The sequence below is a fragment of the Amphibalanus amphitrite genome, unplaced genomic scaffold (assembly GCF_019059575.1).
Source record: "Amphibalanus amphitrite isolate SeventyFive unplaced genomic scaffold, NRLGWU_Aamphi_draft 000009F_arrow, whole genome shotgun sequence".
In the NCBI taxonomy this organism is placed as follows: Eukaryota; Metazoa; Arthropoda; class Thecostraca; order Balanomorpha; family Balanidae; genus Amphibalanus; species Amphibalanus amphitrite.
The window spans coordinates 1,817,447-1,961,625 of record NW_024881505.1 but is presented as its reverse complement, the minus strand read 5'-3'; the positions used below and the strand labels follow the sequence as shown (position 1 = coordinate 1,961,625).

At 46.8% G+C, this 144,179-nt stretch overlaps 1 protein-coding gene across 1 annotated transcript; it reads right to left on the bottom strand.

Annotated features, from left to right (window-relative positions):
- Positions 1 to 3,156: 3,156 nt before the first annotated feature.
- On the bottom strand, positions 3,157 to 3,984 carry LOC122379685 (protein obstructor-E-like). Its single transcript, XM_043362081.1, has one exon. The coding sequence runs from the start codon at positions 3,982 to 3,984 to the stop codon at positions 3,157 to 3,159; it is 828 nt and encodes a 275-aa protein (XP_043218016.1).
- Positions 3,985 to 144,179: the final 140,195 nt, after the last annotated feature.

Below are 144,179 nucleotides of genomic sequence, written 5' to 3'. Positions count from 1 at the left end.
ACCACAGGTGTTTTGCCAATAACTCCGTACAGGAGCAAGATACAGCCACGCGGATGGTCTCATTGTGTTCAGATCGTCAAGGCGCATCGAATGCTATACATGATGACCTCGAGGTCACGTGTCCTGAGGTCAACCTTTGACCTTGACCTTTCGAGGTCAACATATATAGCATTCGATGCGGATTGATGAGAGGATCACGATGATGCCCTTAGTTTGTTCCTATCTTGACTAGTTCGAAAGTTATTCGAGAAAAACTCTCCATATCTTGCGCCGCCATTTTGACTTTTTTGACCCCTATGACGTCATCTTTGACCTGACCTGAAAATGACCTTTGTAAAAATTGTAGACCTTGTCCGTGCATATCCCATGCCATTTACCGCTTGTCACTATCTTGCTTCGTTCTCGAGATCTCAGGGGGGTGGGCGCGGTCATCTGCCCCCCCCCCCCGTCGGTTCTAAGTTGGCGCAGACCCCGTCGGTGCGCGGGTTAACATTCATCTAAGAAGACAAATAGAGGCTACATCCTTACACAGCTACACGAGAACACTCAAAGCACTTATGTTGCAAGCGTCTTTCTTCATTTCAAAACCAAAATCAGGAAACAACTGTCAATTATTGCGAGATGTATAACGTTGTATGTCTTGTTGAATAGTTCGGTTCGGCTTACAAGGCTCGTCAGTGTTCGCTGCACTGAAGAGATCCTATACTTTCTAAGCCTAGCTCAGCCGGGCTCAGTGGGAGCACATTACTTTCAAAACGTGACAGTTATTACCCTTCTCTCAAACTGAATAGCCTTGAGCGCAGCAAATAGCAGACGATCCCAGAGAACGCTTCTGCATCACAGTCAAGCTGGGTAGTAAATATCACCCATAGTTACAGTCGTTCCCGAAATGGATACGTTTTCGGAAAAGATGGTATAACCACTCCCCAATGCTAATATTGACCAGCGTATTTCCTTATTTCTTCATCGCCTTACGCATCCTAGTCAAACATCCATCAGCAGAATGGTATTTGCAGATCACTTAGCTGATGCAGAGCCGGGAACATGATTCGGCTTGGCTTCCCCGCCGCTCGCCCCAATATGTGACGTCCTTGGCCGTCTATATTCGCCGATTGCGAGGCGTCCACTGTCGGAAAAGCCTTGGGCCCAGTCGTATAATGTATAGTGCTTCTGATCACGGCATTTTGTACCGTCTGTGATGATTCGATGGTATTGACAAATGTGTGTCTTATCTGACTTGTTCCTTGAAACGTTAATGCCCGATTGACTGAAATGTGTCATAATTATGCTGCTTAGCTGGTTAGTGTCGCTAAACTCCGGCCAGTACTGCTGAATCTTCACGCATTTAGGCCATTTGATATTGGGTCCTGGCCTGGTTTCTGGTGCCGGTGTAATTGACCAGAAGGTTTAAAAAAGGAAGTCGCACACCTTCCCATGTCGTCAGTAATGCGTAGTGACGAAAACGTTGAGAGAAAAAGTCTCCATTTGCGCCCAGCTGAGAGGACGTTTTGGCGGATCCTCCAGGCTCCAGTAAGGAAGAGGTGCCGGACTGAAGGCGGCTTAGTTCAAGGTCGGATTTAGTTCAACGGTGCCGCTACAGGGCCGGTTCTGCCGGACACCCAACACTTTCGTTACTAAATGCTGCCTGCTGTCCGGAATTGCTCGACTGGCGGTGTGTTAACCATGAAAAATATACACGTAAGCTATGCAAGTCATGGGTTTTATTCTCAATAGATATGTTCCAATGGGTTGGCCTAAATTGAACTGTTAGCTTGTAATGCATTGGTCTGGAAGTGGTTATCCTAGATTAAAATTAAGCCTTTTATACGTGAAAAGGAAAAACAATGGGGAAATAATAGTTATTGGAATCATGGAATCGTCAAAGCATTAATTTTAGATATCATTGAAATGAAAAGCGAGGAAAAGTTGAATCGTTATCGTATAATTTTGGCTCAATCAGCAAAATCAGAAACTCTGAAGTGCTTGAATGTCATCTTGGCAACTTCGAATGTATTTCTTATATTGTTTTGTCATAGTATTTTCCAAATTTTTGGACCTCAAAATGCCAATAAATTTACTTTGATATGTCTAAGAGAATAAGCTAGCTCTGTCGCCCCTGCTAATTGAGTACTGATGATTAATTAATTTGGCGTCACTAGATAAGTACCCCACAGATCAAACTATACACCATGCCTACCTGATTCTTACTCTACAAATTTCTTTCCATCTTTCACAGGAACTGAGATTCCAGCTGGATCTGCTGTAGTCAGTGTGCTTCTTATTCCTTTCCAAGGGCTTCAGGACATATTGTAATAAGTGTGTCCAGGAGGCTAGCAAAGCAAGTATTTCGCAATGGGATTTTAGCAAATGCGGTTGCTTTCGACATGTTTTATTTACATCAAACAAATAAATACCTGATTTACGGGGCCGTTGTGCAGACACATTTCTTACATACCATTCGCACAACATTCTCTGCAGGAAGACAGCTTCAATAAAAGATCAGAATAAATGTCGTCCTAAGGAACTAATAGCATATAACCACAGCAAGTCACCACAGAGAAAGAGTTTTATAACCAATAATCACATACTTAGTAGCCGGCGCAATCCGTTTCACAACCGAGCGGCGAGTTTTTCCTATTCTTACAAGAACTAGACCGCCACCTCGCGACCTGTCCGGTTTTCTTGCTGTGCAGGCGGTTGCACAGCCGCGGACAGGTTGTGTAATGACCCGGTCGGGGCGGAGTCGGCCGAGCTGTCTGCCGACAGATGATTGGCACATGACACAAACTAAGCCAAGAATTGCGCTACTCCTGGCTGTCATGGCAGCCTCCGTGTGCATGGAGCAAAATGAAAAAAAGGCAACCACCGAGGCCGTCGACCACTGGGCAGTGAGAGAAACATGCTGTGGTTTAACAGATCCCCAACTGAACGAAGAGAGCGGCATCAAAGATGAGCGCAGCTAAACGCATCAGCTACGTTAGAAGTAACAGTGCTTCTGTGTGCTTTTCTATGTTTTTCATCTTTAGGTACAGTGTTAGGATAATGAGCAAATACTTTTAATATTCTTATATAACTTAGATTAACACACGGCTCAGAGTCACCTATCGAGAAAAAACACACCTTCAGGACAGGAACTCAAAAATCGTATAATCTTATTTATTTTACTCTTCCGGGAACAAACTCGGGCAGCTTCAGTCCGGGTCCTTTGATGGCGACGATGCGCCCGCCGGCACTGGGCACTCGGCGCAGAGGGCCGATCACAGGACCAGGTACGGACACCGGCACGGCCACGGCCGGTGGCGGCGGCGGCGGTACGGCGGCACAGCCAGGCACCAGTTCGGCGTCCACACAGGTCAGCGAGCTCTCGTCCACTGCCTTCCCGTACGGACATTTGGTGATGCGCGGGTAGTAGTTGACACACGTCACCAGGCGGTCGCAGCGGCCGGTGGCGAAGCGCGGGAAGGCGCCGAAGCGAAGCGACGCCGAGCCGGCTGGGATCTGATCGGGACAGGAGTAGCCGGAGAGCGTCTCGGCATCGCCGACGGAGCACTGCGGCACCAGGTCGGGCCAGTTGCAGGCGTGCGTGCGCTCGTCGTAGGCCAGACCCTCGGGGCACAGCTCCGGCTGAGGCACGCCGTAGGCACACTTGACGAAGTAGTCCACGCACCCGTTTCCGGACGGGAAGATGCCGAACGCGAACGGACAGGGTCCGGGGACGGGCGCCGGCTCCTGGAAGGCCCGGGTGTCGCAGTTGACCCGCCAGTGGTAGTCGCAGCCCTCGTGGACGGCGCCGGTCCCCGAGAAGAGCAGTCCGTTGGCGCACACCTCCTGAGTCAGCGTGCCGTTGGCGCAGCGGAAGTAGCGCTCGCACGAGCCGGGGTCCGGGTACGTCTGCAGGCCCTCGGGGTACTCGCAGACCAGCGGCGGGCCCTGGGCGGCGGCTCGCGCCACCACCAGCACCAGCAGCAACAGGGGACGTGACATGTCGGCAGCGGCGATCGGTGCGGACTGGCCCGACTGACAGCGGGTCGGTCCGCGCCGCTGGCCGCCGTCGAAGGCCGCCCGGCCGCTGACCGCGACCTCGTCAGTGGTACAGAGCAACGACTGACTGCTTTCACAGGTCGGCACGGGCGGGGTGCGACCGCGCCCCGCCTTCGAACCCACCTCAGCTGACCGATACTGGTTTCCCAGGGCCAAGGCTGGTCGGTGAACAGTACTTTTTGGTAACGACGATCCAAAAATTTATGAACCACCACCAAGCAGCAACAAAACTCTTGCCAATCATGGCCTTCATTTTAGGAACATTTTTTGTTAACCCTCGCATGTGTGCGGCGTTTGCCAGCTTTTAATGTGTAGGGGGGAGGGGGGGGGGGGGTCGGTTGGACCCCCGCCTTGCCGTTTGGCCCCTGATCGAGCTAGAGCTTCGCGGAAGAAACGAGCGTGTTGCCCGTGACGAGAGGAAGCCGATGATACCCAATTTTAAGGTCCTAGGTCATTGGTTGACCTTCCAGGTCAGGTCAATGACCCAAAGTCAGGAAAATCGGGACCTGTTAGAAAGTCGTAAAGCGTGGCCGCTAAGGGGTTTTTCGGGGTGCTGATCACGAATATCGTGTTAGTTTTGATCACAGATGATGTCTTTAAGCATTTAGACCAGGTCGGGTCAGGTCAGGTCAGGTCAACCAGTAGGCGTCGTGACGGGTATTCGTAGTACGTGTCAACCGCCTCTGACAGCTTCGTAACATGTTACGAGGTCACCAAAACTACCTCGCAAATGTTCAAATGGTTGCTAAATTCGAATTCGGCTAAAAAAACTAGCCTAGAAACATGTAAAACTCGAAAAAGTGAACCGAGGTCACCAAAGGTCAATGACCTGACCTGACCTTCAGGTGACCTTGACACCCACCCTAATGCATGGGGGCAACATCAAATCACATGTTTGAACGTTTGAAACCACGAAAATCCGAACCCCCCCCCTACACATGCGAGGGTTAATTCTTCTGAGGTGAGGTCACTTGACGTGACCTGGTGATCTGACCTTGAGAGACCTGGGCCGTCTGAAATTTTCACAACATGTGCGGAAAAGATGCATGAAGGCCACCGTTTTTTTTTTTAGATATCTGCGAAAAACCTTCCCTGATACCCAGAAAACATATTGGACAAAAATTATTCCGCATGTTGACACGCTTCTAATTACAAAAAGTCTGGAGACGCACAAATAAGGTGCGCTGACATACCTACATACCTCAAATCACCATCCTGGTGCACCTGATCACATTGTCTGTATGGAGATCACAGGTCGAAGGACGACACACCGATAGTGAGTCGCAGGGGCGAGACCGTCCCGGGGGGACCGGATTGCCCAGCTGGGACAGCGCGCCGACGCCCGCCGCTCAAACGCTCACCCCGGAGAGGATTTTAGCGAGTCCTGTCCTGGTGAAGACACGATCTCGACCACCGGCTCTCTGGAGGGGGTGCCCGCCAGCCTGGATGCAGGGAAACGTGAGGGCAATGCAGATTGGCTTGTCGTGAGGATGGCGAGCACGGATGGGTCAAAGGTTAACTGGATCAGGGTCATGAAGTTTTCAGGTTAAGTAGATATAAACTTGATAAACGCGTAAGAACCGAAAGTTTCGTCGCGATCCGGCTTGTGATCTTTTCGTGACACATTTCCACAAGAAATATTCTGTGAGGCGTCATCTATTTGGACTTCATTGGCCTAGGCGATTACAGAGACACCTATGTACCATGAAGCTATGTCAGTGCCCTTTCAGCCTAGGGTTCCCATGCATAGTGCGCATAGGCGGCGGAAAGGGGGGGGCACCGGGGCACCGTGCCCCCTTGATTTTGCCATTTTAACATTAGCCCATATGGGCGTTGCATGGAAAGAATGGGACCAAAAGTCGTCAGTGGCCTCCCCCCCCCCCCCCCGAAGGTGTTCCGCCGCTACTGATAGTGCGGTTATAGACCAAGTATCAGGTATAAGTACGTTGTTTGCAGCAGAACATAGCCATTTTCTTTGAAAATTCAAACGCATGGATTTTTTGCTGATGTGCCTTTGCTTTTTCATCCTAATCCGCAGCATCCATCCCTTTGTCACTCTCTCAGACTTGTCAGAATGATCGCTAGGTATCTTTTTATTAGAAATGGCAGTGCTTTCTCTTACCTATGTGTTCACTTACAGCATTCAGTGCCCAATTGTTGGCACTGAATACTTCCCACATTGGCAGCATATGGTCGCTGCGGGCAAAAACCTCAAACGAGTCGTCACCACGAGAACCCCTGAATAAATCAGAGAAATCATCAGCAAATAAACCCGCGACCTACATGACCGCAACACAATATCCAGATATAATATCCAGGTTTATTTTGAAAACTTAGATTTCATTTTTAACCCTCGCCCTGGCAGGGCATTTTTCATAACACGGCCTGGCAGGGGGAGGGGGGGTCGATGCGACCCCCCTCGCGATTGGCTCCTATGGCACCTAGAAATACCAAATTTGGTAGGTAGGTGGGCCCCCTGGAGTTCTCGCCCCTGTGCAAATTTAGTTGCTCTAGGTCAATATTTAGAGGGGTTTTGGGGGGTATAAATGTAAAATTTTCGCTAAAAACAGGTCAAAAGTTTTTCCCTATAACTTTTGATCTAATTAAGATAGAGCAAAAAGAAAAGCACCAGTGAACTCAGCACGTCAAGGCGCGTCGAACGATATACTTTTTAGCTTGCTTAAGTGTACTTATTTTTTTTTCTTAATTTTTAGTAAACTTTAATTAATCAATTAAGTTCAAGCTAACCAAATTGCATCATATCGCATAGCGTTCGATTCGGCTGATCACCAGGAACACAATGACACCATTTTTTAAGCTCTAGCGTCATTATGTGCCAAGTTATTGGCAAAAACGTCATTTGACCTCAGTTGACCTCATTTGACCTGACCCATGAATAAGTACACCAAACAAAGAAGCACCAAGTGACCTGCTGTTAAGTACTGTGGTTTCAAAGCACAAAAGTGATAGAACGAAGCGGATATCTCCAGTATTTTCCGAATTTAGTATTTTCCCATAGGCTTAACATTACGACGTAATGACCTCTAACTGACCTCAGGCCAGTGACCTCAAAAAAACCCGAACTACATGTTATACAATTCGGTGAACTTAGCACATCCTGAAAGTTTGGAGGAAATCAGTTAAAAACTGTGAGTTGGACAGGTGCAAAAAGAAAATTGAAATTTGACCATGACCTTGTACCGGTTTTTCTGACCTGGTGACCTGACCCAAGGTCATCCGGACCTGAAATTTTCAGGTCATATGTAAAAAGGTTGCCCCATAGGCTGTGTCGAATTTGGCCGTTTTTACGCTATCTTCGAAAAACCTTAGGGGGGGGGGTCGCATCGACCCCCCTCCCCTGCCAGGGCGAGGGTTAATGACCGACTTTTCGTCACCGTGAATTGAACTGATTTGACCTTATTTGACCTCCTTGTGACTTCACATGTCAAATATCAAGGTCATCGATATCTTATCGTGTGCATCACGATGAGCTCTTTCGAATGTCGTTTGCATTTTTTTTTTCGATCCGGCTATTGGTTCCGGAGATACGACGGAGGGACCCTTTGGCCGCCCCCCCCCCCCCAACAGGACGTGGAACCTGGCACTTGGCAGACCTCAACGTGGCGCGGGTTAGGGAAGTCTCGATGCTGAACAACATAAACTTGATTAACCCGCGCCTGGCCGATGCTCTGAGATTCCGCGCCGGGCCGGGGGGTCTGAACACTCCCCGTCTAACTCGGCTCCTGGGCCACGTAGCGAGTAGCGACACGCGGTAAGCGGCAATTGAAAGAACGTCCAAAATACGGACGAAAACACTTGGGTCATTTTTTGGGTCAGGTCAAAGGTCAGGTCACCAGAGGTCACCAAAGGTAAAATATTGACTATTTCAACATTTTGGAAACTGCCAATGGCTATCTCGGGAACCGATAGAGCTACAGCACCGCAGAAAAGTGCATTCGACAGCCCTTTTACAGGCCTTTCTGAATAATGCCCTCAGATTTGACCTCAGGTCAACGGTTTAGCCTCCAGAGGGCAAAACTCCAAAAATAGCCATTTTTACGAAAAACGTTTTTTCGGCAATAACTTTTGACTCAAATAAGCCATAACATTACTGTTGCCAGCATCGTGTTCCTCTCGTCGAGACGCGTCGAATGAACTATAATTTGACCTTGAATGGTCAACTTGAAAATTTGACCTCAGGTCAAGGTCATGACCTGACCGGAAAAGGTCATGTTGCATATCAGTCGATCCGCAACGTCGAGCCGAACACATCTAAAGCGTTTTCATCGCTCTAGCACGCCTCTATCAGAATTTATTAGCAAAAAAACTGTTAGACTCTGTTCGTGACCTGAGATGACCTCGGGGACATAACGAGGGGTCACAGCTGCCATTTTCCGGTTCAGTGTGCCAATATTACCTACAACTCGATGTTTGAGAGTGTCTAGAATAGCGTTCGTGCATAACAGACGCTTTTCAATTTTCTCCCATTGACATATGTATAATGGAGAGGCCGCAAAATTGACCTGACCTTAGGTCACCGATATCGAAATTCCGAGATATAAATTTTATAGATAATGTTGCTTTAATCAATCGCTGAAAGTTTCAAGGTAATCAATCAATCGATGTAGCTATGACGAGCATTCTTATTTTTTCTGAGGTGAGGTCACTTGGCGTGACCTGGTGACCTGACCTAAGACGACCTGGATCTGAAATTTTCACAATATGTGCGGAAAAGATGCACGAACAAAACCGCAGGGGGGGGGTTAAGTATATAAATTGACAAGTATTACTGAGCGTACAGGAAGGCCTTAAGTTAATTGTTACTCATTTGTTATTCATTTGAAACGCCGGGCAAAAACCTCAATTTTTAATATTTACTTTCAGTCTTAGTTTAAAACAAATGAATAAAATAATAAACTTAAGGCCTTCCTGTATGCTCAGCAAAACATAAACTTGGTTCCTTATATGTCATCCTTCCGTCGAGAGGCAGAATGCGCAACCCTTACCAGACATCACTGATATGGTACGGTGTGAATGTGGTGCGTACTTTGTGTCTTCTATGATGGTGCCATGTTCATTTACCCTATGTTATATCGGCTTTATCGGTCTTACGTGTCAGGTGAAAAGCCACTTTTTGCTGTGGACCTTCGACAAAACTACACAGCTAAACCTGAATCTGAATACACTGCCACTGACGCCTGACGGACATTGATCGCTGACCGGTCTGCCGGCCGACACCACATGACAGCCACAGCACCTCGCTGGAACCGCGATCGGCCCCGGCGTGGGCCCTGGGGATTCGCATGACTATAATCACCATTAGCGCCAGTCGATAGAGCAGAACAACACGAAACTTAAGAATAGCATCACGGTTAAGATCTCATGATAAGCCTATCACCAGCTACATTCACGTTGTTTTTGCAAGTCCACCGGTGACCGAAGAATTCGATCCAATCGCCTAATGAGTAGCTTCCTTGACAACGGGCTCATTCTTTTTAAAACACTTAGCATACAAAAAACCGGTTTTTATGGTTCATAAACAGGTTTTCAAAGACAGGTTCAAGTGCAGAAGACTGATTTATACGAGAAAAACTAGCCACAAAATAAGCGATTGATAAAACAGTCGGATTAACCCGCGCCAGGCCAGGTCCTTTTCATAACGTGGAGAGTCATGGGGGGGGGGGGGGTCCGCACCCCTCTCGCAATCGATTCCTATGGCACTTTGAAACCCCGAAACTACAGGGTATGTGGAAACTTAGGTGACTCTAGGTCAATAATGGCCGTTTTCACGACGCCGGCTACCCGGCGAGTGCACCTAATTTGACCAAATCTGCACCTAGTCTCTTTTACAGCAAATATCTGTATTTTATGAATTTATTTCAGTGTTTTCATCGATGATACTCTCTGATAATATGACAAAGCAGGCATATGTATAAGCAATTAGTGCAACCCTAGGTGATAGCTAGTAAGAGACACACTGAACCTGATTTGACCAAATCTGCACCTAATCTGTACCAAATGTGCACCAGATGTGTACCAGATGGCCGTCGTGAAAACGGCTATTAAGGCTGGTTTTGGGGTATAAATGTTAACATTTTGTTAACCCGCGACGTGGTGGTGGGGGGGGGGGGTCGCTTTCACGCCCCCCTCAGGTTTTTCGTGAATGCCTCAAAAGCAGCAGAGTGCAGCGCCGCCGTTCTTAGCACACCTGTTCCTACATCTTTTCCGCACATGTTGTGGAAATTTCAGACCCAGGCCGTGCAAGGTCAGGCCACCAGGTCACTTTAACTGACCTCACCTCATAAAAAGTTTCAATGTCTGCCATAGCTACCCCGAGTGGCCCATCGATTTGAACTTTCAGCGATTGATAAGAGCAACACTGCGTACAAAGTGTATGTCCCGGAATTTCTATATCGGTGACCTAAGGTCAGGTCAATTTTGCAACCTCCCCATTGTAAGTTAATGGGAGATAATTGAAATGCGCCTCTTTTGCCCCCTGCTGAAAAGCTGCCCCGTTTGCACCTCCCCCTCCGGGGCAACACTAATGCCCCGAGCAGCGTCTGAATTTTGGTGGTATTTAATGCCACGTGCTTACGCTATTTACAAAAAAAAAACTTTGCTATTCCGTTGCCGCTTAATCATTTCAATTTTATCCTAACTTTGTACTCTTTTTTTGTGACATGGTTACCTGACCTGAAATGACTGGGACTTGAAATTATAAGGGAGGTGCCAAAATAATACCCGTTTCTCCATGGGGTATGCCAAATCTGGCGTCGCTACGCGCCGTAATTTGTACGCCATCTGCTAGAAACCTCAGGGGGTACATCACCCGCCCCCCTCCCCCTGGCCGGCCGAGGGTTAACCCGCGACCCGTTGGGGGGGGGGCAAAGGGCCCCTCCCTGTGGTTTTTCGCAGATTTCTTTGAAACGGCTGCGAATTTCGACTTGACACTTTCAGTACCTTTCCGGACATCAATCATACATACACAAGTCCTGGAAAAATCAGGTCCCAGGTCATCTCAGGTCACGAGCTAGAGAGGTCAAACTGAGGTCATATTCGGCGATTTTTCGTCGAAAAAGTTGTTCAGGGAGAAAAATCGCAAAAAATCAGGGTTTCAATAAGCGACTCAAAAATTGGATCGTAGGTGTAAAGCATGGCAAACAAAATGGCTATCTCGAAATTTCCAACGTTAAAAAATCCCTAGATCAACGGATTTTCTAACTAAAAATTTAGATTTCTTGAGATATTTTTTAACTTTGGGGAAATTTAGAGAAATATTATATATACTAGAGAACCCCTCATTGGCCTTACACATTCAAAAATTAACAAAATATCTAAAACTGCCTGAGATATAGCCATTTGAATTACTGGAAAAGTAGCGACTATTCTTATGACGTCAAAATATTTTCGGTATTTGTGCTTGAAATCAGTCATGAGTAATTTTTATGATTCTTATTAACCTCTTGCTGACTGAATATAACCCTTTACGTGAGTGATGCCACTTTTGCGTAAAAAAAATGTTTTTCGTTGTAAACAGGTACAATTTGACCTTATTTGACCTTGCTGTGACGACATAGGTCCAAGAAAAATGGTCAAGGAGTTTCTGTGGTTGCATATATATGACATGTCTTCACAAAGACTCGAATATTCACAATGTAACATGCCTTTCCTTATGATTCACGAAAGTGTTTTCTGATTGGTCGAGGCTGACCTCTGTTGTGACGTCACAGGTCATCATCCACTCAGATGACTATCCACATGCCATGTTTATCATATATGTACATCATATTCAGACTCGGCTATTGGTTCCGGAGACACGAAGGGGGGGGGGGGGGCCTTTGGCCCCTTTGGCTAATGTCGGATTATTTTTGCCGTGTCTTTGGAATCACTGACAATCTGTTGCGGCCCAGCTCATACGGCGTGGGCTGAAGCACAGTAGTTGCCGTGACGTCACCGTCATTCGCAACTGGCTGCCGCCATGAGTGAGCTCGTATACCCCAGTGTGCGCTGCGTGAGCGTCGAGCCAGCAGGTGAAACAATGGCTCTCCCAACAACGCCGGCCAGCTCGGGAGGCCATAGGATGTGCAAGTAAGTAGGGCGTTATTTGGTTATTTTATCTGTGTTAAAAGGGATTGTTAGAGCTTAGCCCTATTATTGGTGGGGAGGGGGGGGGCGAATCGGCCCCCACTTGTAGTTTTTTTTTGCTCTCGATGGAAAACGACTTAAGCCAGGGGCTCGAAATTTGGTGACTTCCTTGCTAATCATTGGGCACATTGTGTCAAACTTTTGAGTTTCTAGCTTGCGCAGAGGCGTCTCCAGGACGAGTTTCTCGGGGGGAAGTTTTTAACCCAGATTTGACTGTTTTGACATTTGCCGCTAAGCAGCGACTTACTTAGGTTTATTCTGGTGACCAGTGGCACCACCCGTCAAATGTATGCGCCTAAAAACTATGTGACGTCATTTGACATTGACAATATTGGAATAGGCGGTTCCAGGTACCTGAGAAAGGGGATAATATCAATGTACTACCCCCCGTCTTAGCGTGCCTGAATCCGCCTTTGCTTAACAAAAACGTGTATTTGGTGCTCACGTTGCATATTTTACATGATATGACACACACATCATGTCATAAGACACATGATATGCCATGACAAAAACTCAAAACATCATCCCAAGTTAGCTTACCTGAATCCGCCTATGATTTTTGATTATCCAAACTACCGGAATATGTATAAAGGCCCAGCTCATGAAGAAGGGTTTCCTGAAGTTTCATCAAAATCGGTCAAAAAAGAAAGAAGTTATAGCATTTTAAGTGATGCGGTGTAAAACGCGATTTTTTTTCTTCGAAATTTTTGCTTCCAGGATCCCCAATTTTGAACTTTTATCGATTTTCTTTTGTACTTCTGAAAGTTCACGATGAGAGCAATCGAATGGCGTTTGTCCCATTAACCCGCGCCCGGCTGGGGGTCCTGGATTTCCACGCCCTGCTGGGGGGGGGGGTGTCTGAACACCCCCCCTTCTAACTCGGCTCCTGGGCCACGTAGCGATACTCGGAAGGCGGCGTTCGAAAGAGCGTCAAAAATAATGACGAAATCACTTCAGTCAATTTTTTGGTCAGGTCAAAGGTCAGGTCATCAGAGGTCATTGAAGGCAAAATTTCGCCGATTTCCAGGTCGAATGTAGACAATTTCCAAGATGCCAACGCATAACTCGGGAACCAATAGAGCTAAAGCGCCGCGGAAAAGCGCATTCGATAGCCCTATTAACGCCCTTTCTGAGTAATTCTCTCAGATTTGACCTAACGTCAACGGTTTTGCCTGCAGGGGGCAAAAACTGCAAAAATAGCCGATTTTTTCGGAAACAGTTTTTCTGCAATAACTTTTGACCCAAGCCTTGCACGAGCTTACTTTTACCGGCTTCGTGTTCCTCTCGTCAAGACGCATCGAATGAACTATAACTTGACCTTGAAAGGTCAACTTGAAAATTTGACCTCAGGTCAAGGTCATGACCTGACCGGAAAGGGTCATGTTGCATATCAGTCGATCCGTATCGTCGAGCTGAACACATCTAAGGCGTTTTCATCGCTCTAGCATGCCTCTATCAAAAGTTATTTGCGAAAAACTGTTAGATACCATTCGTGACCTAAGATGACCTCAGGGCATAAGCAGGGGTCACGAACACCATTTTTATGTTCAGTGTGTCTAAACCACTTGTAATTCAGAGTTTGGGAGTGTTTATAATGTCTTTCGTCCAAAAGAGGCGCATTTCAATTTTCTCCCATTGACTTATGATGGGGAGGTCGCAAAATTGACCTGACCTTAGGTCATCGATATCAAAATTCTGAGATATACATTTTGTACGTGCTATTGCTCTTAGCAATCGCTGAAAGTTTCAAAGCGATCGGCCACTCGGTGTAGCTATGACAGACATTGAAACTTTTTATGAGGTGAGGTCACTTAAAGTGACCTGGTGACCTGACCTTGAATGACCTTGGTCTGAAATTTTCACAACATGTGTAGAATTGATGTATGATAAGGTGTACCAAAAACGGCGGCGCTCCGCGCCGCCGTTTTTGAGATATTCGCGAAAAACCACAAGGGGGGGGGGTGTTCAAACACCCCCCCCCCAGCAGGGCGCGGGTTAATATCGAACATTTAGTTTTCGAGATATCAAGGGGGGTCGAATCGGCCCCCTCCAACAGTTAGCGTAGTCCAGAGAGCCCACCAGTAATAGGGTTAAAAATTGAAAGGGATCGCCTTGTTTGGCCTTTTGCTGGAATGATTAGGCTCTGCCATAGATAACCTAGGTAGTTCATATTCGCTATGGCTCTGCTTATTCTAATGATACAGGGAGCGCTCTATAAGGGTGCCTGTTTTTCCAGCTCCCATCAAATTAGCACCGACCAGGGTCTGCGCCAACTTCGTACCGACGGGGGGGGGGGGCGGATGACCGCCCCCCCGAGATCTCGAGAACGAAGCGAGATAGCGACAAGCGGTAAACGGCATCGGATATGCACGGACAAGGTCTACAATTTTTACTAAGGTCATTTTCAGGTCAGGTCAAAGATGACGTCATAGGGGTCGAAAAAGTCAAAATGGCGGCGCTAGATATGGAGAGTTTTCTCGAATAACTTTCGAATTAGTCATGATAGGAACAAACTAAGGGCATCATCGTGATCCTCTCGTCAATCCGCATCGAATGATATATATGTTGACCTCGAAAGGTCAAGGTCAAAGGTTGACACCTCAGGTCACGTGACCTCGAGGTCATCATGTATATCATTCGATGCGTCTTGACGAGCTGAATACAATGAGACCATCCGCGCGGCTGTATCTTTTTCCTGTACGGAGTTATTGTCAAAAAACCGCTGGTGACCTCTGATGACGTCACATGACCTTACAGCTGCCCAACAGCAAAACAGACCTCAAGATAGTGAATATGGTGATGAAATTGACCAATAACATGGCAGTGAGATGTATTTTTATATAACAAAATAAGGCCGAAAATATAGAACAAGCTTTCGTCTTACGACATCATCGGGTTCTGGTCTAGCCCGTCTAGCCGAGGCAATCACATTTGAAAAATTGAAACGGAACCAAATATTCACACGTGCACATTGGCCCAGATGGCTTTTGGAGGTCATGTAGCAACGCGCATTGCATGCATATAATGAATTCGTTTCTGCCCTGTTAAAACGAGAAACAAACCAGTCAACGCAAAATCATATTAAGCGTAAGTGGAATAGAGATATAGGGTGTACGCATGAGGGCACGATGTATGATATTCGCCATGCGACAAGAAACACATTCTTACAAACGTTCCATTATCGTATAATAAATAGAATAATATCTACCAACACCTTTTTGTATCGTATTGGAAAAGCAGAAAGTGCAGTTTGTACTTTTTGCAACGAGCGCGATGAAACGTTATGTCATATACTTTGGGAATGTAGAATAGTAAAAGACTTTATAAAAGATATAGTAGCATACTTTCGAAAAGAATACAATTTTATAGTAAATATCTCAGCGCAGTCGTGGATATTTCCAAGGCTAGCGGATGAAAGCGAAATAAATATATTAATATTCACATTAGCAAAACAAGTAATATTTAGGGCAAGACATAACACTCAGATTCCCAGCATACCTCATTTTCATCACATACTTAAAAGAGAGGCTGAAAATGAAAGTAAATTCTCTTTAAGGCATAAGTCTACTGACAAGTTTTTGTCCAAGTGGGGCAACGTCTCGAATATTCTGTCACAGAATCTTCCCTCCGCACACAACCAACCTACATCCTAGACTTCTTTACCTATCCTTATTGGCCGGCCAATCTCTCCAGCACTCTTTGGTCGGCCTGCGCTCGCGGGACGTCTCGGTCGCTGCGGGTCGTCGGCGGGGGCCGGTGGTTGGCGCTGGGTGGCAGCCGCTGCCTGGTGGTCCGTGTGCCCTGGCCGCCCTTCGCGGGGCGCCCGCTGGCGCGTCTGCCGCCGCCGCCGCCCGTGCTGGTTTGAGCTGTATCGCGCAATGTTCTTTTTACCGTTCTTGCTTTTCGTGTTTACTCCGCGTGTCATGAGAACTGGGACTGCGTTCAAGCGTTCAAGTGTCACCGGGAGAGTTTTTTTTTTTACCCGCCTCTGTCCTCCATTGTGCGTCGTGAGGACAGGGAACTGTTTGCTGATGTGTCAGATGTGTGTTCCCTCTGGGACTCGTCTGATTGAATGAATAAACGATTTAAAATTAAAAAAAAGCAACGCGCATTGCGCAATTGAGGCGTACACTTAACAAACTAATACAAATATAGGTACCAGTAAAACGCCTTTTGGGCGAAGAACGAGCGAGCGAGATAGTGAGCCCTGCACGTGCGGAAGGGCGAGAGGGTGCTTCCAACGGGCTTGCTCAAAGCACCGTTCTAACCGGTCGCTAGCGGTGTGCCAAATTTGAACGCAATCGGCCCAGCCGTTCCTGAGATCTGGAAGCGGCATTCTGCACGTGCGCACGTGCAAACGGGGTCCCAAATGACTTTTGCACGGCACCCTACTAACTGGTCCCCAACCGTGTACCAAATTTGAGCGCAATCGGCCCAGCCGTTCTCGAGATCTGGAAACGCCCCCTGCACGTGCGCACGTGCAGTAGCACCCTAACCGCAACACATGGGAATGCATTGCCTGGTGGGTGCCTACCTGTATGCCAAGTTTCAGCGAAATTGCCCCAGTAATTACCGAGTTACTGAAATGGGAACAAATTTGGCACCTCTTATTGTTGTATTTTGCACGTGCACTGGGGGTGACCCACATGCATCGAGAGTGTCCTATTTTGGGTAGAAGGGATGCTGCTACCCTACAAAAATTACCGCAAGTCAATCGCCCAAGCGGCTGCTGAGATATGAGCCTCTCAAAATCACTACTTTTGCAAAACAGTTTGAACACCCTTGACTTTTCACGTGGCACGTGCCACGACGGTCACTGAGATGTATCAAAAGTAGTCAATTACGGGGTAGAAGGGATGGGGCTACCCAACAAAAAAGACCGCAGGCCAATCGGTCCAGCGGTTGCTGAGATATAAGCCTCTCAAAAGCGTTACAGGCCGGGCCGGGCCGGGCCGGGCCGCTCATACTGAGATTTTTCCGTTATATTGAAAAGACTCACTTCGCTCGCTGCGCTCGCTCGCTCGTAACAAATAGATACAATATTTAAACAAGAGCAGACCGCAGCACGCTCGCCGTCACATTCCACTATACATCACACACCACACACACATATACCAATATTTGTCCATACAGATATGTGGACTGAGGTCATATAGGCTACACAAGTATCCTTACAGTTTTCATAGTATACTACATCGTAAACCAGTGGTCATCTAGAACTAGACTACATAAGTATGTGTGTGTGTGGGGGGGGGGCTGTGTGTTTGTGTTGGTTGTTTGCATGTTAAAACCTAGTGTGTTAAAGGCCAAGAGCTTTGCATTGTGTTCAGGCTGGGCCGAAGGTTTCTTATGTGGATTGATTCTATTATCTTTACTTCTGCGCAATCTTTACCTGTCTCCAGAATTTCTATGCGGAAGGAGTTGTTAATGTCACTATTGGAAAGGTCGTTGTGAGAGTGCAAGATATGCTCGCCTAGCGGTGTGTCTAGCTTTCTTAGACGTGCGTTGCTTAGATGTTCGTTGAATCTGTAGCGAACTGGTCTCGTGCACTCTCCTATGTAGGTTTCAGCACGTTCTGCTGCCTCGCATGGCTTACATGTGATTTTGTATACTGCGTTTCTTGTGCTGCATTTTTTCTTGAGTCCATTGGAACAGGCATGACAATGTCTGTTGCCGGCGGGACAGGGAGGACGAGTGAGTGCTGATGAGATCAATTTCTCTTGAAGTGAGTTTTTGTTCGTCCATACCGGTAGGGGCTTTAGACCCACGAAGGATGCCATTGACGCGGCGGACTATTGTCTCGTTAATGTACGGTAGCCTCATGTAGACTTGTGAGTTGTGCTGTGCTGTGTTGCGTTTTTCTTTATGTGTTTGTTTGTGACTGTTATTTCTGTTCTTTTTGATAGTGCTTCTAATCATACTGTCTGGATAGCCGTTTTCCCTGAATAATGTCGTAATAGTGTTGAGGCTGCGCTCCATTGTTTGTAGATCCGATGACACCCGCATGGCTCGCTGGACTTCTGAGTTTAGCACTGCTCTTTTCGTGGACATGGGGTGCGCAGAGGTGAAATGGAGGACGATCGGAGCTGTCATCGGCTTAAAATATAACTCTGTGGAATAAGATCCCGAAGGATCGACCGTCAGCAAGGTGTCCAGAAAGGCTATCTTCCCCGAAGTTAGTGTGTGCTCCATGGTAAGCTTAACACATTAGAGCCGAAAACTTTTTTTGTCGACTTTCACTGCGATTTTAACATATGTTTGTCAGGCACCCTTTAGGAGAATACATGTGCATTTTTAGCCAGATCACGAAACCGGAAGTGTACGTTTCCGGTCTGGCAGCTTTTGCTGCCAAGCGTATCTTACATAGTCAAAAATGGAGTGGTTTGTCACATTTCGAAGCACAAACATATCAAAACCGCGAGGAAATGATCTTTCGATACCAACAACCTTTGCCACAGAGTGTCTCCTGTTGGTGCATGTACAATTTTCATGAACTATTTTATTTACGTACCAGATATGATCTTGAATATGTGTAATTGTTCGGATTTCCATTCGACCGTAGCCTGCAAATAACGACCGTAGCCAATAATTCTCAAGAATAATTAACTCAAAATCCAGACCTCAGCTAACAGTTCAGCTCGTTCTGAGAGATCATGTTCTGTCTCTCATTATTTCAGCTCATACGCGCTTCCCCTCCCCACATTTCCCTTCCCCTCCCTATATAAGATTCCTGGCCCGGAGTCTGAACGCTTGACTCTTAGCTACAGAAAGAGCCTCTGAGCACATGAAGGGGCCCCTTGAACACTTGACGGGGTCCCCTGAGCTACAGAACGGCCGTGCGAATACACAAGGCCCTCTGAGCGCATGAATAGGCCCCTGATCTCTTTATGAGGGCCGTCTGAGCGCATACAATACAGAAGGCTCGACGGGGCCCCTCTGAGCTACAGAATGGCCCTGAGTACACGACAGAGCCCCCTAAGTGCATGAAAGGGTCCTCTGATCACTTGACGGGCCCATGATTGCTTGACGGGGCCCTCTAAGCCAGAAAAGGCCCTATGAGTACGCGACAGAGCAAAATCTTATATAGGATGCGACGAAGTTTTTGATGACGTCCGTCGACCGTTTATTTAAAGCAACTTGGCGTGTTTCCAATGTGCTCCTAAATATCGCGTTCCTTTCAACGAATTGTGTCCCTGAGTCTTTCTCTGAAGCGGAAATTATCTGAAAAGCTGACCTTTACCAATGGGGTCACTGGCATGGGTAATTGTTTAACCATTAAACGGCGCATTTACTGAACGTCTAAGCATGAAGGTTTAGCTTTACAGTTGAGAGGTTCGTAGTTGCGCTGTTGGCATGCTCCAAGCTGGCAAGTGGCAACACATGGAAGGACGCTGCCTCACACTTCTAAGCCCCCGTTTTCACCAACAAGCGCTGGTGGAAGAAGTTTAGGGACGAGTAGCGTCACGCATAAGCCCCAATCAGCATGGTCCTCCTGCGTCTCAACCGTCGCCAAGATCGTCATGAAGAAAGCACCTGGGAAGTCTGACCATTCTGCGGAGAATCTGAAGTCTTATTCGTAATGCTCACTCGGATAATGTTGTCCATTGATAAGGGAGGAAAGCCCTTAGACTGAAGGCGCTTGACTATTGGTGCGGCCAAAATAACGAAAATCAGCAAGCCCAGAGCCCTCAGATTTGCACGAAACGGAGAATCTGGCCGGTAGAAGAGTGGAAACGGAGTAGGTATGTAGAAGCGGGTCTAGCTCGGCGACTAGTCTCCGTTTCAATGGTTTCACCACACGGACCCCCAAAACGAGCATGGGCTGAAAACGCGGCCCAAGTTCCGACAGACTTCTGCGAAAAATTCTCGCCGCAATGGTTGTCGAACGATCACGATGTCCTAGCAGGGCCTGAGCTGAACCAGCTGGACGTGATCTAGCAAAAGACGAAGTCGATCCCGACGACTACCTAGAAAACATACTGAAAAAGCGTGCATTTGGCATTAAAAGACCACTACCCCGTGCTCCAACGGCGCATGGTGTCCCGCAGGTCGGACAGCATTTTCATGCTGGACGGTACTCCATCTCATCGATCTTCCGGAACTAGGCGGTGCCAGGACCATCTGTCCGATATCTGGGGGAAGGACACTTGGCTAGGGAACAGTCCTGTCCTAAATCCAATCGAATTATTTTGGAGGATAGTGCAGCAGGAGCTGGACATATACAAACTTTCCGGCGACCTCGGACAGCTCGGAAGGGCGCTCAAGTTCCAGGCGCCCCTTTTTCACATGGAGGACGTCCCTTTAAGCTTTATAGGCACCCCTCTTTCCCATGTAAGCGCCCATTTGGTCATCAAAGGCGCCCCTATAGGTCTCAGAGGCGCCCCTCTTTCTTGTGCAATGCGCCTCTTTTTCATATGCAATGCGCCCCTCTTTCGCATAAAGGTGCCCTATGGACATTACATGCACCCCTATAGACCTTACAGGTGTCCCTCTTTCTCGCAGAGGCGCCCCATTGGGCTTCATAGGCGCCCCTCTTCGGCATGCAGGCGCCCCTCTTTCGTGCAGATGCGCCATTATGGCCATGACCTTCGTAGGCGCCCCTCTTTTGCATGGGGGGCGGGAGCGGGGCGGGGGGCGGGCGCGACCCCATAGTTAGGCCTCAAAGGCGCCCCAACAGGCCTAGCAGGCGCCCCTCTTCCCGTTCATCTATAGAGCCACGGCACCACCTTCCCTTAGGCGACGGCGCGCCCCTTGAGGGATGGCGCCTCTGATGACAGTTTGTCCGCACCACTCCGTTCAACGTCCCTGCTTCAGCAATGGCGGAATACATGACACGCCTGGTAGTGTGTTGGTATGCAATGCTCTGCAGACAAGAATAAATAGCAGAAACCCCGGCAATGACCATTTTTGGAAAGGCAAAGCACTGGGGCATTACACTATGAGCCATAAAGCCAGACATTGTTGCTCACTTACGAATGACATAGCAAAAAGGACGTAACTGCTCCATTTTTGACTACGTAAGATACGGTTGGCAGCTTTTGCTGCCACTTAAATATAACGCACGATTGGCGATACTTAGAGAAATTCATGTCGCACCTAAGCCCTTCCCATTGATAATCACACATTTCTTTACAATAATCAATAATAAAAAGGTAACATTTATTCACACCACCTTCGCAACTGACTTCTTTGGTGTCCGCCGCACGGCCGCCATCGCGCGCCCCTTGCACCCCCGCGATAAATTGTTTATTTCTCAGCACATTCGCTTTCTCGATCAATAATTCGGCGCGCACATGACGTGCATTGTTTTGGTCTTCCGTTCGGGTGAGAACTTTGAAAGTTCACCGCAACGTTTAGGAATGCGGCGCTATTTTGTCCTGTGGCAGCAAAAGCTACCAAGCGTATCTAATGGGTTAATGGCCGGATTGTGACTGTTCATGATGTTAAAGAAATGACTGAGGCGGTCGATACCATAGGTCCAAACTCCAAGAATGTCATCTATATAGCGTACATAGAAGACAGGTAGCTCTGATAGTTTGGCTAGAAAACTTGTCTCAAATGCATGCATGAATGCAATAGCAACAGGAGGTGCTAGGCGGTTGCCCATTGCTATTCCAGAGTTCTGTTTGAAGATTTTAGAGTCAAACCGCACATAGTTGTTGGTGAGTACGTGCGTGAGGAGGGAACGGATGTCAGTAAGAGAGATGTTAAAGGTGTTTATCTTAGCTAAATTGGATTCCAGCAAGCTAATCACTGCGTCTATGCCCTCCTGAATGGGGATACTTCCATAAAGATTACAGACGTCTATGCTGAATATAATGCTTTTTGGGGGCAGGCCATTCGGAAAGGTATTGCGCAGGCGGGTTAGGTAGGTTTGCGTATTAGAGAGGTGGGATGGAACGAATGATAAGAGTTGAGTCAGGATACACTGTAACAGCCACGAAAGCTTATCAAGCGGGTCCCCGCAAGCTGATACGATGGGACGTAGCGGGTTACCGGCTTTGTGCGTCTTAGGTAGGCCATAAAACTCGGCGGTCCTGGAGTGCTGTGGTAGAATTTTTCGCAGGTAGTCATCCGGTATCTTGTCTTTGAGAGTTTTTTTTTCATGAGAGTTTTGGTTTCTTCTTCCGGTTTTATCGTGGGATTTTTCGTTGTGATTTCATAGTTCTGAATGATGTCTTCTGCTTTGGAAATGTATTCTGTTTTATCCATGAGAACGAGATTTTTACATTTATCCGACTTCTTTATGATGGTTTCATCGTCTTTTTCCAGAATAGCAAGCTCTTGTTTCTGAGAAGGAGTGTAGTTGTAATCGGCGTTCTTGCGAGATCCTTGATACAGCCTCATAATTTTTGATTTGACGTCTTCAAGCTTCTTTTCCCCATCGTTTGAAATGATAGGAGGTTGACGCGCTGCGCTGTCTTGAAAGAAGGGTCTGGGCAGACCACCTTTGTCTTGCAGAGCGGTGTCGTCGTTGGTGGGATCAGCTGACGAGGATGGTGTAGTACCGTCTTCGGCTGTAACTTGAGCTGAAGTGTTCTGTTTTTTCGCGGACATGTTGCCACTTCAGGCCATAGAATGCACGCTCTATGCCAGTTTCTACCAATCGCAGGGTGTAGGACGTCACATTCTGTGTAAGTGCAAACTTAGGTCCTTTTCCCAAAATATCACCCAAAATATCACCCAAAGTATCACCCATATCACCCAAGCTAGACACACCGCTAGGCGAGCATATCTTGCACTCTCACAACGACCTTTCCAATAGTGACATTAACAACTCCTTCCGCATAGAAATTCTGGATACAGGTAAAGATTGCGCAGAAGTAAAGATAATAGAATCAATCCACATAAGAAACCTTCGGCCCAGCCTGAACACAATGCAAAGCTCTTGGCCTTTAACACACTAGGTTTTAACATGCAAACAACCAACACAAACACACAGCCCCCCCCCCACACACACATACTTATGTAGTCTAGTTCTAGATGACCACTGGTTTACGATGTAGTATACTATGAAAACTGTAAGGATACTTGTGTAGCCTATATGACCTCAGTCCACATATCTGTATGGACAAATATTGGTATATGTGTGTGTGGTGTGTGATGTATCGTGGAATGTGACGGCGAGCGTGCTGCGGTCTGCTCTTGTTTAAATATTGTATCTATTTGTACCTATATTTGTATTAGTTTGTTAAGTGTACGCCTCAATTGCGCAATGCACGTTGCTACATGACCTCCAAAAGCCATCTGGGCCAATGTGCACGTGTGAATATTTGGTTCCGTTTCAATTTTTCAAATGTGATTGCCTCGGCTAGACCAGAACCCGATGATGTCGTAAGACGAAAGCTTGTTCTACAGGGTGTCCCATAAGTTCGTTCTCACCTTATATTTGCATGTAAAACAGAGTGCATTGCGTTTTGATATGTTTATAACCCCTCAATGTGCTCCCCATTTCATAGGCAAACACATGAATACATGCTGCGACATGCCAACCGGCATGTTTGGCAGCATAGCAGGCTTGAAGCTAGCCCAGACTGACTTGGCATGCGCCGTGAGCTCCTCAATGCTGGAACACCGCTTCGCTTCGACGAGCCTCGATTTCAATATTCCCAACACATTTTTATGAAATTTGGATCCGATGAGTTGGCTGGGATGTGATCTTACCACACATGCCTATCACAGTCTCCTGGCACTGCTTCTAAGCTTTGCTTGACCTGTGCACTGATGCACTGTCTTGCTTGAAGATGGGCCTACGACCTCCCGGATGCCATTTTCTCCTAAAAAAATGTGGTCATACTTGCGGTTCGAGTTATGCTAGAAAGCTGAAACTCCTACTAGATCTTCTTGGAGAAGCATTCTGCGTCCCAAGACTGTTTCCGGAGTATCAATCGCAACGTGATCAGTGTCTGGACGCATATTACCCCACATTACCGTGACCCTGGCCTTTCGCATAGGAATAAAGCGGGATGACATAAAAGCCTTTTCCGTCGCCCATATGGGACCGTTTTGGGGTTTGGACCGGTGTTTTATCTCGAGCACGGACTAGGTAGTCCAGATGACCACATTGATGTCATCGGCCCTCCAGTTTTTTTAGCCTCAGGCATAACGAAACACATGTTTGGCCATTTTAAGACGTTTTTGACTGTTTTGAGCCCTCCGGTAAGTAGAGCTTAAGTCACCTTGAGTTAGGTACCCCAAAATGATACTCTTAGACAGCTGGTAATGCATCCTGAAAAGCCTGTTTACCAACTTTCTAACGCTAAGACCTTTTTGACGGCCATTTTGGCGCCACACAGTTTTGGCCACATGGCTCACTCGTGAAAGCTGACAAAAAAGAGCATAAACTTGCAGCGATTGACTCCCGACAAATCATCGGCGTCACTTGTTGACTGTGCGTCCAGTTAGCGACAGACATTGGCTACATACTGGATGGCCTCAATCACCCTCAACCGTCGTGAATGGCCCAGTGCGGACTAAATACCGAGACGTTCCCGTATCGGAGACCTCTATGTTGCGGCGTAAGCCGTCTCCACAGGAAGTGAACTCTCTGGCAAAAAATATTTTGTCTAGACGAATTAGTTACCGTGGAGCACATTCACAGTTGCCATGGCAACCCCAAAAGCTCAGTTACAAAATAAATTAAGCGTGGCTTTAAATAAGAGAGCCTCTAAAAGAAAAATTTAGGTGAGAAGGAACTTATGGGACACCCTGTATATTTTCGGCCTTATTTTGTTATATAAAAATACATCTCACTGCCATGTTATTGGTCAATTTCATCACCATATTTAATTATTTGATCATGGCAAAACCGACCATTCAATACATCAAGGTAGTGAAGGTTGATTGTATATGAAGTCATGTATGGTATATATGGGGCCATTCCGACCCGTTTTAGTGGTAAAGGGAGTTGATTTTTCCCCCATTGACTTATGATGGGGAGGTCGCGAAATTGACCTGACCTTAGGTCACCGACATCAAAATTCTGAGATATACAAATTGTAGCTACTAATGACCTAATAACATCCTGCGACTTTCAAAGGCCTCCGACATCTACTGTAGCTCTGGCACGGTGACAAAGTTGTAAAAAAGTGACTGGAGGTTGGGTCATTCAAAGTGACCTGGTGACCTGACCTTAAAAGTTAGGAGGTTAAAACTTGCACACCATGTGTAAAATTGAACAGAGAATAGTCGTACCAAATTTCGCGGCACGTAGGTTTTCCCGCTATCCGCGAAAAACCTCAGGGGGGGGGGGGGCGGATATCCGCCCCCCGTCGGTGCGCGTGTTAACAAGCGCACCGACGGAGGGGGACGGGGCGGTTGACCGCAGCCCCCTCCCCCGTGAGGTTTTTCGTGAATAACGGAAAAACGCGAAATTGGGCATGACTCTTTCTCATTAATTTTACAAATGGTATGCAAGTTTGAACCTCCTATTTTCAAGGTCAGGTCACCAGGTTACTTCGAATGACACAACCTCAAATTACTTTTTTGCAACTTTGTCTCTGTGTCAGAGCTATAGTAGATGACGGAGGCCTTTAAAAGTCGTAGGATGTAATAAGGTCATTGATTGCTACAATTTGTTTATCTCGGAATTTTGAAATCGATGGCCTAAGGTGAGGTCAATTTCTTGACTACCTACCCCATTTAATGTCAATGGGGGAAAAACCAACCCCCTGTTTTTTCACTAAAACGCGTCGAAGTGGCCCAATATACCATGAATGACTTCATATACGATCAACCTTGACTACATTGAGGCCTTTTTTGCTCTTGGGCAACTGTAAGGTCATGCGACATCATCAAGGGTCACCAAAGCTTTTTTTGCTAATAGCTCCTTACAGGAACGAGATAAAGCCGCGCGAATGGTCTCAATATGTTCAGCTCGTCAAGACACATCAAATGATATGTATGATGACCTTGAAGTCACGTCACCTGAGGTCAACCTTTGACCTTGACCTTTGGAGGTGACCATATATATATATATAGGCGGTCAACCGCCCCCCCCCCCCCGTCGGCTCTAAGTTGGCGCGGACCATCGTTGGTGCGCGGGTTAAATATTTTTCTTCTGTGAAATATTTAATTTAAATCACTCTGAACAAGCATCTTTGAATAAATGAAATCATTTTCTGCATAAGAGATTTGTCTAGATTTTGTCATTGTGGTGCATTTACCAGGTACCTAAACCGTCGTCAAACTTCGGTACTTTTTACCTTTTCGATTCGATCCGATTGTTTTTGGTATTTTGTTGGTATTATGAACCCTTGCTAATGTATACAAGGTTGAAAAATCGGTAAAAAGTTGGTATTATCCTCGTCTTCTCAAGCTGGTTCGGTTTCGGTATTTCCTGATGGTTTTGGTTGGTATTTGATTTGGTATCGGTAATTCGATTTTCTTTAATTGGCGTCACTAATAATGATGCATGTTTCCGACTATTCACATTTCGGTACTCCTAATTAGAGATGTCCATCGGATACCAACTTTTTGGTATACCGAATACCGATACCAAACCGATACCAACTCGGTATTTGGTATTTCAATCCTAATGTGTTTGGTATTTTTCTGGTATCATGAACCCTCGCTAATGTTTAAGAGGCTAAGAAATCGGTAAAAGGTCGGTATTTTCCTCTGAGGTTCCCAAGTTGGTTTGGTTTCGGTATTTCTCCACGGTTTTGGTTGGTATTTGGTTTGGTATCGGTATTCCGATTTTCCGTAATTGACATCACTACTCCTAATAGAAAGGAAGGAATGTATATCGCTCAATAGTATTTCAGTTCAGTTATGTACATATTATCCACGTGAAAGGATTGAATAGCGGTTAATTATGCGAGATATATGCACGTATTTATTTCATCTTTTGCAAAACCTGTTCACTATGCTACTAGCCGCGCCCTGCTAGGGGAGCGGTGCACCGAGCAAGAATAGTAGCATTCCTCGGAAATAATTGTCATAGTAAAAACATGTCACATTTAATATGTATATGAGCAAAATCGCTGATTAAATGATGAATTCCTGGCCCACGGAAATGCTCGCATGAGCAGGTAGCTCAGGGGGACCGTGCGAATTCTGGTATCGACCGCCATATGGTTCCCTGGCGCTGCTCGGTATCTATCAGTCGCGGTGCCTGCCTGGTGCTGATTGCCAGTCGCGGTGTCAGTCTAGAGGCAGTAGCGGGACAGTGACTACTGACCAGTGCAGTGTGGCCTGTTCGTGACGCAACGATGGCCACCAACCTGCAAAATCTGACAGAGAAAACCGACTCAGATAGCTCGTGGATACATAAGTAAGTAAACGATTATAAGAGGTGTTTTATCTGAATTATATCCCTCGCCGGCACAGGCCATTTTGAGTCCTTCGACGGCACAAGGAGGGGGGGGGGCACCCCCCTCGCGTTTGGCCCATGATGGAGCTAGAGCTTCGCGGAAAAAAGAGCGTGTTGCCCGTCACGAGAGGAAGCCAATGATACCCAATTTTAAGGTCCTAGGTAATCGGTTGACCTTCCAGGTCAGGTCAATGACCCAAAAATCGGGAATATCGGGACCTGTTAGAAAGTCGTAAAGTGTGGCTGCTAAGGGGTTTTCCGGGGTGCTGATCACGAATATCGTGTTAGTTTTGACCACAGATGATGTCGTTAAGCGTTTAGACCAGGTCGGGTCAGGTCAGGTCAGGTCAACCGGTAGGGGTCGTGACGGATATTCATAGTAGGTATGTCATCCGCCTCTGACAGCTTCGTAACATGTTACGAAGGCACCAAAACTACTTCGTAAATGTTCAAATGGTTACTCAATTTGAATTCAGCTCCAAAAATTAGCCTAGAAACATGTAAAACTCGAAAAAGTGAACCGAGGTCACCAAAGGTCAATGACCTGACCTGACCTTCAGGTGACCTTGACACCCACCCTAATGCATGGGAGCAACACCAACTCACATGTTTGAACGTTTGAAACCACGAAAAGTTTGCAAACGCGCGGCTAATGCGAGCCGACATACGCCGAATCGCGATTCCGGCCAAACATGGTCTCGGAAAAGAGGTCACAGGTCAAAGGTCATTTGGGTCAGGGTCATGAAATTTTCAGGGTAGGTGTAAAGTTGATCACTGCGAGGACACTGAAAGTTTCGTTACGATCTACCGCTTTTTACGCGAGTTATTTGCAAAAAAACCTTAGGGCGGGGGTTGCATCACCCCCCCCCCCCTTGTGCCGGCGGGGGATATCCATTCACGGAGTGAAGTAAATGGGTCATAAGGAAATCAGTTCGTAAACCAACATACAAATCACATACGAATCCTGAAAAGTTCCACAAGTTTGTCAATGGACTCTTTTCTTACTTATGGCACGCGTCCAACGGAATACCGAAATTGTTCCTTGATTATATTTGTGCGTCTCCATTTCAGGTGCACAGCTGTTCTGTCTATGGCCAGCGGGTTCTTTCTGGTGCTGCTGGTTTACACCTACAGTGACAGGCCGTGGCAGCCAGCCAATTTGCCGCCGCTTACTGAAGAAGTCGCGCAGCAGCAGCTCAACCCGGACCGCAGCCAAGGTTAGCGCAGCTATATGTATACAGGAACGCACGCACTGCTGTGTTATATTGCTGCAATCAGTCGATACATATATTTTACATTTCTCTTTTCATAGTAACGATCATTCCCATCTGTTATCTGTTGTCTAGAAACACGACGTTTCGTATCATGCAGAAAAAAGAAGTTATCACACAGAACCGCGGTTACAGCTTCGTTGCATTTGTATTAGCCATGGCCGCATGGTGCTTGAGTTTCGCGCTTAGCAGCCTTTGGCTCAGCTTGTAACACGTGTGTGTTCTCGTGCCCAGAGCGGGGCACTTCGTGTTGTTGGCGGTCCTCGTCAGAGACGACGGTCTTCCGGTCGAGTTGTATTTGAGCAGCACAACACAGAGCAGGGTGATCGGCTACGGTGTCGGCACACGGAGCAGATGGTACACGTCCGATGGCTCTGGGACTCGGGGGTCTTCTGAATTTCCCTTTGCCGGGGTGCTCTCAGCTCGGCTCACCCGACCTAGTTTCTACTACATACTAGAACGTAAAACTATCCTGCATGACGGCCCGCTATTGGATTAAAACATTTTCGCTTTGAGACTCGTCTCGTGATTGGCTATTACTAGGTCACCGCCCCTCGGCTCTCTGGTAGCTCCCAGGAAACACGTGTCAAGTGAGTTGCCAATCGTCACACGCTGGCACCGTGGTTGAGGGGGGGGCGTAGCATGATATCGTTCTAAGAAACACGTCGGAAGCATTGTCGGACATTAACCAGGTCACTATTCTGCGCGGGCCGGCATGAATGACGGATGGCGCGCGACAGGCTGGCGCGACTCAGCGGCACCGTCGTGGCGGGCTGGGCGCGCGGCCGAGTTACATTAAATATACAGATCATAGAACTGGAGCTACGTAAAATATACCGAATATAAAAGTGAAGTTAACCTGACTGCAACGTTGGTGTGGTGTCGATTATGCAATTATGATATGGCCGTCACGCAGGTAACGCTACAGGTAATTAGTATAGAACTACGCTAGATTGCACCATAAACATAAATCGGAGAGAGTACATCATCTCATCTTACATACCTCCCCCACCCAGGGCGAGAGCTTTGGGTAAGCCAAAGCAGGGTCCGGCGCCTGAAGGGCGGAGGACACGGTGGGGAAACACGACACAGAACGAACACTGTTAACTACAGAACACGACGCGTGGGGAGGGTGGGCGGGCACCGGGAAGTAACGCGACGAAGGGTTACGCGGCAAGACCGTCGGCGTCACGGAACGGCACGGTATGCGCGCGGTCACTCGCTGCAGCACCAGAGCGGTTGTCGTGGTCCGTGATGGTGGAGATTGCCGTTGGTCGAAGGCCGGATCGGTGGTGACCCGGTCACTTAGCGGTCGCGCGGGGTCATACGGTGACCCGAAAGTTTATAGTCCGTCACGGTGCAAGCACGGCGCCTTGCATACGCGGTCGTTTCACTGGGAAAGGGGAAACACTGATACGGCCTCACACCACTGGCGACAGCTGTGTGGGCGGAATTGGTCGGCGGGTAAATGGGTCACGTCGCGACAAGTCCGTTGTGGCCACGGTCTCACCGAGAGACGCCGATGCGTCAACTGCGGTGTCTTCACGGAGGCTTTGCAAACTGCCCGGTGGAGCAGCTGGAGGGCCAAGTGTGGGGTAACACTCGTCCATCTCGATGGCTGGCTCTGGGTTGACTCTAGTAGCAGAAGCAGGCACAAAGCGTGGGAAGCGGTAGCTAGCGAGGGAGCGGGGGCAGCAATGTTTGATGCAGAAGCACATGCAGCAAGCGGCGATAACAGTTAGTGTGATCATGAGCAGCCAGGTATATGAGAATGCGGAAGGAGTGTCGTCAACAACCTGTTCGAGTGGCTGGGCTTCTAGACGGTTGAAGTAAGCATTAGCTGGCATACCTGCGACGTGAAGTGCAGGTATGAGTGAGGCGTTGGCTGGCGTAACCGTTGGAATGGCGCTGGTCCAGTGCGGGCGCCAGAGTGGAACTAGTGACGAGTCATTTGAGATTAAGAACGAGTCGTCAAAGTCAGGGAAATTTAGGTGTGTCTCGCTGGCGTAATAAGGAGGGAGATAGAGGGAATCGCTAGAGGCAGAACATTCCAAGGGTAGGGTGAGAAGGCGAACCGGGGACGTGATAGATATCGTGGTGCTGTTGTAAGGGCAGACGATGGTAATTGACAGGGGAGGACGGGAGACTAATAGCCACGTGCCCCGGGAGAGATAATGGGCCTTGGGTGCGTCGTTCGTGGGGCGGACAATTGGGCTGCAGAGACGAGAGATAGCTGGCTCGTCTTGACGGAAAAGTGCGACAACGCACGAATCTGCATTTGCCATGGAGTAGGCTGGTTCATGAAGGGGGCAGAACGGTTGTTTGATCAGAAGGCAAGCTTCCATTTCAGAGTCGACCGGTTGAATGTATTGTTGTCTGTTCTCTGATACAACCAGGTAGCGTGGTTCGTTCGGGACATAGAGGAGAGAAATGTTGTGGTTGTGGAACGGGACCTGATAAGGGAAGAAACGATAAACATCAAACGCATGAAGCGTGTGAAGGAGTGGGATGTAAAAGAGGACATGGAAGGCATCATCAACGGGGATGAGCTTGGTTTTAACAATGCGAATGTAGTCGCGGGTAGCTGAAGGCGGAAAGGGTAGTGCAAAATGTGCCGGAAGGCTTTTGCTCACCTTGCGAAGGACACGGTTGAGGTCACGGGAATGAATAAGGTCAGCGTGGAGGATCCCTACCTGGGCTAGAGCGAGTTTGCCAGAGAGAGACACCAACGAAGTATACAGATGGTTGAGACTTCTAGTAACTTGTCTTACGTTCTCAGCAAGGTCGGCTACTCGAAGCGATACCGTGATAAGTTCATCTGCATTGTCGGCGGCCCTGATTAATTGCGAGTGCGATGCGCTCATCGAGCGGATCGCTGACTGAAGAGTACGAAGGGCTTTGCGGTTTTGTGTAGTAGCTACTCTAGTGGAGTTGATGACGTTAAGCGTACCGTTAAATGCGTGGGCCATAGCAACCTCTTTAGCGTTGATGAGCTCGACGTTATTATTCAAATCAACTGTATGGCCATACACCGGGCCTTGAATGACTTCCGCGCTCCTACTGCCACCCGCGCACTGTTTTCGTACCGGGCTGATGTCAGTGCGCGAACGACGCGCGCCAGCAGTACGGGGGTACTTGAGTTACCTGGTTTTCGCCTCAGTATGTCGCGGCGAAGTTTCTCCTACAGAGCGGCCGCAACTTGGAACCGCCTGCCGCAACAACTTAGGTCTTCTCGCACCCGTGCCCGTCTCACGGCTATGCTCGATGAACATGCACTGCCCTGAAATTTGTATCGTCTAGTCGTCAATTTCGTCTTTGTCTCTGGTCACTCGTTCTCTGTTCTTTCTGTTGCACATGTACTTACTGATGTTACTGAACCTAACACGGATCGCACAATAAGCCACACACGTGGAATGATTCGTTAAATATATGAATATGAATATGAATATGAATACAAATGCTTGATCTCACTTTCAGTGGCCGTTCCAAACAGAGACGACATTACGCTTCCAATGCCATCTATGAGTCCTCGCTTAACGCGCTTGGAGCGACCAGTTCGACGAACAGAGTTAGCCGAACGTGCAGAACTCCGTGCCTCAGGGATGGACAGCAGGTCACGAAATGTGTTGACGAGATGGTTCTCCTCTGTTTGCAGCTGACCAATGGAGTGGGACAGATGTTTGAGCGATACAGTTAGAGAAGCATGAGCTGGGTCAGCAGCGGTGGCATTGGCAGGCGGCGGGTGATTTGTAATCAGCGTTCTTGCGGTGCGGAAGAGTTGGTCGGTAGCATCATTGATCTCTCGGACATCTTGGCGGTAGGGTTGCATGCTGATTGAGAGGGTGATAGCCCATGAACTATAGCTTGGGTAAGTTTTTCCTAGCGGGATGAATAGATGTCCGGGGTCAGTAGGGGCAGCAGAGCAGTAAGCAATGTTAAGCGTTTTTGTTACCATGAGCAGCAGCAGCCATCCGTACAGCATCGTTGTGACTGCCATGTCTGGAACACAACACAACGACCATATATCACATTGGGCTAGGGCTAAGAAGAGCCATAGTCAATGTATATACAAGAAACATGTGGGCTTTCGGTAACCAATTTGATGAATCACTGTGATCATGGTGAGTCATCTCGGCAAATGGCTGTTGGACTTCAGCGTCATTTGGACCGCTAGCTATCACTGCCAGGCAGTCAGTTTCCGATTGGACCTTAGGCCTCTTGTCTGGCGGGCACTCATCAAAGCTGTCATCTCGTTTCCTTACGTAAGGTCTCCGTACGTATTCATACCCTTCTAGAGGCTCGTTCGTTTGAGCTCGAGACCTGAGGTTGTATCCATGTAGCCTCTGTGGTAGCGGCGGTAACTGACCATGCTCACCATTGTCCGGTGACTGTGGCGAGTTAATAACACTGGGGTCACCTATTGCTACTGAAGGGGTCTCAGGGGTAGGACCGCTGTCCTTTCCCTGGATATCTGCAGTGCCTTCTCTTGATTTGTCTGTGGGGTTTGGTGTGCTCATAGAAGCAAACCAGGGTTGGTCACCGAACGGTAACCTGGCCGCACGGAGTGGTTGCTGGCGAGTAGGTTCCTCTTCTGGGCGGATGCCTACCTGTAGGGGGCGTTTTACTGCATCATAAACTCTGTCCCAAACATCGTTCTCGTCCTTCCTACGCAAGTTTTCTGAATGCACTAATTTTGATTTCCCCGTTAACATGTTTTTGATGTAATAGTTCTCGGGACCTGATTTTGAGACTATTCGGAAGTGGTTTTTCCACGGTAGCGTGAATTTGGGAGTATCACCCGGTTGTACTGAAGGATCAAAATAGTAAACAAGGTCACCTGGTGCAAAATCTGAAGGGGTCGCGTTCCTCGCAATAAGAGCTTTGTTCCGATCTCTAGCTTCCTGCATGTTTTCTACTACGTGTGAATAAGCATTATGCAAATGCTCGAACATTGTTGGAACGTAATCTTCACCAAAGTACCGCAATCTAGGTTGCAGGAGCGTGTCAACAGGCAGAACGGGGTCTCTACCATACATGATAAAATAGGGTGAGTACTTAGTAGACTCGTTTTTGCTCACCCTGTAAGCGCCTAAACATGGTTGCAAAACTTCATCCCACTTTGTTTGGTCTTCGCTAATTTGTTTCCTAATCATATCATTCATGCACCTATGAAATCGCTCCGTTTTTTCCGTTTGACTGGGGATGATAGCTTGACGTTCTGACTCGTGAAATTCCCAATTCACGGTTGACTAGGTCCAGGAGCGCATTGCAATATTCCGTACCTTGATCGCTAATGATGGTTCGCGGACAGCCATGTCTCGGGATGAATTCTTCCAAAAGTAATTTTGCGATGGTATTAGCCGACTTGTCTGGGATAGCCCACGCTTCCGGCCATCCGCTGAAGTGATCAACGATCGTGCATACATATTTGTTTCCTTTGTCTGATATGGGAAATGGACCACACGTGTCTATACCGATGATTTCCATGGGGGCTGAAGGCATAGGCATGTCCTGCATTGGGCGTCTTTCTTTGTTGAGCCTTTTTCTGTTGCACGTGTCGCATGACGAGACATATTGCATGACGTCTTTCAGTATTGAGGGCCAATAGTACGATTTGAGCACTTTGTCTGTGGTTTTCTCGATTCCTAAATCACCTCCAAAATAACCGTCATGAGCGGACTGAAGAACTATTTTCCTAAATTCGGGCGGCAGGACGAGTTGGAGTTTAGTAAGCGGCCGGGTTTTTGTACTTTTCTCTATGTGATATAGGAGTCCGTCGTCCAAACAATACCTCTGGCTATTTGGATTGCTTTCATCGTTTGACTGAAGGTCCGCTATAATTTGTTTCGATTCTGGGTCGTTCCGTTGTGCTTTCCGTAACGAATCTGCGTCGATACCGTGATAGTCTGGTGGTTTCTGAGTGGAATCTTGTTCGTCCGCCTCGATTTGTACCTGGTTATCGACTACATTGACATTGACCGAGTCGCCTTGCCAGTCGAGGTGCTCATTGTCGTTCAGGTCGTCTGCTACTGGGGTGTTGTGCAGTCGTGACAGCATGTCAGCTGCTACGTTCTGAGGGCCGGAAATGTACTCGATTTTGCATCCGTATTCGCCGAGAATAATAGCCCATCTTTGGATGCGAGGGTTTTTCATTTCACTAGTGAACAAATGTTTCAGCGGCTTGTGATCGGTATAAACTGTGATATCGGTACCAATGATAATCGGACGGAGTTTTTCCAAACTATAGACAATGGCAAATGCTTCGCGTTCGATGGTAGGCCATTTAAGTCTTTGCTCCGAAAACTGATGTGAAATATATTGAATGACCCGATTTTGGCCGTCTTGCTCTTGCATCAAAACTGCGCCTAAGGCGTACTGGGAAGCATCGGTGTACAGCTTGAAGGGTTTAGTTATATCTGGGAAAGCTAAGATCGGGGCCTGGAGGAGTGCTTGTTTGATTGACTCGAATGCGCTTTGCGCTCCGGGCGGCCAGTGGAATCTGGCATGTTTCTTTGTCAGTGAATTTAAAGGTTTCGCTAATTTACTGAAATTTGGAACGTACTTTCTGTAGTATGATGCCATACCGAGAAAACTTCTGACGTCTCGCACGTTTTGGGGAGGTTGCATGTTTTGGATTGCTGAGACTTTCTGGGGGTCAACCGAAATTCCATCGTTTGAAATTATATGTCCCAGATAGTTGAGTTTATCTTTGATAAATTCGCACTTTGAAATTTTTAATTTCAGGTTGGCCTTGCGCAGTCTACTGAACACTTCATCTAGGTGTTTCAGATGGTCCTCGAACGTTTCACTGAACACTATGATGTCGTCCACGAACGCTAGGGCAAAATGACGAATGTCTCCTAAAACAGCGTTCATGCAATTTTGAAAAACGGCTGGCGAGCCACACAATCCATAGGCCAATTGATTGTATTCGAACACGCCTGCATCTGTTCCAAAAGCAGTCTTCTCTTTGTCTTCTTCCCTGATAGGAATTTGCCAAAAACCTTGTTTCATGTCCAGACAAGTGCGGAACTTAGATTTTCCTAGCGCGAAGAATATGTCATCGGGCGACGGGATGCTAGCTGCTGGCTTAACTGTAATAGCATTCAACTTTCTAAAGTCTACGCAAAGTCTAAGCGAGCCATCTTTTTTGGGAACTAGCAGAACAGGTGACATCCACGGTGAATTGCTCCGACGGATGACGTTGGCGGCTAACATGTCCTGAATTTGTTTTTCTAGCGCTTCTCGATAGGCGAGCGGCGGTCGCCTGGGAGCCTGATACGTTGGGGGATGGTCTTGTGTATTGATTCTCATTTCAGTAACGTTGGTCGTAGTTAACTCTATATCCTTTTCCACAAATATGTCCATATTGCCAAGCAAAAGCGTTTTCAATTGATCTCTTTGGTCGTCTGGAATATGATCTAGCTTGAATGACTTGCTCTTGTCCTCTGGGTTCTCTTTCACTTTTTCCTCTGATTTTTGTACTGTTGAAACGTTCGGCTTGATTTCTGAATCGTCGAATTTTGTAGCTACTCCAATAACTTGTCCTTTTCTCAGATGCAAATACCGACCCGTTTCATTCACAATTGCCCAGGGAATATGACGATTTTTTGAGAGTTTCACGACAGCGTTTGGTAGCAGAATACCGGGTTCATTTTCGAAACACGGGGACGATGAGAGCTGAGTCACGACGAAACTTTCACCAGGTTTGTTTTTCTTTGTGATAGCGCATTTGACCTGCAAATCCGAACGTGGGAGGACGTCTACGTCCTCCGCGAGTCTCACTAAATTTGTTTCTTTAGCGCTCTTGCCTCGTTTGGTTTTGAGTGGGTATACGTACCTTCCAATGATCATAATCTCAAAATCCTCAAAAAATCCAACAGTGCTTTCCTGGCATTCAAGAAATCGATACCCAAAATCATATCATGGTTGAAATCGTCCACTACCACGAAGTCATGATACATGCGCACTTTTCCTAGCGTGATTCGTATTTTGACCGATCTGGTCGGTTTCAGTTTATGCCCAGAAGCTGACACCAAGGTAACTCTTTGCTTTTCTGCTGGTCTCACTAGCGACGGGTCCAACAATTCGACGAACTTTTCACTAACAAGGGAAAGCTGCGATCCAGTATCCAAAAGTGTATGAAAGGGGTGCGTCCCGATAGAAATGTCGACGTAAGGGCAGTTCTCATTGATCTTCAAAATTTGGGCGGTCTCTGTACCGCCTGTCGCCGAATTGGTGTGAGGCTTTACATGTTTCCCGACTGCGTTTGGTCTCTGTTGGGCCTGCTTTGTTGCTGGTTCGGAGGGTGCTGAATGGGAGCGTTGGCCGACTGTCGTTTTCGACAGACGCGTTGCATGTGGCCTATAATACCGCAGTAGTAGCAGATCGGCCGGTGATCAGGAGTCCACTGATAGACCGGTTTTGGCTCAGGATTCTGCCTGAAGTTACCAGAGTTCTGGCGCTGTTGGCCCGGCTGAGTGGGCTGTCGTTGGAAGAACTGGCCCGGGGGCGGTTGATTGACCGGTGGTGGATATCTCGGATTGGTGCTCGGTTGTTGGTAGCTCTGATTAACCTGCGGTCTGACTTGGAAAGAATCGCCACCGCGTCTGACCAGAACTTCTAGTAGATCTCTGACCTCGGACAGGTCGCTATTTTGCGCGGGGGGCTCGGGAGCAGGTGTCACAGCGTTGCAGTCCATCGGTTCTGGTTTTCCTTTCGAGTGGTCGCGATACGTAGCTAGTTCTGTCATCAATTTAATCTGGTCCATGGCTATGTGATATGCCTCCATTGGGGTCTTTGGTCGGCGGGTCGCTATACGTTCCTGGAGTTTTCTGTCGGTGATACCATTGATGAATGTCCTAGTGATCGCCTCTACTACGCTGGACTCGTCTATTTTGTCCTTGTATGCCCGTCGGGAGAGTGTCTGAAGTCGTTCTGCATAGAGAGGGATGGATTCGTTTGGTCTTTGTACGAACGTCTGGAGCTTTTGTTTGGCTGTGTCTGAGTCGTCAAGATAGTGATAACGTTGGGTCATGAGAGCTTTGAAGCGTGCCCAAGAGTCAACAGACGAAGAAACTTCATGAAAGTAATCGAGAGCTGTGCCTTTGAGTGTTTGACTAGCGGCCCAAAGAGTTTGTTCCTCGTCGCCTTTGAGCGCCATATATAGGTTGTCCATTTCGGCTAGCCATTTGCAAAAATGATCACCGTTTGTTCCGTCAAAATGGTGTTTACCGGATACTGATTGATTTGTCATTAGCTGGTTTTTAAGAATGCCAAAGCCTTGCATCATTGCATCTATCATGGTGTTAGAGGGGGCAGAAGCGGAAGCATGCGAGCGGGACGTTTCCGGATGAGCCATCGAGACGATCAATTAACAGTTCACTAACAGTGGGAATATAAACTCTTTTCGTTACGTTATATCAAGTAAAAATTACTATACGCACAAAAATTAAAACAAAAAATTTAGTGGCCACTTGGGAGTTGTCGGGACGTACCTGTTCGTGGTTGACTGGCCGTTGGGAGGGCACACACACTGCACTACCAGTCGTCGGAGTCGCGGTTGAGCGGGCTGGGCAGTTGTACTTGTAGTTGTCCCTTAGCGATTGCGCGATCAGCGGGCGCGGGGTTGTCGGCGTCGGTGGATGGCTCTGGTGTCAGTCCACGGAGGGGTGGGAGTTCCTCTCGGCTCTGTGATTCGGCGAGTAGTACGGGTCCGGAGCAGCGCCTGCGCTGAGGCAGCTGGCGTCGGCGGAGCAGGAGGTGTTTGAGCTGGGTAGCTCTGAACTGGTTTGGGTTAGCGCCTTCGAGTTGGCAGCAGCGCTCTAGACACAGCGGGCAACTGCACGAGTGGAACCTGGCCGTGGAGATCGTACAGAGGTCACTGCCGCAGCGGTGACAGAATCCGCACTCCTGGCAGAAGTTGCGTTGGCTGTTGTGCTGACAGTCACACGGGTCCTTGGAGACAGGCGCGGCGACTCTGGCCTGAATAAAAGTTTTGTGGTATCCACAGAGGCGTGGCAGCACGTCGGAAAGGCTGGCTCTGAATGTAGAGACCGGTTCCAGTAGGCGCCAGCAGATGCAGTCTATCGAATATAGTTTTGGGTCGATAGGCACGTCTAGGAGAATTCGGAAGCCGGCCAGTGATTCGTGGAATGGCATACCACTGGCTGATCGCAGTATCGGCGGCAGAGACGAAGAAGCAGATGGAGGAGAAGACGGCTTCTTCGGCGGTTGGTTCGATCCGGGTCGGGCACGGCACCAATGTAACACGTGTGTGTTCTCGTGCCCAGAGCGGGGCACTTCGTGTTGTTGGCGGTCCTCGTCAGAGACGACGGTCTTCCGGTCGAGTTGTATTTGAGCAGCACAACACAGAGCAGGGTGATCGGCTACGGTGTCGGCACACGGAGCAGATGGTACACGTCCGATGGCTCTGGGACTCGGGGGTCTTCTGAATTTCCCTTTGCCGGGGTGCTCTCAGCTCGGCTCACCCGACCTAGTTTCTACTACATACTAGAACGTAAAACTATCCTGCATGACGGCCCGCTATTGGATTAAAACATTTTCGCTTTGAGACTCGTCTCGTGATTGGCTATTACTAGGTCACCGCCCCTCGGCTCTCTGGTAGCTCCCAGGAGACACGTGTCAAGTGAGTTGCCAATCGTCACACGCTGGCACCGTGGTTGAGGGGGGGCGTAGCATGATATCGTTCTAAGAAACACGTCGGAAGCATTGTCGGACATTAACCAGGTCACTATTCTGCGCGGGCCGGCATGAATGACGGATGGCGCGCGACAGGCTGGCGCGACTCAGCGGCACCGTCGTGGCGGGCTGGGCGCGCGGCCGAGTTACATTAAATATACAGATCATAGAACTGGAGCTACGTAAAATATACCGAATATAAAAGTGAAGTTAACCTGACTGCAACGTTGGTGTGGTGTCGATTATGCAATTATGATATGGCCGTCACGCAGGTAACGCTACAGGTAATTAGTATAGAACTACGCTAGATTGCACCATAAACATAAATCGGAGAGAGTACATCATCTCATCTTACAAGCTCCGGTATTACCTACCGCTGAACTTCGGTACTTTTTACCAACTCTGAATGGATATTTACCCGACTACGTGAGCCTTGTATTTTATATGTATTGGAATGTGACTTAAATGCTGTTTTTATTTCATTTCAGATATATCTTGGAAACGGTTCATAAAAACAAGAGGACAAAATCGTACAGTGAGTTCTCGTATCGTTTTCTACAACCGAGTAGATAAATGTGGCAGCTCCTCGCTCAACGCACTAATCAAGAGGTAAGGAACGCCATCTTGTCTACGCTGAAGGATAGAAGATAGCGTGCGCCTTTGGAGATATTTTGCTTGTGTGAACAATATGAGTTTGACACTTAACCCGCGCCCCACTGGGATCTGCGTATAACACGCCCTACTGGGGGGGGGGGGGGGCTATTCATAGCCCCCCTCCTAACTCCGAAACTACTGGGCCGATCGTCAAAATTCAAACGGCGTCTGATAGCCCCGGAAAAACTGTTGAACGAAACCTAATTTCATTGACCTCGAGGTCACCGATGACGTCACAGGTCAGGTCAAAGTAAAAATTATTAGCATTTTGGCTTGTTCACGTTTTGGGCTCTGGCCGCCGTCTTACAAGTCAGATCAGGCTCATTTTGGGATCACACACTCGTGAACAGATGCTCTAGATACCCTGAGGGTACCAAACTTGTACTTTGATTTTCAGGTCAAGGTCAGGTCATCACAGGTCACGAAAATATTATATCATGCGTCGGTCACGTGACACATGTTTTATGGTCCATTTAGGTCCGAGATTTCGAATTTGATGTCGTCTGTGTCATTCGAGGTCATTTTGAGTCGAATTTAGCTTAGGTCAGGTCACTTTCAGGTCAAAAAGGTCAAATTTTGAAGTTGAAATTTTTCAACAAAAAAGGTTTCATTGGATGCAGTTTGAGCTCAGGAACACGATGAAGCTATTTATATTGGCGTACGATGTCAACTACGCGCTGAAAAATTGATTTGAAAAATTAATAATTGTGATTTTTTTTGCAATAATGCGTAAAACGTGGCCATTTTTGAAGATATTTAGTTAAAACTTGCTAGAGTTAGTCATAATAATGCGTTCTATCACATATATTCCGGTTTTTTTTTCGAAAAGTCAAAAACGTTTTGAAAAATGTAAAAATATAAATTTTGGATTTTATTATATTAAATTTTCCAAATTTTCAAAATTTCGAAAATCCGAGATGGCAGTTTGATAGCGCAGTCTATTCTGAGTCCTCTCATGCAAAGAAATTGGATCTAGCTTAACCCGCGCATGACTGGGGTATTTTCCATAACGCCAGTGACTGGGGGGGGGGGGGGGGGGGCTCTCCAGAGCCCCCCTCCTATCTCCAAAACTACTGGGCCGATCGTCAAAAACTCAAAATTCAAACGGCGTCTGATAGCCCTGGAACAAATATCGAGCGAAACCTATTTTCATTGACCTCGAGGTCACCGATGACGTCACAGGTCAGGTCAAAGTAAAAATTATCGACATTTTTGCTAGTTCACAATTTAGGCTCTGACCACCGGCCGGTCCGATCAGACTCATTTTTGGTTTACGCACTCCTTGACGGATGCCTTAGATACCCTGAGGGTACCGAACTTTTACTTCGAATTTTTAAGGTCAAGGCCAGGTCATCCTAGGTCACGAAAATTGTATATCATGTATCGGTCACGTGACGCATGTTTTATGGTCCATTTTACTCGTAGATTTCGAAAATAGTGTCGTCTGTGTCATTTGAGGTTATTGTCAGCTGAATTTACCGGAGGTCAGGTCACTTTCAGGTCAGAAAAGGTCAAATTTTGAAAATGAAATTTTTCAACAAAAAAGGTGCCTATCAGATGCAGTTTGAGCTTAGCAACACGATGGTGCCATTTATATTGCTGTACGACGTCAAAAACGTACTGAAAAATGGATTTGAAAAAAACACATAAAATTGTAAAATTTTGACAATAATGCAAATAACTTGGCTATTTTTGAAGATATTGGGCTAAAACTTGCAAATGTAGTTCATCAGTGTGTGTTCTATCATATATATTCCGGGTTTTGCGAAAAGTCAAAAACTTTTTGAAAGAAATAAAAAATATATTTTTTTTTGTATTTGTAAATACATATTTTTCAAAATTTTCAAAATATCGAAAATTCGAGATAGCAGTTTGATAGCTACGTGTATTTGTAGTCCACTCATGCAACGAAAATTGATCTAGCTTTAAAACTGAGCTCTTGAGAGCGTTTGCCGTAATTCAGTATTTTGCATGAAAATCGGCGGACATGACGTCACTCTGACGTCATTTTCGGTTAAACTATGGTAGCTAGAGAGTTGAAATTTTGACACAAGGTGTCAAATTGATGCATTTGAAGGTACCGCAAGTTTCGTGTTGATCTGTCAAACGGTTTAGAAGATATTGCTGAAAAACGGGAGGGGGGCTCTGTAGAGCCCCCCCCCCCGGTCATTCGCGGGTTAAAAACTGAGCTCTTGGGAGTGATTGCCGTGGTTCAATGTTTTGCGTCGAAATCGGCCGAACATGACGTCACTTTGACGTCATTTCCGGCCTACCTATAGTAGTTACCAAGTTCAAATTTTGACACAAGGTGTCAAATTGATGCGGCCTTAGGTACTGAAAGTTTGGCGTCGATACGTCAAGCGGTTTGGAAGTTATTGCAGGAAAACGGGAGGGGGCTATGAATAGCCCCCCCCCTCCAGTGGGGCGCGGGTTAAGAAATAGCTTTAGCGCAGTACTCGGCCCGAAATTGAACTTAATATAAATATCCCAGCTTATAAAATTTACAGAGTGTCTTCGTGAGATCTCTTCAACTGCACCTTTTTTACTTTATGAAGTTCAATTTAATCTTTGGAACATTTGATTTAAATCATGAAAAATTCATATTAAAATATGTAAAGTTCATTTTCACTCTTGCCCAGCTGGGGGGGGGGGGCAATTTGGCCCCCTGTGGTTTTCCTGAATAGCAAGGAAAAGGGGGCGCGCAGCGCCGCCAAATTTTCAGTACCTTCCTGGGCATGAATTTGACACCTTCACACAAAATTTCAAGTCTTAGGTCACGTTAGGTCAGGAGTTATTGAGGTCAAACTGAGGTCATGTCCGAGCAGAAATGAGCAAAAAACATGAAATCTTGAAACGCTCACACGGTTACCAAGCAATTTCAAAGTTCTCTATATGGTCATGTAGGCAACAGACAGCGCTACAAAGCTTTCATCACGGATTTTCAAAATTTTGAGATTTTCACCCTCAAAATATCAATAAGACGATTTTTTTAGAAAACGCAAAAACTCCCAATTTTTTCCCGCATTTTGAAAAAAAAAACTGGAATACATGTGATAGCCCCTGCGCTTTTCTATATAAATACCAAACTTTAGATCGATACCTCCTTTTTTTGGCCAAGTTATAGCGAAAAAAATGTTCAAAATTGATTACGTCAAATTTTTGAACTCAATTTTTAGCATTTCTAGACCACGTAGCGCAAAACAAAGAACACAATTGAACTCCCCGTGACGAGCTGCACCAAATCAATACCCATTTTATGCAAAAATATCAACTTTGAAATTTGACCTAATTTGACCTGACCTTGACCTGGCCTTGACCTGACCTTCACCAAAACATAATCTTAACTGACCCCAAAGGCTGCCTGACCCACATAATCGCATTTGACATATAAAATGGACCATAAACCATGCATCACATAATATTTTCATACCCTCAGTGACCTGAACTCTGTGACCTGACCTGGTATCAGTGACTTCAAATAGAACAATATGTGTTTGACGAACATTTCCCTATCGATGATTTTCAATGAAATGCATTTTAGTCCATTTTACAACGCATTTCTTGAAATGCCTGTAAACCGTGAAAATTCGACATTTGACCTGACCTGTGACGTCATCGGTTTGACCTAGGTCAATCAAATTGGGTGACAAGGTAGTTCCCTGCTGGGGCTATCCAACATCGTTTGCTGCTTGTCGCTATTTTGCGTGGTTTTCGAGATCTAAGGGGGGCCAAATTGCCCTCCCCCAACAGGGTGCGTTGCTCAGCAGACCCCAACGGGGCGCGGGTTAAGGCTTATAAAGTTTGATTTAACCCGCGCACCGACGAGGGTCTGCGCCAACTTCGCACCGACGGGGGGGGGGGGCGGATGACCGCCCCCCCCCCTGAGATCTCGGGAACGAAGCAAGATAGCGACAAGCGGTAAACGGCATCGGATACGCACGGTCAAGATCTACAATTTTTACAAAGGTCATTTTCAGGTCAGATCAAAGATGACGTCACAGGGGTCGAAAAAGTCAAAATGGCGGCGCTAGATATGGAGAGAGTTTTTCTCGAATAATTTTCGAATTAGTCAAGATAGGAACAAACTAAGGGCATCATCGTGATCCTCTCGTCAATCCGCATCGAATGATATATATGTTGACCTCGAAAGGTCAAGGTCAAAGGTTGACCTCAGGTCACGTGACCTCGAGGTCATCATGTATATCATTCGATGCGTCTTGACGAGCTGAACACAATGAGACCATCCGCGCGGCTGCATCTTGTTTCTGTACGGAGTTATTGGCCAAAAAACTTTTGGTGACCTTTGATGACGTCACATGACCTCACAGCTGCCCAACAGCAAAACAGACCTCAAGGTAGTGAAGGTTGATCGTATATGAAGTCATGTATGGTATATGGGGCCATTCCGACCCGTTTTAGTGGTAAAAACAGGGAGTTGATTTTTCCCCCATTGACTTATAATGGGGAGGTCGCGAAATTGACCTGACCTTAGGTCACTGATATCAAAATTCCGAGATATACAAATTGTAGCTACTAATGACCTAATAATATCCTGCGACTTTCAAAGGCCTCCGACATCTACTGTAGCTCTGGCACGGTGACAAAGTTGCAAAAAAGTGACTTGAGGTTGGGTCATTCAAAGTGACCTGGTGACCTGACCTTAAAAGGTAGGAGGTTCAAACTTGCACACCATGTGTAAAATTGATGAGGGAATAGTCGTACCAAATTTCGCGGCGCTACGCGCCGCGGTTTTCCCGCTATTCGCGAAAAACCTCAGGGGGGGGGCGGATATCCGCCCCCCCCGTCGGTGCGCGGGTTAAAACATTTGAAGTCCCATTAAACAATATTAAAGTCATTTTAACACTCGCCAGGCGAGGGCCTTTTCCATAACACGGACGGCGAGGGGGGGGGGTTGGTATGACCCCCCTCGCGATTGGCTCCTATGGCACTTAGAAACGCCAAATTTACAGGGTACACTGACAACCAAAACGATTCTCTATTCTCTTTGACATGGTGTGTCATGCTCCTATAACTCTGCCGTTTTCCTGGCGGAATGCCCTTAACCCGCGCCGGGCCGGGGGGGGTGTTTGAACACCCCCCCCCTGTGGTTTTTCGCAGATATCTCAAAAACGGCGGCGCGGAGCGCCGCCGTTTTTGGCACACCTGTTTGTACATCATTTCCGCACATGTTTTTAAAATTTCAGACCCAGGTCACCTTAGGTCAGGTCACCAGGTCACGCCAAGTGACCTCACCTCAGAAAAAAAGGAATGCTCGTCATAGCTACACCGATTGATCGATTGCCTTGAAACTTTCAGCGATTGATGACAGCAACATTATCTATAAAATGCATATCTCGGAATTTTGATATCGGTGACCTAAGGTCAGGTCAATTTTGCGGCCTCTCCATTATAAGTCAATGTGAGAAAATTGAAAAGCGTCTGTTTTGCACGAACGCTATTCTAGACACTCTCAAACATCGAGATGTAGGTAAAATTGACACACTGAACCGGAAAATGGCAACTGTGACCCCTCGTTATGTCCCCGAGGTAATCTCAGGTCACGAACAGAATCTAACAGTTTTTCGCTAATAACTTCTGATAGAGGCGTGCTAGAGCGCTGAAAACGCCTTAGATGTGTTCGGCTCGACGTTGCGGATCGACTGATATGCAACATGACCTTTTCCGGTCAGGTCATGACCTTGACCTGAGGTCAAATTTTCAAGTTGACATTTCAAGTTCAACTGATAGTTCATTCGACGCGTCTCGACAAGAGGAACACGATGCTGGCAAAGGTAATGTCATGGCTCTTTTGAGTCAAAAGTTATCGCCGAAAAACCGATTTTCGTAAAAACGGCTATTTTTGGAGTTTTTGCCCTCTGGAGGCTAAACCGTTGACCTGAGGTCAAATCTGAAAGCATTACTCAGAAAGGTCTGTAAAAGGGCTATCGAATGCGCTTTTCCGCGGCGCTGTAGCTCTATCGGTTCCCGAGATAGCCGTTGGCAGTTTCCAAAATGTTGAAATGGTCAACATTTTACCTTTGGTGACCTCTGGTGACCTGACCTTTGACCTGACACAAAAAATGACCGATGTGTTTTCGTCCTTATTTTGGACGTTCTTTCGATTGCCGCCTACCGCGTGTCGCTACGTGGCCCAGGAGCCGAGTTAGAAGGGGGGGGGGGTGTTAAGACCCCCCCGGCCCAGCGCGGCACGGAATCTCAGAGCACCGGCCCGGCGCGGGTTAACCCGCGCCCCACTGGGGTCTACGTATAACACGCCCTACTGGGGGGGGGGGGGCTATTCATATCCCCCCCTCCTAACTCCGAAACTACTCGGCCGATCGTCAAAATTCAAACGGCGTCTGATAGCTCCGGAAAAATTGTCGAGCAAAACCTACTTTCATTGACCTCGAGGTCATCGATGACGTTACAGGTCAGGTCAAAGTAAAAACTATTAGCATTTGGCTTCTTCACGTTTTGGGCTCTGGCCGCCGTCTTACAAGTCAGATCAGGCTCATTTTTGGTTCACACACTCGTGAACAGATGCTCTAGATACTCTGAGGGTACCAAACTTGTACTTTGATTTTCAGGTCAAGGCAGGTCATCACAGGTCACGAAAATATTATATCATCCGTCGGTCACGTGACACATGTCTTATGGTCCAGTTAGGCCAAACATTTCGAATTTGATGTCGTCTGTGTCATTCGAGGTCATTTTGAGTCAAATTTAGCTTAGTTCAGGTCACTTTCAGGTCAAAAAAGGTCAAATTTTGAAGTTAAAATTTTTCAACAAAAAAGGTGTCTATTGGATTCAGTTTGAGCTCAGGAACACGATGGTGCTATTTATATTGGCGTACGATGTCAAATTCGTGCTGAAAAATTGATTTGAAAAATTAATAATTGTTCATTTTTTTGCAATAATGCGTATAACTTGGCCATTTTTGAAGATATTTAGCTAAAACTTGCTAGAGTTAGTCATAATAATGCGTTCTATCACATATATTCCGGTTTTTTTTGAAAATTCAAAAACTTTTTGAAAAAATGTAAAAATATAAATTTTGAATTTTATTATATGAAATTTTCGAAATTTTCAAAATTTCGAAAATCCGAGATAGCAGTTTGATAGCGCAGTCTATTATGAGTCCTCTCATGCAAAGAAATTGGATCTAGCTTAAAAACTGAGCTCTTGGGAGCGATTGCCGTGGTTCAATGTTTTGCGTCGAAATCGGCCGAACATGACGTCACTGTGACGTCATTTCCGGCCGACCTATTATAGGTACGAAATTCAAGTTTTACGAAATTCAAGCTTTGACACAAGGTGTCAAATTGATACAGCCGAAGGTACTGAAAGTTTGGCGTCGATACGTCAAGCGGTTCGGAAGTTATTGCAGAAAAACGGGAGGGGGGGGGGGGCTATAAATAGCCCCACCCAGTGGGGCGCGGCGATACTCAAATGATTCCTCAAATGATTCCTTTTAAGCATATCAGGGGTTTTGGTCTAAAAAAACACCCTGATCATTTTCTTCGAACATACCCAAACTATACCTTCATTCTTTAAATACCTCCCTTGAATTCTTCTAATATACCCTAGTATTCTTCTAATATATCTCTGCCGCTACTGTCAGATACCGTACCTGTGCCGCTCGGCGCCTCCGGCGGTGACCGGTCGGCGGGCCGGGACTGGCCGGCGCGGCCGGGCGGGCGGGGAGGACGGGCAGTCGCTCCCTGGACGTGTTGCTGACCACTAATACAGCACCAAACGCGGTGCCGTCTTCGCTGAGTGCGTTTGGGCGGTGCGACGACATAACAGGCAGCTATAAGCTTGTTTTGACGCGCGGTATGGGCAGCTAGTTATAACCAGTCGCGGCGCAAGTGCGTTTGAGCCAGGTGATTCGCAACTGCCACCCAATCAGCATACTGCAGTCCAGTGCCGGCAGTGACGTACATGACACGTGATCAGACAGCTGGGCCGAAAGTGCGCCAATTTTCAAAGGGTTTGAGCGCGCCAGTTGAGTTTGAGCGTGCAGTGGAGTTAAGGAGTTAAGGACGGTTGTGCTCAGCGCGGGTGATAGCGGGTGTGTAGTGTGTTCATTAATCATTTGAGCAAAGGACGTCGTGGAGGACATCGAAAGCACAGCTGTGGAACCCAGAAAAGACTAAACCTGCACGACAACGACTTTTCGGCGTGCCGGAAACCGGAAAATTCACCCAAGAGACCCTTGGTGGGCGTGTTTGCCCGCACCCGGTGTAGATCTGCATAACTATTTTACGGTCAGCGCCCGGACCCGAGCAGTGCGCAGTATCTGGTCCTATTATCCCTTTTACAGGGTCCGGCATATAAGTTTTGTCTTGTAAAAATGTGTCGTGTAAGCTGCTAGGTGAAAGTAAGCAATTGTTACAGGATATGCAATGCTCTAATGATATCTCTTTGGTAATGAACAGTTATTTAACATACATGCCATTTTTGCGTTGCTGAAACTACCGTTGATTTTCGTGTTTTATAACCGAAATAGATATTAAATATCCATTCATGATGATCTCAGATTTACTTATCCCAAGTTGCGTCTTATCGGAAGAGAAACGGTGAAGCTATGTCCATGCTGTTGTACCAATGTAAAACATGAATAATAATAAAAGACCAAATGTCTGTGAGTTTTGAATGTGTTACGATATATAAAGGGAAATCGGACGAGGGAACTGAGAGTAATGAGACTTTCTGTGAATGAGAGTTTCTGAGCAAGTTCTACGACGAATGTACTTAGGGCATTATTATTTTCCCTTCTGGGTTTATGTGGGGTCTAATGCAAGAATACATTGAGATCAGTGATGGAAATCACAGAATAATACGGGAGTGTTAAGTGGTATAATGCGAGTATAGTTTGCAAAATATTCCCCTTATACGCTTAGAAGGAATACTAGAGGTTTCGATGTAAGGGTATTTTGGTAGGTTAAAAGGCAGGGAATAGAACAGGAATCATATTCCTTTCCTCTTCGGTATATACTAGGGTATATTAGAAGAATTCAAGGGAGCTATTTAAAGAACAAGGGTATAGTTTGGGTATATTCGAAGAAATGATCAGGGTGTTGTTTTAGACCAAAACCCCTAATATGCTTAAAAGGAATCAAAAAGGTTTTCAGTGTAGGGTATATTAGAAGAATTTCAGAGCGATATTCAAAGAAAGTGTATTTGGGGTATATTCGGAGAAATGATCAGGGTGTTGTTTTAGACCAATTCCCCTAATATGCTTAAAAGGAATCAAAAAAGCTCTCAGTGTAGGTGGGCCCATAGAAGATCTCGCCCCTCACTGAAAACTAAAATGATTCCGGGGGGGGTGATATTAGGAGAATGGTCTAAAACGAAACCCCAATTATTCCCGTAATATACTTCAAGTAGCACTTTTTTGGCCTTAGATACCCCCAATATCCCAACATTATTACCATAATATGCCTGTTGGATGGCTAAGTGGAATCAAAATGATCATCTGGTTATGCCTCCATTATTCTTACGAAATGCTTAGTGTATTCCCCCTGATTCTCCTCTATGCCCCTTTGATGCCCCCTAGCATAGTTCGGATGCTCCGTCTAAACCCGATCTATGCTCCTTTGATGCTATCTATATACCCCATTGATGCTCCTTTGATGCTTGCTATAAACCCCATTGATGCTCCTTTGATGCTCTCTAGTCTCTATATACCCCATTGATGCTCCTTTGATGCTCTCTACATACCCCATTGATGCTCTCTATATACCCCATTGATGCTGATTTGATGCTCTCTATACACCACATTGATGCTCCTTTGATGATCTCTATATACCCCATTGATGCTTCGTTCCGCAGTGGCGGATCAAGGGATGGGCTCGCGGGGTCATGCTATTCCTCGTGAGATCCCCAGATACCTAGCGCACTGATTTCTTTACCCACACAAAGGTACGAGACGCCATTTATGTAACCACCTTCGCCCTTCCTCTGAATTTCCTGGATCCGCCCATGCCATCGACGCTCAGCCACACCAACAGCAACCACGATACGCTTGTGTGTATAAGAAAAACGTACTGTATTGATTGGAAAGACAACTGCCTCTGCATTCATGTCAAAATCACAGCTTCCTAGTTGCCAAGAGACATTCAATTTGTACTATCCATATTAAACATATGTCACGCACACGCCTCATATAACAAATGCCATATCACATGTTGAGATCCAGGCTGTAAAAAACACATGACACACGAGAAGCGCCGCTGGCTCTTCTACGATGACCGTTCCCTCTTACGAAGGAGTCGCAAAACAACCGGTGCCCCTTCAAATAGCGTGGTTTTTCCCACCTTTGCTACACAACGAAAGTTGAGCGTGTGGCTCCTACGAGTTCCCCCTCCCTGACCTCAAGAAAGTCCGACAACGTAGCCCAGGGGCTGCCACAGGATGTCAACAGGCCCGCCCATGCCGCTTGTGACCCCTTTCCCTGTGGGGCGGGCCATCACGTCCGTCTCCATCATCTCCGTCCATCACTCCGTCTCCACTCCGCCCCTGGGCTTACCTCACTGCGCGGGCACACTATGCTGTCAGCACCGACAGATTTTTCAGCGCGTCCGCCGTCGCTGTTGACTCTGCCGGCAGCCCCATGATTTCGTGGACGATGAACCACATCGTGGAGCGCGATGCACGGGACACTTTCTGGTTGAAGACGTAGTGGGCGACCCCGAAGAGAAGGAGTGCCTCTTCAAGGCACTGGGCGCTGGCCACCACTGTTTCTTGAAAGAAACAGAAATTGTCTCAGTCACTTCACTTAGGTTCTTTGAAGCAAGTTTGGATTCATTCTTCGTTAAAAAGGGCATAGCTTTTCATTATAAGGGAATTGGTACTAATCGCTGGGGAAAGTGCAGCAATGTAAGGGCCCCAGTGGCTCCTAGTTGCACTCCATTCTTTTATGTCTAGTCTTCCTGTCTTCCTAGTCTTCCTGTCTTTTATGTCTACTCTCAGATTACTGGGTTTGGCTCACCTATACTCAAGAGTATGAGGCAATCCCCCCCCCCCCCAATGCATTTTGTATAAGATTGGTTGAACAGGTTCGCTTATACTCGATATGTAAGAAGTTAACATGTATCAGAACAACGATGTTCAACTGTTGGGTACCTACCTATTTAAACAAATATAATGCTGTATAGTAATGATCTCATTTAGACATCAGAAGCACAAGTACACGCAACCTTAGAAGAACACTACATATGAAAAATCAAGGGCCTAAGTCAATCCAAGCATTTCATCGTCATATGAGTTTCTGCTAAGGATGGTACTCACCCTCAATAAGGCTCAATTCCAGCCTAAAAATGGCACCACTCGCAACCACACAGCACCCAACACCGCTCTTCACTGATCACCGGAAATGGCGGAGAAAAATGGCGGACCTTTGGCGCGTTCCTGATGCTTCCAACGAAGAATCATTGAGGAATAATATGATTCTACTCGGGTGATATCAAGAGTATTTTGAAAGAATCAGGCAAAGGAAGCATAACAGAAGAATATGGAAGCATCTCAAGGGAATATGAGCCTCCCTGTGATTCCGGCAAGATACCCTCTGGGCAATGAAAGGGTATATTGCAAGAATAGATAGAGAATCATAAAGGCATAACTATCAGCGACTGGGGTATCAACAGCATCTTATACGCACGGAATCATGCAGAATCATTTGGGGTATCAATGGCATAATATGGTTCTCACAGGGTGATATCAAGAGCTTATTAAGAGAATCAATAATTCATGGAGGACGAGGGAATATCATGGGAATATGAAGCCAATTGCGATTCCATGAATATACCCCATAGGTATAATGAAGAGATCAAAAGGGAATAATTGGGGTATAGACTTCAATGATCAGGGCATCAGGAGATTCATTTTGGTTTTCAGTGCTGTGAAAGTTTGGTGACTCTAAGTCAATATTCAGAGGGGTTTTGGGGGGATAAGTGCACAAATTTTGCTAAAACATGTCAAAAGTGTTTCGCTTACAGCTTTTTACCTAGTAAAGATAGAGCAAAAATAAAAGCACCAGTGACCTCAGGACGTCCGTGCGCATCGAATGATATACTTTGCTACAAATTTTAGTGAACTCTGGAATTCAGTTGCTGCTAAGCTAGTCCAATTTGCCCCTGACCTTGTACCGGTTTGTGTGACCTGGTGACCTGACCTGAAAAGACTGGAACTTCAAATTTTCAGGAAAGGTGCGAAAATGTTGCCCCGGAATTGCATCAACCCCCCCCCCTCGCCGGGCGAGGGTTAAACCACGCACACATGCACCACAAAGCCGCCCTAGGGCTCAAAAAGTACATAAGGCCACTCATGGACTGGAGCGTGAGATTTGATTAACCATTCTCGTATAAACCTGTATCTCATGTTAATTGCCTATAAAAGTAGAAATGAAATATTAAAATAAATTATTGCTTAGTATTGGAAAGAAAAGAAGTCCAGTTTCCATAACTTCTTGCCTTAAAACATTGAAAGTGACTTAACCCTCGCGGGCCCGGGGGGGCGTTTTTCGCTTCCATGACAAAATATCGAAACGCAAAATATCGAAGCGCAAAATATCGAACGCAAATTGTCGAAAGCAAAATATCGAAGTCGCAAATTATCGAAATCGCAAAATATCGAAATCGCAAAATATCGAATTGCAAATTATCGAAATCGCAAAATATCGAAATTGCAAAATATCGAATCGCAAAATATCGAATTGCAAAATATCGAAATCGCAAAATATCGAATAGCATAATATCGAAAGCAAAATATCGAAACGCAAACTATCGAAACGCAAAATATCGAAAGACAAAATATCGGAAGACAAAATATCGAAAGACAAAATATCGAAAGACAAAATATTAAAAGACAAAATATCGAAAGACAAAATATCGAAAAGGCAAAATATCGAACGCAGAATATCGAAAAGACAAAATAGCGAACGCAAAATATCGAACAGACAAAATATCGAACGCAAAATATCGAAAAGGCAGAATATCGAACGCAGAATATCGAAAAGGCAAAATATCGAACGCAAAATATCGAACAGACAAAATATCGAACGCAAAATATCGAAAAGGCAAAATATCGAACGCAAAATATCGAAAAGGCAAAATATCGAACGCAAAATATCGAAAAGACAAAATAACGAACGCAAAGTGTCGAAAAGGTAAAATATCGACTTGAAATGGCCCTCTGCGGACTCCTTAGAGCTCTGTCGAACTCATCGGGCCCTCTGTTATCTGTAGGCCTCAAAGAGCAATCAGCGGGTCCATGACAGACTTGGAAAACTCTGATATTTTTTGTAGATCTCAGCAGTGGCGGCGGAAGGTAATTTCGGATGGGGGTGCAAAGTCTTTGCGTTCGTTATTTTGTCATTTCGATATTTTGCGTTCGATATTTTGCCTTTTCGATATTCTGCGTTCGATATTCTGCCTTTTCGATATTTTGCGTTCGATATTTTGTCTGTTCGATATTTTGCGTTCGATATTTTGTCTTTTCGATATTCTGCGTTCGATATTTTATCTTTTCGATATTCTGCGTTCCATATATTGCCTTTTCGATATTTTGTCTTTCGATATTTTGTCTGTTCGATATTTTGCGTTCGATATTTTGTCTTTTCGATATTCTGCGTTCGATATTTTGTCTGTTCGATATTTTGTCTTTCGATATTTTGTCTTTCGATGTTTTGTCTTTCGATATTTTGTCTTTCAATATTTTGTCTTTCGATATTTTGCGTTTCGATATTTTGCTTTCGATATTATGCTATTCGATATTTTGCGAGTTCGATATTTTGCAATTCGATATTATGCAATTCGATATTTTGCGATGTCGATATTTTGCGATGTCGATATTTTGCGGTTCGATATTTTGCGATTTCGATATTTTGCGCATTCGATATTTTGCTTTCGATCTTCTGCCACTTCGATAATTTGTCTTCGATATTTTGCTATTCGATATTTTGCTTTTCGATATTTTGTCCGGAACCCGCGTTTTTCGCCCCCCCCCCCCTGGCGAATATTTGCGATAGCTCCCGAACGCTTAGGGATAGGAAAGCGAAACTTTGAGTACCTTTTCTCCCATCAATTTGTCATCTTTAGAAGTAAACAATTTGGACCTAGCCCCCTTGATGACGTCACAGGGTCGATTTTTCTAGACCCCTGCACGGCAAACTTCGGCGTCACAGACGCAAACTTCAAAAAACTGTTAAAGGAAACAGTCCACTTTCCTGAAATCAGTATTTTGCTATTGATTTATGATTTTTTATGCTCAAAATAATCATGAAATAAAATAAAACCTTTTTGTAAAAACAATTATTTTCTATATTTTAATATAGGACGAACTATATTCTATGTAAAATAATGTTTGACGCGGAAGCTTATTACGCATTGACCAATCATATTGCGTAGCTCAAACCTACGAATACTGTATTGGCTGTAAGCAGCACGCTGATTGGCTGACGATGACGTGGCTGCATTCCTGTGCAAGGCACGCATTCCTCTACAAGGCACTCTTTTCGGAACGAGAAATGGAATATCTTCGTCTAGGGTGATCGTTGAGCTGTAAAAGCTCCTGATTTGTGCTAGTCTCAGCTCAAGCTACGAAACTGCTATTCCAGCTCAAAACCCCATGTTAAAAGTGAACTATTTCCTTTAAAATAGAGTTTTAAAGATAAAGACAAATTACGAGCACGGTTGTGTAGCGTATGGCCTAGAGAAAAATAGAGAAATAGTTTTGGTGACCTGAGGTCAGAGGTCAGGTCAACGACCCCGAAATGTGATTTTAGTTTTTTGCAAATAACTTCGACAAAAATGGACGTAGAGCTTCGGCAGTGGTACCATCGCATTCGTCTTGTCAAGCCGCGTCGAATGATATATATTTTGTTTGGAAAAGGTCAAGTTTTATGTTGACCTCATGTGACCTCGAATGACCTTTGGTTGACCTTGACACATGAAATGTCGCCTATGATGGATTTGTACCCGCTGATCACGAATCTGGCATCTATTTTCCTCTAAGCCTTCATTTAGAGCTTCCGAATGGCAAAATTGTCTTATATATTATTTCTAACTTGAATCAGTGAAATAGCCTCTAGCAAGGATACTCTTCTGTGACCTTGACCTTTGAGTAGCCTTGTATCGTAAGATGAACCACAAATAGGGAACTGATAAGCCTCAAAACATTTCAAAACATCTTGGAAGTTAGCACGCAAGATGTACGAAAAAGTGCAAAGTTTGAGGTCAATTTTGAGCGTGACCTTGACCTTGACCTTGGACTTTGAGCACAGTTTCGGAATCCTCAGCTTCTTGTCTTTTGTTTGACACCCAATTTTGCCGGTTTGATGCATCCTGCCGTCCTCTAGAACGCTTACTTTGAGATCACTACACATGTGCCGGTTTTTGCCTTTGACCTTGACCTCTGACCTTGAAAATTGACCTGAGGTCAAAAATTTTAGGTGCTTTAGAATCGTCTCGTGAGGACCTTTCGTTTGGTATCGCTTTTGTTTCCGTAACTCCCTTATTTACGGAGTTAGACGGGGGGGGGCGAAAAACGCCCCTCCCCGGGCTGCGGTGGTTGGGATTACTCCCCGGGCCCGGCCGGGTTAAATACCTAAACGTAAACGGAAACAGTGTATTAACCCGCGCATGACTGGGGGGGGGGGGGCTTTACAGAGCCCCCTCCCGTTTTTCAGCAATATCTTCTAAACCGTTTGACGGATCAACACGAAACTTGCGGTACCTTCAAAAGCATCAATTTGACACCTTGTGTTAAAATTTCAACTTTCTAGCTACCATAGCTTGACCGGAAAGACCGATTTTGTCGGCCGATTTTCATGCAAAATACTGAATTACGGCAAACGCTCTCAAGAGCTCAGTTTTAAAGCTAGATCTATTTTCTTTGCATGAGTGGAATACAAATACACGTAGCTATCAAACTGACATCTCGAATTTTCGATATTTTGAAAATTTTGAAAAATATGTATTTACAATAACAAACAAAATTGATTTTTTCAAAACGTTTTTGACTTTTCGCAAAAAACGGAATATATGTGATAGAACACACACTTATGAACTACATCTGCAAGTTTTAGCCCAATATCTTCAAAAATAGCCAAGTTATTCGCATTATTGTCAAAAATTTACAATTTTATGTTTTTTTTCAAATCCATTTTTCAGTAAGTTTTAGACGTTGTACAGCAATATAAATGGCGCCATCGTGTTCCTGAGCTCAATCTGCATCTGATAGGCACCTTTTTTGTTGAAAAATTTCATTTTCAAAATTTGACCTTTTCTGACAATAGTGACCTGACCTCTGGTAAATTCAGCTGACAATGCCCTCAAATGACACAGACGACACTATTTTCGAAAGCTACGAGTCAAATGGACCATAAAACATGCGTCACGTGACCGATACATGATATACAATTTTCGTGACCTAGGATGACCTGGCCTTGACCTTAAAAATTCGAAGTAAAAGTTCGGTACCCTCAGGGTATCTAAGGAATCCGTCAAGGAGTGCGTAAACCAAAAATGAGCCTGATCGGACCGGCCGTCCGGTGGTCAGAGCCTAAATTGTGAACTAGCAAAAATGTCGATAGTTTTTACTTTGACCTGACCTGTGACGTCATCGGTGACCTCGAGGTCAATGAAAATAGGTTTCACTCGACAGTTGTTCCAGGGCTATCAGACGCCGTTTGAGTTTTGACGATCGGCGCAGTAGTTTCGGAGATAGGAGGGGGGGCTCTGTAGAGCCCCCCCCCCCAGTCACTCGCGTTATGGAAAATACCCCAGTCATGCGCGGGGTACTATAAATGAAAAATTAAGCACTCGCACGTTTTGGTGTTTTCACAGCCACAAAAGTAATGTGTGGGATAGAAAGGACTGCATCCGTTTAGCCCCTGATCGTCCTACAGTTTCCAGTCACGAGAGGAAGCCCGCGATCTTTCCCTCGTGTCAATTTTTTCCCATTCATGGCCAGGTCAAACCATTGACCTATAACAAGTACTTACTTATTATAGTACTTATTATAGATCAATGGGTCAAACTGTCTAGTGCTACAACTTAACAGATAGGTTTCTGGGGTATTTGCCATTTTGGGCCAATGGCTCTAAATTTGACAATCATCCGAGTTCAGTAATAATGTATTTGTGCATTTGGGGTATCCTGGGTCAGGTATGGTCAAGTCATGCGTCCCGACCAATTTCTTAGTCGTATGTGTTTATTGACAGCTATTGACAGAGCTTTGCCACATGTGGCATCAGCTTCAATGTAATTTTCCTACAATGTAATAATCCCCAAATGCTTTAATGAATAGTAAATTCGATACCAGTTTTGAAACACCCTAAAATGCTGCAAAACTGCAAAGCTGATAATTCAATCGAAAATAAGGTTCCGATAGAACCCCTAAGCATAATTGTTTTCGGTTTCTTGGGGCGATTTTGTGGTTAATGGTAGCTTGGTTTCAAATGTAATTTATAAAATTTAATCCTGGCCGGCACAGGGGTGATGCAACCCCCCCCCCCTAAGGTTTTTCGCGAATAACTCGCGTAAGAAGCGGTTGATTGCGACGAAACTTTCAGTATCCTCGCATTGATCAATTTTACACCTACTCTGAAAATTTCATGACCCTGACCCAAATGACCTTTGACCTGTGACCTCTTTTCCGAGACCATGTTTGGCCGGAATCGCGATTCGGAGTACGTCGGCTCGCATTAGCCGCGCGTTTGCAAACTTTTCGTGGTTTCAAACGTTCAAACATGTGAGTTGATGTTGCTCCCATGCATTAGGGTGGGTGTCAAGGTCACCTGAAGGTCAGGTCAGGTCATTGACCTTTGGTGACCTCGGTTCACTTTTTCGAGTTTTACATGTTTCTAGGCTAGTTTTTGGAGCTGAATTCGAATTGAGTAACCATTTGAACATTTACGAAGTAGTTTTGGTGCCTTCGTAACATGTTACGAAGCTGTCAGAGGCGGATGACAGGTACTACGAATACCCGTCACGACCCCTACCGGTTGACGACCTGACCTGACCTGACCCGACCTGGTCTAAACGCTTAACGACATCATCTGTGATCAAAACTAACACGATATTCGTGATCAGCACCCCGGAAAACCCCTTAGCAGACACACTTTACGACTTTCTAACATGTTCCGATATTCCCAATCTTTGGGTCATTGACCTGACCTGGAAGGTCAACCGATGACCTAGGACCTTAAAATTGGGTATCATTGGCTTCCTCTCGTGACGGGCAACACGCTCGTTTTTTCCGCGAGCCGGCAAGGGTTAAATACAGGTCAAAGGTCATTTGGGTCAGGGTCATGAAATTTTTAGAGTAGATGTGAAATTGATAAACGCGAGGATACTGAAAGTTTCGTCGCAATCGGTCGCTTTTTACGCGAATTATTTGCGAAAAACCGAGGGAGGTCCGTTCGACCCCCCCCCCCCTCCTATGTATATGGGCGAGGGTTAGGGTGTAGCTTGGATCACCTGTTTTGTTTTTATTTTTGTTTTAAAAAAATCATGGTCTCAGGGCTGTGACGAAAAACAAGTGGCCTAAATCCAGTGAGAAAACAGGATTTGGGGGTACCCTAGGTTTGGCTCCTTCAGTCTCTGCCCCCCCCCCCTAGTGAGAATTCCTTGGACGAGGCCCTGCGTGGCACGTGCATAAGGGGTCACCCACATGCATCAGGAATAGTCCAATACTTGGTAGAAAGAATGAAGCTACCCTACAAAAATTACCGCATGTGAATCGGTCAAGTGGTTGCTGAGATATAAGCCTCGCAAAAGCGTCCGCACCATACTCAGAAATTTCCGTTAATCTAAGGAAAGACTCCACTCGCTTCGCTCGCTCCGTAATGAAAAAGGTGTAGTGATGCCAATTATCGAAAATTGGGATACCGATACCAAACCAACTACCAACCGAAGTCGCGGAAAATGCTAAAACCGAACCAACTTCGGAACATGAGGGAAATACCAACTTTTTACCAACTTCACGGTTTATTTTACATTAGCGAGGATTCATAATACCAACAATACACCAAAAACATAATGATTGAAATACCGATAGTATAATGTATTCGATTGACATCTCTACCTCCAACGCCACCTCACGCGTCTAGCTTCGGAGATAATCGGGAGAGGTGTATTGACCCTATTAGAGGCATGGGGCTGTTTTCATCCACCCCTCAGGTTTTCGGAAACAGCTCCGAAACGACGACTGGAGCTATGATGATTAAATTTTCTGACTTTTCCTAAAACTAAACTGGGCACATCCCCTGAAAATTTCTAGTCGATAACTTTAACAGGGGCGATCCCAGGGCATCGGAAATCAGGAGATCTTATTCGTGAAGTGAGCCACTTTCGTGAAGATCACGGTGCTGATGCATTTTAACTATATGCACCAGTCTTGCGAGCAGCAACTGAAAGGTATCATGTGATAACATATACACAGTGATTGTGTATCTTCTTTTTTACACGTTTTTCCTATAGTGGGCGGATCCAGGCGTACAAAGGGGGGAGGGGTTGATATTGATATGCACCATTCCAATCGCTGATCGGTTTTGTAGTAATTAACTAGATTGTCCTGGAGTGACTAAATTCAATATATTATGTGTTCTGCAATACCTTCAAGCTATACATTTCCAAAAATCATAGACGCGCCCAGGTGCTGAATATTGGGAAGCAATTACACTCAGCGAAGGTTTGCTACTTCGATCATGGCAATTGGTATGTAACATAACAAATGCAATAGCGATTGAAATTAACATTATTTGCAGGTATGACATGTTCACAAGTGAACAAGAGGTGGATCATAGGCGGTTCCACGAAAAAAGGAGGTAGCCAAAATACTGCAAGTTTGGTGTTAATACGGGTTTAGCGGTTTAGAAGATATTGCAGAAAACGGGAGGGCGCTCTGTAGACAACCCCCCAGTCATGCGCGGGTTAATATGTATGTGCTCTAAAAGGTCATCCATTGATTAATCTGTGCACTATTTCAGACTTGCTAAGAATAACCGGAAGTTCGTTAGATCAAGTTCAGACGTTCATTTTCGTCGATATCTAAATGATACCGATCAACTAGCTATCATCAAGAAGCTTATCAAGCAGTCCAAGAAGAAATCTGTGGTATTTGATCGGCATGTCTACTATATTGACTTCACCGAGTGAGTACAGTAGGTCTACTAAAAAAGTCCCCCGCTCCAGAGGCGGCCGGCCGGCCGAACCCCCGGATTCCAGCCCCGACTCTATTGCGCAGGCCGCAGCAGTGACACGGGTCAGGTCGCGGCGCCCGGCGAGTGGGTCAGTTGGCGGCAGGGAGGCACCGGTTCTGACGTCACACGAAAATATCAGTCGGCTGGTTGTGGCACTGTCCCCTGCCGGCGCGACTGTGCTGCCACCTAGCTAAGCCTAGTCAGCCTAGGACGGGACGGTTTTACTTTTTCTCGTCGAAAGGGGTAGCTTGCGACGACACTCGGTCGACATAGCTGTGCTGCAACATACCCCAGGTTCTGAGTCTCTCGGACGGCCAATCCTGTTCCATAACCACAGCTAAGTCCCCGCTGACCTTAACCAGGATTGGCCGGACGACGTTGAATTTTCGTAGTTCGAGAGACACCGAACCCGCGGATAGTCTGTCGAAGCCTTGGCGGCTGAAGAAAGGCTAGACATATCTCACTTGATTTTGGCGTGGCCAGCCTCACTTCTGTAGTTTTGCTTCACAGCATTCCACGTCCTATTGAGTTTCCGGTTGCGTAGTACACGACCACGTTCAGAAACTTGATGTCTTTTAGATACATCACGCAATGACAAACTTTTGGCAGCATTTACATTTGTTGCCTGCATATTTTGGTGAGGAAAAATCACTATCGCAGTAGTACAATCAAGACATACCACAAAGGATCAGAGCTAAAGCAGCATTATTAATCAAGTGTATTGCATTGATCACCAGCATGTTCGTAAAATAAAATACATCACGAATAAAGATGACAACCAAGCCGGACCAGGACACTTATGACAAACATGAACGCTAAAGTGGCAACACAAATGAAAGAGAGAAGATGAATCTGCCCTTCGCAATCGTCAACCTAAAATAAAACTTCAAATATACAACAGACTTCTGTGCATTAAAAGAACATGAATATACTCGCTTTGCCGTCGACACATAATGGGAAGTGGGAACATCCTGCCGGCCCAGCCAAACAGCGCGCCCGCCTTCGAGTAGGAAATGGCAGCTTCCGCAGAAGTGGCCAACAGACACATTGTTCGTCACGCCACCTGCACTGAAACGTACCAGCTATTTAATCATGAAATGTAGCTAGCCATCCAAAAATGTTGCACTACACCAGCACTACCGCACAGTTAGCAGATAGGTACGGACCGGAGACCGCAGGTCCTGGTCTCTGTCTCTTCCGAGTACGGTCTCCGGACCCGTCACCGGCGCCACCATCTCCGCGCGGTAGCTATAGCACAACTCTCCGGCCGGGGCCCGCAGTTCCTCGACCTCTTCGTCCAGCCAGACCAGCACGGCTCCCGCCCAGCGCCTGAAGACTCCGCCCTCCACAGATCCGTCCGTCCAAAGCCGGACAGCACACAGGGGCAGGAACGCGAGGTGCAGCGTAGCCACGCTTTCCCTTTCCGCCGCCGTGGCCCCAGCCCGGATCGGGCACACGTCCAACCGGAAGGTGACGCCAGCCGTCTGTTGCCACGGTGGGATTCTCGCTCTCGCCCAGGCCTGGCGGCCTCGCAATCTCCAGCCTCGGACCGAAGGCAGGCGCGCCGGTGCCGAGGCCTCGGCGGTCGCGTGCAGCGGGTCCCCTGATGGCAGACCCAGCGCCCTCCCCAGCAGCCTGGCAGCCAGCGTCCAGCTTCTCTCCTCCATCGGAGAAAGTCGGGCTTCCGCCATTAGTGCGTGGCACGGTGTTGAGCGCGGATACAGGTGATGATGCGGCCGCCTCCCGCAGTCCTCGCTCCAGGAGATTCACGTGCGAGGGGGCGGCCGCCGGCAGCCACGCGACGGCAGCGTGTTCGAGCGCCCCTCGGACGTAACCGATTGACCACCGTACTAAGGGCACTCTCGTCCAGGCCCCAGCTATTCAACCAGGTCGACGGCGCCGTAGCCGTCAGAACCTGGTGATCACTCGAGCCACGCCACAGAGCTCACGCCTCAAAGCGGTTGGCTCTCCGGTCCTCGGCATCCGGCATCCCCAGTGATTTGGCGTAGCCAGGACACGTGAGATGCTGGCCTCAGTCATAACCGGAAAGCCTGTAAAAAAAAAACAATATGTGATTGACAAATGGAAATATATTGTATGCATAGAGTTGAGAAATCATGACGCACACTGCATTGTGACAGTAGATAGTTTAGTGTGATTGGCAGAGGAGGGACTTATTGTAATAAAACAATGAACAATTGAGGCATTGATTTGATTTTGTAGGTAGCTACCTACCCTTCTCATATGAATCTGGATGATTTGTACCATTAAGAAAAAAAAGGTCTAGGATCGGGGGGGGGATGTCCCCCACTTTTCAGCTATGCTAATTTTTAAAGTAAAATATTTATTTTTCATTTAAATTCAAAACTAAGAGCAAGAAATTGTTCGGCAAGGTGAGATAAGCACGAAACTGCAAAGAATTTGTTTATAGGGGTATTGGGGTTCCCACAAAGTGACATTGAAGTTCTCTACCCCCTCCCCCCACACTTTAAGTGAGGTTCCTGCGCCCATGGAAAAAAAACACATTGCATTATGTGCATCAACACTTAACCCTTGCACTTAGAGAGGGCCACAAAGCCCACTATAAAGCCCACAAGACACCACCTGAAATCAAAGCATGACAAATGATAGCATGTAGGCACCTGACCTACTATAACCTACTGAACCACATACCCCATATATCAATATGTATGTGTACTGTGTAGATAAAGTATGAATGGTAGGTTGATACCAAGGCTGTTTAGTAGGTTGTAGGCATGCTGAAAGGATGAAAGATGGGTATTTGTTCAAAAAATATCTGATCTACAGTTCATATGAATATGGAACATGGGGTCCAGACTGGAAAAAATACACGTTAAGCCGAATAATCGGCTTAACGTGTATTTTTAATCGTCCGGCGTAACTTTTGGGGATTTAATCGTCCGAATAATCGTCCGGCGAAGTGGCGGGATTGCGCCGAAAATTTAAGCGCACGTCCGGCGTAACTTCGCATGCGCCGAATTCAGCGCATGGCGGCGGACGAATTTTTCGGTGCAGGGCGGTCGCATATTTTTTTGGCGAAAGACAGTCACCGAATTTATGCGGTACGCTGGTCAATCTAGCAGCAGATTCGCCCCGTGGGCAGCTCTGGAGAGGTTGCGGGACGAGACGTCCCCCGCCCCGGTCGTCGCGTGCTCGAACTGGCGAGCCGCCCTGAGTCTACTCAGCGGAGGAACGGCCGCCCAGGTGAGGCCTCAACCTTCGGCGTAGAGATAGGCATGGAAAACGTTGTTGAACGTCGCCAAGCGTCGTTAAGCAATAGCAGTGGGTTCCTGCCCACTGCAGTATCGAGGGGAATGAGAGCGTGGACGATCTGGCAAAACTGGCGGCCGCCCTGCCCTCAAACGCCCGATCGCTGACCAGGGCGGTTCATTGTGCGGCCTCGCATCAGTGGCGCGACAACTGCTCAGAATCACTATTCAAGCCACTCCTCGGGAGCACGCCGCCGCTCCCTCTCCCCGGAGAGGACCGAGAGGATGCCATTTCGGTGCACCAGATGAGGGCCGGCCACCGGGGCAGCTCGCTCCAATACGGCACCGAATCGGCTGTCTCCACTCCGCCGCGTGTCAGCAGTGCCCAGACAAGCGGTGCCCAGCGGCGCTCTGCACCGTGAGCCGAGAAGAGGCTGATGTGCCGGAGCACGTGCTGCTCCGCTGCCGGGCCCTCGCTGGCTCCCACCGAGGTATTGGGTTTACGTGGAAATAAAAACTAATTCGGACGCTCAAACATGGGATAGCGTACAAAGCCCCGAAACACTCTGCCTGGTTGATATAGCCTTGATCAGTATATGTGCACATGTGCTTTATATGAAAAGGGCTTAATTTTCGCACAAATAGGCACCTAATTTTTGGCGCAAATCACTCAGAAATTTCGGCGCAAAATCGCTTGCGCCGAATTTCGTCTCACTGGCATCCGGCGTAGTGTATGGATGTTTTCCAGTCTGGCATGGGGTTAGGTAAGGTCTGATTTTTGTTTTGTATTTGTATCACATGTAAATATCATATCTGGATTCAGGATGTCAAATAGTGCAAGAATGTACAAAATGTATGCCTGAAAAGTGAATCACTCTTTCTGAACATTTACCAAAAGTGGTAGTTTAGTACGCAAAGGTTAGGCTAGGGTAGATCAAGGCCCTAAATACAAGGTTGCACGGACTTATTTCTACTAAACCTACCAGAATATAGTTTCACGGTTGATTATTTAAATAATTATTCAATCAAAATTTCTTTATTATTATCTCGTAATCATTTATAAGCAATTTTATAAATCTTCTTTCAATTTGCTTGCCTTTTACTAGCAAAATAACTTTTCTAGTATTGGGTCAACATAGTGGTGTAGCAGTAGGAACCACATCTGGCAAAACCCCAATACCTACATACAGCAGAAAAGCAGCCACCAGGTGTCGCTACAGTCGCAGCACAGATGTCGCGCGCGTCGCCAATCGCCAAACTACCGATTTCCATAAGGCTGCATATGTACAGATATGTAACGGAAAGTCGCTCTTAAGGATTACGCTTACATCCTTTGCTTATCAGGTCGATGGTTGGAAATTGGGAGGGTCTCGGCTATTTTCGACCACGGATATGCCTTTATCACATGATGAGGAACATGCTGATAAGCGTTTTATGTGTCACAACAGCACAAAAGTATTTTTAATCATTTTTCAAAAATAGCCGTTCTGCCGTATCTTTCAGTGCAAGGTGCCGTCGGTCATCCCCGACGTGACGTCACGCCGGGGATTTCCAGATTTTCCTACTAGACTTCTGTGTTGGTGTCTGTCTGTGTGTTGGTGTCTGTCTGTGGGTGAAACCTGCACCTCTATCTGACCGTGCCTGCCCTCGGGCGGTGTCTACCCGGACGGGCGCAGGGCCGCTCGGACGCGGCGGGGCAGTTGCGATCGAGCTGTACTCACGTGTGTCTGTGCTGGCCAAATATAGCTGCATCGTCAAGCCATAGCTTCTCAACATGGCGCAGCCGGCCTAAGAACCGCGTAGAGATCATTAATGTGCAGTGCACGCACGTGTCGGTGTGATTTGTAATTGCAACGATGCCGATGGACCAAGAAAGAGATAGTGCGTCGGCTGTCGTGCCTCGAAGTGCTCAGGTACCATGGGCAGGCCGAGTGAGAGCACCCGACTGTCTGGACCTAACAACAGACCGGGGTGAGTTGTTTCATGTCTGGAGAGAGAGTTGGGAGGACTACGTGCTCCTGACCGGGCTCAGGGAAGCACCGCCAAATATTCGACTGGCCGCGCTCAAGAACGGCATGACGCCGGACAGCCGGCGGGTTTTGAGAAATCTAGAGTTGACTGACGCACAGAGAGCCGACCCAGACGCTATTCTGTCTGCAATTGAGCAATTTGCAGTGGGACAAGTCAACGAAGTTCTCGAACGCAAAAGATTTAATGAGAAAGTTCAGGTAGAGGGCGAGCTCTTTGATGATTTCCTAACCTCCCTTCGTGAATTGTCCCGTGGCTGTAACTTTTGTGACGGGTGTCGTGATTCACTGATAAGGGATCGTATCGTGTTGGGACTGAGATCAGCAGAGACGGTAAAACGTCTCTGCGCCGTGCCGAATCTGTCTCTGGCGCATACCATTACTGTTTGCAGGGCAGACGAGGCGGCTACGAGAGGCGTGGCTGAGCTGCGTCCGGACGAGCCGCGGCCGGCCATCACGTACCAGGTGCGCGGCCGCGAGCGCGGCCGGGGCGACGGCAGGTGCACCGCATGCGGCCGGCGCTACCACGCAGCGGACCAGGCCTGTCCTGCTCGTGGACAGCGCTGTCGGAACTGCCAGCAGTTGCACCACTTCGCCGTGATGTGCCCTCGCCCTGTCACGGGGCGGCCGACGGAGGTGCCGTGGCAGGCGGACCGGTCCAGACTCCGGCCGGGGTCTCCGCGTCGTGTCAGGGAGTCTGCCCGTGGAGGGAGTTCCAGTCCGCCGCCGCTGCAGACCTACCGGACAGACGATCACCAGCGCCTCCCCCAGGGGAGCCATCCGTCTCGAGGACGTGATCGATCCCCGTCACCCGGATACACGCCGCCGCCGGCCGGCCGTCATCGGGACCAGCGTGTCAGATTCCGGTCATCTGAGGACAGTGGCAATGACACCAGCGGTGTCAACCCCGGCCGTCCGAGAGCTTCTGCCATCATAGCAGCCACGTCATCAGACAGTGCTCCACGGATCCGTCTAGAGGTCACGGCGCAGAACACCGCATCCGTCATGGCGCTGCCCGATACCGGTGCAGATATCTGCGTCGGAGGGATGGACTTCCTGGAGACACTCGGAGAGTACCCGGAGAACCTGATGCCTCCGGAGCAGCACCCACGGGCAGCTAACGGGAGGATCATCCGTTCTATCGGAGTCCTGCCAGTGAGCCTCACGTTCGGAGAGGTAACGACGACCGACAACATCCACATATTGGAAGGGGTATGCGGGCTGCTTCTATCCTGGAAGACCACCAGACGGCTCAGGATCATCCCAAAGGACTACCCTAGGCAAATCAGCGAGATGAAGTCGTCGGCGTCGCTGGGAGTTGCCGAACTCAGTACTGAAGAGGACCAGAAAGCCAACAGGACGTCGACTGGTCGACAGGCGTCACCAGGAGGGGCACCAGTGGCACCACCCGGGATCCAGCCGGCGATCCAGTCGACAGGTGGCGCTAATGCAGACTCAGGGCCGTCTACACCGGCGCTGGTGGTGCCACTCACGCAACCAGCGCCACCTCTGGCACCGGTGGCGCCACCTACCGCGCCTGTGGCGCAACCCACGCAAGCAGCACCACCCACCGCGTACTCTATGAACCGGCTGGAAACGCAGTGTGGCGAATCAGCGAACGGCATCATCAGGAACGCGACAACCGATCGTGCTACAGCAGAGGGAGACGTTTCACCATTCCCTGACATAGTCTCGGAGTTTCCTTCAGTCTTCGATGGAAGGATTCGCGCTATGCCCGGAGAGCGGTTCAGGATACATCTGAAGGAGGACGCCGTGCCATTTTGCGTCACCAGCCCAAGGAGAGTGCCGTTGTCGCTTCGGGAGCCCCTCAAAGAAGAGCTGCAGAAACTGGAGTCAGAGGGGATAATCGTTCCTGTTAAGGAACCCACCGAATGGTGTGCTCCAATTGTCGTGGAACCGAAGAAGGGAGGAGGCATCCGAATGTGCGTTGATCTGTCACGTCTCAACAAGTTTGTCCGCAGAGAGCACTACCAGTCTCCGACACCACTGGAAGAAGTCGCTTCCATCGTCGGTACCGACGCCAGATGGTTCACAGTCTTCGATGCAGCTAAGGGGTATCATCAATGCCCACTGCACGAAGATAGTGTCCTGAAAACGACCTTCACAACGCCGTTTGGACGATTTGCGTTCCTCCGAGCTCCGTATGGGGTTAGTTCGATATCTGAGCACTACAACCGGAGGATGGACGAGGCCTTCCAAGGCCTCGCCGGCTACAAGAGAATCGTTGACGATGTTGTCATCTACAGCCGCACCAAGGAGGAGCATGCCAGCCATGTGCGCAAGTTTATGGCTCGGTGCGAGGAGAGGGGGATCTCTCTGAATTTGAAGAAGCTGCAACTCGCCCGCTCCGAAGTCAAGTTCGCCGGATTCGTCATATCTCGCGATGGGTATAGGCCGGATCCGCAGCTCACAACCGCCATCTCGTCATTCCCAACGCCGAAGACGGTCTCCGATCTTCGAAGTTTCGTTGGCATGGTGAACCAGGTGGCGCCATTCGTTGAAGAGGTCTCGGAGCTCCTCACCCCACTCCGGCCTTTACTCAGCTCCAAGAATGAGTTCGTCTGGGAAGGACATCATGAGCGGGCGTTTGCGGTGGCGAAGGCTGCCCTGACATCCGTTCCCACGATGGCTTACTTCGATCCGAAGCGTGCGACATCTCTCGCCACTGATGCCAGTCGACTGAAGGGAATTGGATTTATCCTGCGTCAGCAGCAGGAGGATGGCACGTGGCGTGTGGTGCAAGCTGGCTCGCGCTTCCTCACTCCGGCGGAGTCCCGCTACGCCACGATAGAGCTGGAAGCTACTGCAGTGGCTTGGGCGATCAAGAAGTGTCGTCTTTTTGTATCTGGGCTGCCAACTTTCCAAGTGATTACGGACCACAAGCCACTCATTCCCATACTAAACGGCAAGACGCTCGATGAAATTGACAACCCTCGGCTACAGCGTTTGAAAATGAAGATGGGCGAGGTCGGGTCCTTCGTGGCGACCTGGGTTCCAGGATCACAACACACAGCGGCAGACGCCCTGTCCAGGAGCCCGACAGCACTCGCTACATACGATGATGAGTGTGGGGAAGACCCTGTGGCCCAGGACCTGCAGAGTACCGTAATCGCTGAGCTCTGTGCCACGGACACGGACCTGCGACTAGAAGAAGTGAGGAGCGCGACATCAACTGATCCTGAGATGCAGATGTTACTCAGCGTGATAGTAGACGGATTCCCACCGTCGAGGGCTGATGTTGCCGAACCCGTTCGGAAGTACTGGCCTGTTCACGACCGACTCACGGTGGATCGCGGGCTGGTCCTGTGCGGGCGGCGTATCGTGGTGCCCGCTTCTCTCCGGAGGTCAACGCTGGCTTCTCTTCATGCTGGCCACCTCGGTCAAGAGAAGACGAAGACGCGTGCCCGCCAAGTGGTTTACTGGCCAGGACTGGACGCTGATATCGATGCAGTGACAAGAGGCTGCAGCCGATGCCAAAGTGAGCTGCCGTCACACCCACGAGAGACGATGTTGCCCCGAGAGACGGCCGTCCGCCCCTTCCAGATCTTGGATATGGACTTCGCCGATCACGCTGGCGGCAAGTATCTTGTAATTGTAGATGGGTATTCTGGGTGGAAGTGTATCGAACGTACTGGCTCCCATGCTGATTCTAAAAGTGTCATGCAAGCCCTGTTAAAGGTCTTCCGGAATTTTGGGGTCCCCACGATGGTCAGGACCGATGGAGCCTCATCATTCACATCGTATCAGTTTCAACAGTTCCTGAGGCAATGGGGTATTGCGCATAGGACGTCGTCCCCTCATTACCCTCGATCCAACGGGCTCGCCGAGTCGGCAGTGAAGTCCGCTAAGAAGCTTCTAAGACGCTGCTGGGATGTTCACAGAGGATGCCTCGACGAGGAGAGTTGGACGAGGGGAATGTTGCAGCAGCGCAACACCCCCGGCACCAGTGGATCTTCGCCTGCCGAGATCGTCTTCGGAAGGCCGCTGCGGGATGATCTACCGATCCACCCCACGCAGTTCGGCTCGGCCCTTCAATCCCGGGACACGCAGCGGCTGGATGACGTCACGCACCGGGGAGCAACACCTGCAACGTCGAGGGACCATCGATTAGAAGCACGCCGCCGGGACGTCAAGCGCCGCTACGACCAGCATGCCCGAGATCTGCCAGAGTTCGCTGTGGGGACGCGGGTACGGGTCCAAGACGTTAGGACAAGACGATGGGACAAGTTCGGGGTCATCATCCACGTCGGTCCCTATCGACGGTACCGTGTGAGGTATGATGACGGTCGGGAGGTGGAGCGCAACCGGTGCCATTTACGGAGGCGTTACGGTATAATCCCGGCTGCCGTCGACATCGGGAAAGAGGTGCCTCGATCTGATCCGGCTAAGGCTGATGCGTGTCCTGATGAACCTTCGAACCTACGCCGTTCGACGCGTGTCCGCAAACCAGTTCGTCGTCTTATTGAGGAAATGTAGGAGAAATGGCACGTGTTTGTTCACCTTCGTCAGTGATGACATTTCTGTTCTTGTTTGTTGGGGACCGCGTGGGGGAGGTGTGTTGGTGTCTGTCTGTGTGTTGGTGTCTGTCTGTGGGTGAAACCTGCACCTCTATCTGACCGTGCCTGCCCTCGGGCGGTGTCTACCCGGACGGGCGCAGGGCCGCTCGGACGCGGCGGGGCAGTTGCGATCGAGCTGTACTCACGTGTGTCTGTGCTGGCCAAATATAGCTGCATCGTCAAGCCATAGCTTCTCAACAACTTCGACGCCCCCTGGGGTAGATGATGTTTTTTATCTTCACCATAGTTTATCTACACAGTAACCGAGAAACCCTCGTCCAGACGTAGCAATAGGTAGGCATGGCAAATCATCAAAAAGTTAATATTTTTCTGCTCATCAGCATTTGACCAAAATAAGGGTTCTAGCATGTCTGGTTATTTCAGGTTATGTTAGGTTATATGTAGGTGAGGTTAAAACTTTAACAATCTCTAAGACATATATACGGGCTTCATCTGAGATTAATATTGAGCTAGGGGTCTGGGTACCCACCTTCCTGTCAGGCCATGATAGGTACTTGACACACCATCCTGCTATCTGAGGCAGCCCAGGAACAAGCTCAAGCAATTACAATGAAAGTCAACAGTCGTGCGGGCATTTTACTGTATGCCTGGCCTATTCAAATACATTAGCCGGAGGGGTGTGGTAATAACTGGTGTAAGCAAATTGACCACGGTCAAAAATGCATTACCAGAATGCACTTAAGCCAACATTTTGGGATGGTCTCGTTCCTAAGTCTGCTAAGAGCTTCGGTCCAGAAAATAAATTTATCGTTGGCATACAGTAAAATACATACCAAACTCGGCCGGTGATAAATTTTCAAGACCTCAGTCCTTACTGATTTTTGAACTCGGCCTTCGGCCTCGTTCAAAAATCCAGTAAGGACCTCGGTCTTGAAAATTTATTTACACCGGCCTCGTTCAGTATTATATATACACCACTCCCCATTAAAATATATCAAGTAATTAGTTAATGACGATAATCCCTCCACCACAATTCTTATGAAACACATCAACATTGACCTTTGATATTCCGAAAAGAAATATCCATAATGATTTAAAGCGAACGTGTTCTTACGCTGCTGTGACATAAGCTGCGCATGCGAAAAACACCCGCTAGACCAATTGATGGCGAATAAACCTGTTGATGAAGAAATACTTGTCTCCCATTGGTCTGTGAACACAATCTGCAGGAAACGCAGCTTAAACTACAGTAAAATTTTGCAGGAAAATCTGCAGAAAGTAAGAAAAATGCAATTTAAACATATTTAGCCAATGAGTCTGGCCAATCTGTTGATATATTCCGGTAGATATTGAGCATTATCGGTCATTTTGAAAGAATTACGGTCCGACTCTCTTTATTTTTAAAGCAATGACGCATAATATGATTATTGAAAAATTGACAAATATATTTTCTTGGAGGGAAAAGTGGGACTAGCGTTAAGTTAAAAATCAAAATTAACACACTGATCGAGACCTCGCTTTCAAAAGTATATATCAGTGCATTTTCGCATCGAATCTCTCTCAATCATGAACAAACTTGGGCAAAAACAGCAAGATTGCCTGTTTTGTCAATTCACACATTTTCATATTCGGGGGCAATTTTAAAGTTGATGGCCAATGTTTTCAAAGTCAACATTTCCATAGGAAAAAATACAGCTATTTTTCTTCCAAATTCATTCATTTGTAGAGTCCGACTCTCTCTTGTTTTCTCGCAGTTTCCGTTGTGCTCTGAGAGAAACGATCATGTGTATCATAAGCGTTTGGCTCACTTCAAGACGGCAGAATTTGCACTTGCATTTTCTGCCGTGTGGAAGACCAGAGGGAGTCAGCTAATTTATGACAGAATGTGCTTAAAAAATGACTGGTGAATAATATCTTTTGTAAGTGCCTGACAAATATTTATATTTTAAATCACGCTCTTCAGCTGTCAAGTGAGCTCCAAATGGCCTAAATTGTCAGCTGTTTATCATCCTAGGTCAGCTCAAGGTCACAGACGTCAGCTGAAGAAAGTGGTGACCATTGGCCCTGTGTTGAGCGGACAAACCGGTGTTACCTAGTATTCTATGTACCGTGGTTGGCGGCGGCCGGCCGTGGAGTGAGGACGCCGTGTGTGGGGCGCAGAGATGCCGCAGTGCAGAGGAGGGGAAGATAGTGACTCTGCACGATGCCGGAAACGATGCCGGAAACGATGCCTTTGTGATCTAAATTAAACACCTGCACTGCAGTGCATATCCTCCCTTGCCCCATTCCTATTATATCATAATCCTTTAATAATCCGTAATGACCATTCAACGCAAGCAAGCAAACAAAACAACCCGTTTAGTGGCGACATCATCTCGGATAAAAAAAGCGACAGTGATGATTAGAATTGACTTTGCGCGAGGGCAAATCGAGGGGTATATATGTATCATATGCCGAGTATTTTATTCCCATCTAGCAAATTAAGATTGGGGATCTTGTCCAACAAGTCAGCGGCCGTTCTACACCTTTTTTCGTCCGAATTCACAAAGATGAAGTCCAAATTCACAAAGCTGAATTCCAAATTCACAAAGCTGAAGTCCAAATTCACAAACCTAAATTACGAATTCAAAAGTCGAAAGTCCAAATTCACAAACAAAAAGTTGGAATTCAAAAAGATAAGATCGAATTTCAAAAAGCAAAAATGTGATTTCAAATAAGTAACAAGCAATTTCACAAAACAAAAATGCAATTTCAAAAAGATAATGTTTGATTTCAAAAGATATTCTGAACTAACTACAGACAAAGCTGCTGCACCTGAATTTTATATTTTTATAAGAGGTGCTTATAAGAAAAGGTACATAAATTTCCGCATGAGGAATACATCTGCTAATATTATGTAATATTCCTATTTGGAGGAACTCATTTAACAAAAATAGCACATGGAACACGTGATTTTTTACAACAATTGTTTATGAATCCACATGAATCATTCTAAACGTTGAACTCACAGATGCTTACCTCATTTGCTCTGTTAACGTCAATAACTTGCTGTGATTTATTTTATTGTAGCCAGGTATGTCTCAGTCCTCAACGGAGGTTGACCATTTTTTTAACCATGATGGGGATATGCAAGTTGAGGTAGAATTGACAGAGGTTGAAAATCCAGTTCCTGACGGAGCTCCTGACGAAGCTGGACCTGCCGGTGGCGGTGACGGCCCACCACAGCCGCGAGGCAGGCGCGGCCCTCCGCCGGGCACCAGGCGTGGGCCGTACAAGCGGATCCCCCGGGATGCCCAAGAGCGGGTCGTGGCCGTGTTCAATGAAGGTGGAGACTGGAAGGCGGCTGCGACAGCGAATGGAATTCCGGTCCGCACTGCCTACGGGTACATTACGAGGCCCGAAGGACAGCTGCCGCGTCCCCGTGGCGGTGCCACAAAGAAGAAAGTTACCCAGGGGATGGTCGACAAGATGGTCACTTACGTCGAGGAGAATCCATTGATATCTCTCGTGGAGATCGGTCGCAATTTGCGCCAGGACACCGGTGTCACCATATCCGTCCCGACCATCCACCGCCACCTGCACGGCCAGCTGTTTACTATGAAGAAGGTCGTGGCCGAGCCAGTGGCCATGAACAACGCCGCAAATAAGCAGAAGAGGGCCGAGTACGTGCGAAAGGTGATGGCGGCGACGGGGAGTGGGAGATCGGTGCTCTACATGGATGAAACGAACGCGAACCTGTTTTTGCGGCGTTCTCAGGGCCGATCCCGCCGCGGCCTGCGATGTTCGGTGAAGGCCGCCACCAGTAAGGGCCCCAACGTCCATATCATCGGGCTGATGTCGCAGACCGGCATCATCTACTGGGAGCGCCGACGAGGGTCCTTTCGGAAGACGGACTGCTCTGACTGGCTGCGACGTGCCCTGCAGGCCTGCCCTCTGCCGCTCGACCAGGTGACGATCGTCTGTGACAACGCGCCGGTACACTGTGACCTGGAGGCAGTTGCAGCCGAGTTCCCTGGTCTGGAGCTGGTACGGACAGCGCCATACAGCGCGCCGTTGAACCCGATTGAGGCTGTCTGGTCTGCAGTGAAGGCGAACATGAAGCGGGGCATGGCGTCATCATTCAGCGCCATGATGGACACGACTGACGGCATCACCCAGCAGGAGCACCGGCTGCGCTACCTGGAGGCCAAGATGGACGCCGCCATGGAGTGCATCAACCCGGTGATGTGCATGAACTTCTACAATCACGTCCAGCGCCACTATGCCGGGTGCGTGGCCCTGGCCGACCTGGCGATGGGCGTGTGAGAGTGATGGAGGTTCAAGATATGTTTCTGATTTGTAGTGGCTTAGTTCCAAACGTGCCCTACGGCGTTGTCAGACAAGCAGCTTTGCGTTGTTTTTGTCTAAGTCGCAAATAAAACTGTCCGTCCGTTGCCTTGCATTTATTTCAACGAGATCAGTGCCTGCAGATGGCCACTCTGCTCATTATCACGTTATTAGGTATCCACTATAAGCTAAAACCGACAAATTCTGAAGATATAGGAACATTATTTTTACATCCGAAAAAAAACAAAATATTTTGTCATTTTAAATTGTAGGTATATGTTAAAAGAGCTAGGTAACATCATCAGAAAACAACAAGAAACAACGTTTGAAATCCAGCATTATCTTTTTGAAATTGCATTTTTGGTTTGTGAAATTGCTTGTTACTTATTTGAAATCACATTTTTGCTTTTTGAAATTCGATCTTATCTTTTTGAATTCCAACTTTTTGTTTGTGAATTTGGACTTTCGACTTTTGAATTCGTAATTTAGGTTTGTGAATTTGGACTTCAGCTTTGTGAATTTGGAATTCAGCTTTGTGAATTTGGACTTCATCTTTGTGAATTCGGACGAAAAAAGGTGTAGACACAGATAAATGCTTTGTTTTCGGTCGCATCATTATCTGCAATAATTTGAAGCGAGGTTTAACCCTCGCCGGCCGAGAAGAAGGGGTGGATGCCGCCACCATGTATTTTTTTGCGGTAGCTCAAAGCACACTGATGATAGAAGGCTGACATTTCATATGCCTTACATTTGATTCAAGCCGGATCATTTGAAATCAACCACGTTTTCATGTCGGGTCACTTAACTATGACGTCTTAAGTAAACCTCTGCAGACTGCACGGTTGTCGGTTATAAAATGATGCAAATCCATGATGCACTTATTGTCATGATATAAGCATAATGGTAAAATATGGAAACTGTTAATTTGGCGTCGGAAATGAGCTAAAACTATACCTCACGCACATGAAATGGTGACTTCATACATTCTTGGCAAGGTTTAATGCTTCACTTTTGCATTGTTCACCTTGCGTGTCGGAGTGCTCGTCAATAGGAGTGCTTCGTCAATAACTCCCGATCAAAATGTGCTAGCCAGTCGGGACAGCCATCAATGGACTCTGCAAGACTTACCGAATCAAATGTTATGCAGCATGTCCTCCTTTCAACAGCTTCGTGACCTGTGTTGCCCTAACATGACATTGACCTAAACATCCTAAATTGCTTCACCTAAGCAAAAAAGCATATAAATCGACGCGTCTGAGAACACTGAACAGAAACACGATTGTATCGAAATGACGATAATGCGACCTTTTTTGCGAAGTTATTCACCAAAAACCGATCCAATGCCTTGGGGCCCTTGACCTGTCCTAAGAGGTCACTGATATTTTAAAATGGGGTGACAGTCGCTGCGTCACGTAACGACGCAAGCGCTCGTTTTTTTCCGCGAGGCTCTAGCAAATAGCTCAATTATAGGAGCTAAACATGGGGATGGGGAATCGCTCCCTTCTCACTCACTATTTGGCCGGGATAGTGTTTGCAATTATTGTTAAAATCTAACATTTTAAGATTTCAAATGATCCATTTTTCCCGCCCAAGTCTTTCAATTTAAGGTCATAACACCAGGTCACGTCAAGTGACCTTACCTCAAGGAAAGTTCCTGTGCTCATCATATCTAAATACATCGACTAACCGATCGCTTTAGAACCTTCAGTGATTTCAATGGGCAACAGTATATGTATTTGAAACGTTTACTTTGCAAGTTTGACATTGCTGACAGAAAGGTCGGGTCAATTTTGAGATCGCTAAAGTCAATGGGAGAAAGTTGAACTGCGCTTTCTTTTGGACGGAACGCATAACAGGCAAGGTGCTATTCTCTCGCCTATCCTAGCCAACGCCTACCTACACCCGCTCGTAGCCGCCTTGGACGTAAGCGATCTCGGTGCTGACCTATATGGTCACCACGTGCCAGCTGTCTGCTATGCCGATGATCTGCTACTCCTGTCCACCAATGCCAGAAACCTCAGCACTCTACTAGATGTGGTTGATGACTTTGCGAAGACCTGGAGGCTGGAGTTCGTCCACCCGGAGCCCGTCCGCACCAAAAGCCACTGCATGGTCTTCGGCGCCGAGCTTCTATCCGAAGTGCCAAGATGGAGCCTGTCGGGCCAGCAGCTCTCCACCCGCCAGCAGTCCGAGCACCTCGGTGTCGTACTGGATGGGAGTTTATCTGCGGCGCCACACGTCCAGCACCGCGCGTCTCGAGCTCGTGCCAGCCTGTACGGTCTCGCGCCTGCTGGTATGCTGACGTCCGGCCTCTGCCCAGCCGACAAGTGCTTCTTGTGGAAGACTATCATTCAACCGGCGCTCACATATGGCTGCGTGGCCGCCCCGCTCAATGCAAGGGACATGACGATCCTCTGTTCCGCTCAAGCGACTTCCATCAAGGTGGTTCTTGGCCTGCCTCGCTCCGCCCACCATTCGGCGCTTCTCGCTGCTGCCGGCATCCAACCAGCACATGAACTGCTGCGGGCAGCGTGTTTCCGCACTTTGAAAGATGCGATGCGCTCAGAGCACCGGCTGCAGCAGGCGCTGCTGTCAGGAATCACCAAGCTGGCTATGTGCCCGACTGAGCTAGTGGGCTCATTACTGATACAGCTTCATGAGATGTGTGACTGCAACCTTTCTGCACTCCTCGGGGTGGCAGCAGGGCGGCCGTGCAGCGACCGTATCTACCCCCAACGGGCTCCCGATGGCCTAGCTGACTCGCTTGCCTTCCTGATGAGTCGCCGGGACCAAGTATCTCGCCGCCTGCTCCGGCTATTGACATGCCCGGAGCGGGAGTGAGTGTCGCCTGCGACATCAATGTGTGGCCCCTGCTCACCCACTGTCATGCTTTGTGTGATGTTTTGTGTGTGCCTTTTTTTTTCTTACTTTCTTGCCAACTTTGGTGCCTAATAAACTATGATGATGATGATGATAATAAACACTCTGAAAACATGTGGTGCCTGATGAGATACAATACTGAATGAGAAAATTGTTTGTTTTGTTGGGAGCCATCTTTTTCGGTCTGAGAAGGCCCTTGCAGAGCTATGACATAACTAACTATGCTCTGGTGTAGTAATTTGGTTGTGCGAGCCAGCGACAGTGATCTGCGGACTCCAGAAGCGTGACTGTTCCCGCATGGGACGATTGCCCTGTCGGGCGGTCCAGCCGTCTCCCCAACGGTCACCCGAAGAGGGTTATGTGTCTTGGAATGGAACCGACATCAACTACAGGTTGGCTGGTGGGGTGACCTCCAGTCCAGAGAGGGAAGCATGAAGACTAGGGGCGATGCGGTGCGGATTGGTTTTTCCTGAGAATAGGAGGACGGAAGGAATCTAGCACCCTTGACCCTTCCTTATACTGAATGTATCTCAGGCTGTTAAATCTTCTAAGCGTTTTTTTTCTCGACATCGTCAAGGTGCCATTAATAAAAATATGAAATCCGGGAGGATAACTTAAATATAGAAATTGTGGCCAACAGAACATTATCAGTTGCGTTCAACATACTCGTAAGCATGATCACACACCCAGCTTACACATGAGCCATGTAATAAATATTTTTGATAGACATGCTTAATTAAGTTATGAAATCATCTAAAGTGTTTGTAAAGTTTCACGATACGGATCTAATATCCTGCTATCCATCATGACCATTTCTGGTCAGGTCATGTCTTTGAACATAGGCCAAATTCTTCAAATGACCTCCCTCGCCGGCACAGGGAGGGAGGGTTGATGCAACCCCCCCCCCCCTCCAAGGTTTTTCGCGAATAACTCGCGTAAAAAGCGGCCGATCGCGACGAAACTTTCAGTACCCTCGCATTGATCAATCTTACACCTACCCTAAAAATTTCATGACCCTGACCCAAATGACCTTTGACCTGTGACCTCTTTTCCAAGACCATGTTTGGCCGGAATCGCGATTCGGCGTATGTCGGCTCGCATTAGCCGCGCGTTTGCAAGCTTTTCGTGGTTTCAAGCGTTCAAACATGTGATTTGATGTTGCTCCGATGCATTAGGGTGGGTGTCAAGATCACCTGAAGGTCAGGTCAGGTCATTGACCTTTGGTGACCTCGGTTCACTTTCTCGAATTTTACATGTTTCTACGCCAGTTTTTGGAGCTGAATTCGAATTTAGCAACCATTTGAACATTTACGAAGTAGTTTTGGTGCCTTCGTAACATGTTACGAAGCTGTCAGAGGCGGATGACAGGTATTACGAATACCCGTCGTGACCCCTACCGGTTGACCTGACCTGACCTGACCCGACCTGGTCTAAATGCTTTAAAGGTAGTGTGCCAGCTTTCCTGGACCGTATGGAGTTAATGGCCCAGATAAGGAGAAACGGATTTTTAGAACTTATCCATACCTTCAAAACTCATGGAAACGTCTTAAATTCTTCAAATTTTGAGTACCCCAGTGCGAAATTCGCCCCGACGGGTTGTCGGTCGTACCCCAACCACATTTCACACCACTATGAACAATAAATGCACACACTGAAATCGCTATTACCGATATGCTCATCCAATCAAGTTTCGATAAACCCGTTCATCATCATCTCCTGCGGTTTCGAACACGCCTGTTAGGTGGTGCGGTAGACCGCGCCCAAAGCCAGGGCCCCGGTAACGTGAGGTAGCCGAGTCGGGGCAGCGTGCGCTGACCCAAGCCGGGGCCGCGCGTCCTCCCGGTGTCATGTGATAGCCCGGGGCTGCCCGCGGGGATGCGGTAGACCGCGCCCAAAGCTGCGGCCCCGGCTTGGGTCAGCGCACGCTGCCCCGACTCGGCTACCTCACGTTACCGGGGCCCTGGCTTTGGGCGCGGCTTCTGCTCATACTTTGTGGTGCGGTGGTGGTGCGTCGGGCCGCGCGCTCTGACTTCGGCCAAGAAAAATGCGTCAGCTGATCATTGTCATTTCTGCCTTTTGCGTGTGGTGAAATGGGGTCATAACTTAAGAGACGGCTTTTTCATATCAATTATTTTACATAAAATCATATTTCAAACCATAAATAATGTTCGACAGCCAAATAAAAGAAACAATACCAATACAGGCTTACAGTTTAAGGCTCGACATTGTGTTGTCTACGATTAGACAGCTGATAACTCATTCCCGTACGTCGTAACTCTATAATGACCTTTGCTTATTGTCACATGTGCGCCGCATTCGCGATTGTTGCCGACGCCTGTTTGCAGGTCAGCCTGCACTACAGTTGTTATACATATCGAAAAACCGATAAACTTTTAGGCGAAAAAGGCACTATTCCAGGCCCATTTTTGATTTTCTTTGCGATATTAGGTAAAAACAGAAGCTTCTTATCCTAGGAAAAATAAAATGGGAAATCTTTCAAAGGTGGCACACTACCTTTAACCTTCGCTCCAGTGGGGGGGGGGGGGGCATATGTTACCACCCTGTCGCGTTTTTTTCGTATAAATAAAAAACCGCGGCGCGTAGCGCCGCGCCACTTGCGGTAGCTTTTGGTACATCAATTTTGGAAAATGTGTGAAATTTTTGACCCCAGGTCATGTCCGGTCAGGTCACCAGGTCAAGTTAACTGACCAAGCCTAAAAAAAGTTTGCAATCATGTCCAGCCTGCAGTGTTTGTCAGAGAGGTTTTAAACTTGGTGGATTACATGATGTTATGGGTGCCTACAATTTGTATATCTCGGATTTTTTATATGCGTGACCTAAGGTCAGGTCAGTGGCGTGACCTTTCCATTATAAGTCAATGGAGAAAAACGAAAATGCCTCTAGATCCGTGGGTACGCGTAGGAACAGTCCAAATATTTCAGGATAGCAATGATTTGGACCACCCGTGACGACCAAGGTGTCTTTTTTTTGCTGATAGCCTCTTGAAAGGTCATCCGAGGTCATTTGAGGCTACAAACAGTTTTTTGCCAATAACTCTCGATTGGAAAGAGATAGAACGCTGGGGTTGGCCTCATTGTGTGTGTCTTGCCGAGACGCATCGACTGATATGCAACATGACCTTTTCCGGTCAGGTCATGACCTTGACCTGAGGTCAAATTTTGAAGCTGACCTTTCAAGGTCAAATTATAGTTCATTCGACGCGTCTCGGCGAGAGGAACACGATTCTGGCATTAGAAGTGACCTAGCTTTTTTCAGTCAAAAGTTATTGTCGAAAAACACTTTTCTTAAAAACAGCTATTTTTGGAGTTTTTGCCCTCTGGAGGCTAAACCGTTGACCTGAGGTCATTTTTGATGATAACCTTATCGAAAGAAGAGTTCAAAAGCTATCGATTGCTTTTCCCAGCGTTTTTCTAGCTATCATAGTTCCTGAGATAATGGCATGTTTTCTGAAAAATATAATGACAATTCGCAAATTTTGACCTTTGATGACCTCTGGTGACCCCAATATTGCTCTAAGGTGAAAAATGACCGAAATACTTTCAAACGTACGCATTGAGAGCTATCGACTGCTTTTTACCGCGTCTTTCTAGCCCTCTTAGTTTTTTAGTTAGAGGTGGGTGGTAACATATGCCCCCCCCCCCCCCCCACTAGGGCGAAGTTGGCGGAGACCGCCACTGGGGCGCGGGTTAAGACATCATCTCTGATCAAAACTAGCAAGATATTCGTGATCAGCACCCCGGAAAACCCCATAGCAGCCACACTTTACGACTTTCTAACAGGTCCCCATTTTCCCGATTTTCGGGTCATTGACCTGAAACGCATGTGACAACGCATGTGAAAACGCATTTGAAACGCATGTGACATACATCACAAGGAAGTGTACAGGCATATTGATAGGGTTATCTCATGCGCGCCATGTCATGCCAAAACAGACGCTGAAGGTGATTGTTGAGGCACTCGTCCTGTCCGTGGTTCGATACTGCCTATCCGTCTACGGCTCATGCGGAGTCACCCAGCGCGACCGTGTACAGAAGATAGTCAACTTCTGTGCCCGTGTAGTGACAGGGAAGCGCCGTTTCGACCATATTAGCGGTGAGATACAGCGGCTCCGTTGGCTCAAGGTAGAGCAGCTGATCGACTACCACACCGTGTGTGCGCTGGCGAGTGTTATCGTGACTCAGCAGCCTGAGTACCTATGTGGAACTATTGGACCGAGATCGAGCCAAAGGCACACCTACAGAACGAGGCAAGCCGATCTATTCAGCCGCCCCAACATACGCACTGAATCCGGTAGGCGGAGAATGTGTTACCGTGGCGTGACACTGCTCAACGGTATAGGGGCAGATCCCTGTGAGCCCGGGTTCCGTAGAGCTGTCAGAGCGGTCGTCGGATCTGTGGATCCTCAGTGATGATCGGAGTGAGTTGATGCATGAGTGGTATGCGTGTGGAACGTGAATGTGGCCTAAATTCGTCCTTTTTGTACTTGTACACTGACGTGAAAGAGTGAAAAGCCATGGTGAGTGGACTTCTTTTGAATAAATCTGAATCTGAATCTGAATCTGACCTGGAAGGTCACCCGATGACCTAGGACCTTAAAATTGGGTATCATCGGCTTCCTCTCGTGACGGGCAGCAAGCTCGTTTTTTCCGCAAAGCTCTAGCTCAATCAGGGGCCAAGCGCGAGGGGGGGTCGTGCCACCCCCCCCCCCTTGTGCCGTCGAAGGATGCAAAATGGCCTGTGCCGGTGAGGTTTAAAGATCAACTTTTGATTCCTTAGAAGCGTTTTGATAGGAGGAACACGAGACTGGTAAAATTAATTTCATGCAGGTTTAGCTTAAAACTTTTAGTGTTTGTGGAAAAGCAATTGGTTTTCTCATAATACCGATGGTGGCAGTTGCTGTTATTTACGTGCTAAGCCGTTGACCTTAATTAAATCTGACAATATTATTCATACATAGCGGTAAACGAGCTGCTTGTTGTGTTAGGTTAGGCTCTTTCGGTCGATTTCAGAGTGGGAAGGATGACAGGAATTAGGGGGAGACAGGGGGCCTGGGCGGGAGTCCTGAGCCTCATGCTCCGCTGGGGCCGAGCCCCTCACGTGGGTTGGATTGCCCTGATACATGGATAGCCCTGGGCGGTGTTTCACGGCCCCGCGCTGCAGCACGCTGCGCTGCGCTGCCATGCATTGTAGCGGCGGTTGATATGAATTCGGCTCCACGCTAGCGTTACAAGCTTCCGAGTCTGTTGATGTTTCCATGGATATTGGAAACCCAATGCACCGGTGCGCACAACGCATCCTGTCCAAGCAAAATTTTACCATCGATGACCTCTGGTGACATGACCTTTTGCTCTGAACCGATCTAAAATTGGCTGAAGTATTTTTCTTCTTTTTGCTACTTTCGACGCTACTTCGAATACCACTTAAATGCCCAAAGCTGAGTTATAAGAATGATGCTCAATCCCCATTTCCCCTCCAACAGGGCGTGAGAGTCTAGGCATTCCTGTGGGGCACGGGCTAACAATGACTATCTCATAATCATTGTGGCCATGAACATCTACTGCCATTCTTTAACACCGGTTTCGCTGCGCTGAGCGGTGGCCGTCTCGTTTGTTGGATTCTACAGCTGGCTGGCGGAAAGCGTTACCGGCCGCCCGTCCACCGCCCGCGGGCCGGACCGGACGGTCCCGCTGACCCTACCTGACCTGATACCGGCGCGATACGGGACAGGCATACGGGGGTTCGGCTCAGCGAAGGCAGCGCCCACTGGTGCTGGGGACTTTTTTAATAGACCTACTGTACAGCATTGTTTTGTTAACGTTTGCAAAGATTGCTTTGTAAAAATTGTCCGCAAAACTGCGCCAATCTCTTGCCATTACGGGATGTCCAGTAAGTTCGTTGACACTTTCCATGCCAATAAAACATATGAAAACTAGCCAAAAATCTTAGGCTTTGATGCTTATGCGTACACTGCACAAAAATACCTATATGCTTTGACAACTGCATAGCTCGATGTGCTCTAAGCCAAGCCCTTTGCTGTACCTATCCCCATAAATAGTTGCAGTTACCGTCGTACCGTCAGCTGTCGGAGGCTTATAAAAGGCGTCTCAATTTCAAGCTCCTGCAGAAAAATCCCCGCAGTTTCTGCGTCGGATTTAGGTTGGGCAAGTTCCCTGCTTCTCCCTTAACCCGCGCCGGGCCGGGGGGGGGGGGGGTGTCTGAACACCCCCCTTCTAACTCAGCTCCTGGGCCACGTAGCGACACGCCGTAATCGGCAACCGCAAGAACGTCCAAAATAAGGACGAAAACACTTCAGTCATTTTTTGGGTCAGGTCAAAGGTCAGGTCACCAGAGGGCAGAGGTCACCAAAGGTAAAATGTTGACTATTTCAACATTTTGGAAACTGCCAACAGCTATCTCGGGAACCGATAGAGCTAGAGCGCCGCGGAAAAGCGCATTCGATAGCTCTTTTACAGAACTTTCTGAGCGATGTTCTCAGATTTGACCTCAGGTCAACGCTTTAGCCTCCAGAGGGCAAAAACTCTCAAAATAGACGTTTTTACGAAAAGCGTTTTTTCGGCAATAACTTTTGACTCAAAAAAGCCATGACATTACTTTTGCCAGCATCGTGTTCCTCTCGTCAAGACGCGTCGAATGAACTATAATTTGAGCTTGAAAGGTCAACTTGAAAATTTGACCTCAGGTCAATGTCATGAACTGACCGGAAAATGTCATGTTGCATATCAGTCGATCCGCAACGTCGAGCCGAACACATCTAAGGCGTTTTCAGCGCTCTAGCACGCCTCTATCAGAAGTTATTAGCGAAAAAAACTGTTAGATTCTGTTCGTGACCTGAGATGACCTCGGGGACATAACGAGGGGTCACAGTTGCCATTTTCCGGTTCAGTGTGTCAATGTTACCTACATCTCGATGTTTGAGAGTGTCTAGAATAGCGTTCGTGCAAAACAGACGCTTTTCAATTTTCTCCCATTGACTTATACCTAATGGAGAGGCCGCAAAATTGACCTGACCTTAGGTCACCGATATCAAAATTCCGAGATATGCATTTTATAGATAATGTTGCACTAATCAATCGCTGAAAGTTTCAAGGCAATCGATCAATCGGTGTAGCTATGACGAGCATTCTTATTTTTTCTGAGGTGAGGTCACTTGGCGTGACCTGGTGACCTGACCTAAGGCGACCTGGGTCTGAAATTTTAACAACATGTGCGGAAAAGATGCATGAACAGGTGTGCTAAAAACGCTCCGCGCCGCCGTTTTTGAGATATCTGCGAAAAACCGCAGGGGGAGGGTGTTCAAACACCCCCCCCCCGGCCCGGCGCGGGTTAAAGTCGTCAGCCTGCATTGGCACCATTCATGAGTTTTTTTTTTCTTTAGGTGTTAGCTGGCGCCAATTCGTTTACCAAGACTGGCGCCGACATCCTAAGCACCACATTCCTTTACAAAACGACCCCATTTCTGACTAAAGGGAAAGCGCCAGAGGTACGGTTCTCCAGGGTATTAGTCGTTGGTCGCTCGGCGAGCGGGAGGGCAACCAGTTCCGCCCCTGTATCGCGTGACCCCTTGCTCCGCCCAGTTACGCACGAGCGTACTCCACGCCGCGTAGTAGCGTGGGGAGGGGAGGGTTAGAATGGTGGCATGTGTAGAGGCTAGAACCGGTTTCCACCGCCATGCTACCGCCCAGCGACATGGAGCGGGGTCAGTGACCAGGGCGCAGGGAAAGGTCAGAGGTCAGCTATAACGTAGAACTTTGTGTCTCTCTCCCCTCCGCGTGTAACGACCGCACGACAGCGGCCGGCCGCCGATCAGGCTAGACATGTCAAGGTCACCCGCAGTCAACGGGCTCAGAGGGTTGGTCGAGTGCGCGTCCGTGGCTGACGACAGTCTCGACCATGTGCTATTGGTACCGATAGACTAGCGTGGGTAATAAGTTTTTGTTCAGGCTGCTGGGGTGTGTCATCTTGATATGATGCTTTGTAACATGTATGATACGCATTACGCAACCTCGCTGGCAGTGGCCGAGAGGAGGGGGGGGGGGGGGGGGGAGGCGGGTGCCGCCTCCACATGTTTATTTTTGTTGATAGCTGCGAGAGCTGAAATTTGGCAAGCCTGACCTTTGGTTCAAGCTGAATTTTTATGACAGCAGCTGTATTTTCACCCTCGCCCATATCAGTTGGGGAAACTACGAGGAGCCAAACAAAAATTGGATTAGCCAATCAGCGGCTGGAGTGGGCGGGGCGATGACCACATATGGTCATAAAATCAGACAACTTCATCTTTTCAATGAATTCTAGCATTCAAATGAAAAAATAAGGCAAAATAATGTTTTTTTTTTAACCACACAAGGCCTACACTCACCCGGTGCATAATTAACTGGCGGCTCTAAATCGCAGAGTTACAACGCAAGGTCAAACCGTGATTGGCAAATATGGCGGATTGAAACAGACGCGCCAAAAAATGTAAGCAGTACCGTGGTTTAAAAATGTCATTATTTTTATTATTTTGTTTATGGTTTTTCTAATTGTAGTTAAGTTATTATTTTAGAACTAAATATTTTTGTTTATTGTAATTAAATTACATCTTTTAACAATTTTATTTCATAAAACCAATCCATTTATTGAATGGCCAGCTGATTGTGACGCCCAGAACCTGCAGAAAAGCCGTTTTCCTATCGCCATTTCCGAGTCAATTCGCCGAATTTAATCAAATCAAACTAATTCCTAGTGAAAAATGGAAGCCTTTTCTCTCCAATAAGTGGACGCGATACCGCAAGTACCGGCTTGTTATACCGTTTTTCACCCTTAGTAGCGAGGGCTGCATTTATGCCCATATATGGTCATCAAAAGTCCATTTATTGACCAATCCATTTTTTGACATTCGCCTCGTAGTTTCCCCAACTGATATTGGTGTTTTGCCAGCGTCTATCGTAAAGAGGGGGAGGAGGGTCCGTTGGACCCCTTTGCCGTTCAGCCCCTAATCGAGCTAGAGCTTCGCGGAAAAAGAGCGTGTTGCCCGTGACGAGAGGAGGCCGATGATACCCAATTTTAACCCTCGCCGGCACAGTTGATGCAACCCCCCCTAAGGTTTTTCGCGAATAACTCGCGTAAAAAGCGGCCGATCCCGACGAAACTTTCAGTACCCTCGCATTAATCAATTTTACACCTACCCTGAAAATTTCATGACCCTGACCCAAATGACCTTTGACCTGTGACCTCTTTTCCGAGACCATGTTTGGCCGGAATCGCGATTCGGCGTATGTCGGCTCGCATTAGCCGCGCGTTTGCAAGCTTTTCGTGGTTTCAAACGTTCAAACATGTGATTTGATGTTGCTCCCATACATTAGGGTGGGTTTCAAGGTCAGCTGAAGGTCAGGTCAGGTCATTGACCTTTGACCTCGGTCAGTGACCTCGGTTCACTTTTTCGAGTTTTACATGTTTCTAGGCTAGTTTTTGGAGCTGAATTCGAATTTAGCAACCATTTGAACATTTACGAAGTAGTTTTGGTGACTTCGTAACATGTTACGAAGCTGTCAGAGGCGGTTGACACGTATTACGAATACCCGTCACAACCCCTACCGGTTGACCTGAGCTGACCTGACCCGACCTGGTCTAAATGCTTAAAGACATCATCTCTGATTAAAACTAACACGATATTCGTGATCAGCACCCCGGAAAACCACATAGCAGCCACACTTTATGACTTTCTAACAGGTCCCGATTTTCCCGGTTTTCGGGTCATTGACCTGACCTGGAAGGTCACCCGATGACCTAGGACCTTAAAATTGGGTATCATCGGCTTCCTCTCGTGACGGGCAACACGCTCGTTTTTTTTTCCGCGAAGCTCTAGCTCGATCAGGGGTCAAACACGAGGGGTGGTCGTACCAACCCCCCCTTATGCCGTCGAAGGGCGCAAAATGGCCTGTGCCGGCGAGGGTTAAGGTCCTAGGTCATTGGTTGACAGGTCAATATAACTCAAAAGTCGTGGAATCGGGACCTGTTAGAGCTTCGTAAAGTGAAGCTGTTATATAAAAACCCCCTCCCTTGCCGTTTCGCCCCTGATCGAGCTAGAGCTTCGCGGAAAAAAAACGAGCGTGTTGCCCGTGACGAGAGGAAGCCGATGCTACCCAATTTTAAGGTCCTAGGTCATCGGTTGACCTTCCAGGTCAGGTCAATGACCCAAAAGTCTGGAAAATCGGGACCTGTTAGAAAGTCGTAAAGCGTGGCTGCTATGGGGTTTTGCGGGGTGCTGATCACGAAATTCAAGTTAGTTTTGATCACAGATGACGTTTTCGTGCATTTAGGCCAGGTCGGGTCAGGTCAGGTCAGGTCTCATGTTACGAGTGAACCAAAACTACTTCTTAAATGTTCAAACGGTTTCTAAATGCGAAATCAGCCCCAAAATCTACCCTAGAAATATGTAGAACTCGAAAGAGTGAACAAAGGTCATCAATCAAAGGTCAGTGACCTGACTGACCTTCACGTGACCTTGATACCCACTAGAATCCATGCGATCAACATCCTTTCACATGTTTGATCGCTTAAAGCCACAAAAAGACAATAAAACGCGTTCTACTCGAAATACGCCAAAACGCGATTCCGGCCAAACATGGTCTCGGAAAACAGGTCACAAGTCAAAGGTCTTTTGAGTCAGGGTCATGCAAATTATAGGGTAGGCGTAATATTGAATAACTCGAGGGTACTGAAAGTTTCGCCGCAATCAGCCGCTTTTTGCGCGAGTTATTTGCGAAAAACTGAGGGTAGGAGGTCTGTTCGACACCCTCCTACAAGTGCGAAGGTTAAGGTCAGGCCGTTGACCAATGGCGTCAAAAGTGAACCTCTGTAAGGCCCCAAAATGTCGCGACGTCGCAGCACCCTTCGTGCCAGGGGACTTTTCAACGGGGAATGAAGCTTATATGATCTAGTACTATCTCCCAGAGGGCTCACAACTTGTATGTAGCTATCTCGTATTTTTCTTAAGAGTCACCTGAAGTCAGGTCGGTCACGCAACCTCACGATTATTAATCAATTGGGAAATATGAAAACTGTTATTTTGGCGCCGGGAGCCATCTAAAGCTGTATCAAGCGCATGAATTCGCGATTTTATACAATTTTTGCAAGCCCCAGCATTCACTTTTCCATTCTTAAAGTTAGGCGACTTCATTTATGACGTAACTAAGGTCACAGGAGATTTCACCAAAAAGCCCCGATCAAATTGAGCTAGCGAGTCGGAAAGCCACCAGTGGACTTGTAAGGACCTAACGAATCGAAGAAGCGATATGACCTCCTTGAGTCAGCCTCGTGGCCTGAGTGGCTCTGCCCTGACATGACCTGAGGTAAACACCTTAAATCGACCTCAACAAAAACAAAGCGTAAACTATTCGACGCGTTTGAGCATGCAAAACTCTTGGCACTGTAACCACTTAAGGTGAAGTTGTTTACCAAAAACCGATCCCGCGACTTGGAGCACTTATACTGACCTCAGAGTTTATCGGTGGACCTGAGACATTCAACTCGGGTACCAGTTTGCATCTCATACGACGCACGCGCTCAGTTTTATCCGCAAGGCGCTAGCTCAATTAGGGGCAAAAAGACGGAGAGGGGTTGTAATCGACCCCCCCCCCCCTCGGCCGGGGTATATGCAGAAAGCCCAAAATTCCGTTGAAGGTTAAGCACTGAAGTGATATATTATGATGCGAGAAGGTATAGGTAAAAACAAGTATGCACACGAGCGGATGTGAATTAACCCTCGCATGTGTGCGGCGTTTGCCAGCTTCTAATGTGTAGGGGGGGGGGGTCGGTTGGACCCCCCCTTGCCGTTTGGCCCCTGATCGAGCTAGAGCTTCGCGGAAAAAACGAGCGTGTTGCCCGTGACGAGAGGAAGCCGATGATACCCAATTTTAAGGTCCTAGGTCATTGGTTGACCTTCCAGGTCAGGTCAATGACCCAAAGTCGGGAAAATCGGGACCTGTTAGAAACTCGTAAAGTGTGGCTGCTAAGGGGTTTTTCGGGGTGCTGATCACGAATATCGTGTTAGTTTTGATCACAGATGATGTCTTGAAGCATTTAGACCAGGTCGGGTCAGGTCAGGTCAGGTCAACCAGTAGGCGTCGTGACGGGTATTCGTAGTACGTGTCAACCGCCTCTGACAGCTTCGTAACATGTTACGAAGTCACCAAAACTACTTCGTAAATGTTCAAATGGTTGCTAAATTCGAATTCAGCTCCAAAAACTAGCCTAGAAACATGTAAAACTCGAAAAAGTGACCCGAGGTCACCCGAGGTCACCAAAGGTCAATGACCTGACCTGACCTTCAGGTGACCTTGACACACACGGGAGTAACATCAAATCACATGTTTAAACGTTTGAAACCACGAAAAGCTTGCAAACACGCGGCTAGTGCGAGCCGACATACGCGAAATGGCGATTCCGGCCAAACATGGTCTCGGAAAAGAGGTCACAGGTCAAAGGTCATTTGGGTCAGGGTCATGAAATTTTCAGGGTAGGTGTAAAATTGATCAATGCGAGGGTACTGAAAGTTTCGTCGCGATCGGCCGCTTTTTACGCGAGTTATTCGCGAAAAACCATGGGGGGGGGTCCATCCGACCCCCCCCTACACATGCGAGGGTTAAACTGTGTTTGAGGTATGCCTTTTTTATTATACATTCGATTTGCTTTAGTTATTGGTAAGAACAGATACAACCAAGAAGAGCGCCCCTGAAGAAAAGGTGGCGCACCGGACGGGTGCGATTTTAAGGTCTAAGGTCAGTCGGGGACCTCTAAGTTCGGATCAAGCGCTGCATGTTAGGGTTAAAAGTTAACCCTCGCCCCGTTGGGGGGGGGCATTTTGGCCCCCCCTGTGGTTTTTCCTGAATAGCAAGAAAACGGCGGCGCGCAGCGCCGCCAAATTTTTAATACCTTCCCGGGCATCAATTTGACACCTTCACACCGAACTTCAAGTCTAAGGTCACCTTAGGTCAGGAGTTATTGAGGTGAAACTGAGGTCATGTTCGAGCAAAAATGAGCAAAAAACATGCAATCTTGAAACGCTCACCAAATTTACAGTTACCAAGCAATTTCAAAGTTCTTTATATGGTCTAGTAGACAAAAAGCGGCGCTACAAAACTGCTATCTCGGATTTTCAAAATTTTGGGTTTTTGACCCCCAAAAATTCAAAAACTGATGTTTTTAGAAAAACTCAAAAAAATCCAAAAAAAATCCGAATTTCGAAAAACACGGAATATATATGATAGTCCCTGTGCTCTTCTATATACATACCAAATTTCAGATCGATATCTCGTTTTTTGGCCAAGTTATAGCGAAAAAACTGTTTAAAAATGATGACGTCAAATTTTTGAACTCAATTTTTAGCGATTCTAGACCACGTAGGGCAAAACAAAGACCACCATTGAACTCCCCGTGACGAGCTGCATCGAATCGATACCCATTTTATGCACAAATATCAACTTTGAAATTTGACCTGACTTGACCTGACCTTGACCTGACCTTGACCTGACCTTGACCAAAACGTGACCTAAGCTGGCCCAAAAGTCTGCCTGACCCACATAATCGCATTTGTCATGTAAAATGGACCATAAAACATGCATCACACGACACTTTCATATTGTGACCCCCAGTGACCTGACCTCTGTGACCTGACCTGGTATCAGTGACCTCAAATAGCAAAATATGTGTTTGAAGAACATTTCCCCATCGATGATTTTCAATGAAATGCATTTTACACGATTTTACAACGCATTTCTTGAAATGCCTGTAAACGGTGAAAATTCGACCTTTGACCTGACCTGTGACGTCATCGGTTTGACCTAGGTCGATAAAATTGGGTCACAACTCACAAGGTAGTTCCCTGATAGGGCTATCCAACACCGTTTGCCGCTTGTCGCTAGGTTGCGTGGTTCTCGAGATCTTAGGGGGGCCAAAATGCCCCCCCCCCTAACGGGGCGCGTTGCCCGGCAGAGCCCAACGGGGCGCGGGTTAAAACTTAATAAAAAAAATGGGGGCAAACAAGCATCCCGATTTTGGCAGCATCGTCATGCTTTGTCATGGCACTCATCCACTCCCTCGGCCGAAATATTAGTTTCTTTTTGTATGAGTTCTGGCATAATCCCGCACATTATGCTGCATGTTGTTTGCCATGAAAAAAGCATGTTCAGCTACGTTCTACGCAGTACGCACTAACCTAACCACCATCCCATCATCCACCACTAGCCACCATCCCGTTCTGTGATCCGTTCCACCCCACACGAATCACCCGAGATACTAGTCAGTCGGGCTAGCGCTATCCTCCCCTCCCTTCCTGACTGCACAGCGCTAAAACCCAGAGCCGAGACTTCCCGAGCGCGACCTCTGACCCCACGCGGTCCGAAGGGTCGGCCGATGCCTAAGGGCGCGCCGCGCGCCGGCCACCCGAATAGCCTCTGCCGAGTCTCCCTTTCATACACCGTTTACTACGCGCTCGATTCATTCATGATTCTGTGTTTCCCCGTCCCTCTCGCTAGGTGGCACCATGGATGTCATAGGCGATCCCAGGAAGATTGCGGCCAGAATACCCCAAACGGCAGAAAATGAGGTTTTTGGTGGATATCTCGGAAAGTATTTGGCATACAACGATGCAATTTCACAGTCTCGTGGTAAATGTGCATACACATAATCCGGGTTGATACTTATGCATTTAAACATTATATAGGACCAGATATGTCCGAAAAAGCAAAACCAACAAGACTTTTACTGGAGAGCCGTACGTTTTGTGACCTCAGCTCATCAGCGATACGTCGCATGTATTTACATATGCATTTTTAGAGGGTGTTTTTCAGACATTCCTTTATAACGAGGGAGCAAGCGAAGAGAGTCTTTTAACCCGCGCACTTTCTGGGGGGGGGGGGGGGCGGTTATCCACCCCTCCCTGAAGTTTTTCGTGAATAGCGGAAAAACCGCGGCGTGTAGCGCCGCGAAATTTAGTTTGACTATTCTCCAATCAATTTTACACATGGTGTGTAAGTTTGAACCTCCTAACTATAAAGGTCAGGTCACCAGGTCACTTTGAATGACCCAACCTCAAGTCACTTAATTTTACAACTTTGTCACCGTGTCAGTAGATGACGGAGGAGGCATTTGAAAGTCGACGGATGTTATTAGGTCGTTGGTAGCTACAATTTGTATATCTCGGAATTTTGATATCGATTACCTAAGGTCAGGTCAATTTCTCGACCTCCCATTAAAAGTCAATGGGGGAAAAATTAACTCCCTGTTTTTTTCCCACTAAAACGCGTCGAAATGACCCCATAAACCATACATGACTTCACACACGATCAACCTTCACTACCTTGAGGCCTGTTTTGCTTTTGGGCAGCTGTAAGGTCAAGTGACGTCATCAAATGTCAGATACCGTACCTGTGCCACTCGGCGCCTCCGGCGGTGACCGGTCGGCGGGCCGGGACTGGCCGGCCGGGCGGGCGGGGAGGACGGGCAGTCGCTCCCTGGACGTGTTGCTAACCACTAATACAGCACCAAACGCGGTGCCGTCTTCGCTGAGTGCGTGTGGGCGGTGCGACGACATAACAGGCAGCTATAAGCTTGTTTTGACGCGCGGTATGGGCAGCTATAACCAGTCGCGGCGCAAGTGCGTTTGAGCCAGGTGATTCGCAACTGCCACCCAATCAGCAGTCCAGTGCCGGCAGTGACGTACATGACACGTGATCAGACAGCTGGGCCGAAAGCGCGCCAATTTTCAAAGGGTTTGAGCGCGCCAGTTGAGTTTGAGCGTGCAGTGGACTGTTAAGGAGTTAAGGACGGTTGTGCTCAGCGCGGGTGATAGCGGGTGTGTAGTGTGTTCATTGATCATTCGAGCAAAGGACGTCGTGGAGGACATCGAAAGCACAGCTGTGGAACCCAGAAGACTAAACCTGCACGACAACGACTTTTCGGCGTGCCGGAAACCGGAAAATTCACCCAAGAGACCCTTGGTGGGCGTGTTTGCCCGCACCCGGTGTAGATCTGCATGACTATTTTACGGTCAGCGCCCGGACCCGAGCAGTGCGCAGTATCTGGTCCTATTATCCCTTTTACAGGGTCCGGCATATAAGTTTTGTCTTGTAAAAATGCGTCGTGTAAGCTGCTAGGTGAAAGTCAGCAATTGTTACAGGATATGCAATGCTCTAATGACATCTCTTTAGTAATGAACAGTTATTTAACATACACGCCATTTTTGCGTTGCTGAAACCACCGTTGATTTTCGTGTTTTATAACCGAAATAGATATTAACCCGCGCCCCACTGGGGTCTGCGTATAACACGCCCTACTGGGGGGGGGGCTATTCATAGCCCCCCTCCTAACTCCGAAACTACTGGGCCGATCGTCAAAATTCAAACGGCGTCTGATAGCCCCGGAAAAACTGTCGAGCGAAACCTAATTTCATTGACCTCGAGGTCACCGATGACGTCACAGGTCAGGTCAAAGTAAAAATTATTAGCATTTTGGCTTCTACACGTTTTGGGCTCTGGCCGCCGTCTTACAAGTCAGATCAGGCTCATTTTTGGTTCACATACTCGTGAACAGATGCTCTAGATACTCTGAGGGTACCAAACTTGTACTTTGATTTTCAGGTCAAGGTCAGGTCATCACAGGTCACGAAAATATTATATCATCCGTCGGTCACGTGACACATGTCTTATGGTCCAGTTAGGCCAAACATTTCGAATTTGATGTCGTCTGTGTCATTCGAGGTCATTTTGAGTCAAATTTAGCTTAGGTCAGGTCACTTTCAGGTCAAAAAAGGTCAAATTTTGAAGTTAAAATTTTTCAACAAAAAAGGTGTCTATTGGATGCAGTTTGAGCTCAGAAACACGATGATGCTATTTATATTGGCTTACGATGTCAAATTCGTGCTTAACCCGGCAGGCGGTGGGCCTACCAGCCACCTTCCGCGCGGTGGGGGGGGGGGGGGGCACTTTTTTGCCCCCCCCCCCGTATCTCCGAAACTACTGGACGGATCCGGAAAATTCAAACGGCGTTCGATAGCCCTGTCAAATTTGTCGAGGGAAACCAAATTTCATTGACCTCGGGGTCACCGATGACGTCACAGGTCAGGTCAAAGATAAAATGTTTCACCGTTCACGGGGCTTCTAGGGAAAGCGCTATAACACCGAGTAAAACGCATTTTGTCGAAAATCAGCGATAAGGCGTCAGTTGTCTAGTACATATGTTGCTATTAGAGGTCACTGGTCATACCAGGTCAGGTCACAGGTCAGGTCACCAAAGGTCACCAAGGGTCACCACATGAGCCCAACTTTACTAAGGTTATGCGATGCGTGTTTTATGGCCAGTTTTTCATTTCCAACTCAATGGTGTTGGTTATAAGACCATCAGGTACGGTTTAGGTCACTTTCTGGTGGAGGTCAGGTCAAGGTCAGGTCAAAAAAGGTCAAATTTCAAAGTTGATATTTTTGCATAAAATGGGTATCGATTCGATGCAGCTCGTCACGGGGAGTCTAATGGTGGTCTTTGTTTTGCGCTACGAGGTCTAGAATTGCTAAAAATTGAGTTTGAAAATTTGACGTCATCAATTTTGAACAGTTTTTTCGCTATAACTTGGCCAAAAAAAGAGCTATCGATCTCAAATTTGGTATGTAGATAGAAGGTGGTAGGAACTATCACATATATTCCGGTTTTTCGAAATTCTAAGAACTTTTTGGATTTTTAGGCTATTATATTCAAAAAATCTATTTTTTGATTTTTGGGGGTCAAAATCCAAAAAATTCGAAAAACCGAAATAGCAGTTTTGTAGCCCTCTTAATTCCACACCTTTTATGTCTGAAACATTTTTCTGTATCTCTAAAGCTGTAGGCCTGACAGCTCTTCCCGCGAAACCTTTTTTTGGGTCGAAAATGGCAAAAATGACGTCACTCTGACGTCAATAGCGGCCAACCTATCATAGCCTTTGGAAAAATTTTTGGTCACCATGTGCGCTAGCTGCTCCCGGGAGGGTACTGAAAGTTTGGTGACGATCGGCGCAGCGGTTCTCGAGATATATCGAAAAAACTAAAGGGGGGGCAAAAAAATGCCCCCCCCCCCACCGCCTGGAAGGTTAAAAATTGATTTGAAAAATTAATAATTGTTTTTTTTTGCAATAATGCGTATAACTTGGCCATTTTTGAAGATATTTAGCTAAAACTTGCTAGAGTTAGTCATAATAATGCGTTTTATCACATATATTCCGTTTTTTTTCGAAAAGTCAAAAAAATTAAAAAAAAGCCAAAATATAAATTTTGAATTTTATTATACAAAATTTTCAAAATTTTAATAATTTCGAAAATCCGAGATAGCAGTTTGATAGCGCAGTCTATTCTGAGTCCTCTCATGCAAAGAAATTGGATCTAGCTAAAAAACTGAGCTCTTGGAAGCGATTGCCGTGGTTCAATGTTTTGCGTCGAAATCGGCCGAACATGACGTCACTCTAACGTCATTTCCGGCCGACCTATAGTAGGTACGAAGTTCAAATTTTGACACAAGGTGTCAAATTAATGCAGCCGAAGGTACTGAAAGTTTGGCGTCGATACGTCAAGCGGTTTGGAAGTTATTGCAGAAAAACGGGAGGGGGGGGGGCTATAAATAGCCCCCCCCAGTGGGGCGCGGGTTAAATATCCATTCATGATGATCTCAGATATACTTATCCCAAGTTGCGTCTTATCGGAAGAGAAACGGTGAAGCTATGTCCATGCTGTTGTCACCAATGTAAAACATGAATAATAATAAAAGACCAAATGTCTGTGAGTTTTGGATGTGTTACGATACTCGTATATAAAGGGAAATCGCGACAGTGTCTGAGCAAGTTCTATGACGAATATACATAGGGCATTATTATTTTCCCTTCCGGGTCTATGAGGGGTCTAATGCAAGAATACATTGAGATCAGTGATGGAAATCACAGAATAATACGGGAGTGTTAAGTGGTATAATACGAGACTATTTTGCAAAATATTCCCCTTATACGCTTAGAAGGAATACTAGAGGTTTCGATGTAAGGGTATTTTGGTAGGTTAAAAGGCAGGGAATAGAACAGGAATCATATTCCTTTCCTCTTCGGTAGGTACTTACTAGGGAATATTAGAAGAATTCAAGGGAGCTATTTAAAGAACAAGGGTATAGTTTGGGTATATTCGAAGAAATGATCAGGGTGTTGTTTTAGACCAAAACCCCTAAAATGCTTAAAAGGAATCAAAACAGTTCTCAGTGTAGGGTATATTAGAAGAATTTCAGAGCGATATTCAAAGCAAGTGTATTTGGGGTATATTCGGAGAAATGATCAGGGTGTTGTTTTAGACCAATTCCCCTAATATGCTTAACCCTATTAGTGGCAGGGGGGGTTGTTTTCATCCACTCCTCAGGTTTTTCGGGAATATCTCCAAAACCGCTGAAGCTACGATGCTGAAATTTTCTAACTTTTCCTGAAACTAAATTGGGCACATTCCCTGAAAATTTCAAGTTCATAACTTTACCAGGGGCGGCTCCAGAGCACTGGGAATTGGGGGGTCCTATTCGTGAAGCGAGTCATTTGGGCGAAGATCACGATGCTGCACCAGTTTTACGAACAGTGAATGAAAGGTATCATGTGATAACATATACAGTTATTGTGCATCCTCTTTTGACACGTTTTTGCTATAATAGGCGGATCCAGGCGTCCAAAAAGGGGGGTTATGTTTTACCTCCCAACATAGGTGCCCTGACACCGCCTATGCATGACCAATACAATTGTAGTCGTTCTCTCATAAGAAAATTGTAACATAACAAGACCATTACCACCCTTTTTAGAAACAGTACCAACAAAAACCTTATTTACTATACTTTTTGTGTACCCCCAATCTCAATGATCCGTATCCGCCTATGATTTTTGAAAATGCATATTTTTAGGATCCATGTGAATTCCTGGTTCATTCTCTATCGATCGGCAAAAGTTGCGTTAAGATTGGTTCAGAAACCTGGACGTGATAAACAGTCTAAAATGTATCTGCAATTTGCCCGTTTTTACCCCCCTCTACCCCCCCCCCCCCTTTTGACATTTTTTAATTTTTATTTTTTAGAAATGTAGATCACGTTGAGCGAAATCGAATGCCGTTTGAATTTTGAAAATCGGCCCTTTAGATCTCGAGATATCAAGGAGGGGTCGTAAACAGCCCCCCCCCTGCCACTAATACACTGTAAAAAATATTGACTAGCCCCTCGTCAAATGATTCTCAACGCTAAATGTCGGGGGTACAGACTAGTTTTGCATCCTACTTTTGACACACGCTGCGAGCCCCTGGCTTGTTTTGTGTTCGTCAGATGACAGTTACCAGGTGTCGGTTAGTTTTTAACACGTCCCAAAAATAGCTGGAGCGTTTCTGCCTTGTTTTGGAAGCAGGTCCTCGTTAATGCTGTGTATGAAAACAAAGTACCTAGTAACAATGATAACGAAAAACAATGTCAAAACGAGGGTGGCTTGTTTAGTGACGATGCTCAAAAGAGGCATCGTCTTGTTCCTACTTAACGAATGAAGCTCAAACTAGGTCAAAACTAACGTATTACTCAACCCATAGTCAGATGACCAGCAGATCCTACGCCGCCCAATCCAGTCATCGAATTTGCCAGCGAATTCGTTTGAAGACCATCATATTATTTAATATCGGTGGTCTTCAAACGAAATCCCTTGCCAGTTTGATGACGAATTCATCCGGCCCATTCCAAAAACGCTCAAGATAAAATGAAAGTGTATTTCTGAAATAATGTGCTTTCTTGCAATGCACCTTTGGTATATCAAGCGAACCTTTCACTTCCAGCGCCCGTTTACAGTTATCAATCAAATCAGAAGCATGCACATACCTATCGATAGATCTGAACCTAAGAACACAGAAGACATTTTGTAGAGTACCTGTCTGAGCCTATGCAGTGGAGCCCGTGAGCCGCCCAACCGCAGCTGCCTCATGAACTTGATGATAGGTCTGAACCTCAGATTGGCCAGACCTTGGCCGTCAATAACCAGCTTATTTATATCCACAATTGTAGTGACTTAGGGTTTGGAATTTGCCAAACCTAAGTTTTGATTACCAAGAGAAGTTTTGCTTCTTGCACTTGCCTTTTCTTCATAACTTTGGCGGAAATCGTCGTAGTGAAACTTCAGTGTTCCGTTAGCTGTCGGTTCTTGAGAGAGTTGGCCAGGCCGGACACCGGGGGCGGCTCCACAACTTTCGAAAAATTAAACCTAAGTCCTATTGCTCTGCATGGAGAGCAATTCATTTAAAATCGCTCTTGTTCCCCCCCCCCTCGACAACTTTGCAAACGTCTCTGCGCGATTTGGTTGAGAATAATGGATTATGGCAAGTTATTGAATCAGAACGTCGATCACTGCAGGTCATATATCGGCAAGCAATTCTTCATAACTAGACACTGCACAAATGGAAACGATACAGGTTTGCCCAGTGATAAACACTCGCACTGCACAGACGCGCTCACCCCCGACCGAACGCGGCACGGCACAGCGCAACTGGCGCCGGGAAGCCGGGAACGCATTAAGTGAAGGATTCACAGGTGCGCAACTTTATTGCGAACAATAAAAACCTACCGCAAACGATTAAAAAAAAACTTTAGGGCAATCGGAAATACAAATGTATTGACTTATAGAAATATAATTGTCATTCACCTTCCAAATAACCCAACAATTTATTTGCCGTAAAAAGTGTCTGGAAATGGAAAGTTGCAAACATGATTCAGCAAGTAGGGAAACGCAGCAGCTACCTGGCGAATAATCTCAGGCTGGTTTAGTGACGAGTGCATTGCTACGGCTTGTTCCTCACCCTTCACAGATTACTATGACAAAACTACCCCTAGTATTTTGATCATCCTGAGCCTGGCTTTCACCTAATAATTTGATGAGGGTCTTCCTCGTTTCGGATTGAGGCGAAAACAAACGTCAAACAACCTTGATAGTTAATTCAGCACTTCAAAACAAAGGTACACCTAGGGTATCATTACAATACCGGATCATAACGATCTGGATAGTTCTCAGCCTGTAAGCTAACTAAGCGGTAACTAGTCAAGTGGTAGGTACCGGAAGCATTGACAACCTGGTGACTGTTTCGAGACCCTTGTTTTGACACATAGCTCGTCAATATTTTTTACAGTGTAGGGGTAGCCAGGAGCCTGCCACTAATAGGGTTAAAAGGAATCAAAAAAGCTCTCAGTGACTCGGACTCCAGACTCGGAAACGTCATTCCCAATCCAATCCATCTATTTCAGTAGTACTCCAATTATTTTTCAGACGTCAAAATTTGACTCCGACCCCATACTCAGCAGTATCGTCAGTGAATTTTACACAATTTTCGCCGGATGCGTAAGCTGGCGTTAAGTTATCGTCGGCGCGAGACGCGAAAAACTTCGAGGTCTGTCGGGGTCCTTCCTAATTATGAGCAGACTGCTCTCTGGCGGTGGCTATAGCCGGACCGGGGGACGGCAGTTACTAGCGGGCAGTGTTGACGTGTGTTTGTGCTAGCAGAATAAAGCTGCATCGTCATGCCATCTCTTCTTTACAACTGCTAAATGCAAGCACAGGTGTGAATGTAGGCATCCACATATGGCTGTTTTTTTTTGGCACAGACTTGGGGGTTGAGGTGTATCTATGCAATCTTGACTTTTGACTCTAACCCCAATCGACTTCACAGTCCATTCCTTGATTGCAGGTTCAACCAAAGTGAGCCTATTTACATCAATCTCATCCGGGACCCTGTCCAGCGGTTCATCTCGTTTTTCCACTACCTGAGGCTCGAGAAACGCTACAGGAAGGCGACTCAGAGACCCAAACGCCAATGGTAAGACGCCTGGCAGTCCTGCAGTCGCTGCTCTCCGGTGTTCAGTGTTGAGTCACAGGTATACTAGTTACTAACATGCAACGTGACTAAACGTACAGCCCCCTGCAAACTGCATGGTAGGTATTCTTTTTTTCGAGAAAAAAAAACGAGAATAACGCGAATACCATGCTATCGGTCGTCACTCAAAAATCGTAATGCAGCAGGACGCGCGAGACACCGCACCTAAGATTGGCATTATCATCGCATTAACCCGCGCCACGCTGGGGAGGGGGCAGAATCTGCCCCCCTCCCGTTTTTCGCCAATAACTTCTAAACGCGTTACGCCAGCGACGTCAAACTTTCAGTACCTTATTATACTTTCATTTGACATGTTTCCTTAAAATTTAAGCTAAATCCGTCGGAACGTTTTTGAGAAAATTACGTTTTAGTGACGTCATGTTCGCCATTTTCGCATAAAAAACGGCAAAATTTCAAACGTCGCTATCATCTTAACCCTCGCCCATGTAGGGGGGGGGGGGTTGGTGCAACCCCCCCCCCCCTGAGGTTTTTCTTAGCTACACGCCGAACCGTTTCAGATAGCCTGCTCAAATTTTCAGTACCCTCTGGGGCATCCTTTGCGCAACTTATGGTATTTTTTTTGTCAAGGTCATGTCAGGTCACGGAGTTATGACGTCATAAAAGGAACAAACTCCGGCCAGATTTACGCTAAATTGGAGATTGCTTCACATTGGTGTAAATGCCGACTGACCTGACACACTGATGGATTGTTTTAGAATCACAACTGGCTGATTTGACATTGGCACAATGCCCGTTGACATTTTGAAGGTTACTAAAGGTCAAGGTAAGGTCAGTGACCTCGGTTGACCTGTAATGACTTCTTACACTTGTATGCCTTTCCGGGGTATTTTGATGCCCTGAATTCGAATTTGCTATCCATTTCAGGCATCGTCAGTTGTTTCTTGTCGTTCATTTTGGGTCAGGGTCAGGTCAGTGACGTCACACGCCTGACGTGACCCAATGCACAAATGACCTTGCAGACTTCCGATGCTCCCAACGCATCATTTTTAGAGTTATGACATCGAAATACACACCAAGCGATAGAGAATTGATCAAGGATCACGATAGTGAAGGTTTCAAGTCGATATCTCTTACCGTTTTGCCGCAATCGGCGCGGAAATCTGAAAAAGTTAGATTTTTCCGAAAATTTGACCTTTGACCGGTCATAAGTAGGTCAAATGTTGACCTAGGACCAAAAAATATACCACCAATCGCGAGATCTCGTTGAGAGCAATCCGTTGGGTTTTTCCGCTAAGCTCTACAACGCTCCGTTTTCAAACGCCAGGGGGGGGGGCGCACCAACCCTCCCCCTGCATGGGCGAAGGTGGCAAAACACCGTTTACGGGCGAGGGTTAATTTTTAAAGGAATCAAGACGTAACAAAACAGGTAATACGTGATTTTACTTTGTCTATCAAATGGATATCTCGGTTTTTTGAAAATGTTGGATTTTGACCCATTTTTTTCCTTAAAAAAACTGACTTTTTGGGAAAATAATAATAAAATCCAAAGATTTTAGTGTATCGTAAAAACGGAATACATGCCATAGAAGTGGTTTATGTGCACCTACATACCAATTTTTAGAAAAATCGATTCAAAAATGTGGGAGTTATTCAAAATTTTATGACGTCACGACAAAAAACATTTTTGAAAAATGATTTTTTTTGGAAGTTCTAGAACTCGTACGGAAACAAAAATAGCACCATTCGATTTGCCGTGAAAAAACTGTATCAGACAGACACCTTTTTCGGCCTTAACAACCAATTTCAAACTTTGACCTCACTTGACCTGACCTTGACCTGATCTCGACCTGAAATTCATCCAGATGTGGTCCATATTGAGTTATATGAATAAAATGACCGATAAAACATGTGTCGCACATGCCCTTTTCTATATTTTGTTTTTGGTGACCTGACCTGACCTGACCTTGACCTTGACCTTAGAATGATATTTCATGCAACGAATATTGTCTTGGTAGCCTAAGAGCACGTTTTGGGTATCAGTCTCCGTCCATTCTTCGGCAACTACGGTGCAAGGCCGATACTGTAGAAAGTTGCATTTTGTACCCTTGACCTGACCTTGACCTGACCTCTGACCTACTTAAGCAAAAAAGTTTGGGCTCTTAAGATCCGCCTTGTTGAGAGCTTTCGATTGCCGTTTTCCCCGTCTTTCTACGACCATCGGTTCGGAAGTTAGACCGGGGGGGGGGGGCAGAATCTGCCCCCCACCCCCAGCAGGGCGCGTATGGCTGAATAGCCCAGCGGGGCGCGGGTCAATCTTCCATCCAGTTTAGCAACAAAAAACGAAAGTTTATATTTGCTCCCAAAACAAACTTTTGCATTTTGTTGCCACACAAGCTCACGTGGTCTAGAATCGCTAAAAATTGAGTTCAAAAATTTGACGTCATCATTTTTGAACAGTTTTTTCGCTATAACTTGGCCAAAAAACGAGATATCGATCTGAAATTTGGTATGTATATAGAAGGCGGTAGGGACTATCACATATATTCCGGTTTTTTCGAAATTCGGAAAAATTTTGGATTTTTTTTAGTTAAAGAAAAACAATTTTTCGAATTTTTTGGGGTCAAAAACCCAACATTTTGAAAATCCGAGATAACAGTTTTGTAGCGCCGCTTTTTGTCTACTAGACCATATAAAGAACTTTGAAATTGCTTGATAACTGTAGATTTGGTGAGCGTTTCAAGATTGCATGTTTTTTGCTCATTTTTGCTCGAACATGACCTCAGTTTGACCTCAATAACTCCTGACCTAAGGTGACCTAAGACTGGAAATTCAGTGTGAAGGTGTCAAATTGATGCCCGGGAAGGTGCTGAAAATTTGGCGGCGCTGCGCACCGCCGTTGCACACAGCCGCTATTTGAGTTCGGAAGTGGCCAAAATGCGATAACTCGTTAACCAGTTGACATTTTGCCAAGGAATTTTTATTGTATGTGAAGTCAACCGTAAGGTCACATATGGGAGCGTATGAGCATCCATGCTGATACATCATTGCCGTAAAAAATATTTTTGCTTGTAATCCGCGGATGACGGGTATATCCCATAACGTGGGTGACTCGGGAGGGGATTCTGCATAGCTTCCCTGCTGTCTTCGAAACTACTCGTTCAATACTAAAAGTTCAAACGGCTTCTGATAGGAATAGCTGACAAACGAAACCTAGCTTTGTCACAAAAGGTCATGGAAAGGTCATGGGTCACAAAAGGTCATGGAAAAGGTCATGGAAGGAAATGTATACATTTTTAAGGTCATGCGACACATCTTTAATGGTCCATTTCGGCAAAAGCATCTAAAAATGATGTCATCTGGGTCGTCCGATTCGAAACTATTTCCATTCGACAAATGAAGGTCAGGTCACGGCGAGGTCAAAAAGGTCAAATTTTGAAGTTGAACATTCTCAACAAAAAAGATGTGCATCGGATGCAATTTGAGCTCTGGAACACGATGATGCTATTCGTTTTGGTTTTCGATGTCAATAACGTACTGAAATTGCCTTAACAATATCGAAAATTGTGATTAAACGACTACGGTAAAATGCAAAAGCCGATAACATTGCCATTTCTGAAGATATCTGACTGAAACTTTCCAAAAGCAATGCAAATGTTACATACAAAAGCCAATAAGGTTCATTCTGGTCGATGGCTGCTCCCCAAAACTATGAATGTTATCAATCATATCGGACATTCTTACGATGTTCTGTTGGCTGGATGTCTTTTTGCTTTATTGAATTTGATCAGACTACATTCAGTTAAGACGACGTACATTTATTGGTCACCAGAAAGTATACCCGCAAGTCAATCGACAATCGACAACCAACAAATGCAATCGACACGAGCGTCGAGCACCCCTCAGCACAAACAACTGCCGGGGGCGGTTAGACGGACCGCGCTCCTCTCTCGCAGCTGATTGGTCAGCTGCCGAACCGCACGGACGTCAGCTGCACGGCCGCCGCCCGGCCGACCTGACCGGGGTCGGCCGGGCGGCGACCTAGCGTCACTAGAACTGCAATAACTTTTGCCGGCAGTGTGATGCCGACCTAATTTTTTCAGCAAATGAATCACAATTGTACGGTATATGTTATGGACGTTGTCTCGATGTGAAGCACGCTGTGCGTTTTTTGGTAGGCCTATGTAAATATTGAAATCCTCAAGCCCTTCTGCTTTGTGCAAGTGTGCAACAATTAGCTTACAATAACTGAGTGGGAAGTTTTTTAGATGCACTATTGTTACCAATGGATCCCGCACATTTTCCCCTTTCGGCTGATATCTTACTTAAGCATTTTCAAGCAAAGAATATGACAGGAGACTCGTCAACATTTACATGAAAATCGCAGCACAAGTTCGGTCTCACGGAGCAAAACAAAACGGTGTACTTTGGGAGCCCACCAATCTGTGCCAGAATGAGTAACATTTTTTCTGGATGATATTTTATACAGGCTGATCAATTTACGACCAGAAAATGTGAGAAAATCACGCTTTAAAATTTGTCGAAAATTAGGGTATTGGCCACTTCTGAACCCGGATAGCGGCTGTGTGCGTTGTCTTGCTATTCAGGAAAAACCACAGGGGGGGCCAAAATGGCCCCCCCAACGGGGCGAGGGTTAAAATCAAATTTCTTTTTTTCTCGTTGGACATAGCATTTCGGTCTGTTGAAAAATTGCATTGCTATATGCTTGGGCGGTCATAATATGATGTGACCTAAGCTTTAAAAATCACAGGATGATAATATAGGACTATTTTCAAGTCAACGACAGTGAATTTTTTCCAATACAGCTTTTTTAACCCTAGCTGTGTAAAACATACCTATACATAGGTCCTAAGTTGGTGGGGCTATTTGAGACAGGCTCGCTACTGCATTTAACACACTGCAATGCATAAAAAAAGGGAAAACAGTTTCCCAAATGGTTGAATAATTGGCCTGCATGATCGATTTTTCTATTGCTCATCAATCTGTGAAGAAATGTCAGAAGAAGGTCAAACGGTTTTGATTTTATACCGATTTTCCTCGATCACTGCATGTTGTATCAACGGGCCGATTACCGCAATGCATTGAGGTCTCGGGTCAACCGGTGACCTCTGAGGTCCGGTCAAGTGCTCCAAGGCACGGGTTCGATTTTTGGTAAATAACTTCGCGAAAAATGGTCACAGAGCGGCGATTTTGGGACTATCGTGTTTTCTTGCTCAGGCGCGTGGAATGGTATGCTTTTTGTTCGGATGAGGCCAAGTTTAGGTGTTGACCTCGGGTCAAGGTCAGGTCAGAGGCGTGCCACTCAGGTCGGGAAGTTGGTCGAAGGAGGTCATATCGCATATCATTCAATTTGGCCATATTTGGTAAATGTTCCCTAGTCCATTGGTCTCTTTCGTGACTCGCTAGCTCAATGTAATTACTTACGCAGATTTCATTTGACCTTAGCGACGTCAAAAATGACGTCACGCAAAGCAACAATGCAAAAGTGAAGCATAAAACCTTGCAAGGAGTGCATAAAATAACGCTTCCGTTTGCTTGCTATAGTTTTATGTCATTCCCGGCGCTAAGATAACAACTTCCGCATTTTCCCATTAGCATATACCTATCGGTGAGGTCACGTGATCGACCTTACTTCCGGTGACCTTTGGGAAAATTTCGTGATATACAAGTTGTGAGACCTCTCGAGGATACTAAGTCCTGTCAATTTCATCTCCCTGTAAAAGCTCCTCTGGCACTGAGGGCGCTGCGAAGTTTGCTTGAATCAATCGTCAGACATGCCCAGTTTCACCTCTATCGCCGGCGTGTTCCGAGCTGTCGCGAAAAAAAAAACTTTTGAAGGGTGGCATCCCTTCGGCCGGCCAGGGTTTAGCTTTTCAACTGGTTTCAAAATCACGACAGAAAGACGAGCACATGATATGAATTCATTCGCTGCTAAACAATCTAGTAAAAAATTCTATCTTTTGACTAGATTGATAATTTAGATAATCTAGTCCAGAAGGCAGAAACGAAAAGCAGTTTTGATAAGGAAAACAAGTTTTCTGCAATCGCGGGTTAAACCTCGCCGGCCTAGGGGGGAGGCGGGTGTCGCCCCCATAGGTTTTTTCGCGATAGCTCCGAACACGCTAGCGATAGAGAGGTGAAACTTGGCATATCTGACCTTTGATTCAAGCCGAATCTTTTGACACCAACCGCATTTTCGGGTCAGGTCAGGTCACTGACCTATGACGTAATAGGTGATCCTCTGCACGGTCTTCAGATGTCGCAACCTCGCAACGCCCTAACTGCCAGAGGAGCTTTGACAGGGAAATGAAACTTGCAGGATCTAGTATCCATTACGAGTCTCACAACTTGGCAATTTGCCCCCCCCCCCCAGATCTCGAGAACCACGCAACATAGCGACAAGCGGCAAACGGTGTTGGATAGCCGCAACAGGGAACTACCTTGTCACCCAATTTCATTGACCTACTATGTATTTCAGACCCCGTGAGACCCTGTTTTTCGGCGATAATTTCTTCAGTTTTTGTCTAATTGGCTTGAAATTTTGACATTAGACATTTCAGCTCAAGCGCCGATTTTCATCAATATGGTCTCTTAACAAAATGTCAATATTTAGAGCACTTGTCATTGGCTCGTAATGCTAATTAGATTTTGCACCCGGATAGAGGCTCGTTCGCTACCGCAGCGGATTGGATGGTAGCGCTGGCCAATCACGTTGCGCTGGGCCCAACTAAGCTCCGCCCACTGGCCGTGACCGCGCTGGGTCTATGCAGGCTCAGTCGGCGGCAGCACCGCGGAGAGGTCGCACGGGGGCCGTGCACTGGAAACATACATGGAATCGACAGGAAGTGCCTGAGCGAAAGCTTGCTCTTCATTTGGGGGAAGTGGTAACCGTTTCTCTCTTTTTGGTATGTCAACACCGATCCAGCTCAGAATATGAAGAATAATCAAAATAAGCATATTAACCTCCCCAGAACCAACATTAAATAGAGAGCTAAGTCATGCACTATCTGAATATCTGAATGAATGCACATTCTGGCGCCTACCTCATGGTCAGGTCGTGCCACTATTCTGTCACCTATGACATCATGCGAAGCCTCTGCACTACTCGAAAATATCGATATGGTTGGCTGCGTCAATTGCTGTTTCTGAAGACGCTGTTATACCTAACTATGCAGAAAAAAACAGAGCAGTATTATTAGTCGCGAGCACTTCCGATTGCCTCAGACATCGCTCCACGAGCTGTGTTCGTTATTCGGGAAGCGTTGAGAAGGGAGCAGAAATGTGAGGCGCGATTTATTGCGCATGGTAGAAATGTGACATCAGAATAAGGGAAACAAGCGCATAGGCTAGTAAAGAAATCGCGTCTTTTTGTGAAACTAAAGTAACATTTCAAGCTCTTCAATAGTGAGGCAGTAGGGTACTTGCTTACAGGTATCTTAATTATTTGCAGTTCAACACGAAAGCCTGGGGTCAAGTCAGTCCGGTGACCTCAATCTGGCCAATTATAAAATGGGCTAGTTCTGAAGGTGTTCAATCACATGAATCCATCTCAAGCATACGCATAAGCATAATATATTTCATATTTTAACCACACTTCTTAAATGCTACGGTGTAACTGTTTACCATGTCTTGCAAATTTGACGTAGGCTGACCGACGTCGTGCATCAGGTCACAGTCAATTGACATCAACGGCCTTTTTTAATGACGTTCAATCAAGCAAAAATGCAGTCACTAGCCATGAACTTAGTATTAAAGTAGATATATCTTTATTGATTGACAAGGTGCAGGTTAATTTGCGATGAATGCAATACCGAAGGCTAGTGCGCTAATAACGAGCGCTAGTTTCTGCTGTATCGTCATTACTGCAACGGCAACCGCAAGGCAGCCACGTCCAATGCGAGCCGCCGCGGTCCAGCATACGGCCCTGGGTGCGGCGGCTACCGCCTCGTCGGCTCCACGCAGCCGACTGACCGGCCAAGGTCACCGCTCCGTCCGCCGGGAGGGCGGAGCTTAATGGTCACGTGCCTGTGACGTCACGCCTACGTACGGATAGCCTCTACTCGACTGACGGATTTACGGAGCTGATTCTAACATTACGAGGCAACGACAAGTACCCTAACAATTGATATTTTGTTAAGAGACCATATTAGCGAAAATTGGCGCTTGAGCTGAAATGTGCTGTGCGAAAATTTGAATCCAATGGGATAAATATTAAATAAATTATCGCCAAAAAACAGGGTCTCATGGGGTCTGAAATGCATAGTAGGTCAAACCGATGAAGTCACAAGTCAGGTCAAACGTCGAATTTTCACCGTTTACAGGCATTTCAAGAAACGCGTTGTAAAATCGAATAAAATGCATTTCATTGAAAATCATTGATTAGGAAATGTTCGTCAAACACATATTTTGCTATTTGCGGTCACTGATACCAGGTCAGGTCACAGAGGTCAGGTCACTGAGGGTCAAAATATGAAAATATCATGTGATGCATGTTTTATGGTCCATTTTACATGCCAAATGCGATTATGTGGGTCAGGCAGCCTTTGGGAATAGTTGATATTATGTTCTGGTGAAGGTCAGATCAAGGTCAGGTCAAGGTCAGGCCAAGGTCAGGTCAGGTCAAATTAGGTCAAATTTAAAAGTTAATATTTTTGCATAAAACGGGTATTGATTCGGTGCAGTCCGTCACGGGAAGTTCAATGGTGGTCTTTGTTTTGCGCTACGTGGTCTAGAATTGCTAAAAAATGAGTTCAAAAATTTGATGTCATCAACTTTGAACAGTTTTTCGCTATACCTTGGCCAAAAAAGGAGGTATCGATCTAAAATTTGGTATGTATATAGAAGAGTGCACGGACTATCACATATATTCCGGTTTGATTCGAAATTCGGAAAAGTTTTGGGATTTTTTGCGTTTTTTTTTAAATCAACTATTTGCATTTTGGGGGGTCAAAGTCCCCAAATTTTGAAAATCCGAGATGATAGTTTTGTAGCGCCGTTTTTTGTCTACATGACCATATAAAGAACTTTGATATTGCTTGGTAACTGTCCCTTTTGTGAGCGTTTTAAGATTTCATGTTTTCTTTGCTCATTTTTGCTCGAACATGACCTCACTTTGACCTCAATAACTCCTGACCTAAGGTGACCTAAGACTTGAAATTTTGTGTGACGGTGTCAAATAGATGCCCGGGAAGGTACTGAAAATTAAGCGGCGCTGCGCGCCGCCGTTTTTTGCTATTCAGGAAAAACCACAGGTGGGGGGATTGCCCCCCCCCCCAGCGGGGCGAGGGTTAACCCGCGCGGGGCTGGGGTCTCCAGCCGAACGCGCGGGGCTGGGGGGGTAAATTTTACCCCCCTGTTATCTCCCGAACTAATGGTCCGATTTGGAAAATTCAAACGCCAATCGAAAGATCTCATCACGAACAACTAAAAAATTGTACTTAATTTTAAGTTTGAGGTCAAGGTCAAGGTCAGGTCAAGGGTACAAATTGCAAGTTCCTACAGTATCGGCCTTGCACCGTAGTTGCCGAAGAATGGAGTCATGGACTGAGACTGATCGCCCAAAACGTGTTCTTAGGCTACCAAGACAATATTCGTTGCATACAATATCATTCAGAGGTCAAGGTCAAGGTCAGGTCAGGTCAGGTCAGGTCACCAAAAACAAAATATAGAAAAGGGCATGTGCGACACATGTTTTATGGGTCATTTTACTCATAGAATTCAATAAGCACACTCAATAAGTGATATGGACCACCTCTGGATGAATTTCAGGTCGAGGTCAGGTCAAGGTCAGGTCAAGTGAGGTCAAATTTTGAAGTTGGTTGTTAAGGCCTAAAAAGGTGTCTATCTGATGCAGTTTTTCACGGCAAATCGAATGGTGCTATTTTTGTTTCCGTACGAGGTCTAGAACTTCCAAAAAAGTCATTTATCAATTTTTTTGTGTGTCGTGACGTCATACAATTTTGAATAACTCCCACATTTTTGAACCGATTCTTCTAAAACTTGGTATGTAGGTGCACATAGACCACTTCTCTGACATATATTCCGGTTTTTTCGATACACTCAAAATTTTGGATTTTATAGCTATTTTTCCAAAAAAGTCAGTTTTTTGAAAAAAAATTGGGCCAAAATCCAAAATTTTCAAAAAACCGAGGTAGCCATTTGATAGACAAAGTAGAATTACGTATATCCTTTTTTGTTACGTCTTGATTACTTTAAAAATGAAGATGTTAGCGGCGTTTGAACTTTTGCCGTTTTTGAGGCGAAAATGGCGAACATGACGTCACTAAAACGTCAATTTCTCAAAAATTTTCTGACGGATTTCGCTCAAATTTTCAGGGAACGTGTCAAATTGATGTAAGAAAAGGTACTGAAAGTTTGGCGGCGCTGCGCGCCGCCGTTTTTGAGATATTGCAAAAATTCGCGAGGGGGGTAATATTTACCCCCCCAGCCCCGCGCGGGTTAAAAGTGCGGCAGTCATTGCTCGCAATGTAGATTAGAATATACCATCACACCTTCACCATGGTTTTAGTATAACATTAAACATTGCTAGAACTGCGCTGACGTCGCAATGTCAGAGGGACATTCAAATGCATTAGCTCTTCTGAATCCAAGTGCTGCAACTTCGAAGTTAAATATTTTCAATTTAACGTATTTCTTGATGTTGCGAGTGCCGAAACCGGTGATTGTGAGTCAGAGACCCCAATTTGGCTATCTGAACCCAAATATAATATTAAGGTGGGATGGCCACTTAAAGGCCGACCTAGATGCCTAATAGCGCATATCACTTGACTTGGCTGATCAAGAGGAACAGGAAACTTCATGAAAGCTTTGTATTTATTGTGTGTTAAGTGCAAATTACAACTAGGAAGACTCAGAAGACTAGGAAGACGTTGCTAGACTCAGCTCCTGTTCTACCTCGATTGACCCGACCCTTGCGTTCTTGTACACAAACAAAGACAAACTCAGTCGCGTGTTGATATAAACTGTAAATGTCCCATAGAGTATGCCACGATTAGCGGCGTCACGTCCCAACATTTCTCACGCCATCTGTGAAAGACGAGATTATGCAGATTCCGCTTAGATGGCCCAATTTCATCTTGACTTCGCACCGTTAACTTGACCAGAGTTGATTGGGTCTTACAATTTTCAGGGAAAGTGCTAAAAGGATGCCCCTATAGTGTAAATCGAAGCTTGGGGCACCACAATCCGCCGCTTTTTTCACGCGTTTTCCGCGAACAGCATAATTACGAGTAGGGGAGAGTGGGGCAAAGCGGCCACCCGGGGCAAAGCGGCCAACCATCGTTTTAGCCCTTCACAGCTGGCGTCAGTTCCAATTTATGGCTTCCAATTATACTTCTCTTCATGGTCGTTCGAATGAGCCAGACCGGGGTTTCAGGCCCATCACCATTATTCTGTGAAACACGGAAAAGCATTTCTTGCCAGGTTACTAACTATGTTTACAATTTTTAAATGTTATTATTATTATTTATTATTATTTCATATTCCCACTAACCACCATTCGGTGGGCGTTACAGAGGGAAACACATTGACACACATAAACCATATACATACAATACAGGCAGCGCAGTGCCCTGTCATTCATAAGCACGTATAACGAAATCAAAATGCAGAACAAAAGCGATTTTCTATAACAAAAAGATTGATGAGACAGCGAAGCCTCATGAGTAACCGGCAATTATTACAACGAACAATGTGACATCACCGGAACAACACCATATACATACATATGCATCATTTTACCGCGTGATTTTCCAAAATATATTTCACAAAATCAGCTTTCGAATAGTTTCGGACATGAATGGGCAAGCTATTCCATAGTTTTGCACCACTGTAAGAGAAGGACGCTTTCTTCATTTCAGTCCTAGGTAAAACTAGGTCAAGGTTGCCTGATTGCCTTGTTTGTCGGTCTGACTGTCTCTCTTTAAAGAGAGACACAATTAGTGGCGGCATACATTCAGGGATAAGTAGACATTGACGAACTGTTTTTAATACCGCGATTTTATGCTGTAAGGCAAGATCTCCACGCCAAGCCAGTCTGTGAGCTTCGCGACCTGCGATACGCTGTGCAAATTTAACTATTTTTCCTATTCTCTTCCCTTGTGTCACATTACAATTTCCCCAGAGAGCCATGCAAAAGCGAATATGAGGAAGAACAAGGGCATTGACTAGGAGGACAATTACCTTTAAGGGCATCACGCGACGAAGTTGGCCCAATCGAATTAGCATACCAGTACACTTTCGAATGACACCGTCAATGTGACTGCTCCACGTAAGACAACTATCCAGCGTTACACCTAGACTAGCTAGTGATGGCTGTACGGGTACTGCAGTATTAAAAATATTTAGACTCCTAACATTGACATTTTTCATGGTGACTTTGGAACCAAACACAACAACTTGCGTTTTGAGAACATTAAGTGCAAGTAGATTTCGTGAGAACCACTCAGAAAGTTTCTGAAGAGCAACATGAAGTCGAGTTATGACATTGCTTATATCACGAGGCGAACCAGAGACCAACACTTGGGTGTCATCTGCATACTGGATAATTGTACATAAGCCATGAGCAACTGCAGGTAAATCATTCACGAATAGATTGAAAAGCGTTGGACCCAGAACACTTCCCTGTGGCACACCGGTAGATACATGACCTATTGCGTCGTCGCAACCCCGCACATACTGAGATCTACCTGACAGGTAGCTTTCAAACCAAGGATGGTCAATGCCATATTGGGAAAGTTTACTCAGCAAGATGTTGTGACTGACGGAATCAAATGCCTTACTTAGGTCGAGAGAAACTAGAATGCATACGTCTCCATTATCCATTGATGACCTAATGAACTCTGTTAAAAGTATAAGAGCATGTTCGACGGAATGGTGTGCACGAAAGCCAAACTGTTCGTCTGCCAATACGTGGCAATCGTCCAAGTACTGATTGAGCTGAATGGAGACGAGTCTTTCAAGAATTTTTGACCCCACGCTTAGCAAAGAGATTTGCCTATAGTTGGATGCAGTCTTGGTATCTCCTTTTCCTTTATAGATGGGGACAACCTCCGCGAGTTTCCAGGATGATGGAACGGTACCACTGGCTATGGAGGTATCGTTTGGAGCTATCGCGGTTATGTTATTCCATAACCGTTTGTAATTTTTATAAGCGTTCTTGTCCATGCATTGCATGGTTATCGTACATGTATTCTACCAATTTCACTGTTTTTAACCCCACTAATAGCTAAGCTGGAATATTGTTGTCTCGGACGGTATGCGCGGGGCAAAGTGGCCGGGGCAAGGTGGCCACCCCCCAATTGGCCATAAGTTGTTTCCATCTGGATGAAAAACATTATTTATATTCAAATGTGTCGTCAGGCATTCATCTAGGCCACTTTTCAGTTGCATGAGTTACCAAATAATGCATTTAAATATTTTTTCCATGAAAATCCTTTCTTTGTTTACCTACAGGTGGAAGATGATAAAATAAACATCCATCCTCGCTTAACCCTCGCCGGCCGAGGGGGGGGGGCGGGTGCCGCCCCCCCCATAGGGTTTTTTCGCGATAGCTCCAAACACGCTGGCGATAGAGAGCTGAAACTTGGCATACCTGACCTTTGATCCAAGCCAGATCTTTTGACACCAACCGCATTTTTGGGTCAGGTCAGGTCACTGACCTATGACGTCATAAGTGAACCTCTGCACTGTCTTCAGATGTCGCAACTTCGCAGCGCCCTCACTGCCAGAGGAGATGTCACAGGGAAATGAAACTTGCAGGATCTAGTATCCATTATGAGTCTCACAACTTGTATATCTCGGATTTTTCCTAAAGGTCATATGAGGTCAGGTCATTTTCGTGACCTCACCATTATAAGTCAATGGGGAAAAATGAAAACTGCTATTCTGGCGCCGGGAACGATCTCCAACTATCTGAAGCACACAGAATCGTGATTTGATGCACTCCTTGCAAGGTTAGATGCGTCACTTTTGCAATGTTGACCTTGCGTGACGTCATTTATGACGTCATCAAGGTCATATTAGTTTTTCGTCAATAACTCTTGATCAAATTGAGCTAGCGAGTCGGGGAAGCCACCAATGGACTCAGGAAGACCTGCCAAATCGAATGATATGCGACATGACCTCTTTCGACCAACTTCGCGACCTGGGGGTGCTGACCTGACCTTGACCTGAGCTCAACACCCCAAGTTGGCCTGACCCGAACAAAAAGTATATCATTCGACGCGCCTGAGCGAGACGAACACGATGCTGCCAAAATCGCGGCGCTGCGGCCGTTTTTTGCGAAGTTATTCACCAAAAACTGAACCGTACCTTGGGGCACTTGATCTGACCTCAGAGGTCACCGGTTGACCTAGGACCTTAAAATCGGGTACCAATCTCTGCGTCTCGTAACGGCGCACACGCTCGTTTTTTCCGCGACGCGCTAGCTCCACCAGGGGCGAAACGGCGAGGGGGGTCGTACCCCCCCCCCCTCGGCCGGCGCGTATGTAGAAAACCAATAGGTCCGGCGAGGGTTAACACGCGCAGTGGAAGGGGGGGGGCGGATTTCGCCCACCCCTCCTGTTTTTCGCCAATAACTCGCGCCGCAAGCATAATATCAATGTGAAATTTCGGCTAACTGTCCAGAATTGAATTGCGGATCTTCTCGTGCAAGAAGTAAGAAAATCGGTTCACAACTTTTCTAGTAATAGCGGTGTAAATTCAAACATCCTGCCGCCGCGGCGGCGCGGCGGCGCGGCGGCCGGCGCTAGCCGTTACGCGCCGCCTGAATTGTAGACTGTGCCGGGGCGGGACGGTTCCGTCTTTACATCGCGCTCCTTACCGCTGATTATATTAGATTCGCGTCAAATTCGCTGAGAAGACTGAGAAAAGTACAGGCAATCATATGGTCAAAGAATTTTGAAAATCGGCCGGTAACAACTTGAGTTATACAAAATAGCTTTATTGTCCACCAAAACTCAACTGAACCAAATAGTATACGCTACGTTGGTAAAAGCCATAAAAACAAGACGAAGCTCAGAATTATCCAAGTTAGAACGCAAGTGGAACAGAGACGTTGGGCAAATGTTTTTCGGCACACTCTGGGATGTACGGTCTGCCACACGTAATAGCTATCTGCAGACCCTACACTATAGAATTGTTAATCGCATTATTGCTACAAATTCCTTCCTATGCCGCATTGGTAAGACCGATGACGCTTCATGTGCTCTCTGCGGATGCGATATGGAATCTTTAATGCACGCATTTTACAGCTGCGATATCGTACAAAGCTTCATTAGCGAATTGAAAAGCCACGTGCATGAAAAGTATAGCATAACGTTAGTTACTACGGCAGGCCGCTGGTTTTTCCCGCGACACGACTTAGAATCAAGCATTAACATATTGATAAAAACAGTAGCCAAGCATACAATCTTACGCTCAAAGACCTTAAAGCGCCCCCCAAATATTCACCTTTTCACTTCCTTACTAGCAGCTGAAGCATTAAAAGAAAAAGGAGCAGCCCTGAGGAGTCGATGCTATAACAAATTTGAGAATAAATGGGGGAACGTCATTAACATATTACAAGACTCAGACATACCATCAACCAACTGAGCCTCTTTCCCATCACTCCGGGTCCAAGCTGACGTGCTGCCGCCGCCGTCGATGCTGCCGCCGCCGCCGGATGGGGCCCGCTGCCGCTCCCGTACCCTCCGTCCCGTCCTGGCCGCCGCTGTCGGGCCGTCGGGCCTGTGCCGCCGCTGCGCCTGTGGCTGTGCTCTGTGTAATGTAATGTAATGTATTTAATGAGACAATCCTCGATGTACTCGGGGCTATTACAGTCTCAGTTATGTAGTACAAAGCATGCAACATATGTACACAGCATTTCCTGCCCTATCATAAACCACGCCTAGGTTGCTGTAAAAAATAGCACATCTTATACACACACGAGACGAATCATCCACATTTAACAACAATCGCTCGATAGACATTGCTCTAATAGTTCGGACATCGGACCACGTCACTCTTGCCCAGTCACGGTGCGACTGTCACATAGGTGGCTTACTAAGTGACTCCGGAAAGCTGGCGTCGAGCGTAACGTCAGATCATGTGGCAGCGCATTATACTGGCGAGGTGCACGACAGCAGAAACGCCTTCGTCCCATCTCTGTATGTGACATTGGTACGTACAATGTGTTGTTTTGTCTAGTATTGCGGTCACGGGTCTCTGAGCTTTTAATGAGATTTTCAGCCAGTGCTTCAGGTTCGCCTGCGCGACGTACTCTATGAACCATGCACATAGTGTGGTACTGGACGAGCTCATTAGCTTTCAACCAACCTAAACGTTGAAGCAGATCGGACACATGGTCAAATTTCTTGCGACGGAAAATGACTTTGGCGGCATAATTGATCACTTTCTGAATCCGAAGAAGATTTTTGTTTGTGGTATTACCATAAACGGATAAACAGTAGCGGATATGAGATAAAACTAAGGCATCCACTAGAATAGAAATGGTTCGCAGGCTGTGCAGGCTTCGCAGGCTGTGCCGCGATGGTGACCATGTCGGTGTCTGCCGCCATCGCGACCCGTTTTTCGTGCCGCCGACGCTGTTTAGGTTGTGCTCATGTAGGTACTGTATGATTTTTATGCGCGTTTTTGTCCTTTCTTTTGTCTTTTTTCATCCTTTGTTTTTCTTTCCCATTTACTTGGCCGCCCTGAGGCAATAATCGCCTATGCGTGTGTACGTACGCGTGTGTGTGTACTGTGTACACTACAGGATCCTCGCCTCAGACGGTAGCACTTGCTTCGCGCTCCATAAATGGCAAATCTGGGCAACTTGCGCGTGCCGTTCCTTGCGATTGATGCCGTTGCCTGCGGTGCAGTTTTGTGAAGTCTGATTGTGAGCGCGCCTATATAATATAAAATATATATGAAAAAAAAACTTGAGTTATGAGTGTGTAAACACAAAATTGTGATTGCCGCGTTTCCCGCGTCGGCCGATGCCGCCTCAGCCGGCGACATCTTACCCTTCGCAGGCTTCTAACTGCCATATTTATTGTTGGATTATTTAGAAATTCACCATACATACTCACAAATGTTTGTTCTTTCGTATAGTGAAAGATTAAAAAAAAAATCGGCCGGTAACTTTTTGAGTTATCGGCGTGTAAACGCAAAAAAGTCGCTAATATGGCAGATTTGACCACATTTGACCTCATTTGACCTTAAAGACATTAACCTAGGGTCATGAAATTTACACACAACAGAGTTCCCCATGGCCCCCACCTACCCTCTAAATTTCGTCTTTCTAGCTCCAGTGGGAGCTGAGATCTTAGGGGGGGGGGCGATATCCGCCCCCCCCCTTCCACTGGGCGTAGTACTCGCAACCCTTCCACTGCGCGTGTTAAACCTTGTCACCATCCTATACCCTAGTCGTACATGAGGCAACAATTTTGTTTCTCATATCGGGACTTGAAAAGACGCCAGTGGCCGCTTTGCCCCAGGGTATGGGGCAAAGTGGCCAATATGCATAGGTTTAAAGTTTTGTCAATATCTTCCATATGTGAACGCCTTTGGAAATAAAACGCAGTTGAAATAAAAGGCAACTTAATAGGGATCACATTGGTATAGAACGAATCTTTCCAAATTTAAAAATCAAGCGTTGGCATCGTGAGAAGCGTTAGGGTGGCCGCTTTGCCCCACTCTCCCCTACGCGGAGCGAGCGACGTCTTGGGCCTGGCTACACTATGCGTTTTCTTCGTGCGTTTTTCGCGTGTTTACGTGTTTTGCGTGATATCGTTCTAGAAAAAAGAACGATATTACGTTTTTGTGATGTTTTTCACCTTAAATTCTAGTTACATAAGAGTTATATCAGCTTTTGTATATAACCAAAGTAAAAATTATATTGTTTATAACTTTTTTCCTAGAACGATATTACGCAAAACACGCAAACCTGCAAAAACGCACGCAGAAAACGCATAGTGTAGCCAGGCCTTAAGCCAGGCCTTTAAGGCCTGGCTATACTATGCGTTTTCTGCGTGCGTTTTTTCGGGTTTGCGTGTTTTGCGTAATATAGTTCCAGAAAAAAGAACGATATTACGTTTTATGATGTTTGTTACCTTAAATTTAAGTTAATATAAGTGTCATATAAACTTGCGTGTATAACTAATGTAAAAGTTATATCATTTATAACATTTTTCTTTGCATAGAAAAGCAGACATTTCTTAGCATGGATTAGATAGTTACTGAGCGAGCTAAGCGAGCGAATTCTTACGTTGAATATAGCATAGATTTCTGAGTATGAGCGGCTGTCTGGCGGCCGTGGTCTCGCTTTTGCGAAGGTTATATTCTACAACCACTTGACCAGTTACCGATGTACTTGTGGTAATTGTGTAGGGTAGTTTTATTCCTTCTACCAGGTATCGGACTATTTTCGATACATTTGGATGACCCCTTATGCACGTGCCACGTGCAAAACGAAGAGGTGTCAGTTTTGTAACGATTCCAATATCTCGGTAATTACCGGGCCAATTGCGCTGAAACTTGGCATTGACACTGCAGGGAGTCGCTTCCAGATCTCAAGAACGGTTGAACTGATGGCGCTCAAATTTGGTACACGATTAGCGACCAAATTAGCCAATACCAAATTTAACCAATAGAATTAATTATCATAATTATATGATATAGAATAAAATTAGCCAATACAAAATTAGCCAATAGCCAATAGACCAAATAGCGGCACGGTTAGTACCGTGCCGCGTAAGTCAGTTGGGACCCATCTTGCACGTGCACACGTGCAGGGTGCCGCTTCCAGACCTCAAGAACGGCTGGGCCGATCGCGCTCAAATTTGGCATATTGCTAGAGACGGATTAGTAGGATGCCGCACACTAACAGTTGGGCAATGCCGTACGTGTAAAGTTCACACTCTCGCTCGCTCATTTGTCGCCCCAAAAATGCGTTTTACTGGTTGCTAGAAAGATAGGAGCTGGAGCTGCAGTTATTTATGAAACTTAAAAGCAATAAAATGTACGTACTTACAACCTCGCACAGTTATAACAATCACAAATATACATGCATCCTTGTATTATGCTAGTGTTTTGTTTTCGACAATTGACCACTTCAATTCAATGACAGATTTTCTGTTTTCAGGTTCAACAAGAACTTGAATGAGTGCGTTATGAGCGGCGACCCTGAATGCGCCATGACAGACACATACCACCATAAGGGCCCCAAGGGTAATGAAGTGTTTCACCCCATGACGTCCTACTTTTGCGGCCACGAGCCGGTATGCAGGTGAGGGCAATGTGCAAATAATTATGTCCTGTTTGTATGCGGATGAAACAAATGCGCACATATTTATGTCCTGTATTATGCAAGTGAATAGTGAGCACATAATTATGTCCTGTATGCATGCGGGTGAACAAAGGACGTTGACCATGTAATTAAGCCTTTAGCTAAATGTAGGTGTCTGGTGTAGGTAGGTGTATGTAGCGTAAATGCTCCAAATTCACGACCCCTAAGCTTGAAGTCCGCTGCAGCACAGCCTGTCGGTTCGTTTGCACAGCGAAAGTCTTTTTATACCGTACTGATTGAACATTGTCCTACACATATTCATTCTTAGTCTGCACGTTCCCTTCACAGTTATGTCAGCATTTGAAATCCCGCAACCCCTTGCAAAAAAAGAACGCAAAAAGAGAAGTTGGTCCCTTTTTGCGATCTGTGTTGTTCACAGGCAGCGTGAATGAGGTATTTTAGAAGCCTGCTAAGGGTAAGATGTCGCCGGCTGAAGAGGGATCGGCCGACGTGGGAAACGCGGCAATCACAATTTTGTGTTTACACACTCATAACTCAAGTTGTTACCAGCCGATTTTCAAAATTATTTGACCATGAGATTGCCTGTACATTTCTTAGTCTTCTCACAAAATTTGACGCGAATCAAATATAATCATCGGTAAGGAGCGCGATGTAAAGACGGAACCGTCCCGCCCCGGCACAGTCTACAATTCAGGCGGCGCGTAACGGCTAGCGCCGGCCGCCGCGCCCGCCGCGCCGCCGCGGCGGCAGGATGATTGACTTTACACCGCTATTACTAGAAAAGTTGTGACCCGATTTTCTTATTTCTTGCACGAGAAGATTTGCAGTTCAATTCTGGACAGGTAGCCAAAATTTCACAATAATATTATGTTTGCGGCGCAAGTTATTGGCGAAAAACAGGAGGGGTGGGCGGAATCCGCCCCCCCCCCCCTTCCACTGCGCGTGTTAACGACTCTTTTCGGATATTTACCTACTCGGAAGTTATAAACATGTATGCTGAAACCAGGTGGGTGACAGCACGTGATCGCCTGAGGCGATGGGGAGGGGGGTCAAATATTTTCTTTATTTCATGCTCAATGCATTCGCTGCGATTTTTTACAAGACCTTCTCCTCGTCGCCATTTCCCGCTTTCAACTGCTGGGCTCCAAATGATGACTGCCCTCACGCAAAATAAGATAAATGAGTGGATAAATGAAGCTAGCAAGGAAGCCCTCTCCCCCCAAAACATAAACATTGTTTATAAACACTCCTTTTGAACATTGTTTATAAACACCCCTTTTGAAGGAGATAGAATGTAAGATTTTGGAGCCTCACAAAACATATCTCAGACATGGCGCACCACATAAACTGACGCACAAACACTGTGATCAAAAGTGTGAACAGCAACTCCGGAAGCACTTGCTGGCAAATGAAAAGCGATATACTGCTCAGTCGTCATAGCAACAAGAAAGCGTCACGAATTTCGAACACAATATAGTGCGCCGAGATCGACGACAGCGAGGACGATATGTAATCGCTGCCAGCTGACTAAAATAATGAGAAACGAATAAATTTATTGTTTTCAGTTTGCAAGTAGAAATGTGTTTGCTAGTTGCAAATACCATTGAATTAGGTTGTGTTAACCCGCGCCCCGTTGGGGTCTGCCGAGCAACGCGCCCTGCTGGGGGGGGGGGCAATTTGCCCCCCCCCCCCCTAAGATCTCGAGAACCACGCAACATAGCGACAAGCGGCAAACGGTGTTGGATAGCTCTAACAGGGAACTAAGCCTATTAAAGGGACAGTATCATCGAAAAAAAATCCATGTATGGAGCTGATTTTTTTTTTACTAGCATTTCTTATTTTTCTGAATCAGAAAAAACATAGTTTGAGGACCGAACTCGGTGAAAAATATTGCAACCACATTTCATTTTCATGATTCATTTTCATGAGCGAACCACCACTATACAAGCATGGCCGCCAGTTTGGAAGCATGCAAAATTACTACAGAACTGGCGCAGATAATACATTATTGACGCTACGCTTACGCGGTCCTTCTTCTGATTGAGTTGTCCTTAGGGAGAGGTAGCCTTAGGTATTGCCTATAAAAATATAACGTGACAATTGGAGGGAGTGACAATTGGACGTGACAATTGACAATGGGAGAAAATATCACGTGACAATCACGTGATAAACGTCATACATTGGAGGGAGATTGTGATTCAAGCTGGAGGAATTCCTTTGTTGAGCCGCTAGAATCCGGAGGAAACAGCGGAAATTGCCTACGACTATTTAATGAATTTAACGGTGATGAATAAGTGCGAAAAACGTTTTGGCTTTATAAAATTTGATGAAATGACCAGGGTAAAAGTTTTATTACTGGCGGTCAATTCAAAACGGCGCAAACATTTAAACAGTGAAGATAGTGAAGCACGATTGAAAGTGTGGTACACCTTTCGTACTTTGAGCGGCGATAGCGGGATAACGGTGTGGAGCTTCGAGGATCGGTCTTCAGTTCCCGGACCAGAAAGGTGGGGCCTATGCAATGTCAAATTTCATCAAAATGGTGATACTGTCCCTTTAACCCGGCAGGCGGTGGGCCTACCAGCCACCTTCCGCGCGGTGGGGGGGGGGGCATTTTTTTGCCCCCCCCGTATCTCCGAAACTACTGGACGGATCCGGAAAATTCAAACGGCGTTCGATAGCCCTGTCAAATTTGTCGAGGGAAACCAAATTTCATTGACCTCGGGGTCACCGATGACGTCACAGGTCAGGTCAAAGATAAAATGTTTCACCGTTCACGGGGCTTCTAGGGAAAGCGCTATAGCACCGAGTAAAACGCATTTTGTCGAAAATCAGCGATAAGGCGTCAGTTGTCTAGTACATATGTTGCTATTAGAGGTCACCGGTCATACCAGGTCAGGTCACAGGTCAGGTCACCAAAGGTCACCAAGGGTCACCACATGAGCCCAACTTTACTAAGGTTATGCGACGCATGTTTTATGGTCAGTTTTTCATTTCCAACTCAATGGTGTTGGTTATAAGACCATCAGGTACGGTTTAGGTCACTTTCTGGTGGAGGTCAGGTCAAAGTCAGGTAAAAAAAGGTTAAATTTCAAAGTTGATATTTTTGCATAAAATGGGTATCGAGTCGATGCAGCTTGTCACGGGGAGTGTAATGGTGGTCTTTGTTTTGCGCTACGAGGTCTAGAATTGCTAAAAATTGAGTTTGAAAATTTGACGTCATCAATTTTGAACAGTTTTTTTCGCTATAACTTGGCCAAAAAAAGAGGTATCGATCTCAAATTTGGTATGTAGATAGAAGGCGGTAGGGACTATCACATATATTCCGGTTTTTTTCGAAATTCAAAAAAGTTTTTGGATTTTATGGCTATTATATTCAAAATAGGTAACATGCATTTTTTGGGGATATAATTTTTTTGGATTTTTGGAGATTTAGGTAACATGCAGGGTCGCAGCAACATACCCTGCAACTCCTTTGGCCACCCGTACAATAGCTCTTAACTACAAGCAAGCGGACTGGGCCGGTCTGAGGAGAAGCCTGCAACTGATACCGTGGTCCGCCACGCTGGATAGCGACTGTATAAACACCAATGTAGATAGTTTCTATGAGCTCTTAAAGGCGGCCATCAGGGATTATATCCCCACCGTCACCCTCAGCCGTCGTCGGCCGCCGTGGTGTGACAGGGAGCTGCGGGAGGCGCTGCGTGAGAAGGAAGCATCGTTCCGCAGGAAACGGCGGAATCCTTGTCAAGAAACAGAGAATGACTTCGTGACAAACGGCGCGTGTTTAAAGCACTGGTAAACGACAAGTTTTCATCTTACTTAAGGAAACTTGTTAACAGTTTTCGAGAAAATCCCAAACGGTTTTGGTCATTTGTTAAATGTGTCAAAGGTAGCAGAAAATCACCCTCCGTTCTTGTAGACGGTGACAGAATTGTGACTGGAGATGTAGAGCGTGCTAGAGTTTTGAATCTCTCGTTCGCGGCCAAGTTTAGCAAACCATATGTCGGATGCTTACCGGTCTCACCCAGTTACGATTTACCAACGATAGTGCAGCTCAGGATTCCAACTGGCACCGTGCATCGTATTTTAGTGTCCATTCCACCGAACAAGGCATGCGGTCCCGACTCAATTAGTGCTCGCATCGTTAAGGAATGTGCGGCTGAGCTGGCTGTGCCACTTCAAATACTGTGTGAGCAATCTGGCAACACCGGAGTCTTCCTGAGCAGGTGGAAGGAGGCCAATATAGTCCCGGTTCACAAAAAAGGCTCCCAGAGACTGGCCTCTAATTATCGATCAATATCGCTCCTTCCCCTGTTCGGTAAGGTTCTGGAGAGAGCTGCATCCGAGTGTATTTTAGCTCACGTTCGCCCGGTTTTATCCGAGAAACAGCATGGTTTTATGCCAAACCGGTCATGTGACAGCAACTTGTCGACTTTGCTGCATGCAGGATGGGAGGCCGTAGAGAACAAAAAGCAGCTCGATTGCATATATACCGACTACTCTGCTGCGTTTCAGAGCGTAGATCATAGACTTTTGCTTCACAAACTTGAAAATGGCTTCCATTTTAAAGATAGAGCACTGGATTGGATCCGTTCATTTTTGTCAGATAGACGCCAGCGAGTAGTGATGAATGGTCGCGCCTCTGATTGGATACGTGTGACGTCCGGTACTCCTGAAGGTAGTCAGCTCTCTCCACTGCTGTTTGCCTTGTTTGTAAATGATTTACCGCTGCACATATCCACAAATTGTTTGCTCTACGCTGATGATGTCAAGCTATTCCACTGTGTAGGATCTGCCAGTGATGTTGATAGCCTGCGTGCTGACCTCAAGCGACTGGAACACTGGTCGGCGACGTGGCGCCTGCAATTAAACGCTGATAAATGTCGATCATTTACCATCTCTCTGCGGCGTGCGCCCATGAAGAGTGTGTATTGTATCCATGACAGGGCTCTAGAACATGTAGAATTCATCAGAGATCTTGGCGTCATCATTGATAGTAAGCTCACGTTTCAGTTGCATGTCGATAGCATTGTCTCCAAAGCCAATAGGGCACTCGGTGTGATGATACGATCTTTTCAGTCTGGACGACAGGTCAAATTTAACCGAACGGCTTTGATCGCTGCATATTGTGCTAATGTGAGGTCCATACTGGAGTATTGTAGCGTGGTGTGGGGTGGGGCGGCGAAGTCCCATACAGAACGAATAGAGCGTGTACAACACAAATTTGTTATCTGGTTGTCGACCCACGTTTCTGGCGCGCCACAAACTCTCGACTATAGCCGCCTGCTTTCTCACTTTTCTCTCTGTCCACTGAATGTAAGGCGAACTCAACATGACTTAATGTTCTCGACACGCATCTTGAAAAATAATATCGACTCCAGCTTCTTGCGGACGGACTTCGGCTTGGCCGTCCCGCCCCGCATCACCCGGCTGCGTACTTTTCTTGCGGTGCCCCACGGAAGAGTAGAAACGGTGAAAATGGGCATGTTTTGTAGGCTTCCCAGGGTGATGAATGAGTTTTTGCAGCGATGTGATGAGGTCGACATATTTCATGATTCTTTATCTCGCGTTAGGTCTTGTATTTTAAGGTATGTTAAGAGTGCTGTTTCTCATAGCGCTTGAAACGATTTTAGCATGCTTAGTGCTCGCATTTGTTTATTTTTAAATTTATTCCTTATTTTATCTTGTACTTTAGCAATAGGGAAAATTTTTATGAAGACTGTGTATGGTTCATGAATTTTTATTGTGCTGTGACTTTGGCCGTAAATGGGCATGTCCCGTGGCTGATATGGTGAATAAATGAAATGAAATGAAATGAAATGAAAAAATCTATTTTTTGATTTTTGGGGGTCAAAATCCAAAAAATTCGAAAAACCGAAACAGCAGTTTTGTAGCCCTTTTGATTCCACACCTTTTATGTCTGAAACATTTTTCTGTATCCCTAAAGCTGTAGGCCTGACAGCTCTTCCCGCGAAATCTTTTTTTGGGTCGAAAATGGCAAAAATGATGTCACTCTGACGTCATTAGCGGCCAACCTATCATAGCCTTTGGAAAAAATTTTTGTCACCATGTGCGCTAGCTGCTCCCGGGAGGGTACTGAAAGTTTGGTGACGATCGGCGCAGCGGTTCTCGAGATATATTGAAAAAACTAAAGGGGGGGCAAAAATGCCCCCCCCCCCCCACCGCCTGGAAGGTTAAAAACTCGTGCCTTTTACGAAATCGTGCGCACAGAACGGTTACCGACAGCACAAACCAGATGGGCAGCTGAAGGTACAGATTCTGGTATGGATTGGGGAAAGGTATACGCATTGCGTTCCAAGCTACAGCGTCGACCAGGCTGCAGAGTTTGCAATATAGAATAACGCACCGTTACTTTCCAACTAGAAGATTTTTGTTCATTAGTGGTGTAACCGAGGATCCATTTTGTGATCATTGCGGTGAAGTCGAAACATTGTCCCACCTATTCTACACCTGCTCGGTAGTCTAACCATTTTGGAGCGCTTTATTGGAAGTAGTTAACCGTTAAGTAGGGAGCGAAATTTTCACCGAGAGAGACATCCTGTTTGGTGGAGCAACATTCAGGACAGTCGCCAATTTAATATTGCTTGTCGCGAAACAGTTCATAGTATACTGCCGCCATGGAGAATGTGCACCCAATCTACGGGCGTTCCGGCCATCATTACTGAAGTCTTTTCATATGGGGAAGGTTATTGCCATTAAAATTGGAAAACTGGATGAATTCAGAGAAAGGTGGGCGCCGTTTCTACAAGACGATGCCTTATGTTTGCAGTGTGCCACTGTCCGTGCTTTGTGTGCGCAGAATTCCGTGCCTATGATAATAGTGTATAAAAGAATAAAAATAAAATCTTTAAAAAACCGCGCCCAGTTGGGGTCTGCCGAGCAACGCGCCCTGCTGGGGGGGCAATCCCCCCCCCCCCCTAAGATCTCGAGAACCACGCAACAAAGCGACAAGCGAGAAACGGTGTTGGATAGCCCTAACGGGAACTACCTTGCGACTCAATTTCATTGACCTAGGTCAAACCGATGACGTTACAGGTCACTAAGCACTTTTAGCTTACTTAACACTTTTATGCAATTCTGATTTTAAAATAATCATTGAATGACACCGTGGAGATGGAGCACCGCCACCAGTAGCAGCTCCGAACGTGGATTGCCATTTGTGTACGCGTACGTCGCTGTATGTGCAATTGTGTACGTCAGCCTCCGTGTGAGCACTGAGCACAATGTGCTCCCGGACCACCCGCAGCTGACTGATCGGCATTTGTGATGGCTTGTGCATTGTGATGCCCCCGCCCCTAACCCATCCGGGCTAACCCGTGACCGGCCCTGCACAGCGGCCCTAGCACGCTGTGCACGGCCGGTCCGCCGGCCCCTCGACCGGGGCGCCAGACTGCGCGATGGCGTCCCGCTCGGGCGGTCGGTGTGACAGGGGCGCTGCCCCTGCGAGTGTGTACCTATGCGTTTTTATATCCATACGCCATTATTAACCCTCGCCCGCACATGGGGGGGTGGTGGTTGCCACCCCCCCCCCCCCCCCAGGTAGTCTTTCTGCTCTGCACTCAACATTTTTAGAGCTATAGGGCTGATTTTTCGTATAGCTGCTCCTCTATCCTTTCTTGATGTCCACTGAAAATTTGAACTTTGTGATTTTTGGTTTCGGAGATATGACCTTGTTTTTTCAGGTCATGTCATGACCCAAATGGCCAATTCTCAACATCTTGCGTTTGCCATGGGCCTTGTGAGCTTTTGACACCCTGATTTCGGCCTTTTTTGCCAGTCTTACCTCCCACCTATCATGGAACATGTTGTTCGACGATGTACAGGGGTCAAGGTCATGGTCAAGGTCAACCTAGGTCATCTAAGATAATTGCGTTTTAGGCAAGCTGAGTTTACTTTTTGTGAAGTTTTTTGACTGCATTTTTGGTAAAAGCTTCTCAGATCATGATTTCATGTAATATGGACCCAAAAACAATCGGTGCACACATCAGTATACACACAGACACACACAGGCATACAAACACATATAATTGACCTTGACCTAACTTGACCTGAAATGACCTCAGCAGCAAAATTCTGGTCGGGTAGTGTGACAAAGAGGTTCTAGCTGGCTTGGCACCAGAAAACAGCATCGTCATCGGTATTTGATAAGCAGCGCACTTGATATCCAACGGTGACCCAAAACAGCAACATTTTTTAGTTTGACCTGACCTGGAAGGTCAATGACTGACCTGAGAAGGTAAAACTGGGTATCATTGGATTCGTCTCTTCCCAAAGAATCTTTTTGGTCTTTACCGTTAAGCTCTATCTCCAACAGGAATGAAATGGCGCGGGGGGTGGCAACCCCCCCCCCCCATGTGCGTTCTAGGATGGGAAAATGGCATGTGCGGGCGAGGGTTAAGCAGGGCAGCGCGGGCGGGGGCCGGCGGCCCGTCTGGAGCACCGGGGGGGGGGGGGGGGATATCCTACACCTCTCCCCGGCCTGGGAGGTGTCTCTTATTATTAGCTCTCCCGGGGGCTGGGGCGGCACTGGCCTGATAGTGTCGTCAGGGGCGGATCCAGCCATTTTCAAAGGGAGGGGCCAAAACCGGCCACTTTCCGAGCCCATTCAAAACTCCATACTGAGGCTTAGGTTGCACCGATTACCCACCCCACCCCGAAAAAAAAACACGCTACATGGTAAGTTTAACCCGCGCCCTGCTGGAGCGCGGGTTATTTCTGGCATTCCTGGTATTTCTGGCAAATATGATCATACATCTTGTCTGCATATGTGTAAAATTTAGACCGAGGGCACTCAAGGTCAGGTCGCCAGGTCACGTGAAGTGACCTCACCTCATAGAAATTTTCGATGTCTGCCATAGCTACACCGAGTGAAATATCGCTTTGAAACTTTCAGCGATTGATAAGAGCAACCGTATGTACCAAATTTTCATCTCGAAATTCTGACATCGGTGACCTAAGGTCAGGTCAATTTTGCGACCTCTCCGTTATAAGTTCATGGAAGAAAATGAAAGGCGCCTCTTTTGGACGAACGCCATTCAAAATACTTTAAAACACCGAATTACAAGTAAACATGCCACGATGAACTGGAAAATGGCTCCCGTGACCCCTCTTTATGTCCCTTAGGTCATCTCACGTCACAAAAGGTATCTAACAGTTCTTCGCGAATAACTTTTCATAGAGGCATACTACAGCATTTTAGGCGCAATTTCAAAAAGTTAACCCGCGAGTTGCTGGGGGGGGGGCGTTAAACGCCCCCACTTTTTTCGCCGGGCCATAGCATAAAAACGGCGCGCCGCAGGTGCGCCAAATTTTGGTTACTTGTAGGGAATAATTGAAGTTTATTATGACAGAGTTTTAAAAAAATCGGTCGGAAAATTTTTGAGATATCGAGGTTTTAGTGACGTCATGATTTCTGAGTTTTCGACCAAAAACGGCATATGTTCAAAAAGTCATAAAAATCACAGAATAGACATAAAGACATGCCGTAAACGCCATTAGACTGCCAATACCATGAACAATCAAATAGCTATCTTCGATTATTGATTATCGTTCCGCATTTTCCGAAATCTTGAACTGAAGCTTGGCTATTTCTCGTGACTACTTCACGACCATGATACATGCATTTCTTAAATTGAACTTTTTTTGCCAAACACGTACACATATGATAAAATAAACGTCACCATCGTGTTCTACGCCCCAAAGTACCCATAAAACATGTGTCACAGGCTGCGAATATCAGTTTTGATTTTCGGGGATATGTGCCTGCCCGGTTGACCTGACCTTGACCCTGACCTATGCTTGGCTGACCCCTACATGGAGCTGACACTCTTGTAGGCCTTATATGATGGATTGTGCACCGTTTTGACGGAGTTTATGACGAGAAGCGCCCATTGCGAAGTCCTGAATCCATCATGTAACTGAAAGCCCGATCTCAGGTGTTTGACCTGACCTTGACCCGACCTGTGACCTCAAAATTCAACTTAAAAGTACTCATCTGAAGCGTCTCGTCACGTTCTTTCGTTTGCCGCCTCGTGCGTTTCGCTGCGCCTATTGGTTCTCGAGTTATCGTCTGGGGGCGTTTAACGCCCCCCCCCCCCCCCAGCAAACGGTGGGTGGCGAAATATCCCAGCAACTGCCGGGTTAAAGACCAAATTCAATACGTTCACGTGCATTTTGAATGTAAACTTTTTGAATTTGGTCTTTAACTTTTTGAAATTGCGCCTAAAAAGGTATAGAGCGATGAAAACGCCTTAGGTGTATTCAGCTCGACGATACGGATCGACTGAAGGCAGCATGACCTTTTCCGGTCAGGTTATAGCCTTAACCTGAGGTCAAATTTTGAAGTTGGCTTTTCGAGGTCAAATTATAGTTCATTCGATGTTTCTTGACGAGAGGAACACGATGCCGGTAAAAGTGGTGGACGGTAAAAACAGGGCGCCTGGGGCGATTTTATCAAGACTTTTGAAATTCACTTGGATAGAGCACGTGACAAGTGGCGTGTGGAAGGAATAGGGAGGGGGACAACTTCTTGATGGTCAATTGACTGTAGGTATATACGCTCCGGCGTCCTGTTTTCACCGTCCACCGTAAAAGTGACCTCGTGCAAGGTTTGAGTCAAAAATTATTGCAGAAAAACTTTTCCGCAAAAATCGTCTATTTTGCCAGTTTTTTTCCCTGCAGGTAAAACCGTTGTCCTTGGGTCAAATCTGAAAGAATTTTCCAGAAAGAGCGCAAATAGGGCTATAAAATACGCTTTTCCGGGGCACTGTAACTCTATTGGTTTCCGAGTTATGCGCCGGTTTGTTGAAACTTGTTGACATTCAGCCTGAAAATTTGGCCTTCGGTGATCTGGGCTCTAGTGATCTGATCTTTGACCTGACCAAAATGTGACCAGATTAAGTTCGTCATTATTTTGACACTTTCGAACGCTGCCTTCCCCGTATCGCTACATGGCCCAGGAGCCGAGTTAGAAGGGGGGGGGGGGGGGGTGTTCAAACACCCCCGCCCCCAGCATAGCGTGGAAATCCAGGAGCCCCAGCAGGGCGCGCGGGTTGATATTCGCCCTGATGGAAAGGGCCGGGTGGGATCTGGCCACACTCCAGGTTTTTGCGTAAGTCAAGAAAACAACGACATGCAGCGCCGCGAAACTTAGCACCGCTTATTATATATTTTGCATCGGGCATAAGATTTTGACCCTAGGTCACCCAAGGGCAGGTCACCAGATCAAGTATAAGTAATCATGCCTCTAAGAAATTTGCGATTCTGTCATTCTTACCGAAACGTCCACCTCTCGACTCAACGTGCTACGATAGGGCCACCACCCTATTTGTCACATGTTGCCGATCGCGTCCCAGAGGCGATTTTACAGGGGTGAAATCAGTTGCAGAAAGGGGGGGGGCCAAATCCCATTTTGGCCCCCCTAAACCTGATTTTGGCCCGGTTGCCCCCCCCCTGGATCCGCCAGTGAGTGTCGTCCCGGACCGCCCAGACGGGCCCAAAAACTCATTATACGTCACTTTTTTAACCCGCGCCCTGGTGGGGGGTCTATTTTTTGCCCCCTCCAGACTTTTCAATATATCTCCAGAACCGCTGCGCCGATCGTCACCAAACTTTCAGTACCCTCCCGGACATCAATTTTACACATTGTGATCAAAAATTTTTCCAAAGGCTATGATAGGTTGGCCGGAAATGACGTCAGAGTGACGTCATGTTCTGCCGTTTTCGACCCAAAAAAGGGTTTCGCGGGAAGAGCTGTCAGGCCTATAGCTTTGCAAATACAGACAAATGATAGACATAAAAGCTGTAGAATTGACAGGGCTACAAAACTACTATCTCGGATTTTTAAAATTTTTGGATTTTGACCCCCAAAAATCAAAAAATATATTTTTTGAATATAATAGCCGAAAAATCCAAAAAGTTTTTTTTGAATTTCGCAAAAACCGGAACATATGTGATAGTTCTTACCGCCTTCTATCCACATACTAAGGATCTTTCCTTGGTCCCCTTCTAGCCATTATGTACCTCAATGGGCTCAGCAACATAACTGGTAACGATATGCTATTTTTCGCCGATGACAGTTCATTACACGCCAGTCATAATTATCATAATATCCACGAAGTTGAACGGTCGCTTCAAGTAGACCTTGACCGGATCAAACGTTATGGAGATGATTGGGCCATAACGTTTAATGCCGACAAAACCACCCAACAAGCATTTACTAACAAACAAGCGCGTATCCCAGCTCTCACTTTCAACGATATGATCATTCCCATTCGAGATTCTCATAAACATCTTGGAGTGATTATATCCACTGATCTCAGACTTAACCCTCGCATGTGTGCGGCGTTTGCCAGCTTCTAATGTGTAGGGGGGGGGGGTCGGTTGGACCCCCCCCTTGCCGTTTGGCCCCTGATCGAGCTAGAGCTTCGCGGAAAAAACGAGCGTGTTGCCCGTGACGAGAGGAAGCCGATGATACCCAATTTTAAAGTCCTAGGTCATTGGTTGACCTTCCAGGTCAGGTCAATGACCCAAAGTCGGGAAAATCGGGACCTATTAGAAAGTCGTAAATTGTGGCTGCTAAGGGGTTTTTCGGGGTGCTGATCACGAATATCGTGTTAGTTTTGATCACAGATGATGTCTTTAAGCATTTAGGCCAGGTCGGGTCAGGTCAGGTCAGGTCAACCAGTAGGGGTTGTGACGGGTATTCGTAGTACGTGTCAACCGCCTCTGACAGCTTCGTAACATGTTACGAAGGCACCAAAACTACTTCGTAAATGTTCAAATGGTTGCTAAATTCGAATTCAGCTCCAAAAACTAGCCTAGAAACATGTAAAACTCGAAAAAGTGAACCGAGGTCACCCGAGGTCACCAAAGGTCAATGACCTGACCTGACCTTCAGGTGACCTTGACACCCATTCTAATGCATGGGAGCAACATCAAATCACATGTTTGAACGTTTGAAACCACGAAAAGCTTGCAAACGCGCGGCTAATGCGAGCCGACATACGCGGAATCGCGATTCCGGCCAAACATGGTCTCGGAAAAGAGGTGACAGGTCAAAGGTCATTTGGGTCAGGGTCATGAAATTTTCAGGGTAGGTGTAAAATTGATCAATGAGAGGGTACTGAAAGTTTCGTCGCGATCAGTCGCTTTTTACGCGAGTTATTCGCGAAAAACCATGGGGGGGGTCCATCCGACCCCCCCCCCCTACACATGCGAGGGTTAAGACTCATGTAAATAATATCATCATCATCATCAATTTATTACAACATCCTTGACGGACAAACACATATACATGTACACATACACATACACACACCTATACCTACATACACTACGAGTACGATCAGTTTTTCAGCCGACGGGGCCTATGAATGGCCTTGATTGAGAGCATCGCATGTCAATAGTCTGACGAGGCTCCAGGCACAGGTATCGTTCTGGGCCATCAGCCATCGTAGTGAGTCGGTTAAGCCACAGGGGACAGTAGGACATGTTACCCACTCGGGCGATACGTGGCCGCCAGCGATCCTGACAATGCTACCAAGGCTTCCATCACACAAGGCGAGCACATGGTTTACAATCGAGCCAGTATGTCTCGTAGAACTTGTGTTCAGAAAAATTCGCGCTAATGCACTGAACAAAACGTCACGGAGACGATGGTCCCCATCAAAAGCATCCCTGAGGGCAGCAAATTGCGAGCGGCGCAACAGTGCCTGAACATTGGGGATGTTAAGTGCTTTCATCAGTGCTGAGTGATGAGCACTTCGCGGTAGCCTTAACGCTGCCTTAAGCGCGGTTGCCTGCCACCGTTCTAAGCGTTCGATGTCCGCGGAACTCAAAAGGGAAATAGAGCAGCCATAGAGCATGGTTGGGGACACAATCGCACGCCAGAGAAAGGCTTTGTCTGCCCCCGGTAGAAACGGACTGAACATACCAGCTGGGGACAGACCGAAAAATGCGCCTCTGCCCCTACGGATTCGTTCGGCTACCTGGTTGGCGCCCTGTAACTGCGAGCTCAGTTGGACTCCCAGGTGCTCTGTTTTTGGTTGGTGTCGGAGAGTTTGCCCACACAGATGCCAGCGGGGTATTTGCGTAATGAGCTCTGCGCCGAAAATGAAGCTGTGACTTTTTGTCATGTTAGGCGAATTGTGCACAAAATCTATCCTCCACTTGCTCGCGAAGCTAGTAACAACATTCAGCATGCCTTGCAAATCACTCGTGTTACCGGACATCAGAAGAATATCGTCAGCGTATGCCACTACTGGGATATGGTGACCGAACAGGGTGGGGCCGAGGCGAGAGTCATCAAGCTCCTGAATCAGTGGCATGAAGAACATGTTTGTTAAGCATGGTGACAAGAGAGCTCCCTGTCTTACCCCACGATGAATTGCGAAAGCATCTGACCACGCTCCAGCAAAGCGCACTCGGGAAGTTAAATGAATATCTTACTGAAATTCAATCGCACCCTGAGTCCTCTCTTCCCCATCGCATCCCTGGTTCCAAGACAGACCTTACTTCCTATTTACAAGATGTATATTCAGCCCCACCTTGACTACTGCGACACTATATTCGATTGCCATCTGACAGTTAATGGTAAGTCTCGACTCGAAAAGGCACAAAATAGAGTGGCACGTGTACCATACGCCATTATTTAGTGGCCTCGACTCTCGAGTCAGCTGCAGAATCGACTCCCCGTGGGGCAGATTCCGCTTCGAGAGATGTGTCCAAGGCCTCAGCTCATCTGGAGATGATTTCAACCGCCGAGGTGATGTCGCACTCGCTGGAATACCCAGGACTTGCAAGGTGACGGACGATATCCTGTGTCACGATGACACGTACGCATCCCATCTGAAGCACGTCATCACTGTTCTGGAGCGGTGCAAGGAGCACAACATCACTCTGAACCCAACGAAACTTCAGTTCGCTCAGTCAACAGTCGAGTACTGCGGATTCAACATCAGCAAAGATGGATACACCGTGGACCGGCGCAAACTTCGCGCAATCTCCGACTTCCCAGTACCACAGAACCTCACCGATCTTCGCAGCTTCATGGGGCTCGTCAACCAGCTAGCCTCATTCTCAACAGACACAGCGAGCGCTGCCAGCCCGCTGCGCGACCTCCTCCGGCCCCAGAACCACTGGTGCTGGACCAGCGTCCACCAGCAGGCTTTTGAAGCCGTCAAAGCGACACTTGTGTCACCACCGGTCCTGGCGTTCTTCAAGCCCGGCCTGCCAACAGCCCTTCACACCGACGCCACACGACTGCATGGCCTGTCGTACGCGCTTCTTCAGCTCCAGGACGGCAACTGGCGTCTCATCCAGTGTGGCTCACGTTTCGTCTCTGACGCAGAGTCACGCTACGCCGTTATCGAGTTGGAGATGACCGCCATCTGTTGGGCAGTTCAGAAGAACTATCTCTACCTAGCCGGACTGAAAGAGTTCGATATCATCTGTGATCATCGTCCTCTCATCCCTCTGCTGAACCAGAAGTCACTCGCCCAAATCGAGAACCCCCGTCTTCTCCGCCTTCGAGAGAAGCTGGTGCCATACCACTTCAAGGCTGTCTGGAAATCTGGAAAAACACACTGCATCGCAGACGCCCTCTCCAGAGCTCCTATCGATGACCCGACGGAGGAAGACCAAGAAGCCGAAGCAGACGTCCGGCATCATCTCCACCATGTTGCACTATCTAGTGCCCAAGAGGTGGACCACAACGGTAACGGTGGCACGCCTGACCTGATCATGGATGAACTCCGTGCTGCTGCCAGGAGCGATGATGAATATCAAGCACTGGCAGACACGATCCTCGACGGCTTCCCAGACCAGAAAGCCGACCTGCCATCCAGTCTTCGAGCCTACTGGCAGGTGAAGGAAGATCTCTCCGTCAACGACGGCATCATCCTGTGTGGCGCACGTCTTCTCGTTCCACGCAGCCTTAGACGAGACGTGCTCAACCGCCTCCACGCCGGACACCAAGGTATCGAGCGGACAAAGCGACGCGCTCGCCAGTCTGTCTACTGGCCCGGTCTCAATCAGCAAGTACACGAGACCGTCACAGCGTGCTCAGCCTGCCGCAAGTACCTACCCACACAGCAGAAAGAACCGATGCTGAGTGATCCAGAGCCGTCTCGCGTCTTCGAAACGATGTCTGCCGACTTCTTCTCTCATGCGGGAAAGTCCTGGCTTGTCATCGCCGACCGACTCTCAGGATGGCCCATCGCCGTTTCCATCGACGGTGAGCCGACATCCAGGATCTTGGTCAGCCACTTGAGAGAGGTGTTCGCCGTCTACGGTGTCCCCAATCAACTCAAGACCGACGGTGGGCCACAGTTCACAGCCCGCCACACCCGCACCTTCCTGGAGCGATGGGGCGTGACGCACACGATATCATCCCCACATTACCCGCAGTCCAACAGTCATGCAGAGGCGGCGGTCAAAGCCGTAAAACGGCTGGTTCAAAAATGCAGCGTGTCCGGTCGCCTCGACCTCGAAGAGTTCTCGCAGGCCATGCTTGAACTCAGGAATACACCCCGGGAGGACGGTCGATCACCCGCTGAGGTACTCTTCGGACACCCACTGAGGACCATGGTGCCGATGCACCACTCCGCCTTCGCTTGTAAATGGCAACAAGCTGCTGACGAGTGTGACAAGCGCGCTCACACCCGACGGGAAGCCGCTCGAGAACGCTACGACGCAGCAGCCCGGCCCCTGCCGTCTCTCAAGATTGGCTCAAATGTCGCCATTCAGAACAACGAAAGTGGCCTGTGGGACAGGTCTGGCGTCATCGTCGCCATCGGTCGCTACAGAGCCTACCTGGTGAAGCTCGCTAGCGGCCGCACACTGTGGCGGAACCGGCGCTTCCTCCGCCCGTATCGCCCACTCGTTCCCGTCAGCGAACGCCGTACCGATACTGAAGCGACGGCGCCAGCCACCGCAGCAACGGCTACCACGCCGTCAGTGACGTCAGGCCGCACCGCTCCACCACCCGCGCCCGCAAAGCAAGTCCGGTTCGCGGATCGCCCTGCTATCGCCGCTCCACGTCGCAGCGGCAGGATCACACGGCCTCCTTCCCGACTCCAGGTCGACCCCTGTCTGCAGTCATATGCGTGATCGACTGAAGGGGGGAGGTGGGCGTGGGGGGAGGTGTACCATACGCCATTATTTAGTGGCCTCGACTCTCGAGTCAGCTGTTTGCTTCCAGTCAGCTGTTTGCCGAAACAGCTGAACGCGGGATAGCGGCAGAGTGTTTTTGGATTGTCTCGTGTGATCAACGTGTGGTGCGCAGAATATACGACGAAGCATCAGAACAGCACGCCTCGTCACTGGCACGCCTCGACGGACGCCAACGACAGGTCTTAGGGCAGAGCTCGGCTGGACAACGCTGCAAGACAGACGGCGCACCCATAGAGTCGAACTTTACCACAAAATCATAGTTGATGACCGAATACCTGACTATATTAAAAGCATAATTCCTCAAACCAGAGCCACAGTGTTAAACCGGGAGCTACGATGCACACAATCCACTCAGCGTGCCATCCCAGCTGCCCGGTCAGCCTCTTATGCCAGATCCATAGTTCCAGCGACAACAAAAATATGGAACGAGCTTTCCGACGGTTTGCGAAGCGAACCAAACTGGAGAACATTCAAGAAAATGTTCCGCGCACTCTCGGGTATGGATAAGACAGCTCCACATTACTTCATGGAGGGCTCCAAATTAGGCAACCAGTTGCATACCCAAATCAGGCTCCAAGCATCGGAACTAAACGAACATAGATATCGTCTAGGTAAAAGCACTTCAGCAATCTGCCAATGTGGTGCTCTGAAAGAAACTGCCGAACATTTTCTACTCATCTGTCCACTCTTCCGCACTCAGCGATCTGACCTATTCCATCGATTAACAGTAGTTCTAGGAACCAACTTTCAAAACTTTACAAATAAAAAGAAGATTCCTATACTAATTAATGGTCCACAGCAAACAAAGAGAGATACCGTAAGGAATGCAGCTTTCGCTGTCCAATGTTTTATATTTCAAACGCAGAGATTGATCAACAGGCAGCAGTAGCGTACAACACACATAAATGGCGCAACAGAGGGCTAGGGGACAGGCGCTTCGGCTGGAGCAGGGTCGGCTTATATAGTTATCTATTTGTTGTATATACTATAAACGTGAGTTGGTATGTTCGTGTGTGTATGTGTGTGTGTGTGTGTGTGTGTGCGTGTGTGTGCAGTGTGCACGTCTACTTAGCTGAGAAGCACCATACGCACCTACTTTTGAATAGCCTGATTGCGAGCGGCGTCTTGTTACAAGCGCATCAAGCGCTTTTACGCCAATTGTGTCATAAGACGAAAAGTGCATTTATGTATGAGTAAATAAATTCTCTCTCTCTCTCTCTCTCTCTCTCTCTCTCTCTCTCTCTCTCTCTCTCTCTCTCTCTCTCTCTCTCTCTCTCTCTCTCTCTCTCTCTCTCTCTCTCTCTTTCTCTCTCTCTCTCTCTCTCTCTCTCTCTCTCTCTCTCTCTCTCTCTCTCTCTCTCTCTCTCTCTCTCTCTCTCTCTCTCTCTCTCTCTCTCTCTCTCACATACCAAATTTGAGATTGATACCTCTTTTTTGGCGAAGTTCCAGCGAAAAAACTGTTCAAAATTGATGACGTCAAATTTTCAAACTCAATTTTTAGCAATTCTAGACCCCGTAGCGCAAAACAAAAACCACCATTAGACTCCCCGTGACGAGCTGCATCGAATCAATACCCATTTTATGCAAAACTATCAACTTTAAAATTTGACCTTTTTTGACCTGACCTCGACCTGACCTTCACCAGAAAGTGACCTAAGACGTACCTGATAGTCTTATAACCAACACCACTGAGTTGGAAATGAAAAATTGGCCATAAAACATGCATCGCACAACCTTAGTACCTAAAGTTAGGTTCATGTGACCTGACCTGTGACCCTTAATGACCTGACCTGTGACCTGACCTGGTATTGTCAGTGACCTCTTATAGCAACATATGTACTAGGCAACTGACGCCCTATCGCTGATTCTCGACAAAATACGTTTTCTTCGGTGTTATAGCGCATTCCCTAGAAGAGCGTGAACGGTGAAACATTTCATCTTTGACCTGACCTGTGACGTCATTGGTGACCCCGAGGTTAATGAAATTTGGTTTGCTTCGACAAATTTGACAGGCCTTTCGAACGTTATTTGAATTTTGCCGATCCGTCCAGTAGTTTTGGAGATACGAGGGGGGCAAAAAATAGCCCCCCCCCCCCCCACCAGGTCGCGTTATAAAGAGACTCCACCAGGGCGCGGGTTAATAGTGTTGTTGATGTTTTCTCAGTGTATGATCGTTTTGTGAATAAAATCGGGGGAAAATTATTGAAAAATACTAAATTATTTTTGGTGCCAAGACATTGGCATTGTTTTTCATGTCCCAACCCCATTACTGAGAAAACTGGTTAGCGCACAATGTATTGGAGATATGAATAATATTTTTCAGATAAATTTTTCAGCACCGATGATGTAACGTCATGCGATGCATGATGTAACCCCGTGCGATGCATTAATTAGTTCAGTTATAATTCCTGACAAGTCTTCTATACCTGCAGAGTTGTAAACATAGGTAAAATACGAGCTGAGAGTCTGGGAAATAGGAGCCAGCAGGTAGAAATAATTTTGATAAAAGTTGATGGTCTTTGAAATCAATGTGCGCCAACCAGTTTTCTCAGTAATTTAGCCAGCAATTCTCGTGCTGTGTTCAAAAAGACATTTACAGTGAGGGTCGAACTGCTATAAACTGGTCTTCTTGTATACCATGTTTTACGGGCTCATGTGCGAAAATGGCAAAATGGCATGTGTGAAATTTCATGTGTGAAAATGGCATGTGCGGGCCCTCGCCCGCACATGCCATTTTCCCATCCTAGAACGCACATGGGGGGGGGGGTGGCCACCCCCCCCCCCGCGCCATTTCGTTCCTGTTGGAGATAGAGCTTAGCGGTACAGACCAAAAAGATTTTTTGGGAAGAGACGAATCCAATGATACCCAGTTTTACCTTCTCAGGTCAGTCATTGACCTTCCAGGTCAGGTCAAACTAAAAAATGTTGCTGTTTTGGGTCACCGTTGGATATCAAGTGCGCTGCTTATCATATACCGATGACGATGCCGTTTTCTGGTGCCAAGCCAGCTAGAACCTCTAGTTCACACTACCCGACCAGGTTTTTGCTGCTGAGGTCATTTCAGGTCAAGTTAGGTCAAGGTCAATGATATGTGTTTGTATGTCTGTGTGTGTCTGTGTGTATACTGATGTGTGCACCGATTGTTTATGTGTCCATATTACATGAAATCATGATCTGAGAAGCTCTTATAAAAAATGCAGTAAAAAAAAAATTCACAAAAAGTAAATTCAGCTTGCCTAAAACGCAATTATCTTTGATGACCTAGGTTGACCTTGACCCTGACCTGGACATCTGAACATCGTCGAACTACATGTTACATGATAGGTGGGAGGTAAGACTAGCAAAAAAGAAATCAAGGTGTCAAAAGCTTACAAGGTCCATAGCCAACGCAAGATGTTGAGAATTGGCCATTTGGGTCATGACATGACCTGAAAAACAAGGTCATATCTCCGAAACCAAAAATCCCAGAAACTTGAAATTTTCAGTGAACATCAAGAAAGGATAGAGGAGCAGCTATGTATACGAAAATCAGCCTTCTAGATCGAAAAATGTTGAGTGCAGAGCAGAAAGACTACCTGGAGGGGGTGGTGGCAACCCCCCCCCCCCCATGTGCGGGCGAGGGTTAAAACTGCCAATGACATGGAAGTCTTATTTTGTTTAAATGCATACAACAAATTTATTCATACCTTTTTTGAAATGCCTATTCCAGACAAATTCACTCGAGAGGAACTTTCTTAAATATAAAGGTACTTTATTAAAGGAAGCCGTCGCAAACGCGTTTTGAACATATCATCTTCATCAGTGCTTGCTTTCCATTACACAAAATCTTTTTTTATTTTATATTATGGAAAGCTTGCGCTGACAACGATGATATGTTCGTAACGCGTTTGCAAAGGCTTTCTATAATACAGTACCTTAATATTTAAACGAATTTCTCTAGTCATACATGTCACAATGAACGTTCAACATCACCTTGTGATGGCATGGGGTCGGAAATCGGGAAGGGTCGCTAATGGAACATTTACCCTAGCTACTGTATATACCTATAGGGTGTCCGGAAATTATTTGCCCCTCCATCAGCTCGCCACCATAATTTATAAATAAAGAGTCCCCGGGTCATGGTTCATTTACCGATTTATCCCCTGCCCTGTCCTACCCATTCCCTCATCCGCTTTGGCATTCCATTGGTCAAGATGTTCAGAGTATCCGCGCTGATGTTCAGCCACACGTTTCACAGGTTCCTCTAAAGTGCGTTTTCTGTGGGAGCTGGTTCAATCTCGCTGAGGTCCTCCTTCATGATTCCCCACAGGATTTGACTTCCTACTTCATTCCAGTCTTCAACATAACTTCAGCACGATGACGCTTTGTCAAAGAGTTTCTTTCGTCAAAGTAGACACCACGTTCAGGTGCGAGTTACGCCTGCCAAACACTGGCGTGTCGAGGTCAGGTGACATGGTTAGGTCATGTGACTAACGGGCAGGTGTAGATAGCCTGAGACACGGTCTTAGCAAATGTTCAACAGTTCTTAAAGCGCAAGGTGGGATTATGGATGAATGGGCAAGGGGCATGGTAATTTCCGGACACCCTGTATGGTCCAGGTGTTCGCAAGCGAACAATAGGCGTATAATTATGTCCTGAACTTGTTGCGGCTTATTTATTCGTTACCAATATTATATAAGAGGTAAATGCACAAAAAAGGAATTATTTGATATTAATAAATCAGTCGTGACTTTCAAAAGCCTGACTGTGTCCAGACCCAACATATTCTACGTAACAGGCATTTTATAGAATGCCCGACTCCACACATTGCCAGTAAAAGATCGCTTTGTTTCCAGGGAGTTCAACAACAGGACAGCCCTGCAGAGGGCACTCGAGAACCTGGAGAAGAAGTACGCGGTCGTCGGCATCTTAGAGACACTGGACAGATCTCTGCAAGTCTTTCAAGCCTTCGTGCCTATGTACTTCCGAAATGCTGTCAAACTATTTGGCAAATCTCCCCGTAAGCATAGTAGTTCCTTGGACTTTCCTCTCGAATAGCCCTCTACAGGTTATGACACTACATTATAGGTATTGCAGTCTTCTATATACCGCTCATAGTGTATACCTGTGCAGTGTGCAATGTGTATACTATTATGTTTTTTATCATTAACACGCGCAGTGGAAGGGTTGCGAGTACTACGCCCAGTGGAAGGGGGGGCGGATGGCGCCCCCCCTAAGATCTCAGCTCCCAGTGGAGCTACAGGGTCTTTCATAATGAATGTTACTTTTGAAAGAGCTATTTCTCAGGACATATATGTTCCTCATGTAATATGTACCATCACATTAAACAGAAACACATTAGCGTTTTTGCACACACAACTTTCATTTTAATGCTCCTCAGGAATTTTCCACTGTATCGCCCTTAATTAAGGCACACGTTTCGGCCCTCTGACGAAGGTGTCGACCCCGCGCCTCACAACGTCTGGGTCCAGGCTTCCAGTAAACCTCTCCACTGTGGTTCACAGTGGATGGCTGCAGGAGGGTTTTGTCTCAGATCTGCCAATGCGACTCCCCAAAGCCAGTAGTCCAGCGGGGAGAGGTCAGGACTCCGTGGTGGCCATGGTCGCTCGGTGAGGCGGCTGATAACGCGCTCTTCGAAATTCTCGATCAGCCACTGGCGCAACAGCTGCCATGGTGTGCACTGTGGCACCATCCTGCTGGAACCACAGGCCGTCTCTTTGAACCTTGTCCCTGACCTGAGGCAAAAGCATTCCTTGAGCAGCCTGAGGTAAGCCACCCCGTTCAGTGTTGACCCAGGGGAGAGCCAATGGATGAAGCCTTGACCGTCGACCGTAATCCGTAATGCGTTTTAGTGGTGTCGACATACTCTGCTTTTCCGTGAAGGAAAATTGGCGTTGTGAATTTTTTATTTTTTGGGACAAAACCCTAATCAATTTGCAACAATACGCATATAAAATTCACGCGGAAGTGATAAATTAAGAGCTCCTAACTAAATGTTCAAAAGTAACATTCATTATGAAAGACCCTGTAGGAAGACGAAATTTGGAGGGTAGGTGAAGGCCCCAAGGAACTCTGTTGTGTGTGAATTTCATGACCCTAGGTCAATATCTTCAAGGTCAAAGGAGGTCAAATGTGGTCAAATCTGCCATTTTAGCGACATTTTTGCGTTTACACGCCGATAACTCAAAAAGTTTCCGGCCGATTTTCTTTTTTCTTTCACTATGCGAAAGAACATACATTTGTGAATAAGTACAGTGAATTTCTAGTTAATCAAACAATAGATATGGCAGTTAGAAGCCTGCTAAGGGTAAGATGTCGCCGGCTGAAGCGGGATCGGCGGACGCGGAAAAAGCGGCAATCACAATTTTGTGTTTACACACTCATAACTCAAGTTTTCACTGGCTGGTTTTCAAAATTCTTTGACCATAAGATTGCCTGTACATTTCTTAGTCTTCTCACCAAATTTGACGCGAATCGAATATAATCATCGGTAAGGAGCGCGCATGGGCGCCGCCACCGGGGGGGACGGGGGGGACGCGTCCCCCCACTCTCAGAATGGAAGGGGGACGTCCCCCCCAAACTCATTACGGAGCGAGCGAAGCGAGCGTAGTCTTTCGTAGGTTAACGGAAATTTATGAGTATGCCGTGGTCACACTTTTGCTAGGCTTATATCTCAGCAACCACTTGACCGATTTACATGCGGTAATTTTTGTAGGGTAGCACTAGATTCATTCCTTTTAACGAGCATCGGACTATTCCCGATGCATGTGAGTGACCCCATATACACGTGCCACGTGAAAAACGAAGAGGTGTCAGTTTTGTAACAATTTCAATATCTCGGCAACTACTGGGCCGATTGCGCTGAAAGTTGGCATGTAGGTAGGTATGCCCACTAGGCAATGCATATCCATGTGCCACAGTTGGGGTGCTGCTGCACGTGCGCACATGCAGGGGTCGATTCCAGATCTCGAGAACGGCTGAACCGATTGTGCTGAAATCTGATACATGGTTAGGGACCGGTTAGTAGGGTGCCGTGCAAAAGTCAGTTGGGACCCATTTTGCACGTGCGCACGTGCAGGGTGCCGCTTCCAGATCTCGAGAACGGCTAGGCCGATTGCGCTCAAATTTGGCACATCGTTAGGGACCGGTTAGAAGGGTGCAGTGCACAAGTTAGTTGGAGGTATCCCCTCGCAATTTCGCACGTGCAAGGCTCACCCCACCCTCTCGCTCGCTCCGTTGGTCGCCCCAAAAGGCGTTTTACTAGTTGTTATCCTACTCGAAATTTGGTTAGGCCCTTCCTTCCGTGCAATGAGACCATTTCAGAGCCGCAAGTATGAAAGAATTAGTGGGAGACATTGGTCGGGGCAGCCACCCCAGTGAGCCACTTGGGATGAACCCGACCAATTGAACAGGC

Coding starts and splice junctions, on each gene's coding strand:
- LOC122379685 (XM_043362081.1), bottom strand. CDS start 3,984: ATGTCACGTCCCCTGTTGCTGCTGGTGCTGGTGGTGGCGCGAGCCGCC.